This window comes from Crocuta crocuta, unplaced genomic scaffold (assembly GCF_008692635.1).
Source record: "Crocuta crocuta isolate KB4526 unplaced genomic scaffold, BGI_CrCroc_1.0 scaffold431, whole genome shotgun sequence".
NCBI classification, from domain to species: Eukaryota; Metazoa; Chordata; class Mammalia; order Carnivora; family Hyaenidae; genus Crocuta; species Crocuta crocuta.
This window is the reverse complement of record NW_027528859.1, coordinates 1-120779: the sequence shown is the minus strand read 5'-3', so window position 1 is coordinate 120779 and position 120779 is coordinate 1. Positions and strand designations below refer to the sequence as shown.

Genomic DNA, 120779 nt, shown 5'->3' with positions numbered 1-120779 from the left:
CCATCAGTCCTCAGTTTTTGTCAGCATTCAAGAGTGTCTCATGGTTTGCCTCTCTCCCTTTCCCCCACCATTTCCCCCCTTCTTCTCCCCCTTGTTCATCAGTTAGGTTCCTCCTAATTCTCCTATACGTGCAAACATATGATATTTGTCCTTCTCTGCCTGACTTATTTCACTCAGCATAACACCCAATGAGGGATTATTAATACCCATTTTTACTTCAGGGAATGGAGATTTCTGAGAAAGATTTAGTGCTTGGCCAATATCATATAGTTATTTAATCAAATAATTGGAACTCCAAGTCTGGAACTCTTCTTAATGCAGCAAAGTTTCGTGAAGTCTTTTTTAAATGCTCTTTTAAAATTATGTCCGATTCTCCAGTTGCCAACTTTTAGCTTGTTTTGTAGATTTTTTCTTTGTGGGTGACTTCCCTGGGTTCTGGCTACTACCTATTCCACTTAGTGTTGTAGACACTAAGGAATAGTGGTTGAAAATTGAACCAGAGGCTGATATTGTTGTGTTTAGATTTATTTATTGATATTTAAAAATTTTTGATGGAGGAAGTGTGTTAATTGTACCTGCAAAAATCTTAATGTGCTCTGCACCTATGAATACTGCTATATTAAAGGAGGCTCATACACTGTCCAGGGCCTGGCCGTTCAGGAAGTATTCTTTTAAGGGTGTCCCTTGGTCTCTCTTGATGTGACTTTGGTTATTTTATTTCCCTACTCGTAGTGATGTTTTAGACTCTCCACCATGTGTGCTTTGGTTTGTTCCTTGAAGTAGCTAGCTATGAGGCCATCTTCCTAGTAGATTCCATCTCCTTTCCTCTCAGACTCTTGGGGTTCAGATCTTTGGCTTCAGCCCTACTTTGTTTGAGAGATTTGGGCAGGAAGTATGGAGTCTTCTATTTCTCCACCATCTTCTTCCTCTCTGTACCGGCAAAAATCTTAAAATACGTATGTAACCATGTATATATTGTAAAATCTAAATTGGATTGTAGCTCTGTATAGTTTTATAACCTGCTTTTCTTTACTTCACAGTGGATCTTGGTCTTTGGATATCAGTATATATGTTTCTACTGTCTACTTTAGTATGTACTTTTGGCTATGTAGTATTCCATTAATTGTTTAATTAATTTCCAACAGATGGATACTTAGGTGGTTTTCTACTTTGCAGTTATAAAAAAGGCTGCTGTTAACAATCATGTATGCATCCGTTTTTGTATGTTTTTCTTCTATCCCTGTTACAACTTCCTAGAAATAGAATTGTTCAGTTAAAGGATAAAGATTATTAAAACTTCATTATTTACTGTTGCATTATTCTGTGAGAGGTTCTGCCAATTTACACTCTCATAGTTGGTTTGAGTGCTCATTTTTCATACCTTCTCCAGCACTGGTGTAATAATTAAAAAAAGAAAAGAAAAAGAAGAAGCCAACAGTATAGCACATATGATTTGTCATGCACTGCTCTGGGTGCTTTCCAATTCTTTATTTAACTTTTTGCCAACTTTATGAGATAGGTATGTTATTGTCCCTATTTTACAGATGAGCGAATAGAGGTAGAGAGTGGTAAATTACTAAGGTTACAGAGCTGTTAAGTGTAGAGCCAGGGTACTGATCTTGGCAGTGGGTCCTAGTCCAATTCTAAACATCAAATTATAATGTCTGTTCATTTTTGTTTGTTTCATTTTTTTTCAAAATTTAACAAGAGTGCTTTCTCTGATTTTAAAAATTATTTTTGTTTATTGAGCTATAATTCACATAACTTAAAGTTTACATTTTGAAGTATACAATTCGCTGGTTGTTAACATATTTAATATGTTGTATAACCATCACTACTATCTACTCTATAATTATAGTACATTTCCATCACCCCAAAAAGAATTTCCAGTCAACCCCAATACCTCTCTGCCCCTGTTCTCTGCAACCATATAGAGATTTTGTGTCTTTATGGATTTACTTACTCTGGACATTTCATGTAAATGGAATCCTACAACATAAGCCCTATGTGCCTGGCTTTGTTCACTTAACATCATTTTTTCAAAATTCTTACATGTGGTAGCACATGTTTATTTTATATGATTAACTTAAAATTTTTTTTTAATGTTTTATTTATTTGTGTGCGAGAGAGTGGCAGCATGAGCAGGGGAGGGGCAGGGAGAGAGGGAGATACAGAATCTGAAGCAGGCTCTAGGCTCAAAGCTAGCTGTCAGCACAGAGCCCGATGCGGGGCTCGAACCCACGAACTGTGAGATCATGATCTGAGCCGAAGTCAGACGCTTAACCAACTGAGCCACCCAGGTGCCCCTGATTAATTTTTTTAAAGTTTATTTTTAAGAGCGAGAGAGTACAAACAGGCGCATGTGCACACAAACATGAGTATGAGTGGAGAAGGGGCAGAGAGAAAGGAGACAGAAACCCAAGTAGGTTCTGTCCTGTCAGCACAGAGCCCGATGTGGGGCTCGAACTCACCAACTGTGAGATCATGACCTGAGCCAATGTCAAGAATGGGATGCTTAACCAACTGAGTCACCCAAATGCCTCTGTTTTGTCTGATTTAAAAAGTAATACAAGTTCATTCTGAAACTCAGACAATTCAGAAAAATACAGAATAAAGAAGAAACTTCAAATTTCACCAGGAGTTAACTGTGGCTTGTATTTACAGGTATATACTTTTTCAGATTCTTGTATATAGGATTAAAAAATAATTTGTGTCATACATTTAAGAAAGTCTGCCTTGGAGCACCAGGGTGGCTCAGTTGGTTAGGTGTCGGCTTTGGCTCAGATCATGAACTCGTGGCTCACGGTTTCAAGCTCTGCTTCAGGCTCTGTGCTGACAGCTCAGGGCCTGGATCCTGCTTTGGATTCTGTGTCTCCCTCTGTCTCTGCGCCTCCCCTGCTCATGCTCTATCTCTCCCTGTGACTTGAAAATAAAACTAACATTAAAAATTTTTTTTAATTTTTTTTAAAATTAAAAAATCCGCCTTTTAAAAAACTTTATTATGTGAGGAAATATGGAGATTCTTCATCATTCTTTTTAATAACGACAGTGTAATAGTTTTTGGATCCGCAAGAGGGAAAACTCAACACAGGTTTGCCATGCTAGTCAGAAAAAGGAATAGGAGAGAGTATTGTAGTTTGGAATCTATGGTTAATACTAGATAGGAGTGGGAAGACCCTGAGTATATTTAATCCCAGCTCAGAGATCTGGGTCTTTTCTTCTTTCTGACCCTGCAGTGAACAGCCCTTCTTATCATCTTGCCTGAAACTGAAGCATTTAGAGTTGAGACAGCAGGGAATGATTGTAGGTGTTGGGTGGAGGATTGACACTTTCAAAGTGGTGCTTAACAAAGGGTAGTTTGGCAGTAGTATGTAGAATGGGATGAAAAATATCAGAGTCAAATAATTGGGTGGCATATGTGAAATTTCTTTTTGTAAAATATAGCTTAGACAAGTTTTAGTCATCTTTACCATTAGTGCATTTTAATATTAACATAAACTACTTTCGGATTTGTATCATGAAATACTAAGTTTATTTTCTCTTTCATATTTTTATCATAGAAGATAACTAATACACTATGGTTAGAAGAGAATTTAATTTCTAATTCATCTCATTTGCTTGGACTCAAGTCAGCATTTACTAAACTTACGTTTGATTTTTACCCTGAAATGTATTTTCAGTGATTTGTGCCGGTAAAGGTGTTCCTTAGATTGGTCTGTTAGAAAGAAAGAAAGTAAATTTTTGTTGTTTACCTACTTGTTCTAGGCATTGTTGCTTTTTAGTACATATCTAATCATTACAATATCTAGGGAGAGAAGGTGTTACTATTTTAAGAGGTGAAGAGCTTAGCATGTGAACCTGGCCCTTGTTGACCTTCAAACTAGTATTTTGTCCAATATATAGGCAAGCTTTCTCTGAGGTTGTATTTGAAATCACATGGTTTTTTCCCCTATTAAGTATAACCAATATAGAACTTAAAAAGAGGGGAAAATCATCTATTGCTCAACTGGTATAATGACAGTCCCTTTACCATTTTTGTTTTTTTCTGGCTGGGTTTTCCTATATGTGTTTTTTACACATAATTATGGTCCATGTCTTGTTTTCTGCTTTTTCACTTGACATTTATAGGCGTATTTCCATGTTGCCACATAATATATACAACCTTTTAAGTAGCTCTATAATACTCCATGACTGTACCGCACCATTTCCTGGTGTGGGGTGTTTTAAATGTTTAAATATTACACATATTTCTGCTATTTTCAGTGTAGAGATTGTGGACTTTCTCATCAATAATTGGGTACAGGGTCAGGAACATGCTTGGCTTGTTTTGGGAGTGAAACCATCCAGCATGGTGTCTAGTCAGATTGGATTGGTGTGTTTTTCGGAAAAAAGAAAGGGAAGGTTTTCCTAAATACTATTAATATCTAGACGTGTATAAGGCCCTTGAAATGAGGTTATTCTTAGGAACGAAGAACAAGGTAAAGAGTTTCAACCTGTCCTCTGGCGAGTCAATAAGGAATCAATTGGAGATGAGCTAGAGATTCCCACATGTTGATGAGTACTTTGCGTTCATTATAGGACTTTCCTCCTGCAGTGCTCTGAGGACTGGCAGTGGCTGGTGAGATGGCTTTAATAAGGTTGGGGAAAAGCAGGTCTGAAGACTCGAAGTGGTGCAAGTGGTGCTCAGAGAGAAGAAGCAAGACAAGAAGACACAGTGGGTGGCTGAGGGCAGCCCGTTTTTAAACATAGTAGGAGTCCTCTTGTCCTGGTGCCTTAAGATTCGTGTAGTTAGTTAGTTAATTAAGGAAGTCATTTAAGGTGGGGAGTCACAAAAATGATTTATAAATGTTGGGGCGCCTGGGTGGCTTAGTCGGTTAAGCATCCGACTTTCACTTAGGTCATGATCTCGTGGTTCGTGGGTTCGAGCCCCGCGTCGGGCTCTGTGCTGACTGCCAGCTCAGAGCCTGGAGCCTGTTTCGGAGTCTGTGTCTCCCTCTCTCTCTGACCCTCCCCTGCTCACGCTGTCTCTCTCTCTCTCTCCTAGAAATAAATAAAAATATTAAAAAAAAACGCTTTATAAATGTGTGTAGCATTTTATGTGAACCTAAAAATATACATACATTTATCACTGTTTTGAAATTTTAATTTTATTAATGTTTTATTTATTTTTGAGAGAGAGAGAGAGTTTGTGTGTGTGCAGCAGGGGATGGGCAGAGAGAGGGGGACAGGAGGATCTGCAGTGGGCTCTGCTTTAACAGCAGAGAGCTGGATGCAGGGCTCGCACCCACAAATCACAAGATCATGACCTGAGCCAAAGTTGGACACTTAACTGACTGAGCCACCCCGGTGCCCCTGGATCCAGGCAATATATTCAGGTCCCTCTATTGAAATGAAAAATAGCTATGGTAATGTGCAGAGGTCTTGGAGATGGCCGCTTATTTGACTTAATTTTCTTTATAGTGAAGAGAATGAAATGTAAAGCCTTTAATCAAGGCTTTGGTCTACTTTGATAGTGGTTCTCAGTGGATGGTGATTTTACTCCCAAGTGGACATTTGGTAATGTCTGGAGACATTTTTGGTTGTTACAGCCGGGATAGTCCTGCTGATATCTAGTGGATAGAGGGCAGAGATGTTGCTATAAACATCCTCTAATGAACAAGATAGCCCCATACATCAAAGAATTATCTATCCCAAGATTTCAGTAGTGCTGAGGTTGAGAAGCCCTGAATTCTACTGTAACATCTTGCAAGGTTTATTCACTTTTGGCTCTCCATTGTTAGCTATCTCATAAGATACCCTTCTGTTTAATGGAGGGGTGGTAGTAAAGTCCTATCATTCTGGAGGGCTAAGGGATCCATTTTTAATTAAAAATTTTTTTTTCAAACATTTATTTTTGAGAGACAGAGAGATAGAGCATAAGCAGGGGAGGATCAGACAGGCACAGGATCTGAAGTAGGCTCCAGGCTCATAGCTGTCAGCACAGAGCCCAATGCAGGGCTCCCATGAACTGTATGATCATGACCTGAGCTGAAGTTGGATGCCCAACCTACTGAGCCACCTAGGCACCCTCTAACGGGTCCATTTTGAACTGTAACCTGAACCTAGTTAGTGCTGCCAAAAGTTGGGGAATTTGGGTGCCCAGGTTCATAGTGAGTAGGGTTCCTTCTTACATCTTCCCAGCTCTGAGATCTTAATGAAAATTGAGACAGGCTTTTTGTTTCTTTCTTTGTTTTTTTTGAGAGAAGATTTACATTCAGAGGATTGTGTGATGGGCACATTTGTAACCAGAGCAAAATATTTTTGTTTTGAGCCACTTTTCTGAGTGCCTCTTTGTGTAAAATATTTCTGTTTGGAGAATTGATTTTTGAGGGCCTTAGTAATGGCTCATCTTTTTTGCTGAATTTCCATTTTGGGTTCAGGAAGGCAGCTGTATAATCATCATCATCATTGACAGGTAGTAGAGTGCCCTCTTGATGCCTGGTACTGTACAGAATACTTGAAAAGAAGTAACATTCAGAAGATGATCCTAAAATAGAATTCCTTCTGTACTGAGTTTGAGCTAAGGCATTGGTTCTCAAATTTATGATAGAAATAGGAATACCAGGAAGTTATAATGTTCATGATAAATTAACTTTATCATATGGAGTGGAATGTAGCACCAAATTATTTAAGACTGGCTTAGAAATATTTATCTTAATTAAATTTATGTGCAATTATTATGTCAGGATTATGTTTTACTGTATGTATCAGTGACCCGACCAATAGTGGCTTAAATAATAAGGGCTTTATTTATGTGTTTGTTTATTTCCTATGACAGTAAGTCTGGATAGGTGAAATCCAGGGCAGGCTTGGTGATTTTATAATTCTTGCTTTCTACACTCTTGTTCCTCTTTAGCTTGTAACTTTCATCTTTATACATGTAAGATGGCTGCTACAACCTTGGGCAAGAGTTTTACTCTTTAAGGCAGGACAAAGAATGGAAGAATGAAGGAGGAAGAGACAGTGCTTACATATGGAACTGTGGCACATTGCAAGGGGGTCTGGGAAATACAGATTATTTAGCTGAGCATCTTTCTTCCTTGAACAAAATTGGGGTTCTCTTATGAAGTGAGAGTAGATCCAGGGTAGGCAGTTAGCTGTGACTGCCACAATAACAAAACAATTTAAAATGTACATTCATGAGCTTGTGACAATCATGAGCTTGTATTCTCATAAAACACTGTTGGAGTTTTTTTTAATTAATATTCTTATTTGTAGAACATTTTTAGTTTTGTTGATAACTAGTAAGGAAGTAATGTCAGATATTGAAGGTTTAAGAAATATGTGAAAAAACTCCTAAAATGAGAAAATTCTTTTCATTGACTTTTTTACCCTTGCAAATGAGAAAGTGAAACTCTTACTTGATTTTAATGTATATTAAATGTATATTTAAGGTACGATGTAGTCTGGGACAGCAGTTTTCATAAGGACCATGGTTTGGGAACCACTCATTCATATTTATATGTACGGTTTATTTATTTGTGTCTACTTAAATTTTTTTCCTACATAAGAATATTCTCTTTCAGTATATATGTTGTGGGCAATTAAAACATTCTTTATTTTTGAATGTTATTTATCTTGAGAGAGAGAGAGAGAGAGAGAATATCCCAAGCAAGCTCTGTACTGTCAGCACAGCCCTGACTATCCCAAGCAAGTTCTGTACTGTCAGCACAGCCCGATGTGGGGTGTGCTGACCACAAGATCCAACTTAGTGAACCACAAGATCATAACCTGAGCTGAAGTCACATGCTTAACCAACTAGCTATGTAGGCACCCCTGTTTTTTTAAAATCCTATGTCAGTTTTATAATCAGCAAAAAAGTCCTACTTCGAGAGTGCAAGTCTTGCCATCTTTGACCCTGCATCCTTTGCTTCAAATCCATTTTTATCAGCTTCTTTAAAAAGTTTTTTTATATTTATTTAAGTGATCTCTATACCCCACGTGAGGATTGAAGTCACGACCCTGAGATCAAGAATTAGATGCTTTTTCAACTGAGCCTTTAGCTCCTACTTTGGAAACTCTTCTCCTACTTGTTGAAACTCCTACTTCTTGGAACTCCTAGAGTAATTATAGCCTGTACAACAGCATTTTCTCCTTATAGACTATTGAACTCATTAGTAATTGTTCTATATGTTAGCAAGATCACAGGCTCCCTGTTACATATTTTTCTGTGTCCCCCAATTTCTTAGCATAGTATTAGATATATAGTAGATACTTTTCTGATCAACTAAATGATCGCATTTAACACATTAATACAATGAAAAAGGCATCAATTTAATAACAGGGTAGGCGTAAAATAAAACATGACTAATAGGGTAATCAGAATTTCATGACTTTTACCCTCCATTAATTAATATGGAACCTCTAGCTCCCCCAGATTGCTCCCCACCAAGTTTATTCTTGGAATCACCAAAGGGTGTTTCATGTGGGCTCACTAATGTGTTCTGGCCACTGCCACATGGCACACCTTTTTCTTCCTGCCATGTTTGCTGCCCCTAGATATCAGAGGTGTATCTCTGTGCCTGATTATCTCCTTGGCTCTGTGCCATCCTGCCAGGTGTGGTGCTGATGCTGGGGCTTCTGAGGTGTCCCAGCCTCTCTTCTTCCCCGCTATTCTATCTTGTTGTGTGGACATCAAAGCAGAGCTCTTATACCTTGTTGTTTCAGAGCTTTTAGTGAAAGCTGCTATTTAGTTTCTCACGGTAGCTCCTCTCTTGTGTTGAGTTCTTGAGGTTATGCTGGGGAAGCAGTCCAAGTGATAGATACCCTCCTATGCATGGGGCCACTCCTCCTATTCAAGCTCTGTTTATTGGGCCAAGCTTTTCTGCCTCTCTTTAGTAAGGATGATTATTGCTTAAAATGTTTCTTGGTCCCTCATGCAAATAGATGCTTTGAAAAAAATTTTTTTAATGTTTATTTATTTTTGAGAGAGAGACAGAGCATGAGTGGAGGAGCAGAGAGAGAGGGAGACACAGAATCTGAAGCAAGGCTCTGAGCTGTCTGCACAGAGCCCATTGTGGGGCTTGAACGCACTAACTGCGAGATCATGACCTGAGTCGAAGTCGGATGTTCAACTGACTGAGCCACCCAGGTGCCCCAACAAATAGATGCTTTGAACAACCCTCAGTCTCTGTGACTCTCACACAGAGAATCTGTGTGAATCTTGATGTCAGGGATTATTTAGGTTCTGGATTGCAAGGCCTTTGAATAATTTTATTTATTTATTTGGGGGTTGGGGAGAGGGGCAGAGAAAAAGAGAGAGAGAATCCCATGCAGGCCCATGCTCAGTGTGGAGCCCAATGTGGGGCTTGATCCCACAATCCTGGGATCATGACCTGAGCTGAAATCAAGAGTGGGATGCTCAACCAACTGAGCCACCCAGGCATCCCAGTGTCATTGTACTCTGAAAATACAATGAGTAAAGCATACTTCAAAGATTCTAAAGCCCAAGTAGCAAGTCAGAGCTATTCAGACCATGATCTTGGCCAGCAAACAGAAAAAAACTTTATTTATTCCTGTTTTAGAGTGTGAACTTTAAGGCTACAAAGAAAAGGAGAAATGCACTAAATTTTATTTCTCAAATTGTACAATTCTTTTTATTTCTATAGCCTGTAGAATTGACTAAGCCTGTAGTTGAACAAAGATACTATGCATTGTTATTGTCTTCTCTAAAGTGATTCTTTTTTTTAAGTGATTCTTTATTAATATTTAGTTAATCTTCTTTGGGTTTCAAGATATACATTAGAGTGTAGTTGGAACTGTACCTTGTGCAAATTCCCGGTAGGAGTGTGGGTAGATAGAAAAAAAGCAAGCACCACACTTAGGATTTAGCCTCAAGTGCTAATGCAAGTTGTTAAGGAGGCGAAGGATGAGTAGACAAAAATTGAGAGATGAGGGGAACCAAGAATATAGAGCCTCCATAGCCAGATAGCCAAGGTGAAAGGAATTAAAAGATGATCATCTGTGCCTGAAATAGTTTGTGAAACAGTGAGAACAACAAAATAGCACTAATAGTTTGCTGTTGTTTTAAGTTTCAGCTCATGTCTTTTTTAAACACCTCAGTCTTATTTAAGGAAAAGAACAAAAAAATTGTAACCTATAATTACATAGGTGTATACTTAACGTAGTGTGCAGTGCTTGGTTGAGATAAGTACTGTAGACTACTGGGTATTTAGGTACTTGACTGCCAGTTCCTTGGAGGGTAAGTTCTGAGGAGTAGGACACCCAAGACACCATTGCAGAGCAGGGAGAACAAATGGGGGCAGAGAGAGCCAATGACATGTCACCAGGACAGATGCCACTAGGTACAGAACCTTCTTGACTCAGTCTGCTGGGTCCTGCTTTGAAATCTAGAAATAGAAAACAATTAAGGAAGGGGGAATGCTAGAGAAATTCTTCCTGAGATCTGTTTGCCAAGACCTCTTCATGATCTAGAGCTGCAGGAGACTGTGTGCCCTTCCCAGAGTCCCTCAGTTACTGAGTTAAAGAGTCAGAAGCTACCTTAGGCCTTCCTGCTCCCAGACTTCGTTCACCTCTACAGTGGAATGGGTTTTCAAAGTAATCATTTATTTATTGTTTGGTATTGTTGCTATCATTTTATTGTTTATTGTTTGTTGTTGTATGTCTCATTCCTAATAGGGAGGATATAAAAATGGCATTATAGCAGTTTTTACTTAATTCCACATGATTCTGGGAAGCTTAATTTGATAGTTCCAGAGCAAGACTGATGGTCTTGGAGCAGGAGCAAAATGACCACAGAATGTTGTATTGTTGATTGGAGCTACTTCCTGTGGTAGAGTAAAATTAAGTCATTAAAGAATTTTAAGAGTGAGATGTTTAATCTTTTTAATTGTGTGCACATAAATACTCCATATATATCTAATTTATTTTTGAATTCTTTTGTAATTAAATTAGTTGGTCTAGAATGAATTATGTTCACCTGAAATTTATTTAGGTACCAAAAGAATTAAGATTTCTTTTAGTTATTCTCCTTAAAAGTAACTTAATCACTAGAAAAATGACCTACGGGAGTGCCTGGCTGGCTCAGCTATTAAGGGATGCTACTCTTGATCTGGGGGTTGTGAGTTTAAGCCCCACGTTGGGTGTAGAGATTAGTTTTTAAAAACCTATTAAAAATAATCTAAGATATTAAGACAGTAGTAAGAAGACTGTCTTAAGCTCTTGGTAGCCAACTAGAAAAATTCTGTAGATTTACCTTTGGGAATTCTGTGAAATCCTGAAATTTTTAGTTTTATTTTGGTTTGGGTTACTTATTGCCTAATAAGTAATGTAAGGCTGTCTTTAGGGAATTCTGAACATTTTTTGTCCTATAGGACTTGCTTTTTATATGTTCTGTCTTGTTATACTGTGAATGAGATGATCAATACATTTTAAGGTTTTTTTTCTTTTGTATATGTATGTTTGGATACAAAAGACATGAAACATTTTTTCCTCTTTTTCAGAATTAAATGTGAGGGAGTCTGATGTAAGAGTTTGTGATGAATCGTCATGTAAATATGGAGGAGTCTGTAAAGAAGATGGAGATGGTTTGAAATGTGCGTGTCAGTTTCAGGTGAGGAAACCAAGCCTGTTTTGAAGAATTTTACATTTTTAATATTTTATCATTCTACATTCTTCACATTAAAAAGCTTAAAGTACTTTGAACCCCATTAAGAAGTTGGATTTCACACCCCCCTTATTTTATGTCAGATGAAGTACTGTTACTCGTACAGTCTTTGCTTCTTTCTTTAAGAGGACAGACTGGCAATAATAGATGTGAAGATGCTTTGAACAAATATTACAAGTTCTATTCAAATGTAAGTTCTACTTGTCACTGAAAAGAAATGAATGTCTTATTTAAAATGTTGGCATTCCCCCCTTCTCTTTCTAGTCTTTTTACTTTTCCATTAAATTTTTTTTTTAATTTGAGTATAGTTGACCCACAATGTTACATTAGTTACAGGTATACAACATAGTGATTCAGTTTCTTTTTATGTTATGCTCTTCCCTTCCATTTTTATTTGCTGCTGTCTCATCTCTTTAGGCCAAAGAACATGACTGATTTAGTGCCTCAGGGTAGGTCAGGGTTAAAGATAAACTAGACAGGGGAACCTCAAACTAACATCTTTGCTTCAGATGCTCTTTTTGGTTGTGATTTGTTGCCTTAAAAAAAGCTAAAAAGAAGGATGCAAAAGCTGTTACATTCAATTCTTCCTTATTATTTTCTGGGATTAAATTATAATCTGGCTTCAGAAAGTTGTTCAGGAGATGGTCCCTCATTCAGAGTTTGAGGTGAAACAAAGGAGAAACTGGAATTTTTTTCACTCATGATTTTATTTTAATTGGACCCATCATTTTGGATTTTAAGGGGAGGAAAGGGTACAGAGATTAGAGACGAAAGCCTAGGACAGTCACTATTTCCAGTAACCCTATAAAACTTAAGCAAGTTCCTGTATGATCCATCTGTAAAGAGAAGGCATGTTTTCTACCCTTTTTCATGATATTGTAATGAGAATCAAAATCAGAGAGTGTGCATGTGAAGTCTCTTTGAAAACTTTAAACTATTGGAGGAAGAGTAGGAAGGGAGGTATACTATTGTCCAGCTAGACAGACTCTTCATAGTCCAAAGGGACTTTATAATGCACTATTTATTCATAGTAACTATCTTTGACATGGCTTAGCTGACCTTGTGTCCACATCTAACATGGTTACTCGGGCAATGAATGTTCTGTTCATTGATTTACGTCTGGCTTCCCTGCCTGCTCCCTAAACCCTATTAAAAGGGATAACAACTAAAGTGGGCTTCTTTCCTTAAAAGAAGGTATTGGTGTCTATAGTGTTAACTAAGCCCTCATGAACTTTTTTACCTCTTTCTGTTCTTCACATTAGATAATTTTTTATGATCTGTCTTCATGTTCCCTAATCCTTTCTTCTGTCTTCTCCATTTGGTACATCCGGTGAGTTTTTATTTTCAGATATTTTATTTCTAGAATGTATAGTTTTGATTCTTGACTGAGACTGCCTGTCTTTTCATTCATCAAGCATATTTTCCTCTAGTTTTGATACTATTGCTGCTTCAAAGTCTGTGCTACTTTCAGCATCTGGGACATCTCAGGGATCATCTCTGTTGATTGTTGTTTCATTTGAGAATGGATTGTGTTTTCCTTTTTCTTTGTATTAATTTCGAATTTATTGTGCATATTGTGAATGATATATTTTAGAGTGTTTGAATTCTGTGATGTTCCCCTGAAGAGTATTGTCACTTGGAAGCAATTAAGTTGGCTGAACTCAGACTGTACATTTTCTTCCCTGTTGAGGGAAGTAACACACGTATCAGTTCATTTCTTTTAGTCTCAGCTGGGCTACTTAGAGGCTGCCTCATGAGTGGTTTGGGAGTCAGCCAGAAATTTGATCTGAGTTTATATACAGAATCTGGAAGGCCCATCTGACTGTCTCCTTTCTGGGTTTCTCTCTTATTAGTGGCTCTGGTTGCCCTGAACTCTATCCTTTGGTTCCTTGAGCCAGAAAGACTGGTGATTTCTTACTGGTATTTTAGCCACTCCTGTATTGGGAAGACTGAAGCTGTTCTCTCTTCCAACTGTCTTATATTTCTTTAGGTTAAATTCCTTGATGTGGAATTGTTGAGCCAGTGGGTGATCATGTGCAGATAACATTCTCATCAATAACAGTGTACCTGACTGCTGGTTTCCTCTTAGCTTCTTGGTAGTGGGTTTTGTCAATGCTTTAAAAAATTTTTTTATTTTAAACCTTATTTATTTTGAGAGAGAGAGAGAGAGAGAGAGAGAGAGCGAGCATGAGAGGGGGAGAGAGGTAAAGAGAAAGGGAGAGAGAGAATTCCAAGCAGGCTATGCACTGAAAGTGCAGATCTCATGAACTGCAAGATCATGACCTGAGCTAAAGCCAAGCGTTGGACACTCAACTGACTGAGCCACCCAGGTGTCCCTCAATCCTTTTAAATTGTAAATCTGTAAGGCCAAAAATGCTTTTTTAAAAATTTTCATTTGATTGTTAGAAAAATTGAAACTGTGACATATTTATTGATCATTTTTTATGAATTAGTATTTCATATTCTTTGCCCATTTTTTGGAGTGTTTTCTTTTTTCCTTGTGTTGATTTGTGAAGACTTATGTATGTATGTATGTGCATACTCTATACGCAGCACACTATTTGAGTACTTACATATTGCTTACTATGCTGAGCATTATATCCATTAATAGCTCTAAATACGTATATACATTATATATATATACCCATATATACAAAAGCCTCTATAACTCATAAACTCTCGTGAAAACCTGTGATGTAGGTACTGTTTTTATCTTTTTTTAAAAGAGTAACGTATGCCCATTTTAAACAACTTGAACATTATATAAGAAGATATGTAATATAATGAAAAATGTCTTCCTTTCACTCCAGACTGCCAATTGCTCTTCTCAAAGGCAGCATCTGTTACTTGTATTTCCTTCTAGAAATATTGTACATTCTACAAGTGTATGCAGTTGACACTTGCACAACACAGGCTTGACCTCTGAGGGTCCACTTATACATGGACTTTTTATAGTACAGTCCTGTAAATGTATTTTCTCTTTTATATGATTTTTTTCATAGCATTTTCTTTTCTCTAGCTTACTTCATTGTAAAAGTACAATTATAATACATGTAACATACCAAATATGTGTTAATTGACTGTATGTTATTGGTAAGCCTTCTTGTCAGCAGCAGGTTATTAGTAGTTAAGATTTTGGGGAGTCAAAAGTTATGCATGGATTCTTGATGTGTGAGGGATTGGTACCCCTAACATCCATGTTGTTTAAGGGTCAATTTAAGGGTCTTTTAATTTCTCTTCTAAGTATTAAACCACTCAGTAGTATTTACCTTAGAGTGTTCCTTTAAAAAAAATTTTTTTTTAAATGTTTATTATTGAGACAGAGAGAAACATAGCACGAGTGGGGTAGGGGCAGAAGGAGAGGGAGACACAGAATCTGAAGCAGGCTCCAGGCTCTGAGCTGTCAGCACAGAGCCTGATGCAGGGCTCAAACCTAAGAACCATGAGATCATGACCTGAGCCCAAGTCGGACACTCAGCCGACTGAGCCACCCAGGTGTCCTTGAGTGTTCCTTTTTAATTGAGATTACAAAAATGTTAAAGAAGTTATTCTAGTGTCATTTTCATTTTGCTTATAATTTTTGATATAAGGAAGTTTTTAAAATTTAAATTCATGTTTATATATAGTGTGATATAAAGAAGTTTAAATTTTTGTATCGTACTTATTTTTGTCTTTATGATTCTGCTTTTCATTAATTGAAAGTCTTTCCTTGCAACTTCAAGATTATAAAGAAATAGCCTCTTTGACCTTTTTCCTATATTTGGATTGCTAAAAAATCCTCGCATCATCTGGTGGCAAAGCAGGAAAGAGAAATAAAAGTTAGGAGTTAAGATCACTAGACGGTTATCCAAGGCTTGCTTTGTGCTTGATGCTCGATGCTGAGGATATAAAGATGTTTAAAGACAAGTTGCTTGCCCTGTAGGAGCAAACTGCCTCAGGGCTTACAGCAGATTTGATCCTGCTGCTGAATGAACCTTCCTTTGTCTATTCTGCCTTCTTAGAACTTATAAATCTGTTCAAGTTAGACTTAGGTTATTGCCAGTTGAAGAAAAATCACCTCCTATGTCCATTAAACACTTGTTTGCTGGTTTCTTTAGCAGTATCTTACAATTCATTTAAAACACTTGCTATGATTCAGCATGCTTTTAGTGTTAATATGGTTTATTAACCATATTATAATTTCTAGTTTATAATTTAAATACATTTTAACAGATAATAACAGGATTTTAAATAAAGTCTAGAATTGTTTTTTTTCAGTCTGCTAGTAAGAGCTATTATATCTTGTCACATTATATAAGCAAAGCTACTTTTATTTTGTACCAAGAAAAATGATCAGTATTGCATCTTTCCATTAAAACTTGGATTATGTACAAAAAGGGGTGTCTACAGTTTTCCTCTTATTTTCTTTCTTCCTCTTTGTCCTTCTTCTTCCCCCTGTAGTTCTCTGGACTGTGTTTTTTTCCCTGAATTTATCAATGTCTGCTCTTGCTAGGTGCTGCACGCCATCTTATTAGACTTCTGTATTAGGGTTCTCCAGAGAAATAGAATCAATAGGGTGTATATATATATATATATATATATGTATACATAATACATATATATATATTATTTTAAAAGTAATATAACATATATAAACATACACACACACACACAGAGGCAGAGAATGAGGGGGAAAGGGAGGGGAGGCTACATTAGAAGGAATTGGTTGGCTTGATTATGGAGGCTGAAAAGTCCCATGATCTGTTGTCTGCAAGCTAGATGTCTAGGAAAGCTGATAGTGTAGTTCTAGTCCAAATCTGAAGGCCTGAGAATCAGGGGAGATGAAGATGTAAGTCCCAGGCTAAGACCGAAGTGCTGAGAACCAGGAAAATACCCAAGTCCAAAATCATAGGCAGGGAGACCCAGTTCTCCTTTTCCTCCACTTTCTTGTTCTGTTCAGGCCCTTAAATGGATTGGATGATCCCACTAACATTGGGGAGGGCACTTACTCAGTCAGTTGATTCTAATGGAAATTCAACTGGAAACACCCTCAGAGAGCATCCAGAGGTAGTGTTTAATCTGGTCACCTTGGGGCCTAGTCAGGTTGACATCTAATATTGGCCATCACAATCTTGCTGCTGTTTTCTTATTTATTATATTCACCACAGTTCTTGTCACACAGTAGGCACACAATAAATACTTGAATGGATGTGGCTCAGAGTTGTACATTCTGCACCTTTCTAAACTACTTCAAATCACATTCTTCTAGCTATATAGAAGGTATGGGGAGAATTGTTTTCCCCAACAAGGGTGGCAGTATGGAGGAGGCAGACCTTAGGTTAGAGTCCGTGCCCGTGTCAGAAGTCGCATGTTGCTAAAATTGTCCAAATCCCTTCATTTGCCTATAGCATAATGAGAGTAGCTCCTAAGAGAGACCCCTGGAAACAGACTGACCAAAGAGCAGCAGGTCTTCTTCTTCCATCTCATGCTCACTCCTAGGCATATGCTTGTTAGGTTGAATTTCAGGAACTATTCTAAGCTCCCTATTCACTGCCACCAAGGGACACATAGTGAGACCCTGCTGAATAACTTTAGTGTGTAGTCGTTAGAATACATCACTTGTGAGAAACTGTGGGTCTCCCACTTATTAGCTGTGACCCTGGGCAACTACTTAAAACTCAGAAGTGATGATAACATAGTAAAACCAGCCAGTATTTACTGAGAATTTACCATGGCCAGATATAAATGCTGAAGATAGATTTCTCTTATTTAATCCTCCAACAACTTTATTAGGGAGATGCATTTACAGGTGGAGAAAATGGCAATGATGCTATAGCCCATAGTTACATGGATGGTGGACCCAGAGATTATGTATTTCTTTGTGTTTTCTATAGCATTTACCTTAGGACTTGGGATTCTGGTGGTATTGAATAAATGAGTTTTGATTTTAATAAAATGATATTATATAATTAGGTGCTTATTAGCTCATTACAAACATTGCCAAGAATTTTCCTCTTACCTCACTGGGTTTTTATAGCAAGCAAATGAACTAGATAGCACAGGAATTTTCGTTGTCATGTTTATGGATAGTTGATCGTTATTTTCATTATAAATGTGAAAAATAGGTGTGAGAAAGTGGTATAACTCTTTTTTTAAACCAAACAAAAGAACAAACTATTCTTTAGTAGAAGTATGTCACAGTACTATGGTACTACATTCATAAATATGAAGTGAACCATTAATATTCATGCCTAGCTTTGAATATTTATTTTGTTTCTTTTGCAGTGCCATACAAATTACGTTCCTGTCTGTGGATCAAATGGGGACACTTATCAAAATGAATGCTTTCTCAGAAGGGCTGCTTGTAAGCACCAGAAAGAGATAACAGTAGTAGCAAGAGGACCATGCTACTCCGGTATGTGTGATAGATACTCTTCTGAATAACTGTTAGAGATGATTCCACCATAGTTTCTAAAAGGCAATTTCCAGTCAGAGGTGTAGTCCCAGAACTGCTCTATGGAGTGGGGGGGACTCTTTTTGGTCTGCATTTCATGTTGTTGCTTTAAAAAAAATCTTTTTAATGGTTATTTATTTTTGAGAGAGAGAATATGAATGTGAGTGGGGGAGGGGCAGAGAGAGAGAGGGAGAATCTGAAGTAGGCTCCAGGCTCTGAACCGTCAGCACAGAGCCTGATGTGGGGTTCGAACTCACTAACCATGAGCTCATGACCTGAGCCGAAGTCAGATGTGTAACCGACTGAACCACCCAGGCACCTCTCGTGTTGTTGCTTTTTAACACCAGATGGTGAAGTTTCATGGGTACTTTGCCTATCTTTTGCCTTATGGTTTGAATATTAGAATGAGATTTGGGGTAGAAATTACATGGAATCCATTTTGTTGATTTTTATTTTCTTGGCGGGGGACAGGGGTGGAGAATATTTATAGAACTAGCCATTAGTGACATCCCAGGATGTGTCTCTTTCCAAGCTTGTCTCTTTTTATATCTTCTCTATTCTGTCTGCCAATCCTTGTCACCTATCTTCCCCCAGTTTTTTGTATTTACTTCCTTCTCTTTTCCTTCTTGAATCAGTAGTAGTTAATTTTGGAAAGCACTAATATAAGTTTCTTACTTGCATTTGTGTTTGGGGACAGGGATGCAAATGAAGTGTTGTAATTAGAATTATTACATGAAGGTTAGCAGTATAGACACTTCTTATATGATATACTCTATTTTTTTTCTTTGCCTATGTATTACAGTGCGTGTGTCCAGGATTTTTAATAGGGCTCCATTTCATAAGCATGAATGATCCATTGTCCATGTGGCTGATCTCAAACTCCAGGGCCACTAATACCATATGATTGAAAGCCCCCACTCTAAATTACATGGTTGGTCTTTGTGGTATGGCCAACCCTCTACCCTAGGGCTGCTGAGTGTGACCAGCCCCACCCTAACATCTGATGTGGTTAGCACTCTCGTGAAAGGAGACACTTCTAGCAGGTATGATGTAAATTACCTTCAAGAAGCTGAGGGCAGGGGCGCCTGGGTGGCTCAGTCAGTTAAGCGTCGGACTTCAGCTCAGGTCATGATCTCACAGCGCATGGGTTTGAGCACCACGTTGGATTCTGTGCTGATAGCTCAGCTTCGGATTCTGTGTCTTCCTCTCTCTGTGCCTTTACCTCACTTGTGCTCTGTCTCTCTCTCTAAAAAATAAATAAACATTAAAAAAATTTAAAAAGAAAATTGAAAAAAGCTGAGGGCAAAGACCAGGTCTTTCTTTGGGCAAGACCAAATTCCTTTCCCTACACCAAACAAGTATGTGGCTGGTCAAATGATTATGTTCTCAGGCCCATAGACTATCATTTGTTGTGATTCTTATATACTTCTCTAAGTACATTGTGTTTCACAGACTTGATTTAGAAACTAAAAAAGAATATGGAGATCTTTACATTCACTTACGAGGAACATGCAGTTAAGACTTTGATAGGCAGTGAATGGTAAACATTAGAAGCAGCCAATTTTGGTAGATTGGAAAGAGCACTGCACTGGGGTTACAAGACCTGCCTTTAACTCCAGCTCTTATTTTTTATTAAAAACATTTTTATGTTTATTTATAAGAGAGAGAGGAGAGAGAATGAGTGGGGGAGGGGCAGAGAGACACAGAGACAGAATCTGAAGTAGGCTCCAGGCTCTGAGCTGTCAGTGTGGGGCTCGAACTCACAAACCATGAGATCATGACCTGAGCTGAAGTTGACGCGTAACCGACTGAGCGCCCAGGTGCCCCACTCCAGCTCTTGTTTACTTATTTACTGTATGGCCTTGGACAAGTCACCTAGTTACTCTGAGCCCCAATTACTTAAATTTTAAATGGATATCATCTCTTGGGATTGTTAAGTGAGGGTTGAATGAGTTAAGTTGTAAGGTGCTATATTCATCTTTTTAGATGCTTGGTGGGCCATTGCTGGAAATAATATTGTTTTTTTGATTACTTGCAAATTCCTTACTGAGAGCCTTTTTTCCTCTGAAATTTTTCTTCTGTGGCATCTGCTGGCAGAGTTTTTTTTCACATTTCATGCGTATCTCTATTTATATATCATAATATACTTTATTTATCTGACACATCTGTCTTCGGCTGGATCAGTTGCTTCTCAGCAGGAGGGCAGGATGCCCTACCTGGGGAGGTATATTTAGTCTCGGGGTTGGGGTGGAGTTGTGTGGATGGGGGAAGGCATATGTGCAATGAAAATATAATCTACAAGAAGAACTCAACTCCTTATCAGAGTAGTCACAATATTTATTTCAGCATTTTTATTTTATTTTATTTTATTTTATTTACTTATTTTTGAGAGAAATAAACATTATCTGAGAGAAATAAACATTATCAACTCTGTGTTGATAGCAGTGAGCCTGATGCAGAGCTCAAATTTACGCACCGTGAGATTATGACCTGAGCTGAGGTCAGACGCTCAACCAACNAGTGTGGAGTTTGGTGAGTTCCTTATAGTTTTTGGATACTAGCCCTTTATCTGATATGTCATTTGCAACTATCTTTTCCCATTCCGTCAGTTGCCTGTTAGTTCTATTGATTGTTTCCCTTGCTGTGCAGAAGCTTTTTATCTTAATGAGGTCCCAATAGTTCATTTTTGCTCTTGATTCCCTTGCTTTTGGGGATGTGTCAAGTAAGAAATTGCTGCGGTTGAGGTCAAGGAGGTTTTTTTCCTGCTTTCTCTTCTAGGGTTTTGATGGTTTTCTGTCTCACATTCAGATCCTTTATCCATTTTGAGTTTATTTTTCTGTATGGTGTGAGGAAATGATCTAGTGTCATTCTTCTGCATGTTGCTGTCCTGTTCTCCCAACACCATCTGTTAAAGAGGCTGTCTTTTTTCCATTGGATGCTCTTCCCTGCTTTGTCAAAGATTAGTTGGCCATACATTTGTGGGTCCGAGTTCCCTATTCTATTCCATTGGTCTATGTGTCTGTTTGTGCCAATACCATACTGTCTTGATGATGACAGCTTTGTAGTAGAGGCTAAAGTCTGGGATGGTGATGCCTCCTGTATTCTTCTTCAATATTACTTTGGCTTTTCGGGGTCTTTTGTGGTTCCATACAAATTTTAGGATAGTTTGTTCTAGTTTTGAGAAGTATGCTAGTGCAATTTTGATTGGGATTGCATTGAATGTGTAGATTGCTTTGGGTAGTAATGGCATTTTAACATAATTTATTCTTCTGACCCATGAGCATGGAATGTTTTTCCATTTCTTTGTGTCTTCTTCAATTTCCTTCATAAGTTTTCTATAGTTTTCATCATACAGATCTCCTATATCTTTGGTTAGGTTTATTCCTAGGTATTTTATGGTTTTTTGTTCATTTGTGAATGGGATCAGTTTCTTGATTTCTCTTTCTGTTGCTTCATTATTGGTGTATAAAAATGCAACCAATTTCTGTATGTTGATTTTGTATCCTCCTATTTCAGAATTTTAAAGGACACTAAAGGAAAGTTTGAGGTATTATATTTATTAAAATTTAGCATGATTTGAAAATGGATTGGGCGTATCTCATGCATTGGGGCTATCTTATTCAATTTATTCCTAGCATTTACTGTGTTGCCTACCACATGATATATACCCAAAGTATGTAGGATAGAAGGAAAAAAGGAGTGTTTTTCTAAGAAAAGTTTGGTCATAGAACAATTTTAAATTGAATGCCCTTCTTCTTTGTCTTTTTGCTGCTCTTCCACTCTTTTCCTTCTCTTTACTCAGATCTAATTATTTATGGTTGATTAATCAGAATTGAACACTCGTTTAGACTTTATAAAATCCCTTGAAGATTTGGCAGTGGATATTACAAAAAATACGTGTTTTTCCGGTTCCTCCTATTTCCACTATGTTTGGGAATTTGATTATTGCGTGAAGGAGAATAAAGGGAAAGGAGCAATATTGTGAAGGGTGTTGTCTCCCACTCTGGGGAACCATTTGAAGAATTGGAGTGGGTTCCTGAGAATGGGTGGGTTCCCCGCAACTCCCGAAAGTGCTGGATAAAGTATGTCAAGTTCTTCTGTTGCCATCTCTGGTTTTTTACTATACTATGCTGATGATGTTAGAGTACTACCTTCCTTTTAACATACTCTGCATTATATGTTGGCCTTTTTAAGATTTATAAAATAAATATTTTATATTAATTATATTTTAGGCCGACTTCTTGCTGGTAACTTTGAGGAAGGCTTTTTAATTTCCTTAGTAAGAAGTGTCTCACCTACACCTTGCTGAGCGTCCTTGGATAAGTTTCCTAGAGGAAGCTAATTTTATCAGTAATATGAAAACAGCTCAGAAGTTCTTTCCTTCAAAGCCTTGAGGCTTTTTCTTGCCTTTTGGCTTTTGGCCTTTATCCACAGATTTCATTAAGATTTTTGGAGCAAGACCCAAAGCTCTTTTCCTCCCTTTCCAATAAAAGCAGCTTATTCATTATTCCTCTTAAGCTTTAACAAAATTAAATTTTTTTTAACCTTTTACATGAGTTAATTAAAATTATTTTTATATAGCCATTTATTTTACAGTATTTATTGGTCTTTACTCTGTGCAGGGCACCCGGATACTTCCTGAATGGCTACAAAGATGTATGAGGTATAGATGATTGTGTGTCCAAGGAATTTATATTTGGGGAAAAACTTGGAATGGGTATATAAGAATAAACTGTTTGATATAAAAAAAAAATGAGAATTGCTATTGCAGTTTTATTTTTGATGAGAAATTTGACTATTGGATAGGATGACATTTCCAGCGAAAGTATTTCTATTCACTGTTTTTTTTTCTTCTTAGATAATGGCTCTGGATCTGGAGAAGGAGGTAAGTTTCAAATACCCCTTAAAGGACATTTGTTTTCTGTCATTAACAGCTTTATTGAGGTAAAATTCACACACTGTACATTTTGCTTATTTAAAGTGTACAATTCAGTTGCTTTTAGTATATTCACAGAGTTGTGCATTCATCACCACAGCCCATTTTAGAACATTTTCATTACTCCAGAAATAAGCCCATAGTCATCACTCCCAACCCTTCTGTCCCTTTTAGCCCTAGGCATGTTGTTTCATATAGTTATGTCTCACTAAAGTTTTGTTGACAGGCAAAGTAGAAATGTTGTAGCTTCTGTAAATTGAGATTGCACCAAAGTGCTTTCTCCTTGGGATCATCCACACAAGTGATTTTGGGTTGGACCAGAGTATTTGTAACTCTCACACCCCTTGCTTACAAATTTTTGCTCATAAGGAACTTTCAAGGTGCAGGGTTATAAAACTCTGGAGCCAGTTGTGCATGGCAAAGAGAAGACTTGCAAAACAACTGTAGTGACTTTATGTCATTAAAATTCTCCTGTGTATGTTTCTTATTTTATTTTACAAATATATAAATTATTTCTGCTGTTTAAAAAAGTAATATCTGGTAATAGCGTATAGCACGAGTTTACTCTAAATTGTCAGAATTAAGAATGACTCGTTCATTTCCTAGTCTAATGAAACTGTAATACTTAGTGTCTACTGTATCCAAAGTAATGCTGGAGGTACTGTGGGGATACATACACTAAAAGAAAACTTACTCTAGTAAAGTTCACACTCATACAAATGAAAACTATGGTTATGATCCTTTCTATACTATCTGAAACCTTATTCCAGACTTCCACATTTCATAGAATCCTAAAATGTCAGAGTTGGAAGGCACTTCAAAGGTCACTTAGAGAATAGAAGAGCCATCCTGAGGAAGAAGTTCAGGGATGAACATTTCAGGAAAAAAAAAAAGAAAAAGATTAACGCTATCCTACAATAGAATGTGATTTGAAAGGACATGTTCAAGCAGAAGCTTCATAATCACATGTGAAGGATCAGACCATCAATTCTAGCTAGATCTTAGAGCCAGAAAGGATTTTAAGAGAGATCATGTAGTCTAGTCATTGTGGTCAGATACTCAGTAAGGAAACAGTCATGTTCCCATACTAGAGAAGTGGAAGTTGATGTCATATTTTTTATGTCTTGTAAAAAAAAATCTGAGAATGTAGGGTGACCATTTCTTTTCAGGGAGTATGAGTTTAGAAACGCTGTCATTTGCTCAGATTAGTATACAAACTTGAGTGAGCTTGTGGTGGCAAACGATTTCCTGATGTTTCTGAAGCCTCAGAAATAATAAGATTATGATCCCTGGAAACTGGGAGTGTTCATGAGAATTTGGGAAAGAGTTCTACTTAAAGTGCACGTAGACACTAAAAATGGAAAGTTTGGAAGTATTACCAAATAGGCATATTAGGTTTTTGGACTTACCTTGTGGTATCTTCCTTACTGATTGACACCTCCTGAATAAGGTGTTACTTCCCAAACCAGAATGAGAGATCTCCTTTGTATAAACTGTAATCCCTAGATTGGCTTCAGAACAGATCTCCCTGCCTAGTTTGAGATTATCAGGGTAGGATCCATTCTAGTTGAGCCCCAGAAATGTAGAAGCCCTTGAATGTGGAATATGAGTTGGAGACTTAGTGGTAAACACTAGTTTTTTGTGCCGGATCATAAGAAATCCACACATGTCTGCATTCTGGGTATTTTTGGAATGCTAAGTGGGCAAAGTAGAAAAGGAGGCAAGTCCTTTGTAAAGGGACCCCTTTCCTTTTACAGATTTGCAGATAAGTATTTTTAAAAAAATTCTACTGTTAGTTATGTAATAAAAAAGGCAGGTATGAAACTGATGTGAGGAACAAGTGGTTACACTCTTGCATTGCATTTAATCATTTATTTGTTAACTGGCATTGCATAGTTTATTTCAGTAGGGTAATCACTGTACCAAATTTATTGCTCATGTTATATTTTCTCTCTCTTATTTAATGTTATATGGTAATTCTTTTAAAGGCAATTATCAAAACCTGTAGTGTTCTTTTGTACATAGATTAAGGGATTATTTTGCTATACCAATACTTATTTTCCTCATAGAATATGTTGTACTCAGTATTGGCAACATTTTTGGATGCAAGCTTTGATAGATTTTGGAACTGATTGTTTTCGAGAGTGCAGGCACACATTTTTCCCAGAAATGGGATGATGCTTCCTGAAAACATGAAGCTTATCTGAAAAGGAAACCAACTTTGGTTGAAAATTTAATTTTTCTTTTTAAACAGAAGAGGAAGGGTCAGGGGCAGAAGTTCACAGAAAACACTCCAAGTGTGGACCTTGCAAATATAAAGCTGAGTGTGATGAAGATGCAGAAAATGTTGGGTGAGTTGTTTGAGGGAAAGGGATGCACTTACTTGGAGGTTAATTAGTACTGTTCTATTGTAGAGAGGTATCTTTTAACCTGGTTCTAGGTATTTCGTGTGTGCCTTCTGTATTTTTTTTGTTTAATGCTGATATGTTGGCTTTCTCTTATGTTATAATATCATTGCTCTTTAAATTAAAGTGTTTTATTTTAGAATGAGAATCCACGTATAATATTTTCAGTTTTACCGGTCTTTATTTTTGACAGTTTTATATATTTTATACTAAGTACTCCTTTTATTCATCAAAAATACTCTTATTCTGAATTATCCTACTATTATACTTTCTAACAGTATCAATAAGTTTCTCTTTTGCTTAACTTGCATTTTTACACAGAAAATTTTCATGTATTTCGTTGTATTAAGAAAAATCCAAAACTGCTTCAAAATTTTAGATACAGTAATTATTATACATAAGTAAAAAATATTTTTTAGAAATCTCAGTTGCACAGACTGACATTATACTGGTTTATTTTCTCACTCAATTTCAGCCTTCAGTAATGTGGGTTTTGTAGCTGGGCAGCATTGTCTGTCCAATTTCCACATGGGCTTGGTGGAATAGTAATGATGTCAACATCATCAACATAGTCATGTTTGTTTCTTCCTTTCGTCAGATTCCTGTTTGTTTATTTCAATCTCAGCATTTCATTTCCCTGTGGTGTTTGCTTTTTGCATAGTTTTTTAAAAACATATTTATTTTTGAGAGGGATGGGGAGAGAGGGCATGAGTGTGTGGAGGAGGGACAGAGAGAGACTCTCAGGCAGGCTCCCTGACGACGCAGGGCTCAATCCCACCACCATGAGGTCACGACCTGACCCAATACCAAGAATCTGATGCTCAACCGTCTGAGCCACCCAGGCGCCCCTGCTTTTTGCATAGTTGATTCTAAAAGCTTTAATGCTGACTTCAGGACCTTATAGTACAAATTGATCTTCACTTCCCCAATTATCCCTTAGTGCATGTTTTAAAACATTTATTTTGTAGAGATTTGCACTTTCTTCCTTACACTTAGTTTCACTGTGTGTTTTCTAAACATATTCAGGTCTTTCACTGAACAGGAATAATATGGTTTATTAGTGTTAATGCCCAAAGTGGGTTTTATCAGTCAAGATCACACCATTTTCAGGATTATGGTTCAAAATCAGCTGTTTGGGTGGTCCGTGGTAAAATTAATGTCTGATAATTTACTTGGTATATCAAAGTTGGTGAGAATTGGCACAAGACAAGTTCAGTAAAAAAATGAATTCTGTAAAACTTCAGTTTTGCTCTGTTTCCACATATTGGTCATGTGGATTGACATGTGTCCATCCATTTCAATCAGAGTGATTTGATTTGGAAGAGCATGTTTTCCAAAGTAGGTGCGGGTCTATAGAGCAATGAGCTATATGGACTTGCAGAGAGAAGAGGTAATAGGTGTTATGTTCTCTTCTCACTTTGTGTTAACGGTATGGCATGATGAAACACTGGTGTGTGTGTGTGTGTGTGTGCGTGTGCATGTGTGTGTGTGTGTTTGTAGAGATTTAGTTCTTATTTAGTTCTTTTTAGTGTTTTCTCTCAGGACTGTTATATAAAGGTATTTAGAGTTGTCAGTGATTGATTGGTTAGGTCTGTTGGTCTGTTTTTATTCCTTTGATTGTATCTCTGTTCAGTCTTGCTTTAGACATTTATCTGCTCTCATTTTTCATCTCTTAATTGAAAGAGATAGAGATCTTTGGCTTAGAGGTAGAACAGATTCCATCTAGTCTCAGAGGCCTCCCCAAATATGACATCTATGGTAAAATACACATTTTTTTTTTTTTTAATATTTTTATTTATTTCTAGGAGAGAGAGAGAGACAGCGTGAGCAGGGGAGGATCAGAGAGAGAGGGAGACACAGACTGAAACAGGCTCCAGGCTCTGAGCTGGCAGTCAGCACAGAGCCCGACGCGGGGCTCGAACCCACGAACCGCGAGATCATGACCCAAGCGAAAGTCGGACGCTTAACTGACTAAGCCACCCAGGCGCCCCTAAAATACACATCTTTGTATGGACACCACCTCATGATGTAATATGTGCCCTATGCCCAGTCAGAGCAACTCCCTTGTATGTACTAAATTCATTTCGAGAGCTTGGAACCTCTGTTTTTGCAGATAAGGCTTTAAGCATAAAGAAGTGGGCACAGACCAGGGAAGAGCTTACCAATAGAAAGCAGAATGCAGTCTGAGGAGCCAGCCAAGGAGCACACAGACTGGAAGAGGCAGCCAAGTCCAGGCCAGGAAGTCAGTGAAATAAGAGGAAAACATTAAGGAAGCAGCTGATACCTTTACCTAGAAAAGTGATTAAACTAAAATGGTTGATCCTGCTAAGGAAGGAGACAGAACAAAATTTTAGGAACATTAGTCTTTGAGTGTATGAAACACTTATTACTGATTGCAGTTGAGTTTAACAATTTATACATATCTCAGTGGTTATTATAATTTTTTTTAACTTTTAAGTGGACCACGGTATCAAGAAAATTAAATGGAGTTTATTTAACTCCTTCAGGCACCTTCTGTGTCTTTTCATGGTTACTTCCAGGTGAATATTGACATGTTTGCCTAAGGGTAATTTTGACCCAGCCAACCAGACCTTTTCAGTATGGAAATTTGAGAGACGCCCAAATGTGGTAGTAGCCATCAAGCCTTGATTAGGAAGATGTAATAAAATTTTTTAAATTAAAAGATAATACTGTAGTTATTAAATACAAAAGGTCTTACTTTACAAAACAAGGACTCATGTTTTAATTATTACAAGCTCTATCAGAATCAGAGAATGTTAAGTTATGTAGGATCCTAAATTTTTTTTTTTTTTTTAATTTCTAGGAGGGAGAGAGAGAGCGTGAGCAGGGGAGGATCAGAGAGAGAGGGAGACACAGACTCTGAAATAGGCTCCAGGCTCTGAGCTGGCAGTCAGCACAGAGCTTGATGCGGGGCTTGAACCCACGAACTGCGAGATCATGACCTAAGCGAAAGTCGGACGCTTAACCGACTAAGCCACCCAGGCGCCCCCTTAAAATTTTTTTTTAAAGTTTATTTTTGAGAGNGACTAAGCCACCCAGGCGCCCCCTTAAAATTTTTTTTTTAAAGTTTATTTTTGAGAGAGAGAGAGAGAGAGAGAGAGAGAGTGTGTGTGTGTGTGTGTGTGTATGAGCAGGGGAGGGACAGAGAAAGAGAGGGAGAGAAAATCCCAAGCAGGCTCCACGCTGTCTGTGAGGAACCCCAATTGGGGCTCACTCTCACTAGCCATGAGATCATGACCTGAGCAGAAATCAAGAGTCGGACACTTAACCAACTGAGCCACCCAGTTGCCCTTAGGATCAAAAAATTTATCTTTTATTCTAGTCCTCTCATTTTACAGATGTGAAAATTAAGGATTAAAATCAGAGAGTTTTAGGGGCCAGATTCTCCTAGGTTCTAGTGTTTTTCCTATATCAGCCTGTTTTATAACTAGAAGGAATGTTGTCTTTTTTCGACTTCAAGGACTGCTGCTTGATGATTTTAAAAACAAAACAAAACAAAACACTGGCCTCTTCAGCCTAGTCCCAGCTGACATTTCTTTACTTTCCTTGTCTCCTAGTTAATCTGAGTACTAGCTGCTTTTACATTCCTTATTTATGTCTTAGCTGCCGTCTAGAATGCCCCCCCATACCTCATCTATCTGTTTTATATTAATGACTTTCAGACTTTTTTAGACACAACTCCATGTAAGAACTAGATTTACCCTGTGACCCAGCACTCTTTATGTGTACACATTCTAATAATACATATTAAGTAAATCAAAAGTCTATGAAGTAATACTTACCTTTATTAAATGCAGGGTACTCAGATATTTTCTTTAAAAACGCTGAAATTGGCTTCATTATTCACTGGTGATTATGACCTACAGTTTGAAAAGTATTCCTCTGTAACGTAACTGTAATAGATATTGTATTTCATCTTATATTTTTAGATATAGGTATTCATTTAAAAATATTTTATCTTTTCTCATTTTGAAATGTCTTTTTGGTAGAAGAAATGCTTATAACCTATCAGGTTTCCAAGGGACAGCTAAAATCTTTCTCTTGCTTTAAAGCTCTTTTTCTTGTTAATAGTTTTTAAAAAAAAAACCCTGCATTTTGGGAGAGGGGATCAGTAGTATCATGTAATTTATTTTTTTGCTATTAAGAAAAATGCTAATTTTTTATTTAGCCATTTAAATGGGAATTTATTTAAATATATTATGTTCATGTTATATATTGTATAGTATGTTACATATTGTATAGTTTGTTATATTTTTCAGATATTGTTACAAAAATTATTTTTTCAGCTCTTTATGGCAGTTTTGTCTGGTAGCAAGGAAGTATTATCCTGATTTTACAGGTGAAGCTGGGCTCAGAAGAGGCTGAATGGCTGGCAGTTAAGCAGCAGAACCAGAAAACAGGTCTAATGATAATAGATTTATCCACTGTGTTGTGCACACACATGTGTAATACCATGATGTTCTCAGTGCTGGTGGTTTTATCCCTAAGCTGAAAGCTCCATTCTGTCTTGTGTTTTGGGTTCTTTAAAAATAATTTTTCTTTCTCTCAGCTCAGGCTCTTAGCTGCTGCTTCTGTTGTCAGTGTGCCTTGACAATGAGCCTGAGGGTAGATGACCCCAGCTTTTAAATATACGTCTCTTCTTTTCTAGAATAAGAGATAATACAGTTGTAGAATAAATAATTTAAAATAAATTCTAAATGTAAACCAGAGTAAGTAGGTTCTTTTTGTTTTTTAAAGTTTATTTATTTATTTTGAGAGAGAGAGAGAAAGTCCCAAGCAGGCTCTGTGCTCCTCCAGCCCTCCCCCAGACGCAAGGCTGGAACCCGTGAACCTTGAGATCATGACCTGAGCTGAAACCAAGAGTCTGACACTTAACTTATTGAGCCACCCAGGTTTCTGGTAAATAGGTTCTCCTGAGTGAAGTGTGTGAACTTTATTTATTGCATAATTTATTTATAGTTTAAATTATTTTTAGCTCCTTAAAGGTTTTTTCCCCCTTTCCTTCCTGATGTATAGTGTGCCTCTCCAATGACACTCTGATGTTTGCANTCATTGATGCTTACTTTTTAATTTATACCTAGAGCTAGGTAGTGAGGTTCCAAGAAATTTGACTTCCACCTAGGTAAGATTTTAGTATTTCATTGGGACCACTGTGAAGTACAGTGGATAGGCCTTGTGCTTAGTCTTTTTAAAAAAATTAAAAATTTAAGTTAGTTTGATTATTTATTTATTTATTTATTTATTTATTTATTTATTTATTTATGTGTTTAAGTAATCTCTACACCCAACATGGGGCTCAAACTCACAGCCCCTGAGATAAAAGATTGCATACTTGTATACTCCTCTAAGCCAGCTAGGTGTCCCTTCTGCTTAGTCTTAAAACTTGGAAACAGCACCTGCTTTATAGCACATTGTAGTCTGTAAACCATAGGGTTCTTAGCAACCACTCCCTGCCCCTTTTTCTAAATGGTATTTCTAATCTGACCAGTGCTGAAGTTACTGCTGCAAGATAGCCATCAGCTGTTTGTCTGGACAGTGGTGCCAAATAATCCTAGAACTCCTTTACATCAGTACTTTTTATATTCCTCACCTAAATCTCTGCCCACAAATGGTTTGTGGAATCTGTAGAATTATCAAGCATAAGGTCAATACAGATGAATTATAAAAATCCTCGAATTATTTCTTTTGAACTTTGTGTGTGATGCTCTTTATGGAAATAGTCCCTGTTCTGCCTCTTTGATGTCAGTCTCTTTGGAGATGTTCTTTCCTTGAATGAGAAGAGATCTTAGAGTTGCTCAGAGAATCATTGTAGGCATGCAGTATGACAGACAACATTGATAGTTAATCTACCTGCTGGACTCAGTCATTTATGGGACCATTTTCTGTTTGACACAGATGGCTGGTCAGTGTCACAATCTGATGAAGGCGTGGTGAAATCTTTTTTCTTGTTTAAGCAGAGACAGTGATGCTATATATGTGTGTCCTCTATTATGTTCTCCTTTCTGGATGCCACAGCTACTTCTTAGAAAAAGAACCAAAGAAGAACCTTTCCTACCATTATCTTCTCTTATATCTTCTAATCAGGGATGACAATAATTTTTGTCATTTAACATTGCCTTACTCTGGATAGACTTAAAACTATTTAGGCTTAATAAATTCCTATGATGACTCCTTAGAATATAATGGAAAAATAATTGTATGCTGTTCTTTTTCTTCTGATAACAGGAAACAACACTATTAAACATTATTTTATACAAAGCATAAACTGGATATTAGCAGTGACAGGCTCCTTTGTCCAGAGGTATCTTCCTATAGTGCTACATAGCTGCCAGTAAAGCTTTCCCTGGAGAGGTTTGTTTTTAAAATGCAAAGCAGGGGCGCCTGGGTGGCTCAGTTTGTTGATCATTTGACTATTTCGGCTCAGGTCATGGTATTGAACCCTACACCAGGCTCTGCACTAAGTGTGGAGCTCTCTCTCTGTCCCTCTCTTCAGCTCCTCTGCTCCCCCCACCCCATCAAATAAAAAAAATCAAAATGCAGAGCACTGCACCTGCATGACCTTTGGCAATTTTTTTAATGCTCTGTTACTCTTTATTGTTTGTCTCTTATTCCCTCTGCCTGGGGTCCCATCCCTATTTATCTACTTGTTTAATTCCTACTCTTCCTTCTTGACTTGAATGAAACGTAAGGTCATAGGTCAACACCTCTTCCAGAAGCTTCCCTTACTGCCTTCCACAGCCCCTATGAGTTAGGTCACCTTATTGCCTGTTGCTCCTTGTTCTTGAGAAATAACCTCAGCTCTTGGGATCACTAGCAGAATGTGGGCTCCCTGAGGGCAGGGACTTTGTCTTGCTGATTTCTATACTGGATGAACTTGCCCTAAGGTTGGGTTGTAGGGTCCCTCTATAGGTCTTTGTGAACTCATGGTCGTTCACTATAGGGCTTTATTATTCACTTAGAGCTACACACAGGGTTGTAAGGATTTAATATATGTGAAAAAGACTGGTATTGTATCAAACTTGTTTCAGGCTTCATAGGTGTTTGTTAAATCTAAATATAAATAGCTTCACATGAATTAGTTTAAGCCAGTGTTTTCTTAACTGCTAAATAAATTGACCATATCAAGAAGGAATAACACTTTCTGTATAAAGTAAGGAGAAAGGAAGGGAAAGGATAGATTTTTTTCAACAAAAATACTACTACTTTCAGATGTACATGGTATTTGATTTCAAAGCTTTTTTTTTTTTTTTTTTTTTTACAAAAGCTTATTTGGTTCTTTCACCAGTATTATGAGGTATCCTCATCCCTATTTTTAAAGACTTAAGAGTTGTGATTTGCAGAAATCATAGAAGTCATTGAATTCATTTATATATGTATGCGTTTATGCCTTTGAAATTTTCAGCGTTAGAAATTCAAAAGCTTCAAAAGGCTTTACTGTAAAAAGTCTGTTTCCTACCCGTTCCCCAGCCACTCAGTCTTCACTAGAGGCAGTCACTGTGATGTTTATTTAATCTCCCAGCGATTATTTTATGCATGTACAAGCAAATATATACACATACTCTCTTTCTTTCCTTTTTATAAAACTAATGGCAGCACATTACACATACTGTCCTATGCTTTATTTAAAACCTTTATTGTAAAATGTATGTTTGCATACAGAAGTGTTTAAAATATATGCATGCAATTTAAGGAATGCACATCTGTGTACCTAACACCTAGAGTACAAAATAGAATATTGCCATTTTACCAGTATGGAGCATTAACCCAGGCATGGATGGAAAGGGCAATAGTACCACTATTATGTGAAGCCTTCCAGAAGAAGATACATGGAATAGTCTCAGAGTCAGAGCCTGGCTTTTAGTTTCCCAGAGAGTTTACGAGATTCCCTTCTGGGGACATCAGTGGGCAAGAACATGATGAGTCATGGGCAGCAGAGGGCTCACCACAGTTGAGACATCGGGCAGGATTCTAGTGTTGCCAGGTACGGAGAACTGGCAGGAATGTGGTCAGAGAAGGGCCTACTCTGTGTTTTCTATTTATCGTCTCGCCACAGCTGACCTCCCACTCTCAGGAGTCAATGAAGGGAATATGTTCATTTGTGTCAGGCAGTAGGACTTGGAAGGGAAAGTAGGAAATTCACCACCACACGGTCAAGACAAGCTAAGTATGGATCAGAATCTGGATCAGGCTTATCTGGGCATTCTGTTCCCTGGCTAAAAAGGGCACAGTGGCACTGGGCCTCTTAATAATTGCAGCTGTCAACAGGACTGTCTACAGAGTGAAACTATTGCAATGTGGACTGGCCACCCTGTACGTCTTGTAACAGCCATCACCCTGGCATCTTCCTTCAGTGGTGTATCTTTTTCAACAACAACCAGTTCTCCAGTTTTCCTACACCAACCAGGTATCCTTTGATTTAATCCAGTTCTGACACTCTGCTTGGAGTTAGCACAGTTCCCACAGATTGAAGGCACAGACCCACAAGACACCACCTGCAAGTAGGGTTCCCTGCATTTCTGCTGAGCACACTACTAATTTGGAGATTCCTGCAGTCTCCCCTCAGGTTTGATAATTTACTGATAGGACTCACAGAACTTAGGAAAGTGGTGTGCTTACTGTTTATTATAAAGGATGCAAATAGACAGCCGGATGAAGAGGTACGTAGGATGAGGTTCTGGAGTTGCTGGTGGTGTCAGGTACACCACCTTTCCAGCACATGGATGTGGTCACCAACCTGGAATGTTCCTGTTTGAAGTTTTCTATTGAGGTTTCATTATTGGTTAAATTATTGGCCATTGGTGACAAACTCCCATCTCCAACCCTTCTCTCCTTCTCCCTTTCCCAGAAGTGAGGTGGGTTGGTGGGGTGGGGAAGTAAGAAGTACTGACTCTGCAATTACCTTGGTTTTTCTGGTGTCTAAGTGGACTCTCCTTCCCCTCTCCCAATGATGCATTTCCTTAGACTCTCCTATCAATGGGACAGTTTTGAGGATTTTAGGAGCTCGGTGCCAGGAATAGGGAGTTATACCACGAGTATCCTAGAAATTCTTTTACCTCTCTCCTATTAGGATAGTCTGTTTCTTGTATTTTTTGCCTTTAACTTCTTGGTTTTACTCTCTCATTTTAGTGTATTTTTCAGTGTACAAGATGTTTAAAAAAAAAAACCCCAAAACACTGGAGACCTAATGTTTGAAAGTGTTTTTCTCCTGCATCTAATACCTGGCTTATAACTTCTCAAATACATATTTCTAGGTGGGAAATAATATTCCCTCAGAACTGAGAAAGCATTGCTCTACTGTCTTCTAGCTTCTGGTATTGCTGCTAAAGCCCGAAGCCACTCTGATTCTGGAAACTTGCATATGACTTATTTTCTCTGTATTGAAACATGTTAGGATCTTTTGGTCCCCAGCATAGCGGAATTTCACAGTGTTGCACCTCTTCTTAGAGATTTACTGCTTTTATTTATTTATTTATTTATTTATTTATTTATTTCAAGATAGAGAGTGAGCAGGGCAGGAGCAGAGAGAGAAGGAAAGAGAGAATCTCAAGCAGGCTCCACATTACCAGTGCAGAGCCCAGTGGGGGACTCAAACTCAAAAACTGTGAGATCACGACCTGAGCCGAAGTCAGATGCTTAACTGACTGAGCCACCTAGGTGCCCCAGTAGTTACTTATTTCTGATTTGAGAAATTTTCTTCAATTAGTTCTCTGATGATTTCCTTTCATTTCTTTTCTATCTGGTATTTCTGTTATTTGATTTTTGGGCATCCTGGACTAGTTCTTTAATTTTCTTTTCTCACATTTTCTATTTTTAAAAACTTTATTGTATTTTCTGAGAGGTTTCTTCAGCTTTATCTTCCAGTCCTTTTTTGAGTTTTTTGTTTCTGCTGTAATTTTTATTTCTAAGAGTTCATCTTTGTTCTCATGGTGCTCCTTTTTCATTGCAAACTATTGTTTTATGATTGCAGTATCTTTTTGTGCCTCTGCATTACTGGTTGATGTTCTGTCTGCTGTGAGGATGAGCTTTTCTTTTATTTGTTTTTACTCAGTGAGTTATAATCTGTTACTTTTGTTTATTTTTAAAAGTTTATATGGCCTTAGTGAGTTAGGGAGTGTACCTTCTATTCTGTGGACAACTTTGTGTAAGAACAGAGTGATCTATTTATTGAATGATTGGAATGAATGTGTTCATGAAATTTCTTTCTAAAAAACACCTGGCTCTCTTTGAAGGACATATTTTTTTCAAACGTGATTTAATTTATTTAATGATTATAATACCATTTAGCTTCTATTTCTTTTTTTTAATTCAATAGTTAATATTTTTAAAAAGTTACTAATTTCACCTGTGTTTTCAAACTTGCTATCATAAAGTGGTTTATAATAACCTTTCATTGTCTATTAAATCATGATCCCCATTGAATCTAGTCTTTTTCATTACTGATATTTTTTTTCTCTCTTGTTCTTTTTCTTTATTTCTGGATTAATCCTCCTTTGTTGATTTGAAAGACTTTTCAAAGGATCAGCTTTGGCTTTATTTATCTTTTCTGTTGTAACCATGTTTCCTATTTCTGCTGAGGTGTATCTGTATATCCATATCTATATCTGTATCATCTGTTTTTCCCTTTTCTGTTTTCATTGGATTTATTTCATTGTTCTTTTTCTAGCTTCTTAAGTAGAGTCTTAGTGATTTAATTTTCAGCCTTTTTTTTTTTTTTAGACTTGAGAAAAAACTTGAAGGAAGTGAGGGATTGAACCTGGTGGGTGTCTGAGGGAAAAGTGTTCAAGGAGAGGAAAAGCCCTGAGGCAGGAGTGTCCCCGGTGTGTTTGAGAGAAAAGCGAGGCCAGTTTAGTGAAAAGATTTTTCATGATAAATCATGAAAATCATGTGGAAAATACTTGACCACCTTTCATTTGGTACTTTCCATGCTGAGATACCTGCTTTATATAACAGCCATGAGTAAAGAGAACACCGTCCCAGCCACTTACTACTTTTGTGATCTTGGGGTTAAAAAAAATTTTTTTTAATGTTTATTTATTTTAGAGACAGAGAGAGCACAAGTGGGGGAGGGGCAGAGAGAGAGAGGGAGACATGGAATCTGAAACAGGCTCCAGGCTGTCAGCACAGAGCCTGAAATGGGGCTTGAACCCCAGGAACCATGAGATAATGTCCTGAGCCGAAGTTGGACATTCAACTGACTGAGCCACCCCATCGCCCCTGATCTCGGGCTTTTTAACTTTGTTCATATTCATCTTCCCTTTTCATAATTATTTGTTGTCAAGATTAAGAAGGCAAATGTGAGTATTCCTGCACAGTAGTGCAGAGTAAATGGTTGTTAGATGTCTTGAATTTGGCATATTTACCAAAGTGATTTCTTTCCCTGTTAGTGCACACACCTAAGCTTTGGGCATCCTGTCCTCTGCTGTGGTTGCCTTGTGCAAATAGCTATAATCACTGTAATCATAGAATCCGCATCCTCTGGAGTCTAATATTTTCCTCCGCTGCTCACTGTTTCACTGGACTTTCCTTGACATGGTAACTTCATTCTCTTTCCGCGTGTGCCATTGAGAAGTGCAGCCGTGGTTTGTTCTCATGTTCTTAGTCTGACACACGGTAGTGCCATCCCAGCGAGGGGCGCTGACTGTCTCCTATGCTTGGTCACAGTTGTGCTCAGTGCCCGCTGCTCAATCGCTTGTTTCTCCTCACTGGACTGGTATGGTATCTTGCCTTTGTTGTTGAGCCGTTTCTGATTCCTGAAACAGTACTGTAATCTTTCCCCAGCCCACCTTTCTCTTTTATTGCCATTCTGCTCTTGTCCACTTGTATCCTGTCAACCTGGGATCGGCAAGGATTTTCTCTAAAGGGCCAGCTGATATTTTATACTTTGCATACCAGATATGATCTCTGTCCCAGTTTTTTTTGTCCCCCCCCCAAATGTAAAATCCATTTTTGACTTTAGTAATTAGGAATTTTTAACTTTTTTCGGGTGCCTTAATTCTTAAATTGTATATATAGAGTATATCTTTAAAAGTACATGAAAACTTACACACTTGGTTTAGTGCATAAAAATGAAACAAAATTTTGTGAATCCTACCTCCCAAGCCAGAAATAGAATATCATCAAAACTTCAGAGCTGCCCATGTTCCTCCCTGAATACATCTTTCCTTACCTACCTAGTATACTGCATTTTTGTGAAAATCATTTCTTTGGTTTTTAAAATAGCTTCAGCACATATGGTAAATCTCTTAATACATGATTTGTCTTTTGATTGATTTTGAGTTTTGTGTTAATGGAATCATTGCTGTGTGTACCTTCTTTTGCTTGGCAATTATGTTTTTTAAGATTCATTCATGTTAATGCACATAGCCATAGTTCATTCAATTTCACTGTTTGTTGAATTTAATTTTTTGACTATATACTACATCCTTTTATAGTCCATTTTACTGTTGACGGACATTTGGATTGTTTCCAGTCTTTTGTTCTCATGAATAATGGTGCTGTGAACATTCTTTAAAAAAAATTTTTTTTTTAAATGTTTTATTTATTTCTGAGAGAGAGAAACAGACAGACAGACAATGTGAGCAGGGGAGGGCCAGAGAGAGAGGGAGACAGAATCCAAAGCTCCAGGCTTTGAGCTAACTATCAGCAGAGCCTGACGCCGGGCTCAAACCCATGAATCGTGAGATCATGACTTGAGCCGAAGCCGGACGCTTAACTGACTGAGCCACCCAGGCACCCATTGCTGTGAACATTCATACTCCTGTCTCCTGATGCACAAGGAGTTTACCTACCAAAGGCCTTACCTACTAGTGAAATTGTTGGGCTCTTGCAAGGCTAGCTTTGGTAACATTATGTAGATTTACACTTTTGTTCTTCATTTGCATTTCAGATTTCCTTTATAAGATCAATTTTCAGCTGCCTTTACAATTAACCTTTAACTGACAGCCAGCGGGAGACAAACTCTTAAGTTTTAACTTTTTCAAATTTCTTTTATTTTACTCTCATTCATGAAAAATATTTCTCTTTATGTATATTCCTTTTTATTTCAGCACATTGCAGGTATTATTTTCATTGTCTTTTGCTATAAATAAACATTTGGCTTCAGTATTGCTTTTGAAGACACTTGTCCCCCTTACTCTTGCCTTCCTCTTCTTTCTGGCTGCTTTTAAAATATTCTTTATTGATGTTTTTATAAAATTCCTGTGAGATCTCCATGTCTAGACTCCTTTCTAATAATCCTATTTGGAATGTATTAGGCTTTTTGGGTATTTAGTATCTTTTTTTAGTTTTAGAAAGTTTGATGAGAAATTGCAGATAATATTGCCCTTGCCTCATTCCTTTTGCTCCTTTTTGAGGTCCAATCAGATTTTTTTTCTAGATTCTGTCACTCGTGTCTTCTCTGTCTCTTTTTTTTCTTTTTTCTTGAAGGCCTTTTACCATTTTTAAAAATGTTTATTTTTGAGAGAGTGTGAGTGAAAAAGGGAGGGGCAGAGGGAGAGGGAGAGAGAGAGGATCTGAAGCAGGATCTGCACTGTCAGCAGAGAGCCTGACATGAGGCTCAAACTCATGAACCATGAGATCATGACATGAGCTTAACTAACTGGGCCACCCATGTGCCCTAGTCTTCCATCTCTTTTAATCTGTTTTTCATATGTTCCATCTCAGACTCTTTGCTGTGGTCTGGATAATTTCCTTTGACCTGTCTTCTGGTTCCCTAACTCACCTTTAGTTTTTCTTATCTGCTGTTAAATCTAAACAATTTGTTTTTTTTTTTTTTAATTTATTAAAAGTGCTATTTGGTTCATTTCTTCTCCTCTCCCTCTCCTTCCCTTTTTTTTTTTTAATGTTTATTTATTTTTTAAAAAGAAACAGTGTGGGAGGGGGAGAGGAGAGAGAGGGAGGAGAGGGAGACAAAGAATCTGAAGCACCCTCTAGGTTCCAAGCTGTCAGCACAGAGCCCAACACGTGGCTCAAACTCACCAACCGTGAGATCATGACCTGAGCTGAAGTCAGGGCTTAACCGACTGAGCCACCCAGGTATCTCTCTCATCCTTTTTTTTAAAAGTCAAATCTACCCCTGTTGTGAGGCTCAAACTCACAGGATTAAGAGTTGAATGTTCCACTGGCTGAGACAGTGAGGTGTCCCTGCTTGGTTCATTTTCAAATCAGCTTGTTTCACTCATGGTGTTTTATTTCCTTATTTTTTGTAGATAAATGACTGAGTGTGTGTGATCTACTTATTCTTCTCAGAACTATATCTTGGAAAATGTTTGAGGCTGAGGATAATACAATTGGGTTTCTCCAGAGGAGAGTGCATTTGCTTCTGTCAGTTGCCTAAGGCTCTTTCTAGTCCTTGGCTCTTAAAATAAATTCTGGGTTTGAGGTTTTTCAGAACACCCAAGTAGTATTTTAAGTTGTAATTACCCATGTGAGGGCTGGCTTATGGTTTTTAATTCTCAGGGGAGATGTTTTTCTTTCCTCTCTTCAATGCCATGATCCGGACAGCATTTTTTTTCACCTTTAAATAGTCCCTGTGGAACATGGCAACTCATTTCTAGTTTACCTTCATGCTGAGACTTGTAACTATTTGACGGACCAGCTTTTCTAGTGTCTTCAGGCTCCCCTTTTAGGTAGGTCAGTATTCTTTGTCTTTTGTTCCCAGAGGCCTGGAAAGGCACAAAAGTTGATAATTGAGTTTACTCAATTTGGCAAACACTTTCAAGGTGAACATCAGCTTTAGCAAACTCGATTGACCTTTCCCCATTTCTGTCTTCTTTTAACTTTTGTTTGGAATATTCCTTGATTTCTTGTCTACTTATGAATGCATTTGAGAGAATATTTTTTAAAACTTTTCCTATATTTTTTGTTGTTTTCAGCAGGAAGATTAGTTTAGCTTCTGAAACTACAGCGATGCTAGATAAGGAAAAGTTTCTGTTTATTTTACTTTTATATTCCCGATTAGATTTTATTGTTCTTGAGAAGAATGACTATGCCCTAGACTTTGTCATGCAATCTTAGTGTTTAGTGGACACTTAGTGGTACAGGTAGATGTGCAGCTAGAAACACTTTTGAGGGCTTTCAGTTTACATGTTTTGTATCAATTAGGTTTTTGAATCTTTCCAGTTATTTGGCGAGGTAGGTATGTTATTATAACCTCTATTTTGCAGATAAGTAAACTAAGACTTAGGGGAAGAATCTGGACACAGTTCTGGTAATTAGTTGGGCTAGGATTTAGATTCATGACTTTTGATTCATAATTCGGTGTTCTTTCCACTAAACCATTTTGCTTTTTAATTAATGTTGACATTTGACATCTCTTGATTATTGTATCTAGATATGAAACTTTCAGGGAAACCACTGGATTAGTAATATCTAGATGAAATTATCTCTGAATTCTCACTTGAAAGAAATTGTTAGGAGTGCCTGAGCGGCTTAGTCGATTAAGTGTCCGACTTCGGCTCAGGTCGTGATCTCATGGTTCACGAGTTTGAGCCTCATGTCAGGCTCTGTGTTGACAGCTCAGCCTGGAGTCTGTCTCAGATTCTGTGTCTCCCTCTCTCTCCACCCCTCCCCCACTCATGCTTTTTCTCTCTCTGTCTCTCAAAAATAAGTAAAAACATTTAAAAAAAAGATTTTAACTTTTGTTTTACAATAGTTAAAATTGTTAAACTTTTATCAGTTACTTAGAACAATATACTGACTTCTGTTAACAGAAAGCAGAAGAAAGTGAAGTACAGCATTGTGAAATTTTGTTTTAAAATATAGGTAATTTATATCTTTTCCAACAGGTGTGTATGTAATATAGATTGCAGTGGATATAGTTTTAATCCCGTGTGTGCTTCTGATGGGAGTTCCTACAACAATCCTTGTTTTGTTCGAGAAGCATCTTGTATAAAGCAAGAACAAATTGATATAAGGCATCTTGGTCATTGCACAGGTAAAAGCTATTCTACTCATCCAGAGACCTGTTTTTATTATATTGTGTGTTTGAAATCTTATTTGTCATTTTAGTAGTGTTACATACTTGTAAAATGAGAAGTCTTTGATGCTTTGGTTTTTTTAAATTACTTTATGTTTTAGAATTTCTTTGTTCTGTTACTAATTTAGGAGTTTCCATTTATTAAGCTATTCCTTATATGGACTTGTAGATACATTTATAGTTCTTAAAGGTTGTCTAAAATTTATAGTAATAATTATAGCTGTTTAAGAATTAATCAACTTATTTTAATTATAATAATAAAACTATACGCATTGCCATATATCTCTTCATCTTTTTTTCTACAGTAGAAAAGTTAACTTTGTTTTCACATTCTCTCTGTAGTTTTTGCTTCTACATATTATATACTGTTAAGAGATTTTGGTGTGAGGTTATAGAATATAAGGAAAAATTATCACTTTCAGTTTAAAATTCTTTTTGCTCTTTTTGCTTTATGTCATAGTTTAGAAGCCATGAAACTAAGTATTTTTGTTTTCTGTTCCAACTAGAAATATCCAGTCACTAAAGGCAAAGGTTCTCAATCTTCTTTCCTGAGTAATACACACAGGGCCAGGATAATGTATCTTTTCCTAGTAACATACAAGAGCCAGGCACATTGTCATGGACTAGGATTGTGGTCCTAGGAGTCCTGCTTAGGACATCCATTCCTCCTACCTGTTTTGGACTTATTAAAGGGATATATTTTTTTTATCTAAGCTAAGAGAAAAAAGTTGTATGGCAAAGTTTGGTGCTTTATATTGGTAACAAATTATTTGTGGAATACTGCACAAGGGATTGCAATACCTCTGGTCTGAGCTTCCAGAGAATGCCCAAGAAGCTCATGAGAGAGTTTCCAGTTGGGGGTCAAAAATGGGGCAGGAGAGCAAACCATTTGCTGATAGAGACCCCTTGTAGGTACCTTGATCTTAAAGAAGTAGTATTGTTTTTTCTGTTTCTTTTTTTTTTTTAATCTTTAATTTTTAAATGTTTATTTATTTTTTGAGAGAGGGAGGGAGGGGTAGAGAGAGAGAGGAAAACACAGAATCTGAAACAGGCTCCAGGCTCTAAGCTGTCAGCCTGATGTGGAGCTCCACCTCAGAGATCGTGACCTGAGCCCAAGTCAGACGCTCAACTGACTGAGCCATCCAGGTGCCCTGGTTTGTTTTTCTTTTCTAGAGCGGTGTTTAGAGCCCAAGTTGAAATAGTAGCTTAGAGAAATCATGTATTTTATGAGGAATTGGTTCATGATTGAATGGTACTACCTGAATTTCAAACTTCAAGTTGGTCAGACTTGAGAATTTTGTTAATTGAAGTTCATGCAGAGTTAGAGTCCTTTGGAGTAGTTGGTCCTTAATTTTTATCATGGTCTTCTTGATAATATTTCCATTCATACCTAATGATACCTTCCCTTTCCTCCCTCCCTATGTACTGGGAAGGTGAAGCTTGTGCTTCCAATAGGCATTTGTAGTTCATATAGTCTTTCAAGTCCAAATACAATTTACCACTCGGGTCATTTCTATTATAAATTTTGTCTGATAACATAACTGAGTTTCCATATTTATCTTAATCTGATATGTTTCCAGGGAAACAGTGGTAGAAGGTAAATCTTGAGACCATTGTCCCATGGAGAGAGGGGTAACCCTTTCTCTTCAGGGTATGTGTTATTTTAGTTTGCACAGGGAAGACTTTTTAAGTAGAGGACATTTGAGCTGAAGTTTAAATGAAATTAGGCTGTTCATCATGCAGAGTGTGTATATATTTGGGAGGCCTGAGGTAGAAATGGCATAATAGATCAAGAGAATGGAGGGAAATGTGAGCCATATAAATGGACGAAGTTAGGAAGGACCTGGAACATTTGGAAATATTTGGAAGTTTCCTGGTATGAGTTAAATATCATACGTGTCTTAATTTGAAAACTTTTCTTTTATAGACACAGATGACACTAGTTTGTTGGGGAAAAAAGATGATGGACTACAGTATCGACCAGATGTGAAAGGTATTGAATCATGATTTTCCAAATTTTGGGCGACTATCGAAATATGGTCAGTAGCTGTCCGTAGTAGTTCTATTTCCATTGTAATGACCCTTCCAACTTTGCTCTCTGTAGCAGTATGTTGTGGAATAGATTGTTAGTAATAATATGAACTAAGGCGCTTATTCTCAATTTACAGAGTATTCTCACATATGTTGTTTTTTTAATTGAAATTTTTGTTGAGATAATTGCAGTTTCACATGTAAGTGTAAGAAATTACACAGAAAGATCCCTCATCTTTGCTTTTTAAATCCTTTTTATTTCTCTAGAATCTACAATTAATGCTTGCCCTCTGTGCACAGGTCTTGTTCCCTCTGTCTGGAACTTTTCTCTAACTAATATTCATCCTTTCAGTCTTAGCTTAGAAGTCATTTCTTCTTGGGAAATATTCCTTGACCCATAAGTCTAGATTGGGTGCCTCTCTATTATCCTCTCTTACCTGAACACTTAACCAACTTTAATTATAGTTGTCTCTTTTACTCATCTGTATCCCTCTGTAGGCTCTGAGTTTTGTGAGGACAGGAGGCTGTATCTGTCATGTTCACTTTTGTGAACTCCTGGCAGAATATTTGGCACATATGTAGGTGCTCAGTACTTGCAAAGAGTGGATACAGCTCAAAGAAATTGTAGGATTTGTTTGTACAGAGTCTTAGATATAGTAAAGGTCAGAGCTGCAGAGATTGGATTCCTTGACCTTAAGTTCAGTGCTCTTTGATTTAATTTGATTCTTACAACTACTCTGAGGGCTAAGGATCAAGGGGAATGTTGAGGCTCCATGAGGTTCTGTCTAGTGACCTGAAACAGGTCTAGATCTTAGACTCCTAGTTTGGAACTTAAATGCTCTTTCACACATGCATCTTCTATTCATTTATTAGGTTATACTAACGAACAAATGTTTTTCGTTGTGTGATCTACCTTTTATGCCTAATTTCTAAAAAATTTGTAAAATGAGAATAATAATAGTATATAACTCATAGCTTTATAAAAATTAAATAATACATATCAAGTGCTGAGAATAGTATCTGATATAAGTGCTCAATAAATGATAGCTGTTATTATCATTGAATTTATTATTTCCGCACTAGAATCCTATCAAACCTGAATCATTTATATTCCATGAGCTCCTGAAATACTAGTTTTCCTATGTTGATATAAGTGCTATATTGAAAATAAAAGATCTCCTGTATTCCCATGGGAGATGTAATAGATCAGCCCGTTTTATTTCTCTATACTGTTAGTACGTGACCTGAATAGGAAGGCTATTTTTCAGTAGGTAGAGGCTCATACTTAAAGTAATTTGGGGAATTGTGTATGTCCCGAATACTTGTCAGCCTTTGATAAAATTACAGGGATAGTTTAGTACCTAGGCCACTTTTGAGATACTGAAAATACTTTACACATAAGAACTGATCTATAACTCAAATGAAATTAGTAGATATAATCAGTAGATATAATTTATTATATGTCTGTTTTATACTGGTCGTTTTATCAGACACTCTTGGTGGATAGAAAGGTAACTAATACATGACCATTCTCTTTAAAGAGCTTAGTGATGTAATAAAAAATGAATATAGCCTACGTCTAACAAAGTAGAAATTGGCTATTGTTATACATGTAGTGTGGTTGAAAAGTGCAATGGAAATTCAGAAAAGAAAAGATTATTATTTGGTGGCGTATAGTGAGGGTCTGAGAAGCTTAATGGAAGAGGTGAAATTAGGGCTGAACCTTGAAGAAGGTTAGGATTTTAACAGAGGTCAAAAAGATATTTAAGGAGAATGCAAGAGCATTAGCAGAGGTGTGGATACAAACGTTATGATAGAATGAATTGGAGAATGGTAAGGAATCCTTTTTTGGCTGGAGAGTAGGGGGGTTGAGAGATAGAAATGGAAGACGAGACTAGAAAGTTTGGGGCCAGATTATGTATCTTAAATGCTGTGTTATCCTAGGGAATTTGAACTTTATTTGTAGGAGGATTATTAATATGTTTGAAAAAGACAAGGCTGCAGAGTTAACCAGTTGAATGAATGATATCTGGCAGGAATATTATATATATGTGTGTGTGTGTATGTATGTGTATATATATATATTGAACTAGAGGCAGGGAGATCAGTTAGGTAGACTCAAAGGGGAATAGACTTCTGCTTAAATCAGAGGGATAGAGAGTTCAGATGACTTGGACGATGGTTTCTATTTATGCAACTAATGATGTTGGGAGAGGCAGGGTGTTTTGGGTAAGGTAAGGGAGGAGTTGATGGTGGAGGTAATTAATTTTGGAGTTTGAGTTGCTTATGGAACTAAATAAGTCCATATGACTTGTTTAGCATAAATTTGCAAGTCAGTCTTTTGAGACAAAGGTGATAGATAAGTCATGGGAATGAGTATGAGATTATAGAGTTATGTTGTTTAGACTATTGCACACTTGAAATAGGGCTAGCATGATTGAGAAATGAAACCTTTAATTTCATTTCATTTTAATTAATTTAAATTTAAATAGCCTCATGTGGCCAGTGGCTACCATATTGGACAGCACAGGCATAGAACATATAGAAAGTTGGAACATATAGAAAGTTTAGAAAGTTCCGTTAGATGGCACAGTTATCTAGATCCAGAGAAAACCAAGAAAACTACAGTGGCACAGAAGCCAAAAGGGAGAGGTTGCATAAAAGTGGGAGAGGACAAGTATTGAATTTGAAGACAAGGGAATCATTGGTAATCTTGAACCAAAGAGTTTCTCTAGAGTTATAAATGTGAAATTAAATTGTGAAAGAGTTAAGAAATGTTCTAGTAGTGAGGACTAGAGGCCAAAAGGTGCTATTTTGTATTTTCCCCTCATTTGCTTCTATTTTTTGTCCTTACAGGCATTTATAGGAGGCCCTTAGTAAGTATTTGTGTCCCCAGGACACAACCAAGACTTGCTAGGTAGGTAGGGCTCTAGGGATGGAGGCTACAAAGTGAAAAGCAGAAACGCAGCATCGGCAGGTAGCTGGACAAATTGGAATATAGTGCTCAGTAGGGAAGGTTTTTTAAAGTTGAGCTCTTTGAAAGTAATGCTCATGAAATAGAACATTTAAATGTCCAGCACGGTGGCTGAATCAGTGCTTTTCTTGGGCTATTGGAAAACCTGTGGTAAATACTGAAAATTGCAGTGTTAGAAGCATTATGGCAGATGTTGAAGCCATACAGGGTAAGATGGTTGAGCATGAGGTCTGAGAGGTGGGATTTTAACAACTTGATTATAGAACATTTCAAACATATGTAAACAGAATAGTGTAATGAACCCTCCTTTCCCCAGTACACACCTTCAACAGTCTACAGCATTCTGTCATTTTTATTTTGCCTGTATACCTCTACCCACTTGATTATCATTATTCTTATTTTACAGGTGTTTTTGTGAGGTATAATTTACATACAGTGAGATAAACGAATGTTAAGCTATGAGTTTTCAAAAATGAATGCACCCCATATATATCCATGTATACCCACAGTCTCTAACATTTCCATCTATCCAGGAAGTTCCTTTGTGGTATGTGACATTTCAGCATGGCCACTTTGGTCCAAAGATATTTTCTTTCCTTTTTTTTTTTTTTTAATGTTTTTAATGTTTTATTTATTTCTGAGAGAGAGAGAGAGTGAGAGAGAGGCAGCTTGAGCAGGGGAGGGTCAGAGAGAGAGGGGGAGACACAGAATCCGAAGCAGGCTCCAGGCTCTGAGCTAGCTGTCAGCACAGAGCCCGACGCGGGGCTCGAACCCACGAACCATGAGATCATGACCTGAGCCGAAGTCGGAAGCTTAACCGACGTTTAACCGAGGCGCTCCTGTCCAAAGATATTTTCATATGAAAGCCTACAATCTAACTGTAACACCTTCTTTATCTCCAAGACCTTCTCGCTTCATTCCTGAGCTTCACTTCACCGGATCCCTTATCCCATCTTTGACCTCCTTCTCTCACTAGTCTCTACTCTTGCTGCCCAGGGATGATACCAGAGATACCGAGATATTGGTACTATTTTTTTCCATTACTTGATGACTGTCATTTATATATTTTAATATGGCTCTTTTGATATGCTCTATTTTTAAAGTGGCCTTGATAAATTCCCCTCATTGAAAGTTAAGACTGAGCCAATTGCTAAAATCTTTGAGGGAGTCTGAGTGTGTGTGCTGCGGAGTGTTGTGGAGAGTCCTGATGAGGATTTTAGAAGGCTGTCTGGGTGGATGACAGAGACCCCTAAGAGATGAAGGTCACTGGGAGATGACAGTGGAATGCTAATCTGGAGGTGACGGGTGGGAAGCACGGCAGAGGAAGATGGAAGGAAAGGGGATGTAGGAAGTAATGTGATCTTGGTATGTCAGGGGGATGAAAGGTATACTTTCTAAGGGAATGGCTGAGGAGGCAGATGAGTTTGTTCACATCAGAAAATGTGTTTCACTGGGAAGAGTGGAAAGGCTGAGAAAGGAAGAGTTAGGGTATTGGAGGGTAGATAGCTTTTATACCCACATAGATAATTCTTTGATGGGGTCTGAGGAGACTTGGGTTAGGAAAATATGTATAGAGGGATATTTAGTAATGAAGATTAGGTACAGGGTAGTGTAGGGGAAACAAGAAAGAATATATTAAATTTTTTAAAGTGTAGGGATTTGTAGAAATGAGCCAGAGAGTTACTGATGCAGTGTTGATGTGGGTGTTGTGGCCTCAGCAGATGACCTACCAGGTGCATGTCTTGGTTGTTAATAGCAGCTCCTTATGCTTTATTTGGGTTGTACACTGAAGGACCAGGACAGCCAGCCAGTGGAAGATGCCTTTGCAGATAGGCCATCTGGTGCTGGATTTTCTTATAACATCATCGCTTAGAACCATACTCTCCTTTGTATTTGAAAACACTGCCGCTGGTGGTAGATTTGTTTCTGAATGCCTCTGTGGGTGGAAGGAGCCACAGAGTGACCAAGTATACTTTTTATATCGCACACACACCAACATTGTTCAGAGACTAACAGTTGCAGCTGTTGTTCATGGAGCCTGTCACCACTTGCCTGAGGGTATTGTTTGGAGAGAACCATTCTGTGCCCAGTTCTTGCTGTGGGAGGCTGCATCTCTGCTGTGGTTTCTGAAACTGTGCTTTATTCCATCTTTAAAGGCTTTTTATATTTCCTTTTTGAAGTTAATCTAATTTATTTGGCCCAGAGAGCAGGTGCTTGGACATTCGGCTTTTGTCCGTTCCCTTCACATCTCCCAGAGTGGCTTGGTGAAATAATAGTGTGATGGTTAAGAGCTTGCTCTGTGGAATCAGACTTGGTCTACACTTAAAAAAGGCTGTGTGGCCTGCTTTTTCTGATCCTCAATGATCATATATATATATATATATGGTGAGGATACTATTATCCACAGCCTAGGATTACTCTGATTGTTAAGTGCTGTATCACTAAATTTCTTATGGATGTTATTATGGTGATTGTTAATACTTCTGTTTTTTTGTTTTCATTGTTGGTACCTGGCTGCTGCCAAAGGTCTCACCATCGGTGAGTTTACTGCATCTTGTTCAGTGTGGTTCATGAGTGACGTCAGTGGGACATTCATTTATTCAACAATTATTACTTGTGTGCCCTTTTGTGTGTCAGGTGCTTTCATATATTTGTGTTATTATTTGATCCTTGTCACAACCAAGTTTTCCTCATTTTTCAGACAAAGAAGCTGAAACTGTGAGTTGGTGGCTCACGTAGAATGGCAGAGCAAAGACTAGAATTTAGGCTTTCTGGCCCTAAGCCCTGGTGCTCTTTTTCTTGTTTCACAACTATTCCAGAGTTCTCTACTGTTTCTTTGCTTTCTTTCTTTACTTCATTTCCTTCATAAATTTAATGTGCTTTCAGCTGTCCCCTTGGTGAACATTTGTTCTCTTGTTTAAATTCAGAGCTTAATCTTTTTTTTAAAAGTTTATTTTGAGAAAGAGAGAGGGAAAGAGTATATGCAAGAGGGAGAGGGGCAGAGAGAAAGGGAGATAGAGAATCCCAAGCAGGCTCTGTGCTGTGCAGAGCCCATTGCAGGGCTTGATCTCACAAACTGTGAAATCATGACCTGAGCTGAAATCAAGAGTTGGGACGCTTAACTGACTGAGCCACCCGGGCGCCCCTAGAACTTAATCTTAAGCTCCAGTTTCATATATTCATATGTAGGGCCTGGAACATAATAGGTACTCAGTGATGACTAGAGGTCTAAATTTGAACTCCATTTCCTGTGTTCACTCTACTAAACCTTCTGTCATTAGGCTCATATTTAGAGTCATATTTTCCCTAATTTTTTTATTGTGGTGAAATGCATATAACAAAATTTACCATTTTAACCATTCTTAAGTGCACAGCTCAGTGGTATTAAATATATTCATGAAGTTGTGCAACCACCACTACCATCCATTTCTAGAAGACTTTCAGCTTGTAAAACTGGAACTATACCCAGTAAACAATAGCTTCCCACTTTTTCCCTCAGCCCTGGCAACTATCATTCTTTTTGTTTCTATGATTTTGGCTGCTTTAAGAACCTCATACAAGTGGAAACCTCCAGTTGTGACTGGCCTATTTCAGTGCACATAATATCCTCAAGATTAATCTGTGTTGTAGCATGTCAGAATTTCCTTCCTTTTTGAGGCTGCATAATGTTCCATTGTATATACATACCACATTTCGTTTATCCATTCATTCAGTGATGGACACTTGTGTTGCTTCCACATTTTAGCTGTGATGAATGTTGCTTTGAATATGGGTTTATAGCTATCTCTTTGAGACCCTGCTTTCAGTTCTTTTGCATATATCCTCAGAAGTGGAATTGCTAGGTCAAATAGTAATTATGTGTTTAATTTTTTGAGGAACCAGCATACTGTTTTCCACAGTGGCTGTATCATACATTCTCATCAGCAGGGCACACAGATTCTAATTTCTCCACATGCATNTTCTTTCTCTCTCTCTCTCTCTCTCTCTCTCTCTCTCTCTCTCCCTCCCTCCCTTCCTCCCTTCCTCCCTTCCCCTTCTCCTTCTCCTCCTTCTTTTTGGATAGTAGTCATCCTAATGGGTGTGGATACTGTCTTGTAATTTTGATTTCCATTTCCCTAATGACTAGTGATGCTGAGAATTTTCATGTGTTTATTGATCATAGTTTCTTTGAATTCATGCATATTTTCTTTGGAGCATAATTCTGTATTAAAAGCATCTTTAATAAAGACAGTTCTGTCCTACTAAATGCTTAGAGTACATTTAAGGGTTAGTGCTGGGCATTACTTGTAAAGATGGTTGTTGCAAGTTATCTAAAGGATGGGACTAGGGAAGTTTGACCTTAAGAAAAAAAATTGTTGGGCAGTGAGCTATGAAGTAGACAGACTGGGGAAATCAATAGTTAAAGAAAGAGAGATTCCATTCAACATAAGGAGCATTTGACAATACCGGAATTAACTGTTGATTTTTTTTTTTTTTAACTTCTGGAAGTGGTCAAGTAGAAACAGGACCTTGGGGTTGTAACTTTATAAACCGATTTCTTCATCAGACCCGATGGGCCCCAAAGACCCTTCCAGCTCTGAGTTTCTGAGAGGTCATTCCGAAGCATCTTCAAGCTGTATTTATTTCTTCTGTATCTCTAATATTTATTCCTACTGTCTCTCGCTTAGTTTTTCATTGCCACAAGTTTGGATTATGTAGTGAATTCCTAACTGGTCACCTGGTCTTCCTAGTTCCCCTTACCCCTTTATCATGCATGCTATTATCCAATTTTATCCAAAAATTTTAATAGCTGTTTCAGATACAATTTACATACCACTGTGTATTTACTTCTTTAAAGTATGTAATTCAATTTTTTTAAATATAAAACAGGGGTGCCTGGGTGGCTCAGTCAGTTAAGCGTCTGACTTTGGCTCAGGTCATGATCTCACGGTTTGTGGGTTCGAGCCCTGCATCGGGCTCTGTGCTGACAGCCAGCTCAGAGCCTGGAGCCTGTTTCAGATTCTGTGTCTTCCTCTCTCTCTGACCCTCCCTTGCTCTCTCTCTCTCTCTCAGAAATAAATAAGACATTAAAAAATTTTTTTAATAAAATAAAAAATAAAAAAAAATTTTAAAGTAATCTCTATACCCAACATGGGGCTTGAACTCAAACTTTGAAATCAAGTTTCATGCTCTACCAACTGAGTCAGCCAGGCACCTTGAATTCAATTATTTTAAAAGTATATTTAGGATTGTACAAGCATCATATCAGAGTCAAATTTCAGACCATTTTCCTTAGCCCAAAAAGAAACTTCACACACATTAGCAATTACTCCCCTAACCACCAGCTCTTGACAATCGCTCACAATTATGTAAAACTTGTCTTTCATTGGGCTATTCTTCAGCTAGGATGCTGTCAGTATCTTCTTATCTCTGTATGATTAAGAAAGCATTTCTCACCTGGAGTTAATATTTTTCCATAATCTGATATCTGTTTATTTTTCCAGTTTTGACTTACATCATTCCCCAGTTTGAATATATAACTCTTGTTGCTAAGGTTCATCTACTTCTCATTCTTGAGAATGCTGTGTGCATTATACCTTCCTTTTGGTTTCCCGTCTTCTTCTATCTAAATAAATCTGGCTATGCTTTGAGACCTAACCTGAGTCCTTTCTATGAATACTTCCCTGAGTAATATCACCTACAATGAGTTCTTTAAACTTGAACTTTCTCAGGCAACTGAGTGGCTCAGTCGGTTAAGCGACCTACTTCGGCTCAGGTCATGATCACATGGTTCGTGGGTTCAAGCTTTACCTCAAGCTCTGTGCTGACAGCTCAGCCTGGAGCCTGCTTTGGATTCTGTGTCTCCCTCTCTCTCTGCCCCTCCATTGCTCATGCTCTGTCTCTCTCTCTCAAGAATAAATAAACATTAAAAAAACAATTTAAAAAACAAAAGCTTGAACTTCCTTTAGTGTACCCAGTTTTATAAAACCTTTTTTTTTTTGCATTTAATTGTAAACTATCATATGAAAACCCTTCTGTGTTACTCAGCTTGTCATGTGTATATGTTGATTCCCTGAGCTGATTATAAGCTTCTCAAGGGCAGGGACCATGTATACTTTTTCTTTATATCTTCTGTAGCTTAGCTGAGCATATGGCTATGCACAGAAATAGTGTGTTTATGTATAATGGAATGAATAGAGCTATCATTGAGCAGAATGCTAAATTTGGACTTTGTGACATCCACAGATTTCAAAGTCTTACTGGACATGTCCATGTTTTTAGATGGCTTTGCTTTGTCTAGAGCCTGATACCACATTCTCTCATGAATTCATTCAGTAAATGCCTCTGGTGCTATAGTTTGTTTACTAATTTCTCAAAACCCTGTTCTTGATTTAGTTAACTTTTTCTTATTGCTGTAATGTGTATGAATTCTCTGATAGCTTTCAATTCTGCATTATTCTTGAAATTTCCTGCTGTTTATAAGACTTTTCTTATAGTAGATTAGTACATTACCACAGCCTCTGTAGACCTATAAAGTACCATTATTATACACATTACAAGATCTTATTATTACAGGTTGGTACATAACCTTAGTCTCTATAGTCCCATTATTCTATACTTCATGGCGTAACACACCATGAAAGTATCATGCTCTGAGAAGTTGCAGCGTGATGAGTGCTATGGGAGACAAGTTGCATGGCTCAAGTCACTTATGGTTTGATTATAAATGTGGAATAGCACCTTTAATTTGAAACGATAGCAAGAAAAGTACTACATTCCAAGTGTTAGGAGTTATACAGAAATAAATAATAAAATGTCTAGATTCTTAAGGAGCTCACAGTCTCATAGTAGAGACTGAGTTAAAAAACCCAAATGGTTGTAAGATAATATCATGAGTATTATAGTGGAGAAGTGGGTGCTTAGGATTATAGCAGCCCAAAGGGATTTCTTGTGGCAAAATTATAGCTTGAGGAGACCTTCTTTATAAGCCCTTTGAAGACAGAATAGTTTTCTGTCCCCAGCACCTAGCAGAGTACCCGGCATATGAAAGGTATATCATATTAATAAATGATAAATGAATAGTCATCTATATTGTGCTGTCTGATATGGTAGGTACTAGCAGTATGTGGTTACTGAGTACTTGAAAAATGAGTCAGAATTGAGATGTGCTGTGTTAAGTGGTCACCAGATTTTAAAGACCTATTTAAGAAAATGTGTGTTAAAAAAAATCAGAATTTTTTATATTGATTATATGTTGAAGTGATACTTATTTGATAGATTAAATAAATATAGGATTAAAATTAATTTTCCTATTTCTTTTTACTTTAAAAAATGTGGCTGTTAGAAAATTAAAAATTAACATGTGTGTCTTCTATTGTGTGGACAAGGCTGATTTTATTCAGCTGCGTTGGAGAGACTGTGATTTGACTGATGGTGCAGAGTGTGCTTGGGATACTCTCTCTCTCCCTCTCTGCCCCTCCACTGCACATGTTCTCTCTCTCTCAAAATAAATAAAAACTTAAAACAAAATAGCAGAGATACTTTGAAAATTTCCATGTTGGATTTCTAGATTTCTGGTTCAGTTTTCTTTATAGGCATAAGTTAGTACAATATAAATACATAAATTTTGACGTAAAATAGCATCAATGTGTTCTTGTGAGGGATGACATGGTCTCCCTGCTTTTAGGTATCATTGAGCCTAATAATCACTACACATTTTTCCTTTTGTATGTAAGTTTCAGTCTCCAGAAAATCTGCATTTCTGGTTCTCAGGTTTCTTTTCATACTTAGTACCTCCATTCTTTTCTTCTCCCTTGCTCTTCTTTCCTACACATACATAGTATAGATACACAGTCTCCTATTTTATTCCTTCTTAATTTGTTTCCATTAATAATTTTCCAATTATAGCAACACCTTTACTTGTATTTGGGGAAGATAGCCTTTGCTGTTACATGGTGCGGTATATAGATAGAGGGCTGGTTGTCTTAGTGGTCTTGTGCATACGTTAATTATCTCATGTGGCACTCAAAGCCACATGAAGTATATAGATCCTGTTATGATCCTGACTTTACAGTTATGAAATCTCAGCTTAGGGAGGGTAGTACTCTCAAGAACACACAGCTAATCACAGAATTTGTAAGTTAGAAATGTAAGAAACTGACAGGAAGCCTGGGGAGTTTTCCTACATAAGCACAGGCCTGTGTAGGAACTCTTGAGTCCATAGAACTGAGGATGAATGTATTAATGTATATGCCAGAAACAAAGGCTTAAAAATCCATTGCAGGATGTGTGGGTACTCAGTGTATACTCAATATGTTTAATCGTTTTCATTCCAAAAATATTTCACCCTAAAATTTCAGAGTGCCATAACTTGCTCTCGGCCAATCTAGGTGTTTTGGCCTCAATTTCATAGTCCCCGGGTGAATGACTAGATTAAGTCAGTTTTCTAAAAGCCAGAGCTATAATACACCATCTCTTGTTCATAGAGATGCACTTTCTTATTGAGCTAGCATTTATTTCTTTAGCCAAGATGTTTATGTTTTGGTTCTTATTCAGCCCCCTATCTGATCATTTCTTTCCCATATTACCAGCCAATTTATTTGTTGTCAGAACCTTTGAAAAGTTCATATTTTTCAGTTGCTTTTTACTGTTTATTGCTCTGATTTATGTTCTTTTAAGATGCTAGTGATCAAAGAGAAGATGTTTATATTGGAAACCACATGCCTTGCCCTGAAAACCTCAATGGTTACTGCATCCATGGGAAGTGTGAATTCATCTATTCTACTCAGAAGGCTTCTTGTAGGTAAGTCAGCACCTCCAGATCAGAGGTGAGGAACTTTTTCCTTCAGTCACTGCTCTATAGAAAGCAGTGAAATATGGATGAAATATTACCAAGAAGTATTATTTATTTGCAGTTGGGTAAAAAATAGCATCATTTGGAAAAAGCTGACAAGTATAATATGCAAAACCAAAAACAGATGTCACATTAGGGTTTTAGGATTATGGGCTCAACATTTTTAATATTATGTTGTCCATTTTTATATAAAAAATAAATATGCCATATTTCAACACTATTTTGGTTTTCAGGCAATCTGTCACAAGGTGATTTAGGGACTAAAGAATGTGTTAAGAACAGAGAACATGTAACTCAGAACATATACTGAAATAGATTTCTAAAAATAAAGGAATGGGATGTAGAACCAGGTGTGAGGAGAGAAATGGAAATGGGGAAGGTGCAAATCTTCAACTGTCTGATGCCAGAGAGGTTGAGACTTGTTCAAGGTCAGCAGCAGCAAAACTAGATCTCGGATTTCCTGACATTCAGCCTAATGATCATGATGTGTTTTGCTGCTCTGCGTCTGTTTACCAGTCACACTTCCTGCTGCTGCTGGGAGCTCGTCCTCTCTCTCAAGTTGGTCTGGTTAACCAAGGGACAGTATTTCCATAGACCAGGGGAGATGGCTGTCATTCTGCTCCGTTCCTGCCTCTTGCTGTTTGGCCAGGGTCCTTTTTTTTCCTTTCTTAGTCAAAACATGGAAAGATACTACACTTTTCTTTTGTTCTGTCAGCCTACTAGGTCAGTGAATCTTTCTCTCCAGAAAGTAAAAGAAGGCTGTTTGAAAGCACGTCTCCTGGTCCCTCTACCTTTAGCTTCTTTCTCTTGGCTCTCTTTTTACTCCTCCCCTTCTGCTGAAAAAACAGAACAAAGCAGTATAAACTGTTAATGATTAAATAATTCTTTGTTAAGCTTTTGGCTTTTTCCTGATTGAAAGTGCTATCATTCCTTTCCTCCTCCTCTCTCCTGAATGTTAAAAAAAATACAGCTGTGCAAAGGGGAACAAGCCAGTTTTAAAACAAAATCATTAAATGGATTCCTTCTATTTGTCCCATGGTGGCATACATATCTTGATAGAAATTCAGATTGTGTTGTTCTTAGGATAGGGCATCTTTCAAGATATCTAAAAGTGAGGGATGAGGGAGGACGATGTCCTGATAATGAAGTGACACCAGGTCACTTTGCAGTATTTACTTTTGCAGTAACTGACAGTGAGAGGATTCAGTGGTATAGTGGTTAAAGGCTTTGGAAGCAGGTACCCCAGATTAGCCAGTCACTGGCTCTGCTCTTTGGAAGTTACTTAAATTTCTAAGCCTCATTTTCTCATTTCAAAAATTGTAATAATAATGTACCTATCTCCTAAAACTGTTGCTAAATTTCCATTTAAATTGTTGCTAAAATTAAATGAGATAATATATGCAAAGTGCTTCGCACAATACCTGGTACTCAGTATGTATTTAACTAATAGGGGTTGACATTATTAGATTATAATTGCCATTAGGTTCGGGACTCTGTTTTGCCAAACCTGTCTTCCCATTGCCTAGCAGGGGGCCTAGCCCCGTAGCTACTTAGTTACTTTTTAAAATACGTTTATGCATTTGTTCTGAGAGAGAGAGAGGAAGAGAGAGAGGAGGAGGGGCTGGCAGAGAGAGAAGGAGAGAATCCCAAGCAGGCTCTGCAGAATCCCATGTGGAGCTCGAACTCATGAACTGTGAGATCGTGACCTGAGCCAAAACCAAGAGTCGGACGTTTAACCGACTGAGCCACCCAGGTGCCTCAGTAAATATTTTTTGAATGCCGTGTGATGATCAGCTTTTCCCTCTTCTCCAGACCAGAGTTGTTTCTTAAATGCCAGAGAATCTCTTTTCTGCATACTTATAATCCTAAAAAGCAGCAGATCTTTTCCTTTTGTCTAAGCATTTACAAAGTCTGCAAGAATCAGGCCATAATATCACACACACTTCAACTAATAATGTGGGTATATTTGGATAGCAACAAGCAGGCAGGGATGAACAACTGTTAGCCACAGTCCTATTATTAGGTTAAAATCTTCGAGTATTATCCCACCATTAATTTGTTTGTTTGTTTATTACTTACTTTGTACCAAATTCTACATAGCCCTGGCATCTCAAATTCAAATATGACAGGGATCCAGGGATCTTGCCTTCCAAAAAACCTACCATCTGGTAGAAGAGATTAATAATAAGCAATTACAGTATAATATGAAAAATGCTGCCACACAGAGATAGATATACACAAGGTGATTTGGGGCTTCAGACAAGGCACTTCACCTTGAAGAGGATGAGGGACATTGTGAGAAGAGGGGCAGGTCTTATGGGAGCATTTGTGTCACGCCAGGAACTTGCCCTTTATTTTAAAGGGTGCTTGAGAAGCCACTGAAGGATTTAAGTTAAGAAAGCTCTGACCATATCTGAAAGCCACTCTAGTGGTTTTGTGGAAGATGGATCAGCAGACTGAATGTTAGGAGACTATGTGTTAGTAAGAAATTAGAGCCTGAACTAAGTAAAGGAGTTGTAGTGACACTGAGATCAGCAGATGAATTGCAGAGAGAAGATAAAGCTCAACCCCTAGGTTTTAGTGACTAGTTGGGTTCGAGGATAGGACGTGGGAGTTGGTGGAGGGTGGTGGGAAGGAAGAGTCGAAAGCCTCGTGGGTTTCTGGGTAAGGCAGAACTGAGTGGGGACTGGGAGCCGGAAGAGGGAGGAGGTTTGGATGGAAATGATGTGTTCAGTGTAATATGCTTGGTCTCAGGTGCCTGTGGGGGACCCACTTAGGGAAGGCTAGTCGGCTGCTGGATATATGTTGATCAAGAACTCAGGAGACAGATGCAGGTGGGAGGCATACATTAGGGAATAGGCTAGCCTATCCCTTACAGTTCTACCCAGGCCTGCTTCCGTCCCTCTAGGCCTCCAGTTTGTCCATCCTATCGCCTTTAGTCCCTCGAACGTCTTCGTCCCCTCCTTGTTCAGCTTAAATTCATGGTCAGTCGTAGTCCCTCTCTTGCTTCATCATACTCACTTGACAAATTATAATCCTAGTTCATTCCTTCCTGCCTGCTGTATACCTGTCCAGCTATTCTGTGTACCTGTCCAGCTGAACATGGCTGCTGTTGAAAAGCACACCACCAGGTTAGTGCCTCTCACCGACGTTTATGCTCAGAGTGGCCCTGCAAGCTGCCAGGTTGGCTTTCTGGGCTTCAGTCCATTCATCCTCCTTCTGTCCTGCATGCTGGCTTGCTATTGTCGCCCTTCTCTTCAGATTGTCTGTACCTCTTTCTCATCCTTAGCTGATCATCTTGTTTCTGAGTTCACTGAGAACACGGCAGCATTATAAGGAGAACCCTCACAGATTTTTCACACTCACCTACCAGAAATTCTCCCCGCTTTTCTGTGTTTTATATATTTTGTATAGATATGTTTTAATGTATATTTATATATGTATCTGTAATTTAAATATATTTTCATTTCTTTTATCTTTGAAAAAAATTCTCACTCCCATTAGCTACTGTCCGATTTATTCCTTTTGTAGAAGAACTCAAAAGAGTTGTCTCTGCTCTGTCTCCGGCTCCTTATTTCCTGTATCTCTTGAACCCACCGCAGTGAGCTTTTGTCCCAACACTTCACTGAGGCTGTTCTTGTTGTTAAATTCAGTGATCAGTTCTTAGTCTTAAATTACTTTAGAACAGTCAATAGCATTTGACTCCTATGCGATATGCATAATTCACTTGGCTTTAGGGATTGCATTCTCTCTCTATTTTCTGCTGTCTCACTGGCCATTCCTTTATATCTTCTTGGCTGGTTCACCTTTTGCTCCTGACCTCTCATTGTTGGAATGCACCAGGGTCCAGTCCTGGTCTTCTTTCTTAGTGATGCCACCCAGCCTTAGAGCTTTCCATGACATATGCTGATGACTCCTACTTTGCATAAATCCCAGACCCCTGTCCTCAACTTGAGACTCATAGATCCCTCTCCCTCCTTGACATTTTCCTGTGGATGTCTTGACTCCTCAATTTCGATAGGATCTAAGCTGATCTGATCTGCCTCCCTCCTCTAACCCTGCTCCATCTGCTACCTTCTTCATTTTAGTTGATGCCAGCTCCACCTTTTCCTTTGCTCAGATAAAACACCTCTGATACATCTTTGAGTTCTCTCCTGTTCCATACCCAGTCATTTGAGAAATCCTGTTAGCTCTATTTCAGAATATGTCCAGAATCAGAGTTCTTCTCCCTACTGCTACTGCCACTGCCTAGTCCACACCACCATTATTGCAGCAGCCTTCCTGATTGTATTCTTTGGTCCATGTTCAACTTAGAAGCCAGATGGAGACTTTATTTTTTTTTTTTTTTTAATTTTTTTTTAATGTTTTTATTTATTTATAGAAGAGAGAGAGAGAGAGAGACAGCGTGAGCAGGGGAGGGTCAGAGAGAGAGGGAGTCACAGACTGAAACAGGCTCTAGGCTCTGAGCTGCAGGTCAGCACAGAGCCTGACGCGGGGCTCGAACCCACGAACCGCGAGATCATGACCTAAGTGAAAGTCGGACGCTTAACCGACTAAGCCACCCAGGCGCCCCGACTTTACATTTTTTTAATGTTTATTTTTGAGAGAGAGGGAGTGCATGTGTGCAAGTAGGGGAGGGACAGAGGGAGGAGACAGAGGATCTGAAGCAGGCTCTGTGCTGACAGCAGAGGGCCTGATGCAGGGCTTGAACTCACAAAATGTGAGTTGGCTGTTCACGACCTGGTCAAGGGCACTTAACTGATTGAGCCACCCATGCATCCCGAGATGAAGACTTTTCAAATGAAAGTCAGTTCATGTCATTTCTCTGCTAAAACCCTCCCAGTGGCTCCTCTATCTCATTGAGTGCAGAAGCCCTACGCAGTTTGGCCTTTTCACCTCTCTGCCTTGTTCCTCTGCTTCCCTTCTGCTTGCTCACTCCACTCCAGCCATGCTTGCTTTTCTTGGACATGGGCATGTGCTCATGCTCCCTCCTCAGGGTCTTTGCACTGACTCTTCCTTTATCTGATATGTTCTCCTTCCCGTTGTCCACATGGCAGAGTCCCTCACCTCTCTCACATCCTCACTCACATGTCACCTTTTTAATGAAGCCTACCCAGACCATCTTGTTTAAAAGTTGCCACTCTCTCTTCCTGGCCTATAACTGGCACTCATAATTTCCCTTAACTAACTCTTTTCTCTCTCTTTGTGTAGTACATATCACCTTCTAACATAACCATTTAATTTACTTCTCATGTTTATTGACCCTCCCTCCCCCAACTGGAGGTTAACCAGGCCAACGATCTTTATTTGTTTTGCTCACTGATATATCCCAAATATCCACAGAACTTGACTCATGTCAGATGTTCAATAAATGGATGAGTGGATGAATCATCACATGAGGTCAAGGTAATGAATGAGATTACTATGGACGGTGTGCAGGATGAGAGTGTAGAAAACCAAATGCCTGGATCTGCCTTTAGTCAGTAACAGAAGAAATAGTAATAACCTAGAAGTTGTTATTCCAGATATTTGGAGAGTATAACCCAAAAGTCAGTTGCAGAAAATAATATCCAAGGAGGATTGCCTGAATGATATATGGCCTATACATTCTTTTTGATATTCTGAGTTTAATCTTTGGATTAAGCTAAACTGTCGGAGAGCTGCATATCTGGACACTGTTATAGCTCCCTACGGAACCGTTTTTATTTTACTGAGCTTTGACTTTTTGCCATTAGCCTAGCACAAAAGGCATTATTTTTTAAATCTTATAAGGTTTTGTTATATTGTTGAATTTATTACTGCTATATTATTGAGGATGATGTTCTCTGCATCAGAAAGTGCCCTCTTTAAATCAGGACCAATGAGATAAAATCCCCTGGAATCTATTATTAGTAGTAACTATGATTCTTTTGAACAACTGGTTTGATTTTATTTTATGGAGATTGCACTTTATGTTAATAATCTTCCCATTTTTACCCATTTATTCTTTTTTTAAAACCAGTGATTTTTAGTATTTAGTTTTCTTTTCACAGTTTTGCAGTCACCACAATCAATTTTAGAACATTTCATAACCCGCAGAAGAAACTACGTTCTTTAGTTATTACTCTCAAATCACCCTGTCTGCCCCCTTTAGTCTTAGACAGCCACTAATCTGTTTTGTCTTTATAGATCTTCCTGTTTGGGACATTTCATTTAAGTGGACTTGTATAACTTAGTCTTCTGTGTCTGGTTTCTTTCACTTAGCATAATGTTTTCAGGATTTATCCATGTTTTAGCATATGTCAGTACTTTGTTCCTTAAAGTACCACATTTTATAATCTGCTTACCAATTGATGAATATTTGGATTATTCCCACTTTTTGGCTATTAATGAATAATGGTGCCCTGAATAATTGTTTGCAAGTTTTTGTGTGGACTTGTGTTAATTTCAGTGGGGCAAGTGTACAGGAGTGGAATTGCTAGGCAAAATAGTAACTCTGTGTTTAACTTTTGGGGAACTGCCGGACTGTTTTCAAAAGTGGCTTTGCCATTTTTCATTCCCTACAGAATCCTCATCAACAGTTACTATCTGACTTTTTGATTCTGGCCATTCCAGTGGATATGAAGTGTGGTATCTTCTTGTGGTTTTGATTTGCATTTCCATGATGACTAATGATGTTGGTATCTTTTCATGTGCTTTTTGCCATTTGTATATCTTGTTTGGAAAAATGTTTATTCAGATCTTTTTGCTCATTTTGTAATTTTTTTCCTTTTTGTTAATGAGTTTGTAAGAGTTTTTAAAATATATTCTAGATACAAGTCTCTTATAAAAATACAATTTGCAAAAATGTTCTGTTCTTTTGGATGTCTTTTTGCTTTCTTGATAGTGCCTTTAAACACAAAAGATTTTAATTTAATCCAGTTTAACTTTTTGTTGTTTGTGCTTTTAGTATCATATCTAAGAAATCATTGCCTGATCCAGATTATATTTACTTTTTTTTTCCTAAGAGTTTTATAGTTTTAGCTGTTACTTTTAACGTTTATTTTTTGAGAGACAGAGACAGAGACAGACAGAGCACGAGTGGACGAAGGGCAGAGAGAGAGGGAGATACAGAGTCAGAAACAGGTTCCAGGCTCTGAGTTTGTCAGCATAGAGACCAATGCACGGCTCAAATTGCCAGACCAAGAGATCATGACCCAAGTTGAAGTCGGACGTTCAGCCGACTGAGCCACCCAGGCGCCCCTATGGTTTTAACTGTTGCCTTTAGATCTGTAATCCATTTTGAATTACTTTTTGTGATGTTGTGAAGAAGAGGTCCAACTTCATTCTTTCGCATGTGGATGTCCAGTTGTCCCAGCAGCTTTGGTGGAGAGATTAGTTTTTCTTATTGAATTGTCTTAGTGCCCTTGTCAGAGATCAGCTGACCATAGATGTATGGGTGTAGTTCAGGGCTCTCAGTTCTGTTCCATGATCTATAAATCTACCTTACTACTTTGTTTTTGTTTTTGTGTTTTTGTCTGCTTGTAAACTTAGAGCCCAAATTTTCTGGCAGGTGTGTAGGAACCTCAGGGAAGGGAGGAGTGGACTCACATCACCCCTACTCCTGGGTTTATGTGTACTCTATTAAAATAGCTTTTTTTTAAATGAAGTATGGGATGTTCATAATATACTATCCTTACACTTTAGAGGTTTTATTAATCAGTTCTAACTGAAGGCTGGCTAATTTACACATTTCACTCTATCAGCTAAAAAGTGAAATTTGTTAAATATCTTAAATGTTTCCCCATGTCAAATTATTATCATCAGTTGATGTTGTTGCCTTTTTATTTACTTGAAATTCAGATAATTTCTAAGATTAGCAGCTACTTGGCTGCTTGGCTTGCTTTTGTCATTAATAACTTATTTTTCTTTTCCCCTTGCATCTTTAATGATTATATTTATGTACCCAAAAAAATGTGTTGAATATAATTTGGCGCAATTTTCAGAGAACTGTAAATGTTTATACCTATTTATTTGGTCATCCCATTTCCAAGTACCTAGCCTAAGGAGTAACATTAAATATAGAAATGTGCACACTCACCAACGTTTGTCACACCTAATTCATAGTTGTGAAAAATGGAAAGTAGGGGCACTTAGATGATTCCATTGGTTAAGCATCCAACTCTTAATATCAGCTCAAGTCATGATCTCAAGATCATGGGATTGAGTTCCTCATGGGGCTCCATGCAGAGCATGGAACCTGCTTGGGATTCTTTCTCTCTCTCTGCCCCTCCCCCTTCTCTCAATAAATAAACACCCCAAAAAAAGGAAATAGCTGGCATGTCTTAGAGTGAGAAATCAATGTTAGTTCTATTATAGCCAGTGAATATACTATTATGTACCGTTTTTTTTTTTTTGAGAGAGAGAGCATGTACTTGTTCGAGTGGGGTAGGGGCAGAGAGAGAACGAGAGAGGGAGAAACCCACGTGGGCTCCACACCCAGTGCAGAGCCTGATGTGGGGCTTAATCCCATGACCCTGAGATTATCATTGGAGCTAAAATCAAGAGTTGGACTCTTAACTGACTGAGCCACCAGGCCCCCTTCATGTATCTGTTTTTTAAAAGAAGGGAATAAAGACCATTTAGCAACTTTAAAATTAATGTCCTGTAATGATAGGTGAAAGAAGCACTGTGTGAAATAGACATTGAGTTAGAGTTTAAGGAAATACATAGATGGCAATTTTTTTTTTTCAGAGTGGGAAAACACCTGATTTGTTATTTTTGTATAAATTTATTATTCTTTGATATGTTTTTACTTTTAAAACCTAGTAATTACTGAAATTTATAATTCTCATAGGAATCTTTTCTCCTCCCCTTTTCAGATGTGAATCTGGTTACACTGGACAGCACTGTGAAAAGACGGACTTTAGTATTCTCTATGTTGTGCCAAGTAGGCAAAAGCTCACTCATGTTCTTATTGCAGCAATTATTGGAGCTGTTCAGATTGCTATTATAGTAGCGATTGTCATGTGCATAACAAGGTAGGTAGTGGCCTAAGAAATACCAACCTTAAATTAGAGGTGGATAGCTGTTAAATTAAAGAAGAACCTTGAAGCACACAGAAATGATAGGGGCTTTAAGTGTTCTGGTCTATTAGGAAAAAATCCTAGGATCAGTTCCCTAAGGGTTTCTACGTAGGTCTGACCTCTCCTTATCTTGCTTCTTTAGAGTATTGAGAAGAACTCATTCTCAGAGTTAACAGGTATAGCTGGGCAACAGGCAGAGGGAGCATGATAATATTCAGTGACATAAAGCATGTAGGGATCTTAGAACTACATTCTGGGATGATGACTGTAGTAGCAGAATGGGTTGCACATGCACAGAAGGGCATTCCCAAATTTTTAAAGCCCTGATGAACTGCACGTGTTTTATGCCCTAAGAATATACTTTATCCATAATAAATACAATAAGAAAGGAAGAAATCAGAGATCAAAGAAAACTGACATCATTGTTAAGACATCATTGTCTTAACATTACTTCATTTTCTAGAACACAATCATAGTAATCTTTAAAATTCTCCATCATAACAAAAGCCATTGACATTTATCATAATTAAACTCAAAATTAAAGGAAATACTTAGATTGCAACAGGCAAAAAATGGGTATTTTCCAAACTGAGTGGAAATGCAGAAATCAGAAATGAACTGGACCCAAGGACAGCGAAATCCAGTTCATATTGTCTGTCTGCTTCCCAGTGTCCTGTCTTTTTTGTCTTGCTTGGCTGTTCCTATCTCCTTTAAGATTTGGTTCAGAAGTTCCATAAACATCATTTCTGTACTCGTCTGCATTATTCTGGGCAGAGGATCGGAGCATATCAAGTACGATATTGGCAGGCCATAATGGATTTATAGCTCTTCTATCCAAGGTCTGGATAGAAGCCAGACCTTCACTAGTCTCAGCCATCTGGAGCTGAGATGATAAATCTAGAAATGATAAAAAATGTTCTCTGAATAACAGGTATTTTTCATAAAATTCAAACGCTAAAATCAGTGGACTTTATTCCACTGAACAGATGATCTGCCCTTAGGCAAGACTACTGAGTATAAAATTGGGCAGTAGGAAAAAAAAATGGGTGGTAGATTAAAATTGGGATAATAGTATAAAAAATAATGAGAGCAGAAAGGGAAAATAGAAAAAAAAGAACCCATGTAACAGCAGGGCTGCCTGTGGCCATTTAATATAGGCTTAGAGGGTAAGTAGTTTGCCTGTGGTCATCCCGCTATAAGTGGAAGCGCTGGATTTGGATTCAGTGCTGCCTGATTTCTAAACCATTCCTCTTTCCACTGAACCATCAGGAGGAGGTTCTAGGTTGGGTCATCTCAGGAAATATATTTGCCAAGTATGACCATTGCTTGCTTGCAAGGTTCAAACCTAATTTTGTTAGAGGGACAGGGCTTTTGAACAGAGTGGTGGTGGGGAGGAATGACTTGGTATGAATCATTTCTTTAGAGCATTAATCTGGGTGTCATCTATAAAATTTCACTGGAGGAGAGAAAATGTGAGGTCAGGGGAACTATTTAGGACATTATTCGAGTAAAGCAGAAGTGGAGTAATGAATTATTTGGAGGGTGAAAGAAGATAAAGATGAGGGACGTTTTTGAGACCTGGTGATGGTGTCATCTTTAAGAAGATCAAAGGATGTTTAAGTTAGCAGGAAGCAGCTTTGAGTCAGTGCCTTCAATTCTAAAGAGGTGAGGAGACCGAAGGCTTGGTTGGGGGAATACCTTTCTCAAGATACTTAAGCCCTTTACAAATCCCAGTCCAGCCTTTTATCCTGTTCTATGCTTCTGTTCTCAGTGTGCTACAATCTTCTGAATTCTATTTCTACTAAATTAAAATTACCTGACAGGTAGTTTTCAAGTTAGTGCCCTCAAGTTTATATCCCAAATCCATGTGCTCCCTTTACAGACACTTTAGACATCACAGTGTTTTTATGACTGTGTTATAGTGTCTTTTACTGCCCACTGTCTCTGTTACTGAAGGATCATCTCTTTGAATTTATCATACATGTCTCCTCATTGAGGCTTGTCTTTTTATTGTGGTGTTGTCTCCCCTCAAATGTTTTGCTGTCTTGAATTTAGAATATTATAATTATGTACTTGGACTTAGCTCCACTGAATTTTTAAGGAGTGCCTCTCCCACACAGTCCATTACGGGACAGCTGTTCACTTATCCCATGGTGGCTGTTACATGTGAGGAATCTTCCATTAAAAGGATGTTCCCACTGACTCACTTATCAAGACTGCATGAGTAAAATTTTCTTCTTTTATGCTTGGAATCTTTTATGGTTTTAGACTCCTCCAATGACAGTAGCAGGAACCTCAAAAATCATCCTAGCCAAATACCTTTATTTTATAGATGACAAAACCATGGCCCTGTGAAGTTGGAACTTTTCCAAGGTCATGGTGAGTTGGTGACAGTTAAAGAGGTTTGTTTGCCCTCTTAACCATGAAATGGACATGATTTCATCACTCTCTATCTCAAAGTGTTTTTATGAGGATTAGTGAAATAAAATTTGCAAAAATAGCATATAAAATTAAAGTGTTACCATCAAGGTGTTTAAGTCAAGGCTAAGCAGTGCTCTTTGAAACCGAATTAGAAACAGAGAACTTTAGGAGTATTCCTGGTCACAAGACTTTCTTTCCATTAGATTATAAATTCCTTGCTGGCAGAGATTTTAGAGGTTGGTACAACCTTTAATATTTCATATGTAGGAAAAGGAGATTGCACAGCTAGTTTTTACTGGAGCCCAAACTCAGAATTCCCAGAATTCATCCCAGTGCCTTTGTTCCACACTGTATCCCATAGCACTTTGTGCCTAGTCAGGCTCATGTGTTTGCATTCTGGTGGGCAGCCACAAGGGCAGTTACAGCACAGTGAGATGGATGCCCCCACGGAGAAGCATGTACAGTAAAGTGAAAACAGAGTCCAAGACTATCCCCTATCTCTAGCCTGACAGTTCTTTGTTGGGTTCTGTGGTTTGCCCAAGCAGGGTGCAGAAAGACTTCTTTTGAGTCCTTGTCTAAAATCACTAAGCATTTCCTGAGTATTCATATCTGAGGTTAATACGCAACTTCTTCCTGATTACTCCTTCGTCCAAGCTGTTCTTGTCACTTTGGAGGTGTCATAATGCTCAGAAGAAGTACGTGGGTCAGGATCCTTTCTGCTATCCTAGGTTTATGTGATTAGTCACCGCAGCTAGGGAGTTGTCAGGCCAGAAGGAGGGCAGGGAAATGCATCTGCAGCAGTGGAGACACGGCAGTGGGCTTTGCTTGTACTCACGCCCGCATCCTGCAGCTGCCCTCTCGCCCCCCAGCTGTGGAGGGAAGACGGCAGTCTGACATGTTGGTCCTCGGCTTGGCTTGCATCAAATAGCATCCTGTTTCCCAATAAGGCTTTATGTGTGAAATGTGTATTACTTTGGAAACATTTGAAATATCTTAAGCCAAATGACCTTTTTCTCTACTCTTTTTAACTCAACAGAAAATGCCCTAAAAACAACAGAGGACGGCGACAGAAGCAAAACCTAGGTCATTTTACTTCAGATACGTCATCCAGAATGGTTTAAACCCGTGACTTTTATATGTACACTGACCATGTGATGTACATTTATTATGTCTTTTTTTAAAGAATGGAAATATTTATTTCAGAGGCCTTATTTTTGGACATTTTTAGTGTAGTACTGTTGGCTCGTATTTAGAATATTCAGCTACAACAGTTTTGGACTGTTTCGTAGTCTTTGTTTTATGTTTTTAAATACAGAAATTGATTTCACAAATTTATACCACATGGTAATTCTAAGACTTGTTCTTTACCCATGGAATGTAATATTTTTGCAAAGATGGACCACTTCACAAATGGTTATAAAGTCATACCCACTTCTTCCACAATGACCACAACAAATGACCAAGCATGAACTAAAGGTAAAGATGTTTACAGATTACTTTTCTTACAAAAAAGGATAAAAAATCTAGAAGACACTGTGTTTAAATAGACATTTAAATGTTTTTGAGATTTAGTAACTGATTTTTTAGACACTGCCTATCTATCGCATGAACTGTAAAGCTGTGTGTGTTAGATGTAAAATATTTATAAGCTGTATGAATTGGAATTTGATGATTCCTCTCTTTGAAAATATAATTCTGGTAATTTGGAAAGATACCTGGTAGCAAAGATGGAACAGATCCCTGAGAAGTAGATTAGGTATTGTGAAAATGGTTTAACAGATTGGAATAAAGCCTTCTCTATATCAGTTAAACTACTTTAATACACATTCATTTTTAAGAAAATATTTGTTTTAACATAAATAAACAAATTGTATCAGTGTTTGTGAATAAAATGCAAAAATGATTGTTAACGATGGGTGCTCTTAAAGTGAGCTTAAAAATTATCTAAGACCTCTATCCAAATTTGTCCTATAGTAATAGCTATATTAATAGATTGTTGGTGTTTAAAGATCTGAAGTGTGAGTAGAATGTATTCAGCTGTTTAACATGTAGTTTAGATAATCAGAAGTATGCATGTAGAATTTAAGAATATGTTCAAAGTTAAATATTAATTTTAATATTTGGTTTGGAAAAGCATGTTATAATATAATGTTTTCACTATATGGCCTCTGTTTTGGTGTGTTTATTTTATACATTCTTTGATATTGATATATTGGTACATTTAATATGTGAAATAAGTACAAAAAGATTTCAATTCAAAACTTCCCTTTGCTTTTACAAATACTGCTTCAAATTATTTAAAGGCAAAAGCTTCCCTAAGTATTTAGTATTTGCTTTTTTTGGTCATTTGGCTTCTAGGCTTAATATTAGTAACATGGCGGCTTCAGGGAACTTTTTTTTAAAGCTTTCCTCCTCTCCACACAGTCTTATTTGAGTCCATTAGTCAGTCACCAAGCATGTTTGGAACAGTACCCAGTGATCTGCAAGGGTTCATATTGCAGAACAGTCACGTGTGGGTATTTGTAGTTATAAATACTTGACCAGTCTCCAGGGGTGGGGTTTCCAACCCTTTAAACAACCCTGTGCCTGTTATCAAGCTAACTTTTTGCTCTTAGTGCCAGAATTGATTGTGGTGGGACATCTTTCACTGAGAAATAAGTAAAATGGAACATAATGGGTCTGCTTCAAATGCTGATAAAACCCATCAGAATCGCCTCTCGAGTGTTACAGAAGATGAAGACCAAGACGCTGCTCTTACCATTGTGACCGTGCTGGACAAAGTAGCCACCATCGTGGACAGTGTGCAGGCAAGCCAGAAGAGACTAGAGGAGAGACACAGAGACATGGAAAATGCCATAAAATCTGTCCAGATTGACCTGTTGAAGTTTTCCCAGTCACACAGCAATACAGGCTACGTCATTAACAAGTTGTTTGAGAAAACTCGAAAAGTCAGTGCTCACATTAAAGACGTGAAGGCCCGGGTGGAGAGGCAGCAAACTCATGTGAGAAAAGTTGAATCCAAGCAAGAGGAAATAATGAAGAAAAACAAATTCCGTGTGGTAATATTCCAGGTAAGCTTGCCACTTGAGTTTTGCTTGATTATCATAAAATCTTACATCCTCGAATTGCCAACCAGTCCTATCAGAAGTTTCCAGCGTCATCTCGTAACCATTGTATATATTCAGAGTGGCGTTCTCTATCAGCAGGAATCTCAGGATAAAGCCATTTCTGTGTTGACTAATATACTATCCTTTCAGTATTTTGAGCTTCTCAACCATTTTGTGTAATATGAACTGTGGATCAGAGCTGAGGCTATTTCTTGCCTTTGAAACTTAATATTCGTAAGGCTCCTCCAGCATATTAGCCATATCAGCATGATGCCCTTTCATACATTGAGAATGTTAGTTCTAGAAGAGCTCTAAGAAGCCACTAGTTAAAACACCTAAAAAGAGAAATCGAGAACCAGTAATCCTCAGTGTGGTTTTCCCCCTTCTTATGGAGACCCTCGAAAGCCCTAAACCATAAAATGTAAACTTTTCAGAATGTTGTTTGTCTGTTGGAATTTTTACATGTGAGAATACGTAAGTCACAATTATAATAAGAAAAACTATTTCTTAACAATCAGGCAGTTGTTTCTGTTTCTTATAGTTGTTACACTTTTAAGAATATAGGAGTCATAAGTAAATTAAATAAGTAATTGCTTATAAATCTTATGGTCTTTTGGCTTAGCTTATTTAATATAGTAGTTTTTGTGCGGCATTGTGTATTACGCTAAGTTCCTGTATTACTCTGCACTTGGTACTCAATATTTTTTGAAATAGGAACACATCCATGGCAAAATGCATAATATTTATGTTTTAGAACTCTTACAAATCATAAGGAAAAAGTTGAACTCTCCTCCTTTGGCAGAAAAATGAGAAAGTCATTATCAGACTGTTCTCAAAGACAAATGAGAAGAATTCCACTTTTGCCTATTTACATATTTTAATTTATTAAAACATATACCCAGAGTTTAAGGGTACTTTCATACTCTGCTGGTTGGGAATATTAACTGGCATCTCTGGAGGGAAGTTTTGGTAGTATGTTATTAAGAACCTTCGCAAACCTTCTGGCACCAAAATTTCACATCAAAGAATTTTTCTAAGCATAAAATCAGGAATGTGTGTAGGGATGTTCACCAGTGCACATATAATATACAGTGTTATCACACTGTATTTTTAAAATAGATGGATGGCCCTATGCGTAGGAAAAAACCCTAGAAGAGCAAAACCAAAATGAAATAGGAACACAGCTGGATTATGTAGGCAGATATTTGTGAGATACTAAGGTTGTGGGCCACAACTCTCCACAGCATTCTTTATATGTTAGGCAGTTCTCTGTAGCTCTGTTGATGGATACAGTTATACTGGCATGAAAGAATGGTATTTTGGATCTGTTTTTAAGAACCTGTTTTATTTAAGAAGAGGCCAGTCCCAGTGTCCATGTATCTAGATTCGGTACTAGAGAATGAGTTCACCTTCCAAGGACATCAGCAGGAAGGGGTTGTGTCGCACCCTTCACTTGCATAGGGCATGCAGGAAGCATTCTTGGTATCAAGCATTTCTCCTGAGAACCTTTATGTGGAGAGTGGGCCATGTGCCAATCAAGATCTAAAAAAGCTAGAGGAAAGAAGTTTCTGAAAAGTTCTAACTGAGCTTTTGAACTTTCGTCATTTGGTCTGTTGACATAATTTTTTTTAATAGTTAAGATTAGTTTTGTTGTTCATCTATTTATTCCCTGAAGCTTGCTATTTTTTTCTGAGCTCCTGTAGTTACTTGAATAAGTAAAAGATAGTAGGTAAAAAGCAACTGAGAGGCACTAATTTAAGTCAGATCTTGTTCCTTGTAAGATATAGTGCTGTGAAGGTTCTATGAAATTAAGTTGTTCAGGGTAAGCAACAGTTTGTCAGTAAGCAGTTGCTATCTTTTATAATGGCAAATAACAATGGATTTGATGATTCATTAGCTGTTAGAACACTATACGGTATTCACATGGTTATTCTTAGTTAAAATTAGTTCTTAGACTTCATTCTCATAGTCAGTACGTCTAAGTGGTTATATTGAGATCACCTGTGCTTCTAAAATTAAAGCTGGAGTAATTTGGCGATTGTATGCTTTCATTTACATTTGGTTTTTTCATCAAAAAGTTTTCCCTGGTTACATCTTTTGGTGGCAGTCTTTTTTTTTTTAATGTTTTATTTTTTTGAGAGAGAGCGAGTGGGAGAGGGTCATAGAGAGAGGGGGACAGAGGATCTGAAGTGGGCAGTGCGCTAACAACAGCAAGTCCAATGTGGGGCTCGAACTCACGAACTGCAAGATTATGATCTGAGCTGAAGTTGAATGCTCAACCAACTGAGCCACCCAGGCGCCCCTTGGTGGCAATCTTTATTGGCATTTTATTTCCCACAGTTGTATATAGCTGAGCTTTCACCTAATCCTGGACATTTGCATTAAAAAAAATTATCTGCTAATTTTCATCAATTATCATTTCTCCTTAACATACTTCCACTTTGATCACCTTCTCCTGCAAGCCAGCATCTCTTCCATCTCTTACCATCTCTTCCAACAATTTTGCTTACAAACCACATGCCTGCAGTTATCAAATGAGATATTTGGTGTTTCCCTAGTGATAAGTCCCAGACTTATATATTTAGAAGTTCCCTAGCTATGTTACTTTGATACTCAATCAGGGCCCACTTTACTGTGATAATAGTACTTGTTTTGTTACAAAAATCATCATTTTACCTGGTCTTTTACATAAAAAGAGATATAATAATTATTTGGAAATCAATTGTAACCCAACCTGTAATCTGTAATTATTATTACAGTGTCTTTATCATTAACTCATGGTATCTTTGACTCATAGGAATTGCAACAAATAGATCCATGGAACAAGTACTTTCTCTCACTGTACCTCTGTTTTGTTTTGTTTTTTTAAGCCTGATTTTGTATAATTTGTGCAATTGAAGAGAAGGGTATGTGATTCCTGAGTTAAGCTATATCTGATTCCTTCACAGCAAGATTGTGAGGGTTTTTCCCCCTACTAAGCAGTAATTATTCTTTGGCTCCTTCCTATTCTAATTATACCTTCTCAGGCCATACCAACCCACTTGGTGTTGCTGAAGCTGCTCCCCGTAGCAGGTGTCAGGAAAGGAGAAGAATAATTTTGCTGCTTTCACTGATTCATCAGAGAGCTATGACACGCCCATCTGCCTTTTCTTCTTTTTTCAAAGCTGCTAGATAGACTCTCCAATCCTGTAGCCAAGGAATTTAATTTTAAGCAAGTATCCAAAGAAATCAGGTTCCCAAGGACCTTCTTGATATCAGGCTGATAGGTTTTGGAATAAACCTGTTTCTTACGTATTTATTAAATTTATTTCATTGAACAGATTTTTAAAAAATCTTTTTTTATGTTTGTTTTTGAGATAGAGAGAGAGAGAGACAGAGTGTGAATGGGGGAGAGACAGAAAGAGAGGGAGACACAGAATTCGAAGCAGGCCCCAGGCTCTAAGCTGTCAGCGCAGAGCCCAACGTGGGGCTTGAATCCATGACCACGAGGTCATGACCTGAGCTGAAGTCGGACATTCAACCAGCCAAGCCACCCAGGTGCCCCTGATTGAACAGATTTCATTTGGATCCCAAATAGGAGTATAGTTTCTTTTAGAAATTTTAACTCATGAGGGGCACCTGGATGGCTCAGTCAGTTAACTGTCAGAGCCTAGAGCCTGCTGTGGATTCTGTATTTCCCTCTCTCTCTGCCTTTCCCCAACTCATGCTTTCTCTCTGCCTCTCGCCTGCTTGCGCTCTTTCTCTCTCTCAAAAGAAAATAATAAACATTTAGAAAATGATATATGCAAAAACACTATACTGGAAATTCAGAATGGAGATTTTAACTCATGGGTTTCCTTAAAAGTCTCATGATCTTTAAAGTCTTGCCTGTTTAATTCTTAAATAGTGAGTTGGAATTCTTTAGCCGTTGTGTTTCTGGGCTGGTTCCCAAGGGTCTCCAGTGTCTGCCATGTTCCCAAACCCAATCTTCATCCTTACCGTTTGACATGTATGGCATAGCTGGTCCCTCCCTCTCATCTTGAAACTTCTTTTCCCTTGGCTTCCGAGGGTGCTACTTACTCTCTTGGATTTCTTCTTGCCTTAGTAGCTGATACTTCTTTTTGGCACTTTCTCATCTTTTCCTTCTTATCTACACTTCAAAATCTATTTATCTATATAAAAATCCAAAATCCAAAAATTTCTGAAAATTAAAATTTTTTCATAACATACTGGGTAGCTTGCTGCCTAGGGTTGACCTGAACCCATTTGGTGGCAAAACCTGACCTAAAATAGCACAAGGCTGTTTATGTACTCTTTTGGGAGGGGGGTTTATTTATTTATTTATTTAGAGTGTGTGTGCACGAGTGGGGGAGGGGAAGAGAGGGAGAAAGAGAATCCCAAGCAGGCTCTACACTGTCAGTGCAGAGCCTGATGCAGGGTTTGATTCCACAAACTGTGAGATCATGACCTGAGCTGAAATAAAGAGTTGGATACTTAACTGACTGAGCCACCCAGGTGCTCCTGTTTATACTCTTTGTTCCACCTTAGAGTGAATATTCATATTAATGTCACAAAATTTTTTCTTCCCAAAATCTGACTGGGAATGTAATGTGAAAGATATTTTCCTCAAATCTAAAATATTCTGAATTCTGAAATGTGCCTTGGCCCCAAGGAGTTTGAATAACATTAAGTGTTGTTCCATTCACTCAGTCTCTTGACAGTCTCCTCCATCTGGTCTCATGATTTTTAATTCTTGACATTAATGACTCCAAAATTTATATCTCTAGTCCAGACCTCTTTCCTGAATTGAAAGCTGCCCACTTGACATCTCAGATTTCATCCTTCCCCTCCAGTCTCTTCCTGCTTTCTTCCCCATGTCAGTTAATGGGAAATCTAACCTTGTACTTGAAAATCATCCTTGACGCTAACACTCCACATCCAAATCCAGCAGTAAGTCCTATTAGCGCCGGCCTTCCCAGTAGATCTGGAATCAGACTGCTTCTTACCACTGCTCTGCCAACACCCGCATGAATCTCTCACTGACATCTCAGTGGTCTACAGCTGTTCTTGCTTCTTATCGTGCCCCGTAGAGCCTATTTTCAGTAAAGCAATCCTCTTACAGCATGGGTGAAATCATGTTGCTGTTTTCAAAACTTTTTAAAAGGCTTCCCATCAGACTCAGAATAAGAGCCATGGTCCTTATTATTAGATACAGACCCCTACATGAGCTGGCCCTCCCGCTACCTCTCTTACCTCGTTTCCTCTTCTTCTTGCCCCTCAATCTCTCTGCTCCTGCCACACTGCCTTCCTTGCTGTTTTGGTTTTCCTCTCAGGTATATATGCATTACCTTCAGGTCTAGGCTAGGATGTCATCTTTTCAGTGAAGCTTTTCCAAGCATCCTCTTCAGTCATTGTATATCTCTGTTCCTTACCTTATTTTCCACTTTAGCGCTTACCACCATCCAACAGACTATATATTTAACTTGTTTATTTTTCTCTCCACAAGAATATAAGCTCTTTTACTCTGCTTTCTCCACAGGAGGTTCTCAGGTCCTAGAACATTGACTGGTGCATGGTAGGTGCTTAGAAACTATTTGTTGAATGAAGGTCTATGCCCTATTTGATTGAACAGTCATTTTATAACTACTATGTACAAGGCTCTTTGATAGATACTGGGCATAAAACATAAATAAGACACATCACTGCTTTTATTGAACCTATTTAGTGAAGGCCTCAGTATATAAATGAGTAGAGTTTCAATTCAGTTCAAACAATGGTAAGTGTTATAAGTAGAGGTGTGTACATGTCATTCTGGTGTAAATTAGAGAAAGAATTAGCTTCTCGGGGAAAGTTGGGAACTTTTGAAGTGATTCTTGAAGATTTTGTTGACAGCTGAAAAGAGGTGAAAGGCATTAAAGTGAGCAAAAATTTAAAAAAGAAAGAGAAAAGAAAAAGGTAGTAAAAAAGATATGCACCGGCATGGAGGGATGAAAACACTGTGTGTGAGGAGCAGAGAGTGGTTGTGTGTTGCTGGACTGGAAAGAGGGTTTAGCTCTAACTGAAGAGCCTTTTAATCATACTAAAGAACTGTATTCTTTCCTTTGAGTATTGATGAATTACCAAAAGTTTTAAAGTAGAGAAAAGATGTGATCAGAGTTATGCTTTCAAAATATTTCCCAGGAAATACTTAGGTGATGCTTTAGAAGTAGACATATTATTGTACAAGCTCAGGTCTGAGGTGACAGGGACCTGAATTAGGATATTGGTAGAGGCAAGGAGGAAGGAGGAGGGGACTGGAGTTATTAAGCACTGTTATTGAAAGCACTTGGTGACCTGTTGGATATGGGATGACAAAGAGGGGAAATACTGGGGTTGAAGATTCTTAGATTTCTATTTAGGTTGCACCTGGATGGGTGCTGGTGCTGAGAAGCCCAGGAAAAGAAGATGTGGAGAGGATGCTGGGTGGACCTTAATTTTTGGACATGTTAAGTGTGAGTTGTCCCTGTTACATCCGGGTGAAGTCTGTCAATTAGAATTGTGTCTTCATCTTAGGAGAAGAGGAGAGGTGAAGATAAAATATTTGTGAGTTTGCTTATGTTTGGATCTGAATACAGAAGAGTGGGTCATTTTGCTCTGATTGAGCTTGGGAGATAAAGCGAAACAGGACACACAGAAACCCTGCGAAATATCAACAGTTAAGGAGCAACAGAAGGTGAACAGCCCATGGAGGAGATTGGAAAGGCATGGCCAGAAGGTAAAAGAGCTGATGTCTAACATGCTTTCTTTTTCTCTCCTTCAGGAGGAGATTCGATGTCCGACATCCCTGTCTGTTGTTAAAGACAGAAACCTAACTGAGAATCAGGAGGCTGAAGATGAAGTCTTTGACCCTCCAATAGATCTGTCTTCAGATGAAGAGTATTATGTTGAAGAAAGCAGATCTGCCAGGCTTAGAAAGTCAGGCAAGGAGCGCATTGATAATATCAAAAAGGCATTTTCCAAAGAAAACATGCAGAAGACGCGGCAGAATTTTGACAAGAAAGTGAACAGAATTAGAACTAGAATAGTGACCCCAGAGAGGAGAGAAAGGTTAAGGCAGTCGGGAGAAAGGTTAAGGCAGTCGGGAGAGAGGCTGAAACAGTCAGGGGAAAGGTTTAAGAAATCCATTTCTAATGCAGCTCCCTCAAGGGAAGCTTTTAAGATGCGTAGCCTGCGGAAAGCTAAAGACCAAACTGTTGCTGAAGATGCAGAAGAGGTCAGGGAGATGGGTGTGGACATCATTGCCAGGAACGAGTCTCTGGGCCCCATCACTGAGCTCTACACTGATGAGCTCAGTGAAACAGACCGTGAGGAGGCCAGGGTGGTGTATCCTCCCACAGAAGGAGGGGAGGTCTCAACCCCCGAGCCTTTAAAAGTTACTTTTAAACCCCAGGTGAAAGTGGAAGATGACGAATCTCTTCTGTTAGATTTAAAGCAGTAATCATAAAGAAGAACTAAGTATATTATAAGTATACATCTCTTTAATCACAAGGTTCTAGTTTAATAGCATAGTCACTTACATTGATGACATAGTCATTTACATTTATAAAATAGTGTAGTCATTTACATTTACTTTTGGGAAAACATGAATGATATAGCTGGTTTCATTTCTGATGTTTAAAATCTTAAAAATAACACAAATATTCTATACATTTCCTTATAATTTCCTTGGGAATTCTTTTTTTCTCCTCTGGGCTAACAACTTTTCCTTTTGTGTCATTCTCAAGGCAGCTGTGGATTTTTAAGTTCCTTTCTCTTGCCCAGCAGAAAAATAGTTTCCTAGTGAGGGCCAGTTATGTATTTGTTGTCTAAAACAAGTGAAGGGGTAAATTTCTGACTATCATTTGCAAGTGCACTCTCAATTTTGGCCTAGATTGATGATGTCGCCAAGCTCCAAGAGGAATAACCCACGTGTGGATTATATCATCCATATGTTCAAATAGATTCATTAGTAAATTAGTAGTCATACCTCTTTTTGATGCTTTTGCATTAAAAAAATAAAGTTCTGGACTTGAGCATTTGGTTCTGGCATTTTAGCTTTGCTTATAGCAAGTTACTTGGCAAGTCATCAGTAAAATGGAGTGGTTTTGTCTATCCCATGTCAGACTGTTGTGTGAAGATCAAAGGAAATGTTATACATTCTGGGGGAACACGGAGCACATCCAGAGAAAACAAACCCCAGAAACAGAATCGAAATAATTACACCTTCTGAAAAAGACTTGAGCTCCATGTATGGAGGACCTAGGTTGGACAGAACCTAAAGCTGGTCTTCAGAAGCCTTTTTACAGAATCTGGAATGGAAAAACATAAATGTTTGGGTGACATCTTTTCATCAAAGATTAAAATCAGACCTTGGGTTTGAGTAGGGTCTTAAAATGTTTCCTGGAAACTCCTTTTTTTAATGTTTATTTAGTTTTGAGAAAGAGCGTGAGTGGGGGAGGGGCGGGGAGAAAGAGGGAGACACAGAATCCGAAGCAGGCTCCAGGCTCTGAGCTGTCAGCACAGACCCCAACGCGAAGCTTGAACTCACGAACTGTGAGATCATGACTTGAGCCAAAGTTAGAAGCTTAACCGACTGAGGTACCCAGGCGCCCCTGGAAATGCCTTTTCTAGTTTTCTTTTGATTTAAATCTATGGTAGACTAGAGCAGTCTTTGAGCAGCATGAAGCATAAAACTAGGGCTGTGTCTTCAAGAGGTTTTTCTGAATCCTTCGCTGATGCAGTAGGTTTGGAAATGACCTCGTATTTCTGTTTTCCAGAGTGAACCCCTCAGGGGCTGTCTGTCCAAAACAGTGTTCATAGGAATTCATCATAGCTGTTTTGGGAGGATGCCAGATTCCATTTAACCATTAGCCTTAGATCTAGCCTGTCCGGAAGTAGGTATTATTGCTAACGAGAGAAATAGTCATACTGGTCCTCCACTTCTAGTATGTTTAAGTAGTCTCATTTTGTAACGGGGAAGAAATGTTGGAGTTGTTGAATTTGAAGAGTTTAGGCAAGTAGCCTTCAGATCAATTTTGGATGCTCATGTGGCAGTTAAAAATTGTAATGTACATACACACAGACACACACACACACACAGACACACACAAATCAGCTTTAAAGTATTTGACTCAGTTACCCAGATATTTGGATTTGGGAGTTTGATTCAACATCATTTCCTTTTCACTCTGTATGATTACATAAAATCATGAGTTGTTCATCCCAAGTATCTTTTTATATTGAAAACTAAAGTGTTTATAACATTCTTTGAAAAGAATAATTTTTAAAAATGTTATAGTTTAGAAAGAGTTTGGATGCCTAATCACATATTTCCTTAAAGCCATAATACATTTGAATTTTAAAAAGATACTATCACAGAGTTTGATGTTGGTATCCTATTTGTAAATATTTTTACTAATAGTGACTACAAATAATACGGCATTAATTTGATATGGTAACTTTTTTTAATGTTTATTTTTAAGACAACATGAGCAGGGCGGAGGAGGGCAGAGGGAGTGGGAGTCTGAGGATCTGAAGTGGCCTCTGCGCTAACCAGAGAGCCCAGTGTGGGGCTCAAACTCATGAACTGTGAGATCCATGACCTGAGCCAAAGTCAGATGCTCAACCAACTAAGCCACCCAGGCGCCCCTGATATAGTAAACCTTCTTATAATAGATATGTTTCTAAGTTAAGACAAATATAGAAAGTTAGAAGCTCTTTCCTTTTTTCTAGCCCTACGCAAAGTAAATCTCAATTGGGCTAAAATATTTTTCTGTAAATATTGCTATCAAGGAATTTTTGTAAAGTTTGTTTGCTTACTGACCTATTATATAACCAGACATGACATTATGGAATGTTTCCCATATAGATATATTTGAATTTTGATACGGAAGGCATTATAATCTGGTCAGCTATTCATCATGGTAGACTTTGTACAATGCTAGAAACACAATTTTATGTTGCCAGAGGTTCATTGAAACCTTATACTGCTTCTTGGTACTAGGATTTTCCCCTCCATATTGCTAATGTCTCGACATTTCCCACCATATTTAGGGTATTTCTCAGTTCCAGATTCATAATTTTTTCTCTTTTCACCCTGTTTTCTTAATGTAAAGAACGTCAGTTTTTTATAGGCTGCAAAATCATACATTGCCATTTAATGCAAAGAATATTCTAGTCAACATTTCTTATTTCAAAAGTTTCAGACAACACGAAATAGATTTTGTTTTACTCTTCTGTGTTTTTTTAAAAAATAATTTTTAATGTTTATTTATACTTTTAAGAGGGAGCACAAACAGGGGGAAGGGCAGAGAGAAGGAGAGACAGAATCCCAAACAGGTTCCACAGCATCAGCGCAGAGCCCGATGTGGGGCTTGAACTCATGAACCACCAGATCCTGACCTGAGCTGAGATCAAGAGTCGGCCACTTAACCAACTGAGACACCCAGGCACCCCATTTTTCTGTGTTTTTGAAATTATACATGTTAGAGTCTAAACAATTTATTCAATAAAACTATGAGTGGGATTTATCCTTTTTTTCCTTTTTATGAGGCAAACCATGCAACAACTATAGGCACTGAGGCCATGGAGCCTCAGAGGTGCAGCTCTGTCTTCTACACATGATAGATTTATGGGCTTTACTCTGAGAGTTTTTGATGACCTGGTTCTGACTCATTTGTTAAAAAACAGGCCAAATGTGAAATAGCGATAAGAGAAGCATGGAAGTTCAGAGATTGTATTGTGTATCGGTGTGTGTGTGTGAACTTCCTTCAAGTTTTCATCAATTAAAAATATAAACCAAAATACAGTATTTTCATTTTGACTTCATTCTTTGCCATTGATGCACATTTAAGGGTTTGGTGTAGAACAAAGTTTGAAGTTCATTGTGACTCCACCAACTAAAGAGCATGGGTTGTGTTACAGAAAGTAATTTCACAGAATCATTGTTAACTGTGTAATTCCATTACATGAAATTACTGGGCCTTTTTCCCTTTTGAGACGTGTTTTCTATAGCTTCTTTTATTGAACCTTAGTAAAAAAAAATACAGTTTACATTCCCCAAATAAATTGTTCCAGCATATTTGAGTCAAGACTATGGGGAATGATGGCTGTGGTCTCAGTTCTGTTTGAATTTTGGGCATGCTAGTACCTGGTCTGTAGTGAATAAGAAATGAAGAAGCCTTAGTGCTGAATTTTGTGTGCTATTCTTGTGACTGGCTGCCTCTGAATTATGTGATATGTGAGGATTTATAGCTGTCCTTACCAGGTCAGAATTCTTCAGTGTATTTCATAAGTCGATAGGGGACCTAGGGTAAGTATCTCTTCACTGTGAGTCTTTTAGGACACCCAAGGATCCCTGAGAGGATGGAGCAGAGTGGCAGAATATACTCAGGCTTTGACTTTACTTTGGACATCTTCCTAAAATCAGCTGTGCTTGTCTAGGCCCATCCTTCCCTCCCCCCGCTCCCCCACCTGCACAGCCTCTTGATGGCTTTGCTTATGCCATTTGTCTTCCTTTCATTCTGGGAGATGACTTTCAGGTTCAGTGATAATGTCAATTTTCTCATTTTAGCTTGCTTTGGTCACCTCCCACCCCCTAGGAAGGGTATGATTAATTACTCCGTATATTCAATATATACAGCACCTTTATATGCCAGCTTCTATGTGAGGCACTGAAGATTCAAAGATGAATAGAACACAGTCTGTGTCCCTCCCTCCCTCCCCTTTCCCAACCCTTATCTCAGGCTTACAGTATTCTGGGAGACCGGCAAAAATTCAGCAATGTGACTAGTGGTAAGTATAAGATGATGATGGAACTATAGGGATGGAAGATGCTTATACAGAATTTTGATGATACATCTGTCATAGTGCTTACATTGTTCTAGCTTATTTGTTTAACTGCCTTTGAGACTAGACTATGCTTCTCAAGGGCAGGAGCTGTATTGTATTCATCTTTGGGTCACCAGCACTCGGAGAGCCTCCCATATGCTAGCTATCAGATGATATCTATCTCTCATATGATATCTATCATAAAAGACATGATTCCTCCACTTATGGAGCTTTTCCCTTGATGGAGGAGCTAGGTAACCCAACATCATTGTGATAGGAGCCTCAGATTTAAGGAAAAAATGATGGGAATGTAGAGGAAGAGCATCTAACAAGCTGGTGAGGAGCTGCCAGAGAAAGCTAGAGAAGAGAACTTCAGATGCATTTGAACACTAATAGTCAGCTGAATAACAATTCAAAGCAAGATTCAGCTAGAGATGTTGTGTGAAGTATTTTGGGTTTATGTCAAAGCCCTTAAGAGAGCCATTTTTAAGCCATGGAGAGCCATGATTTATGTTTATGAAAGGATGCTCTTGTTAGCATACCAGAGGCAGAGAGAAATGTTTCTAGGTTCCTTGTATATTTCTAGGTGGGAGAGTAGCACTGGACTTACAGTCTTAACAGAACTATGAATGGGATAAACTTGGATGTGGGTTGTGATGGGGAGCAAATGATAGCTGGAACTTGGGCTAGCTATGCCATTCACTGAGATAGGAAATCTGACATTCTGTCCAGGGATTCTAAGACTACATTCCCCTGCTGCTGCTTTTACTCTCTACCATGAGAACCTTGGTTACTAGACCCTTGACATAGCCTGTATACCAAAGGGGAACCATGCCTGTACTCCATAAGTTCCCACACTAGAGGTCTGCCTAATCTAGCCATTATGATTCTCACCCATGCTTGAAGAAGAGAAGCCTTATTTGAAGTGATCCTTTCTTGGCTGTAGCAAGCATGTTGTCCTATCCACTGGGGCTCCAAAGTCTTTGAGAAGTAGCATTACCTTTTAGTTTAAAGGGCGCTGTGAGAGCTTTTCTCCTACCTGTATCTGCTTATGGCTAGATTTCTGCTTGCTTATTGTATGGTACAAAGAAAAGCTACTCCTGATTTTTAGAATGTATGTTTTTTGTTTCTTTTTTTTCTACTATCAATTGTTTGGCACCTGAAGATTCCAGGTAGAGTTGTGATTGACACTCTAGTGTCAAAGCAGCTGACATTACAGTAAAAGCTGCTATAACTTGGTACACTGACCAAGGCCAATTGCCCGGTTTTATGTAGCTACTCCTATCAGTTGCCATGGTTGTGGCATGAGCCTCAATCTCACTGTGGGTACTTTGGTTGCAAATCTAATTCCTTGGTGTCTGTGGTGTTAGATCTGACTCATGGCATCACAAATGTATTAGAGTTTGAAGATGGGGTTTGATGGTAGCCCATTTTCTTTTCTCCAAGGTTCTGGCTGATAGAAGAGTTTATATAAGGGTTGCCAGCAAAATGGAGACCGTCTTTATTACTGGCTGGGCAGAGGTCCAGGAAATCTCCCATATATAGAGCACCTGGTAAATTCTGTTGGAAAATAGACTTAGACCTAAGACAAGAGATAGACTCTCCTGTCTCCTTGCCTGCTCTAGGGTGGCAGTGGGGGAGAGCAGCAAGGTTTGTGGAGTGGAAGCAGAGTTCATTGTGTCAGCTAGTAGTGAAGCCCACATGCTTACCCAGAGAGAGCAGTGGAAATGGAAGACCTCACCTCAGGTGATGCAGATAACCAGACTGGAGACCGAGAGATTGGGACTCCTGGGCTAGAAAACCGACTACATCAGAATGTATGGTTCAGTTTGAAGCCACAACCTGGTTTGTGCTGTTGGGGCCTAATGTGCAGAGTTAAGCAGCCCGGCGAAGGTAGATATTACTACTTGAAGGCCTAGTTTGGACACACTGAATTGAGGTGCTCATCTCTTTGGTAGGACCGAGTGGAGGGTAGGAGGGTAGGATATTACAGATTACAGCCCAGAGGAGACGACTGGAGGAACATGGTTGTTAGATGAAGTACAAGATAAGTGAAATTGTGTGTTTTTATGAGAAAATTGGGGCAGTTGGACTTTGAAGGAAGGAACAGGTAAAGAAGTTGGCTAACTTCTAAATTAAGCTATTTTTCTGAACAATTCTTGGGCTCTCATTTCAAGAACAATTTTCTTCTGATCAGTCTGGCCATTACCTTTGTGAGAGCAGGAATTCTTTATCTTCAAACATTGGCTGACTTCCAAGCTTTCCTGATATAATTCACTTTAAAATAAGAGAGATAATAAATACTGCCCTAAGCTTAGATTTAGAACTACAGTGAGCACCACGGTCTGGGGAGTTTGGTTCAATTTCTTGTTGTGAGTCCAACTCCTGGCTGAAGTTTGTCTACAGCATAATGTTATAAAGCAGCCAAATTATCCTTAAAATCTTAAGGGCTAATATTCATAACTTAGTATCTCATTAGGCATTTTATCTAAGTAAGCTTTAAATTCTCAACAAACTGGTTATATAGATATCTTGTTTTAAGGTAAAATAAAATCCATGGAAATGAGTTTGTCATTTTAATTGTATTAGCACCTTTCAAGTGGCCACATTTATTTGGAATGTTTCCATAAGGAGAAGACATAAATTAACAGGATTATGCATGGGATAAGCTTGGCTATAGTTCAAAGCGATGGAGAAGATTTCGGAGGGAAACATTAATATGCTTGTCAACTTTAAAGAAATAGGACTAAATTTTCTTCAAAAGGAGAAAAAGTATCCAAATAGATCATAGGTTGTAGGTCCATGGGAAAGTGTGCCAAAATGTTCTCTACTTGAAACTCCTACATGTTATCATATTAAACATCAGCAGCATTACAGACACGTCTGTGTTGGAGAGGAAAACTTTTAAGATTTACTAGTTATTCCATATTCTTAAAAAATCATCTTCCAGCGATCATCTGCTCAAGCATCTTCCTTCCTTCCTTCTTTCCTTCCTTCCTTCCTTCCTTCCTTCCTTTCCTTCCTTCCTTCCTTCCTTCCTTTCCATTAGAATGACAGTATCTGTGAGGGTGGAGGGGTTGGAAAGAGGCTAAATAATTGATTTGGGTCTAGAGGAGCCTGAATTTACTCCTCTAATAGTTTGATGGATGCCAGACCATATGCATATGGTGGGTTATTTTTCTTGACTTTCACTTTCTTTTTTTTTTTTCTTTTGCAGAAAGGACAATGATGATTCCCCCCTCCCCCCCTCGCCCCAGGGGCATGAGGTATAGGAATGGGAGAATGGACATGGAGATAATGAAAGTTAATTGAGTCTTCTGGGCAAAAATACAGCTCAGTTTTGAGTTAAAGATCAAGCCAGGGACACCTTTAAATAGTGCATACTGAATAATCTGGAGAAAGGTAACTGGGTGGCTTTTATTGTTGTTGAGGACAAGGCAAATTTGGATTTCAAATGCAGGGGAAGGGGATGGGTTATCCACAAAGAAAGGCTCCTACTCTGCAGAAGACCTCTGCCAGGGAGGGTTTAAGAATTGAACAATCTTCTATTTGGAGGCAGGGTAGTAAATAGGCCTACAGGTGAATGAATGCATCATGTTTTTGCTGTTCCATCAGGTTTTTGTTTTTCACAGTGGGCAGCCATGATTGTCAAATAGTTCTTTTTATAAAACCTTTTAAAATATTGTGCATGCATTCTCTCTGAGATGTTATATGAGTTAAGAGCAAGAGACTTTCTGTGCTTCTCATCAATAAGATAATGTCTCTCTTACTTCCCATAATTCAGTGCCTTCTTTATATTAGGTATTTAACAAGCATTTACTGAATGAAAACAAATGACTCTTTGAAGTCTCTTCTAGAGAGAGACTGACCGTAAATGTAGTGTGTCAGGTGGTGGTAAGTATTAGAAGGAAAATAAGTCATATGGGTGGTGTGGTGCAGGATGAGTGCCATTTTACAAAGGGTGTCCAGGAAAGCCTATCTTGAGAACTCAGGTGGCCACAATGTCCAGGTGTGTTCAGGGGTGAGTGTGGCTGAGTGGGTGAGAATGGGGATGGAGGAGTGGGGTATTTATAGGCTGTGGTAAGGAGTTTTTACTCTGAATGAGAAGGAAACATATTAGAGCTTGCTGAGCAGAGAAGTTACATGATCTAATGTATTGGCCTAATTATACTTGTTGAAAAATCAAACTATTGTGTTGGTACAAAGAGCTAACCACAATTCCAATTTTGGTTTACACTACAAAAGAAATCCCCTAAATTCTAAACCTTTTTTTTTTTCTTTCCCCATTTCTTGCGCTCTCTGAAACAGCTTCTCTGGCCACATCCCAGGAAATCCCATTGCAGCTCAAGGCTGACATCTAGTGGGCATTTTCATAACTTTATAAACCTACAATTTGGAACATCCTCTTGATTAGGAATAGAGAGTGTAGAAAATCAAAAGCAGGGTAATAAAACTATTATGAGAAGATTGATGTGCCCCCTTGTTTCTCTTTGGCTCGTATTCAGGTAGTTTGTCTTTTTCTAGCAAATATTTTTTTTAAATAAACTGTTGGGTTTAGCTGCTAGAAGACAGGGACATCAAAATCCTAGGCTGGTGAGGAGGGAATAAGTCAGGACCAATGAACTCAACCAGGAGAAAGTGCTCTGGTTCTAGGGATGGCCCTCAAAATGTAGCCTGTGATTTATTGTATGAGGTTAGGTTGACATCAATTTATGAAACAGGTGTGATCTCATGAGTTGGGCACGATGGGAGGAAGTCCAAGGCAGTGTGGAAAAACTCAAGTTAGGTGAGATTGGGTGTTTCAGAAGCTTAGTCTTACAGTGTATTAGACAAAAGCTTTAGCTTCATAATTGGGCATCTGGCTTCCTGTCTTACTCTGCCATTTACTGACTGTGAGGACTTATACAAGTTGCACTCTCTGTATCTCAGTGTCTAAATATGCCCACTTTGCAAAGATGTTTTATTTAGTCATCTAATTTATGCAAAGCACTTAACACACTAGCATTTAGCACGCAGTCACGAAGAGGTAGGTGTTACTGTTCAGAGGAACCACAAGTAGGCATTAGAGGTGGAGAAGCAGGCTGTTGTAGTAATATTACCTGCTTTGAATATATAGCTATGTTTTGCTCCCAGCACTTAGCATTGGCAGAATTTAGCTTTTAACCGTTTTGTATGTCTATATCATCCATTTTATCTACACCGATTGGGGTAGTTGAATATTCTGTTTGAGGTATATCATTTATGCTAGACAGATTAAAACTTCAGCGGCTTCCATTACTTTTAGGAAAAAAGACCCGTATATTTAGCTCTGCATTACCTGGCCCCTGCCTGCCTCTTCATTTTCATCTCTTATGGCTCTTGCCTCTCAGTGTCTGCATTCCAGTTTTGCTGGCCTTTTTGGTCCACGAGCTCTTGTTCCATCTGTCATGAGACTTTGCAAAGGCAGTTTCCTTACCTTGTCCGTTCCTCTCCCTCCCACCTCAGCCTAACAACCAAGCTCGCACCTAATTAATGCCCACTCATCTTTGACCTTTTTAAAAATGTTTTTAATGTTTATTTATTTTTGAGAGAGAGAGAGAGAGTGCAAGCGGGGAAGGGGCAGAGAGAGAAGACCCAGAATTTGAGGCAGGCTGAGAGCCTGACACGGGACTTGAACTCATGACCCATGAGATCATGACCTGAACCGAAGTCAGATGCTTAACTGACTAAGCCATGGAACCAAAGTCAGATGCTTAACTGACTAAGCCGCCACACAGGTGCCCCTTGTCTTTGACANACCGTGAGATCATGACCTGAGCCAAAGTCGGACGCTTAACCGACCGAGCCACCCGGGCGCTCTAAGCCTCCCTTCTTCTAAGATCTCATAGCATTCTGCACTTTTAATTTTTCTTCAGAACACTTACCATAGTTTTAAAAGTATATATTTGGATGGCTATTCACTTCCCAACTAGACTGTAAGTATTTTGGAAGGAGGAACTATGTCTGTTTCACCCATTACTTTGTTCCTGCCACAGCGCTTGGTGCACTTCGATTCCTATATTTTGGGGGCGCCTGGGTGGTTCAGTTGGTTAAGCACCGACTTTGGCTCAGGTCATGATCTCACAGTTCATGGGTTAGAGCCCCGCGTCGGGCTCTGTCCTGAAAGCTCAGAACCTGGAGCCTGCTTTGGATTCTCTGTCTTCCTCGTTCTCTGCCCCTCCCCTTCAAACACACTCTCTCTCTCTCTCTCAAATATAAACATTAAAAATTTATTTTTAATTAAAAAATTTAAACTCATTTTTTTTGAATAGTAAAGAGACTAGTCTGAAGAATGAGGGATCTTATTTGAAATTAAAATGTTGAAATCAGTAAAACACTTGGTAACCAACAGAGTGTGGGGGTGTAGTGGGTACTGTGGTGTGATGTCCAGTTTCCCTCTTGTAGACTACTCACTCATCTCTCCAGATGCTGGGAATTAAAAAAAAAAAGTTTATTTTTAGAGGGAGAAAGCACACTCGTGTGGGTGAGGGAGGGGCTGAGAGAGAGGGAGAGACACAGAATCCCCAGCAGTGTCCATGTTGTCAGTGCAGAGCCCGACGCAGGGGACTCAGTCCCACGAACGTTGAGATCATGACTTGAGCCAAAATCGAGAGTCAAACGCTTAACTGACTGAGCCAGCCAGGCACCCCACAGGCTAGGAGTTTTGATGGCCAATGCCTCTCAGCCTAGACTCTCTACAGGAATTGGCCCGCAACAAAGAGAGCCATCTTACCTCTGGTCACACCCCTTCCTGAAAGCAGGCCACTTGCAGTGACAGGTTAATTGGGGGGGCATGTGCTCCACCCATTGCCTCAGTGAAGGGCCATTCAAGGTTGAGTAGGATTGGCTGAGGCCACTGTTTGAACTACATCAACTGTTCAACCCCCTCCCACCTCATCTTTCCTCCCTTAGGCCTCACAGGTGCTCTTCCTGAGAGCATGTCTCCTCCCTCTCCCCCCCCCAGTAAGCCACTTGCACACAAGTCTCAAGAATCTGTTTTCCAGGGAACAGACCCAGAACTGTGGGCAAGAGAGACAGGGAGGAGCCTAAGGTAGCGCCTCAATTTCTGGTTTGAGACAGCACATGATGCCATCCACGGAGATGAGCACAGGAAGGCAATAACATAGAGAAACTGAAGCAGGTTTGCTGGAAAAGGTAAGTGTTTGAGGTGTTAAGTCTGAGGTTCCTATGGGATAACCAAGAGTCTGAAGTTCAGGAGATAGATCTAGGCTAGAGGTGTAGACTTGGGGTCACTGACACTCCAAAACAATGACCTCAATCACCTTAATGACATGAAAGAGCTCACCTATGAATGGAGAGTGAAAGAAACAGGACTAGTGTGGTCTGGGAACAAACAGAGGGAGACAGGACAAGGAAGGCAAACTCGTGGCAGATAGTGACCAGAGAGGTAGGAAAACGAGGTGTGTGTGCATTATGAATAGCAGTGGCTGGGCAGAGGGGTTTACAGAGATTACAGCACCTGTGTCTTGTGTAGAGAGCATAGCATGGAAGTGTTCGTTCACTGGATCTAATGGCACTTCCTGGGGATAGTTTTAGTGGAGCCAGAGTCCAGTGAAGTAAATGGGGTGGGAGGGATGAAGAGATGGATGTGGTAACCTTTTTACAGTTTTCATGAGATAGGAAGAAAGACCAGGAAAAGCGGAGATAGCATTGAGGATCCAAGACTACAGGAGGATATTCGTGTACAAATGATTCGGGAAATAGGCCGAAGGAGAGGGTCCAGTTAGAAAAGTATAAAGTGGAGGCCACGGGAATGACAACTAATAAGTTCTTGAGAAAGTGATAGATGATTGAACACAAGATTAATCCCGGAGAAGTGAAGCCAAATTACTACTAAGACCGTTAAGGAAGTAAGTAGACATGGAGGCAGGTAATAGTAGCTACAAATTATCTATGCTCTTTAAGCATCAGGAACTTTTAGTACTTTCTTTAACCCTCCCAACAAATCCTGAAGAATACCATCAGTCTGGGGCAGGGGTGCGGAAGGGGGCGGGGCCTCGGTCCTGATTGGCTCTCTGCCTCCTTGGAGCCCTGCCCAGTCCCCCGGGCCGACCAGACCGGTAAACGGGTGCTTTGGGGCAGGGGGTCCGTGGCTGTCCCTGTAGGACGCGGTTTATTCCAGAAGCCAGCCTTAGCCGTCTTGACGCAGGTTCCACAAGGAAGCAGGGGAGGAAAGACTGCATTTCCCTAAGAGGGTAAGGTGAGCCGGGAAGATGGGTCTGGAAAACGGGACAGAACGACGCACGCGCGCTCTAGGCGCCACGGAGAGCGAGGCGGCTCCAGTGCGCAGGCGCCGAGGCCGCAGGGCCCTGGCGTGTGTCTCCAGAGCGTCAGAATCTGGACGGTGTGCCGACTGGAGTCCCACGTGACCCCCGCAGTTTGATTTGTAGGGATTGTGTTAATAAAAAATTGATGGCGATCTAACCGTCTCCCAATAGTAATTCATTATTTAAAATATGGTTATGTACATGTGATAGACTATTTTGCGGTCCCACCCATACAACCCAGAAATTTAGAGTGTGTGTGTTGGTGTGTTTAAGTACTAATATTTTTTTCTTGGACCGTTAATTATGGCTGGCAGGCAGACTGTTACTTCAAAGCTTTGCAGGTGGGGCAAATGCCGTTACTTTCCCATGGGCGGAATTAGATTTAGGAACCAGTTGCAGTTATGAGAAGAGGGTCTGTGGCAGGGAGCTTGCGTGGTGGTCACCTGGAGAAGCACTCTCCTAAAGGGCCTTTCTCGGAGGTGAGGGGACCTCAGCAGAGGGGGCTGGAGTTGTACTGCTAGATGCACGTGTTGAGGGGCTTGCTGGAGGAGAGGCCTTGCTGGAGGAGAGGCATTGCCAGAGGAACCTCTGAAAGTGCTCCACGAGAAAAAGAACCCGCCCTGATAATTTCCCACACCTGGAAGGCAACATTATTCTCCATCCTTCCTAGGTGGGAGTCAGACGGCAGTCCACCACAGCTCCTCGCTGCAGGCTTGCTGGCGGAGCCTGGGGAGGTCTCACCCTGAAGTTAGAGGCAGGCCTCTCATACCCATCACCTTTGGTTGGAAGATCAGCAGCGCTCTCCAAAGACATCCTCCATCCAACTCCTCTTTCAAACTGTACCCTCACTCTTTCATATCTTTATGGTCATGATGATGGATGCAAGGTTGTTCGCCAAGTCCTCCTTTGCAAACTCACCACCAGGATGATCTGTTTCACTACTGATTCATACCTCCAAAGATTTTTATATATTGATTAATGCCACCAAAACAGGAAGAGTTTTGTTTGGATGATACAGCATTATCAAAATCCGTCTGCAGGAAGCAAGGAGAACTTTCATTGAATAAAGGAACTTGTTCAACTCTATCTCAGAAATGAAGGCTAGATTCAGAGTTGTCCAAATCTTAGTTCCACTGAACAAGCAGAGCCCAATTCTTTTTTTTCCTATCCAAGTTTTAATTTAAATCCCAGTTAACATACAGCGTAACACTGGTTTTAGTTTCATGTGTAGAATTTAGTGATTCATCATCACTTACTTACAGCACCCCATGCTCATCACAACAAGTGCCCTCCTTCATAGCAGAACTCAATTCTAAACAGTTCTTTTTTGGCGCACTTCCTGCGAGTGCCCTTATATTGAAAGAGCTGAGATCAAAGAAGCGCCAGCAGAGGGACACTGTGTTCTTTCCCCACAGACCATCTCCGGCATGTCTTATATCTTTTTCAGCCACTCTCAGATAATAACAAGTCCTTAAATCACTTTCAGACCCAAGAGTAATCTTTGAGTAATTAAAATTCCAGTCCAGTGTTATAATGATATAATGACTTTATTCATTTGAATGCTTCTCTCCACCTTTATTTCAGGGCTGGTTAAAAAATATCAAACCAGGGGCGCCTGGGTGGCTTAGTCGGTTAAGCGCGTCCGACTTTCCGACTTTCGCTTAGGTCATGATCTCGCGGTTTGTGGGTTCGAGCCCCGCGTCGGGCTCTGTGCTGACTGCCAGCTCGGAGCCTGGAGCCTGTTTCAGTCTGTGACTCCCTCTCTCTCTGACCCTCCGCTGCTCACGCTGTCTCTCTCTCCTAGAAATAAATAAAACATTTAACAAAAAAAAAAAATCAAACCACATAGAAGGGTTTATTTAAAAAAAAAATCACTCCCCCCCCTTAGTTCCATTATGCAGAAGGAGCCATTGTAACTGCTGTTTGTTTTCGTGTTTAGTAAACTTTAGTTGTTGACAAATTTACTTCAAATCCTGGCTTCTCAGGCAGTATTCAAGTTCTGCCAGCTAGTGATACTAATGTTTTGGAGGGATGAGGGGTGACTCCTTAGAGAGAAGCTGTGGCACTTTACCCTTTTCACCCGGACCCTGCCCTTGTGATGATCTTGAGACCAGGGGTTAATTGAAAGCCGTATGAAGGCCAGCCTTGCTGGCTGTTAAAAAAAAAAAAAAAAAAAATCATTCATTTAAAAGCTTTTTAAAAATAGGAATGATGTTTTGTTACAAATTATGCTCATTTTTCTCTAGTAACTTTTTAGATCAAAGGCCTGCTTTTGCAAGCCTGACTGTGGAAGTGTTTGCATGGGTTCGGTGTAGTTTTGATTGTGCCTGGTGTGTATGGTAAGCTTGGCAAGTCTGTCTCTTGGGAGCGGTACTACACCTGTGCCTTTTGCATGCAAACAATCGCCTCAGTGCAGCTGACGCTATCAATTTCTTGTCTTAGGACCCATGACAGCCGACCGTCTTTGCTCTCTTAGCCATGCCTTCCAAGGCAGCACGTCCGCAAATCCAGGGAGCACAGGGACATAAACCATGCTGTTTGGTGTCTTTTCTGTAATCCACAGTGGAACTTATTAACGTATATTGTGTAGCACCTTTCAGGTTAATATCATGTTCTCCTCTCTCTCCTGGACTACTTAGTACCTCCTACCTGGCCTATTTGCTCCTCTTTCAGGAGGCTCTCCACATAGAGACCAACCTGAGCTTCAAATCCACAGTGCCTTTGAAACCAAACCAAATGAGACTTTGTCAGCTCCATGAACAGCGAGCCAATAAAAGACTGACACCGAGCTTTTGCAGTGAAGAAAGATAGTGTATTTATTGGTGTGCAGAATGAGAAACTAATGCTCAAAGTACCGAATTCCCCAATGGCTTACAAGTGAGGGAGGTTTTTTTCCTTCTTAAAAAAATGTTTATTTTTGATATAGAGAGGGGGGCAGAGGATCTGAAGCAGGCTCTGTCCTGACAGCAGAGAGCCCAATGCAGGGCTCAAACTCACAACCTGTGAGGTTAGGGCCTTAGCCAAAGTCAGATGCTCAACCGACTGAGCCACCCAGGTGCCCCAGAACTGAGGGCTTTTAAGGACAAAATTTGAGGCAGATGTCTCTTGAGAAGGTGGATGCTGTTGATTGCAGGTTCATATAGTCATGTTAACAGATGTTACTTAGTTACTTCTGGTCCCACAGAGGCCTGTTCTATCTCAAGAGACTTGGACTCTGAAAAATATCGTTATTATGTTTGAGATCAGATGCATCGGTGCTTATGTGTTCAAGATAGTGCTGATTAGCTGCCTGTCAGTGCTCGTACTAACTACTTGTATGTCTCTTGGGCCTGTTTGTCCTTATGTCCTTTCCGACCATGCCTGGGAACGATATAACCCTTAGTGTTTTCTCATCCGAACTAACAAGATGGGTGCTGGCTTCAAACTGCCTGCTCTGCTGGGGCCTTTAAATATTTTTCCTTTGCCAGCTGGCGCAACGCTAACCTTTGTCAGCAGAGGGCACTGGAGAGACACTGGAAGAGGAAGGGGTTTTCTTTCCTAGTTGGGATGTACTGCTCTGTGCAGGCTCCTGCAGTGTGTACGGATTTGCTGTGCCCAGTTTCTCTAGAACCGGGTTCCTGCGCCCAGCTTCTGCAGTGCACTGTGGCCAGCAGCACCCAGCAGTCAGAAACTTCTCGTGGATGCCCCCCTTAGGTGGCTTCATAGTGGAAACCACCTCCCTTTCAAGAGCTTCCCCTGGCACCCTAGAGAGGGCATTTGCAGCAAGTTGCAGCATTGTGACTTCTCTGCCATCCAGGGAGTCACAGAGGTTTCCTCTCCAGCAAGGTCAGGGTCTCAGCCCTCCGAGTGGGAGGCCCTTTCTTGGGTAGTGGCTGCTCCTTATGTCTTCTATGCCTGTATTTTTTATAATTTTCCTTCTGTCTTATAGGCCAGTCCCTCATTACTTCAATCTCCTGTTAAAGAGTTAGTAATTCTTCTGCCCATTTCTTCACTGGGTTGTTTGTTTTTCGGGTGTGAATTTGGTGAGTTTCTTATTTTTTTTTTATTTTTTAATGTTTTATTTATTTTTGAGAGAGAGAGAGAGAGACAGCGTGAACAGGGGAGGGTCAGAGAGAGAGGGAGACACAGAATCTGATGCAGGCTCCAGGCTCTGAGCTGGCTGTCAACAGAGAGCCCAACGCGGGGCTTGAATCCATGAACCGTGAGATCATGACCTGAGCCGAAGTCAGATGCTTAACCGACTGAACCACCCAGGCGCCCCAAAGAGTTAGTAATTCTTGATTTAAACTTTTCCTCTTCCAATTAGTGTGTAGTTTCTGTATCCTGACTGGGACCCTGACTGATACACAGTTCAACCTTTTTGAAATGTAGATCTGGTTTTGTCCCTCCTCCTTGCTTTAAACCATGTTATAGTTTCACTCTGCTTATAGGATAAAGAAAACCCCCTCATTTTCATGGTTTATGAGGCTCTGCACCATCCTCTCTTTACCTCCCTGGCCTTATCTCATACCAGAGCCCCCCTTGCTTTCCTCCTGCTGCAGAGTTTTTACGGACACTGTTGCCTTTCTCTGAAAGCAACTTCACTCCCTTATCTCACCTGGAACATCCCTGCCCATATCCAGACCTCATTTTAATCATCTCATCTTCAGGGATGCTTTCTCCACCTTTCGTGTCTGGGTTGAGCCCCTCGTATTCATTTTCAGACCATCATGAAAGTCTCCTTCAGACCGTTTTCCATGGTTTTAACTTTACATGTGTTTGTGCGATTTTTTTTGGATGAATACCTTCTGTCCTATAGATTGTAAGCTCCTTGAGGACAAGCGGCTGTGGCATTTTTGGCTCCCTGTATAGCTCTTGCATCCAGCACATGTTACAGAGTGCCTGTTACAGAGTAGACATTCCACCCGTGCAGTTGTCTTGGTGCAACCATTTCCCTTTCCATACTCCAATCTGCCACAAGATGGCAGCCTAAGACACTCTGATACTTGATTTCCCTTGGGATGAGAAGTGGTACTTGAGGTTAAAATGACTTTCTGGGGTGGAAGAGGATCCCTTTGAAGTGAGATTGAGTCACATATTACAGAAGATTTCTCTGAAAATGTCCTCTGCATCTTTACTTCTTCCGCTGAGTCTGTGGAACAATCTGGAATACTAACAAGGAAGACAAAGGAGAGATTCTTGTCTGCTTGCCTGAGGTGCTATTTAGAAAACAGTTCTTGAAATCAAGAAGGTTGAACTCAATTCATGTGGGAAAATAGGGTAGGGGATATTTCCTGCCCCTCTCACACTTCGTTTTGCATTACCTGTGAGTTCTAGAGGAAAGGTCAGCAAATCATGGCCCTAGGGCTAAATCTGGCTCTCTGCCTGTTTTTGTAAGTACATTAATTGGAACCCAGCCATATCCATTTGTTGACATATTGGCAGTCTTTTGCACAACTCTGAATAGTTGTGACAGAGACCATATGGTTGGCCAAGGCAAAAATATTTACTATCTGGCTCTTTAAGACAAAAATGGGGAACATTTGGTTTAGAAGAATGTAAACATTTAGAAGCCTTAATATCTGGTTAGTGTTTAGCTGACTTTTCATAAAAAATAGTGATTTGATCTTTTAGGGGAAAGATCTGTCTTACTTTCCAAGAAGCAAATATTCTAGGTGAAGATGATATATATTCTTTGAGTTTCTTAGAAGTTGTACCCCTGTGGGGCACCTGGGTGGCTCAGTCAGTTAAGCGTCTGACTCTTGATTTTTTTTTTTTTTTTTACAAATAGTTTATTGTCAAATTAGTTTCCACATAACACCCAGTGCTCATCCCCACGAGTGCCCTCCTCCATGCCCATCCCCCCTCCCCCCTACATCCATCAGTCCTCAGTTTTTGTCAGCATTCAAGACTGACTCTTGATTTTGTCTTGGGTCATGATCTCTGGGGGGTTGGTGAGTTCCAGCCCCATGTGCTTGGGAGTCTCTCTCTCTGTCCCTCCCCCACTCACTATCTCTGTCTCTCAGAGTAAATAAATAAACTGAAAAAAGAAAAGAAGTTGTACTCATGTAAGTCAGAATTATATTTATTAAATCTTTTTAGGAATTATACGTTTAAGTGTGCTATATCTTTTTTTAAGTAGAAAATATTGGCACATGTGATATAAATTTTTTGTGGTTTCTTAGCATGCTTTCCTGTAGGAGGACTAATAAGTCACTGTTATGCTAATTATTTCATTTGTCAAGATATCAATGAAAGGCCCTGGAGCTATTTACCTTTCATTCAATAAATATTCTTGTGATGGATGGTATGAGTTATGTTGGAGAGGAAGAATTTTCTTCTACCCTTCAAGTTCTTTTAGCTGGTCTAAGAATGAAATTGACATGAGACGGATTAATAGGAAAAACAAAATTTAATGACATAGGTATTGGGAAACCCACATTAAAATGAGATTAAAAAGAAAGGAAAAATGAAGTATATATGTCATTCTGGATTAAGGAGAAGAGGGTAGGGGTCTGAGGCTTGAAGGGAAAGAATGCAATTCACAAGAAGAATAGAAAGACTAAGTGTTGGGTAAATACGTTTTTTGGGCCATACAGAAACAATAGGACATAGAGAGGATTTAGATCAAAGGGATCTTGTTAGTTTCCTCCCTGTCTACCATACCTAGTTCATACGACACTTAAATATCTATAGGGCTAGCTCCCTTCCTGGAATAGGTCCTCTATCTAAATTCTCTTAGGTGGTTACAAGGGAGGCAAAAAAGAAAAACTTCTTGAGCCTTCTGTTTCTTTCTTTTTTTTTTTTTAAATATTTTTATTTTATTTCTAGGAGAGAGAGAGAGAGAGAGACAGCGTGAGCAGGGGAGGGTCAGAGAGAGAGGGAGTCACAGACTCTGAAACAGACTACAGGCTCTGAGCTGGCAGTCAGCACAGAGCCCAATGTGGGGCTCGAACCCACGAACCGTGAGATCATGACCTAAGCGAAAGTCGGACGCTTAACCGACTAAGCCACCCAGGCGCCCCTTGAGCCTTCTGTTTCTTAAAAATAGTCAACCTAAGGGACACCAGGTTGGCTCAGTTGATTAAGCATCTGACTTTGGCCCAGATCATGATCTCACAGTTTGTGGGTTCAAGCCCCACGTGGGGCTCTGTGCTGACAGCTCAGAGCCTAGAACCTGCTTCAGATTCTGTGTCTTCCTCTCTCTCTCTCTGCCCCTTCCCTACTCACGCTTTCTTTCTCTCTCTCTCTGAAAAATAAACATTAAAAAATTATTTTAAATAATAAACCTAAAACAATCCACATGCCAAAGAGGCATATGTCAGGATAGAACATTTTGCCCCTTAAACTTATTTGTGAGTTTGTAAGTGCTCAGATATTGCTAAGTCAGAATCATGGTAATTCATTTTGAATTACAGATTATGAATAGTAAAATACATTTTCTACAGATCCTCTTCCTGACAAACGATTTTGGGTAAAGATAGTGGTAGTCTTTACAGTTTCTTAGTGTTCTTATACTTACAAAAACTGGCAAATCAGAGAAAAGGTAATTAGTTTTAAGCATATACAGATAAGAGATTATCTGTTCCCTCTTAGATCCCTTTACATAGGCAGATCATTGCTGTGGCCCAGTGTGAGGTTTCTTTTTGGCAATGTCTGCAGAAAGGAGCTGCTAGAAGGGAAAATTCTCTGTTTATGAGCACTGGGGGAGAACAAGACAGGTAAGCTGTCCACCTTCCTCACCACTACACTTTATTTGCAGAAAGTTTTTCAGGTATGCAGAGGAAACCCTTCTTTATGGCAAGGTAATTATGGAATAGGATTTCCTTATCTATGGAATTGGGGGTCAGTTAGAGGGCCTGGCTGGCCCAGTCAGTAGAGCATGTGACTCTTGTTTTTGGGGTTGTGGGTTCGAGCCCCACAATGGGTATAGAGAGTATTTAAAAAAAATAAAATCTTAAAAAATAGGGACACCTGGGTGGCTCAGTCGGTTAAGCGTCTGACTTTGGCTCAGGTCATGGTCTCACGGTTCGTGGGTTCAAGCCCTGTGTCGGGCTCTGTGCTGACTGGTAACTCAGAGCCTGGAGCCTGTTATGGATTCTCCCTCTCTCTCTGACCCTCCCCTGCTCATGCTATCTCTCTCTCAGAAATAAATAAAACATTAAAAATATTTTTAAAAATCTTAAAAAATAAGAGAATTGGGCATGAGAAGTTTTCAGAATGTTATACTTTCACCACATTTCCCCAAATCCTTCCTAGATTATTGTAGTTTAATTTATTTTAAAAATATTGTATTGTCGGGGTGTCTGGGTGGCTCAGTTGGTTAAGTGGCTGGCTTTGGCTCAGGTCATGATCTCACAGCTCGTGAGTTTGAGCCCTGCATCGGGCTCTGTGCTGACACCTCAGAGCCTGGAGCCTGCTTCAGATTCTGTGTCTCCCTCTCTCTCTGACCCTCCCCTGTTCATGCTCTGTTTGTCTCTGTCTCAACAATAAAAAAAATATTGTATTGTCTTCAAACCACGTTTTTCCTATTTTTGCAATGTCTAGCCATATATATTTGTATGACTTATATTTAAGGAATTTCAGTGTTTAATTTCAGTGCTTTGCTGTTCCAGATTTCTTAATGTTGATTTATGTGTCAGTATGTTGATTTCTTCAAACACTTTTTATAATGAGGTCTGTGTATTCTATATTTGATATGTATATCTGTGCCCTTGCATGTGTGAGAATATCTTTGGGTTTTTTTCTTATATAAAAGAAAGTGGGCACAATATTTTTGATTCACAAGTTTTTTTTTTTTAAAAACACTATAATCATAGTGTTGAAAGATACTTTAAAATTGGGAATTTTGACTCACATACAAACATACAATAAACATGTATCAAAGATTTTATTTAACTCATTAGTTAGTGAGAGAACCAGTAAAATGTTATGGTTGTTTCCAATGGAAATTTGAAGAACCACATATTATATAGGCAAATAAGGAATGCTGGAATAGATTTATAAATAGATTCAAAACAGGTCTACCTATGAGGCAATAGTCAATTATATTCCACTAGATACAATTATACATTTTTATGGAAAAGGATAATTTACATTATTCCCCATTTTCTATAGATTTGTGAAATAGCTCAACTGACAATGAAAGGTTGATATAACCTGGATGGGTGTGTTATATGGAATTACACTCAGTAATTGGTCCATTTCAATGTCCTTAATAATTTTTTCCCTAAAATAATAACATTTGGTAATGTTCATTATGCTTGGTATAGTTATAAATACATTATTATACCTGACTCATTAAACTCTCACAACATTAACTTTATTTTACAGATGAAGAAACTAAAGCATGCAACTCTGGTCAGCTGGTGGGCCTCATTCACATGTTTGGTGGTTGGCAGATGGTAAACCAGAGAGCCATGATTTTTTCCATCTGGCTTTTCATCTTCTAGTAGGTTAGCTTGGGTTCATTTACATGGTAGCTCAAGCTTTTAGGATCAGCAAGAAGCAAGCCGCAGAGAAAAAGTGTTTCTCAGGTCTCGGCTTATATTACATCTGCCAGTGTCTGTTGGCTAAATTAAGGTCTGTGGCCAAGCCCAGATACAAGGTGATGAAAAAGTAGATCTCTTTCTCCCCTGCCTCAGCTTAATTGATATATGATTGATATGTTGCATTCTGTAAATTTAAGGTGACAATGTGATGATTTAATATATGTGTATATTGAGGAATGATGACCACCATTAGGTTAGTTGACATATCCATTATGTTATAAAGTTACCATTTTGTGTGTGTGTGTGTGTGTGTGTGTGTGTGTGATGAGGACTTTTAAGATCCACTCTCTTAGCAACTTTCAAGTATACAATATAGTATTGTTAACTGTAGTCACCATGCTGTGCATTTGATCCCCAGAATCTCCATGTCTTGATGGGAAGAGTAATGTCCCATTGCAAAGGAGTGTGGATACTGGGGTAGAAAAATCTGTGGCCAGTTTTGCAATTCACCACATTCTGTTCATCCTGTATTTCCCTGTTGTAGTGTCAGAAGGTATCGGCCATCATGGGAGGGTTCTCCTGATGTTTTTCCATGTTAACAGCCACAGTTTCTACCTCATAGTCCTTTTCTATTCTTAGGGAACACATTTCCATGAGCATGAAGCAAAAATGCTTCCCAGAAGACACTTTTTCTTTTATGTAATCTGAGCAAAATCTCATATTAATATTTAGAAGGTTTTCTAAGAAGGAGGGTCCTTGTTTAAAATATACATTTATGGATTTAAAAAATAAAGATGTAAGTAACACATACTTAACTCACAAAACCTAGAACATAGATTGAGTGCAAAGGAAAAAATATATTCCACCACAAACATACTAGTGAATGTCTGCCTGGTTGGTTTCCCTTAGAGAGAGAGAGAGGGAGAGAGAGAGAGAGAGAGGCGCATAAGCAGTGGTATAGAACAGATGTAAAGAGCATAGACTTTGAAGTCAGATTGGCTGGGTTAGAATTCCAGCTCTTCTACTTATTAGCTGGAGAAGGCAAATTAGAGAACCTTATTGTCCTTCAGTTTCTGCAATTTATAACAATATCTCTTCACAGATGTTTAGAGGATGAAATGAATGTGTGTAAAGAACAGTACACAGCTCAAGGTAAGTAAGTGCTTTGTAAGTGTCAGCATTTCTGTGTGTGTGTGTGTGTGTGTGTGTGAGTGTTCTCTGCACCCAGTTGTCCAGCCTAAAGTCTTGGCTTTTCCCTTTGAAGCCCCAATACTGAGTCTGTGCACTCATTCTGTTGAACACTGCAACCGCAGCCATTTATCAGGTTCACCTTCCCAAGTCCTTTCTGGGCTTCAAAGGAATTGTTACAAGTTCCACAAATCCATCTCGGCTCTTGCTTATCACCTTTGTCTGCCTCTCCAGTGTTGCAGGGTTTCTGCCTGGTACCCTGTGCTCTACCAGGAACTGCTGCCTTACTGGCCATGCTCTATGGTACCGGGACCATTGTCTCCTGAGAAATGAGGCTGCGTAATATCCCTTCCCAGTTACGAATGCATTCATTCTCTTAACTTCTTGAATCCTAATTAAAACAAAGTGAAGCATTTTGTAAAAATGTACTAAATAAAGACTTTGAGACAGAGAGAACAAAGTATCTCCCTGTCACTCCTCAGCCCACTGAAATTTGGCCCCTGTCTGCTTTCCCTCAGTTTTAAAGAATATACCAAAGTTAAGAGAAAAGGGTAATGAATTCCTATGTACCTATCACCTAGACTCAACATTTACTAATCTTTTGTCAATCACATTTCATTTATCTTATTCCCTTTCTGGATAATTAGAAAGCAAGTCCTAGACATCATGTCATTTTACTCAAAAATGTTTCAGTATACATCGCTAAAAAATAATGGCATTTAAATATATTTTTTACATGCCACTATCACATTATCACAGCTAACAAAATGTCCCCATGTTACCTAATGCACAGTCCTTATTCAGATTTCCCCACTACACTTAACAGATCTTACAATCATTGGTTTGACAAGGATCAGACAAGTTCACATGGGTAGGAGATAATGTCGCCTCTTTTCCCTTCTCCTGGTCCAGCTTTTTCTCCTTTTTCCCCCTATCCTTCATCCCTCCCACTTTTGAAATACAACTTTTACCATTTATTTAAAAATCTGCAAACAGGAAAAAGTGAGGGGAGTGTCCACAACCACGAGCTAGATGTTTTACATCGTGAGTTTTCTGGGTTACCTGTAATTACTGAGTATAACTCGAGGTTCCCTGCCACCTCCTTCCTTTCCAGAAATTGTTTTGAGATCCACAGAGGAGGAAGTCTTTGTATTCATAAGAATACTTATATCATACATTCAAAAAGCGACTGAAGCAGACGTTGTGCAATTAGGAGAATAATGACAAACAAGGTGAAGTATACATTTGTATGGAGACACAAATGTACCTCTTGAAAAATAAGAGAAGTCATAGTAAAGAAGATTAAATGTGTCTCTGAATGGAAATTCACATATATATTTGGAAAGAAAAGAAGTCACAGTATTCCCATGGTTTACAAATTTTATAATGAGACATATGAAGCCCTTTTGTTTTGCTGATCTTTCTCATTATTCTTCCCTCCATGTAAGGTCCAATCTGCATACTTAGAGCTATATATTTGCTAGGCTATAATTATACTGTAGGAGACACTTGAAGGAGGTTATGATAATTTAAATGTTCTCCCCACATTGATTTTGACCACCCCTTTCCACCTTGGCTACACTGTAGCCAGAGTGATTTTTTTTAGGGCAAATAATCTAATCATCTCCCATTAGTGGTTTCTCATTGCACTCAGAATAAAGCCACCATTTTTTAGCTTGGCTTACAAGGCCTTGGATGGTTCACCCCCTACCTGTCTCTCAAGTTTTATTTTGGACCATTTTTCTTTTTCTTTCTTTTGATGTGGGTGCAGTATCCTTCTTATAGTGTCTACAGAAAGTCATGCTCCCTCCTACTACAAGGCTTTGCCCAGGCCATGTTTTCTGATTGGAATACTCTCCTCATCCTCTACCTTCCATCTAAGTTGGGTGACTTCTTTAAAAATTTTATTTATACATATATGTTTTTAAATATTTATTTTTGAGAGAGTGTGAGCAGGGCAGGGGCAGAGAGAGAGGGGAGAGAACAGGGCAGGGGCAGAGAGAGAGGGGAGAGAATCCCAAGCAGAATTGGCATAGTCAGTGCAGAGCCTGACATGAGGCTCAAACTCGTGAACCATGAAATCATGACCTGAGCTGAAATCAAAGAGTCAGATGCTTAACCCAACTGAGCCACCCAGGTGTCCCCACGGGTGACTTCTTTGTTAGGGAACCATATTCTCTCACAGAGCACTTACTAAGTCTGTGATTATCAATTCATTAATGTGACTATTTGGTTGCATTTGTATTTTCCAGTCAGGTTGTGCATTATACAACATATCTAAATGGTGGCCCTTCTCTGCTAAACCACAGATGTCCAGAAAGTCATGGCAATGTCCATATTTGTGCACCACTTTTATACCCAATATTCATTCACTGAAAAAATGAATAACTATCAGACATGGATCTTATTCAGGCTCATTTCTCTAGTTTAAAGAATTAAAGTTCTAGGGGCATCTGAGTGGCTCAGTCAGTTAAGCATCTTGATCTCATGGTTTGTGAGTACAAGCCCCATGTGGGATTCTGTGCTGACAGCTCAGAGCCTGGAGCCTGCTTTGGATTCTGTGTCTCCCTCTCTTTCTGTCCCTCCCCTGCTCACGCTGTCTCTCTCTCTCTCTCTCCTAGAAATAAATAAANAATAAATAAATATATATATATATCTCAGTCTTTTTATATGCTGGTAATTATATTCTATAAAGTTGCTTTGAACACTGAATTAATACTGCATCATTGTCCCTAGGGCAAATACAGGGTTAGGTTCTTGTGAGCCTCTGGTCACATTTTTGTCAACTGATCAATATATAACCTTGTTTTATAAGTGTTTCTATTTAAAGACACTATTTAATATCATTGCTGATTTATTAATATTGAACTCATAGCTAGCAGCATTATAACTCATGCCTGAATGAAGCTTGTTTAATATATGGATTTTCTGCATCAGGCACATCATAGCCTTCTTGCACTTAGCACTTTAGCCCTATGTCTGGGGTCCATGTAAAATCACCAACAAAAATGTGAAAAATGTGAAAAGCACAAAAATGTGAAGATGATGGCACTAAGTAAACCATGAAAAGGACCTCTGTGTGTAGTAGGAGAGCTAACACAAGAAGGCAGAATGTTGCCTGTTTAACCTCATCTGACAATATAAACGTTGGTCAACTCAAACTTTTCCTTCCTTTTTGAATGTCAGTGAATGGCTGCAAGAGTTCCCTTAGTACTGATTTTGGTGTTACAAATAAATTTTGGCAAATAGACAAACTTGCAAATATGGAATCTAAGAATAATGAAGATCAATTGTACATGTATGTATAACAAAATACACTGTATTTTACATATATTTAGGTAAAGAAATAATTAGATAAATAAATAATGTATAAATATATAACAATACAATTGTTACTATCTTATACATAGTGTTGAACTACTTGGAAATATAGTGTATGCATGTCAATAAACCTTTTTCTATAAAACGTATTCCAAATGGTGTTTTCCAGACCAATGTTGAATGTGCACTGGGTTATAAGGATTCTTTGGGAAGTCAGTTTGGAAAATGCCGATGTTAAATTCTTGGGGCACCTGGGTGGCTCAGTTGGCTGAAAGTCTGACTTCGGCTCAGGTCATGATCTCACAGTTTATGAGTTAGAGCCCTGCATTGGGCTCTGTGCTGACAGCTCAGAGGCTGGAACCTGCTTCGGATTCCGTTTTTCCCCAGCTCTTTTCCCCTCCCCTACTTGTGCTCCGTCTCTCTCAAAAGTAAATAAACAAAAAAATAAAAATTAAAAAAAATCTCTATGTCTGGCATTTGAAAAAAGTCAGTGCCTCAGACTCCTCTAGTTATGCTTCGATAGGAAGAGGGTTACTTGTGCCCAAACGGAGGCTAGACCCAATCTCCCTTTTGCAGCTGTATATTTTGTCCATTGTTTGGTGCTTTGCTTTTTCAAGCTCTATAGATCTCTACTGCCCTGTGTGCGGCACCCCTTATCCGTGGTTCCGCCTTCCAAGGTTTCCGCTCCCTTCCGTCCGCACTCATTCCGGGTCTGGAAGCAGATGCTCCTCCTTCTGACGTAGCGTCAAGTTACGTCATAATAATGGCGTCACTCACTGCATTTCGTCTCATCCCTGGAGCGTTTTACCGTCTCACGTCATCACAAGAAGGGTGAATACAGCATGATAAGGTATTTTGAGAGACCACGCTCACATAACTTTTATTGTTATAGTGTATATTTTATTATAAGTGTACAGTGTAACAGTATATGTATATTTAATGTTTATTTTGTGCGTGTGACGGGGAGCAGAGAGAGAGAGAGAGAGGGAAAGGGAGAGGGGGAGGGGGAGAGGGAGAGAGAGAGAGACCCAGAGAGGGAGAGAGAGAGAGAATCCCAAGCAGGCCTGGTACTGTGAGTGCAGAGTGTGATGCGGGGCTCCAGTTCAGGCAACGTGAGATCATGATCTGAGCAGAAAAATTCAGAGTCTGACCCTTAACGGACTAAGCCACCAGGATCTTCAACAGTATATTGTTAACAGGTGTTATATTTTATTGTTAGTTATTGTTGTTAGTCTCTGTCTATGCCTAATTTGTGAATTTAACTCTATCATAGGTATGTTTGTATAGGCAAAAAACACTATATATATAGGATTTGGTCCTATGGGGAGTTTCAGGCACACAGTGGGGGTCTCAGAATGTATCTCCCACGGGTAAGACGTACTGCTGTACCTCATCGGATCGGGCATAATTTGAATCTTTTTGATAAACATTGACAAATATGATGAAGCAAAATCAGGGTTGCCTGTTTTTCTCATAGTTTGCACAGATTTTATATGCAGCTTTCACTTGAAAAGGTGTAATGTAAAATTTCAGTAAATAGCTTGATTCAGTGAGTGCCCCAGCATCAGTTAAGTAAATTTTGCATCCCTACAGGCTTTGTTCTGGGTTTTCTTATGCCCTGTCTCTTTAGGCATTTAATAGGAGCTTCATTTGACAAGAAGCCATGTGCTATCCTCAATTCAAATAATTTCAAAATCTCTTATCAGATGGCTCTTTTGGAAATGTCAATAATTTCTAAACTTTCAGAGCTATAATATAAACAATGCTACATTTACTGTTAATCATGGAGGTTAATTTCTAGTCCTACTAAAACAGACCTCAGAGAAGTTTGTTGTGGTGACATGTTTTTTGCTTGAAATCGCCAAAGACTCAACTATAGGCTGTGTCTCATTTCCTGAGACCTATGTGTTATGGATTACATCTGGCATGTTAAAGCATTATCTGATCATGGGTGCACTATCATTTCAACTACATGCAACTTCTGACAGTGAAGATGAATAAGTTTTGCCTTTTAGAATTTACATTCTCTCCCTACTCCCTTATTTTTTCTTTAACCTTTGAATTGGAAAAAACTCAGTTACTCTAGTTAAGAATATCCTTGTGGTATGGTTTTTATGTTCTTTGTTTAATATTCTATAGTTATTCAAGAATCAAAACCTAACAGATAATTTGAGTTGGTAATTTTGCTGTCCCGACTTTGTTTTCTCTTCTGTATTTATGTGCTAAATCCAGAGCCTAAGCAAAATACATTGCAGATGCAAAAAATTGATAATGAAAAAATTTCCCTGTAAGAACCCACAGGATACAACCAAAATTGCAGAGACAAATCCATGGCCTTAATACTTTCCTTATGGAGAATGAAAGTAAATAAACCTAAACAGAATTGAAAGGTGAACAACAAACTCTTATAATGTCAATATGAAATAGCACAAATATCCCAGGAGAAAAATGGCTGTCAAGAAGGTGGCCTATATGCAAACTTTTAGGGTCCTTAGGAAGGAAACACTAAAAAATTTTTGGATGGTATGGTTGGAGAAGGTCATCAAGAGGAAGTGACTGCCGGCTGACCCTTGAGCTGGATATGGGCTATCTGAGGCTCCTCCCTCCCCTTTCCCTGGCCGGTCCATTCTGCCCACACTTGCCACAGCTGGAGCCCTTTTCTTTTTCTCTTGAGAGAGTAAGGTGCTGTTGGGAACATCGTGTGTTCTGCAGGACCCCATTAAAGCCTCTATATAAACTTAAGAATCAGGTGGGCAGGTGTGGCGATGTCTCTTACAGCTGGCCAAGACAAGCCTCCTAAGTAAGTTCCCTGGCTTTTTAAACATGCCGTCTGCCAATCTGGAGTGGCCCCTTTCTCCTGTCTTTCCTTACCCTCTGTTTGCAAACCAACAGGTATTTGCTTTGGAACCCCTTGACTGCCAGGACTGTGTGACTTTTCTTCTGCTCTGGTAAAAGATATGAAGCGGCCATTTATGAAAGGACAATTTCAGATGTCAATAGATCTAGTAAGAGTTCATACTTACTAAATAATAGATATAATCCAAAATAAATCTAATACTGATCTGCCACTTTGTCCTACCAAATTGGCAAAAATAAAAAAAAGGTAATATCCAGGTGGCCAAGGGTGTAGGAAAATGAGCTTTTCTTTTTTTACTATTTGTGGAAGTGTAAGCTGATTCAGCTTTTCTGAAGGACAGTTGGACCCTATGTGTCATGAATCTCTTGATCCATTAATTTCATGTCCAGGATTTTATCCTGAGGAAATTAAGGATGTGTGTAAAAGTAGATAAGGATTTTTTACAGCATTTGTAAGAGGGGAAAATAGACTACCATGCAATCATTAAACATACTCATTGCTGTCATTATCAAACATTTACTAGATCCAAGTCATTGTACTAAGTAAATGTAATATCTCAGCTATTAGGTCATAATTTTAAAAATTGTCATATAAAGAGGTTATATACCTTATCAAAGGTCACACAGTTAATTAGTAAAGCTTAAATGAAACCCCAATCTTAACTATACTGTAATAAATGTCCTCTATCACTGAATGAGTATACTTAATGGCATAAGGAAATGTTTATAATATATTGCTGTATGAAAAAATACCAGGCTATATTCAATTTCTCTAATAGATGTAGGACTCTTCAGATTTTCTGATTCTTTGGCTAAGTTATATTTTTCTAGGAATTAGTCCACTCAATTTATTATGTCAAATTTTTTGGCATAAAGTTTTAAAATTTCCTTGTGTTTTAATGTCTGTACACACTGTAGTTGATGTCCTTTTTTATTCTTTTTTTTCTTTTTTTGCCTTTTTTCTTGGTCTTGGTGGGAGTTTATTAATTGAAAGTAGGCCTTTCAAGGAACCAATTTTTTGCTTTGTTAATTCTCTTATATGATTGTTTTTGCTTAATTAATTTCTGATCCTTATTTTTTCCTCTCTTCAGCTTTTTTGGGTTTAATTTGACATCCTTTTCTCTTACTAGCTTCATTAGATGAGTGCCAAGATCATTGATTTTTTGCCTTTCTCAATTTTCTTATGTGCACATGAGGCCATAAATGTCCTTCTAAGTGTGACATTAGTTCTTCATCTGTAAAAAATGAATATGCAATTAAAAAAATCATTGTCATTTATCTCAGAGAATTCTCACTTTCATTATTTAATCCATGAACTATTTAGAAGGGCATTGGTTAATGTCCAAACATATGGGGATTTTTTAGTTATCTTTTTGGTATTAATTCTTAGTTTTAATTCCACTGTGGTTAGTCAGGACATGACATGTGTTACTTAAATCTATAAAATTGTTTGAAACTTGTTTTTTTGTACCAGATTTGAAATTAATTTGGTAAATATCCTGTGGTATTTGAAAAGAATGTGTAGTTGACACTAGTTGGGTACTCTGTTCTCTGTCCACTAAGTCCTCCCTTTGTTAATCTTGTTTAAAGCTCTATCCTTACTGATGGTAGATTTGCTTTTTCTATGAGTTACTGAGAAGAATGTGTTAAAGTCTCTAACCATGATGTGGGTTTTTCTTTTCTTTTATTTCTGCCAGTTTTGGGCTTTATGTATTTTGAGGTAGTGTTCTTAGATGCATCATACAAATTTAGGCATTGTATTTCCCCTTTAGATCTATGCTTTTATTATAAAAAAAAGTCCATCATAAAATGTCCAAAGAATTTATGCTGATAAAATTTGTGTTATGAAGAGTAATGCTTCTTGCCTTTAAGTCTGCTTTATCTTACAGTAGCGAAGATATACCAGCCTTCTTTTAGTGAGTGTTTGCAGGGCATATATAATTTTCCATCCTTTTATTCCCAACCTTACCTATTTATGCTGTATATTTTCTATGTAATTGAGTTGCTTATTTTTAATGAAAGTCAGACACCTTTTTCTAAAATTATGTATTTGATCTATTCACAATCAGTGTGTTATTGTTATATTGGGTGTAAAACTATCTTAATACTTATTTGTCCTACTAGTCTGTGTTCTTTTTTTACCATCTTTCTGTTAATAAAATATTTATTAAAATATTGTATGTATTACTACCTTTACTAGTTCTGGATAATGCAAAGAGGGTAGGGTAGGGTAGCTGCTGCTTGTGCTACTAGTGTCAAGGTTATTAATGATATCTTTTAAACTCCAGATGATGTTGTTTTTAGTTATTTTCTAGTCAATATTTACTTAAACGTACTGACATACTTCACCCTTCCATTGTTCTGCATTCTATTCTGCATCTTGGTGCTTCTTTCTGGGATGATTTTTCTTTTTCTTGAAGCACTCCCTTCTGTATTTCCATGAGTGCATTTGTGCACATCACACATCTCAGATCATTTCCATGAGTGCATTTGTGCAAATCACATCTCTCAGTTTTTGTATTAAATGCATTTTGCCTTAAACTTTGAAGGATATTCTTGGTGGATATTGAATTCTGTGTTGGGAGGTGTTTTTGTTATTGTTGTTTTGTTTTGTTTTTAGCACTTTGAGGATATGATTCTGTTGTCTTCTTGCTTTTTTTCTTGTTGAACATTCAGCTGATAGTTTTAGGGTTGTTCTTTTAATTTTTATTTTATTTTAGTTTATTGAGAGAGAGAGAGAGTGAGCACAAGCAGGGGAGAGGTAGAGAGACATGGAGGGACAGAATCCCAAGCAGGCTCTACACTGTCACCATGGAGTTAGATGTGGTGCTTGAACTCACTAACCGTGAGATCATGACCTGAGCCAAAGTCAAGAGTCAGAACTTAACCACCCAGGGGCCCCAGTTGTTCTTCTAAAGGCAATACATCTCATTTCCTCTGACTGATTTGAAGATTTTGTCTTTCTCTTTGTTTTGCAGCAGTCTGATGATGGTGTGCTCAAGTGTGGTTTTCTTTGTATTTATTTTTCTTGGAGTTTGTAGCACTTCTTGGTGTTTTTGACAGTTTTGGGGGGAAAAGATTCGCCATGATGTCTTCAAAGATCCTTTTTGCTTTATTCTTTCTTATGCTTGGACACTTTCACCTTATCCTATGTGTCTTTTAGGATCATTTCTCTGTTTTTTCATTTTGATTTTCTATGCTTCAGGGTATATATTTCCCTCTGATGTCCTCTTCAGTAATTGTTTTTTTCAGTTGTATGTAATTTCCTGTTGTCAATTTAACATGTTTTATTTTTAATTCTAGACTTTATGTTTTATTATTTTTTGCTTTTCCAGTTCTCTGAAATTCTCCATCTTCATCAGTCAGTTATTGATTGAACATGATAGTTTATCTGGTCTTTGATACTTCAATATTTATATCACCTGTGAGTTTATTTCCATTGTGTTTTTTCTTAATTTTCATATAAGTCTTATCCTCTTATATGCTTTCTTTCTTTTTAAAAAATGTTTATTTTTGAGAAAGAGAGAGAGAGCGTGAGCAGGGAAGAGGCAGAGAAAGGGAGACAGAGAATCCAAAGCACTCTCTGTGCTGTCAGCGCAGTGCCCGATGTGGGACTTGAACCCATGAACTGTGAGATCATGACATAAGCTGAAATCAAGAGTCAGACACTTAACCTACTGAGCCACCCAGGTGTCCCTATGCATTTTTTTTGATTGAAGGCCAGATATTATTTATGAAAATTTTAGAGATAATTTGAGGCTCTAGGTGATGTTTTTTGTCCCGGGAAGATTTCCTCTGGCTCTTGTATACAGCTTATTCAGACAGAATCAATTTCATCCCATCAGAAACTGAGACTAGATTCAAACTGAGCTTCAGTTCTTGTGAGGACTGTTCTGTTCCTAATTCTTCTTAGGCCGTTTCAAAATCTCACTGAAAGTTCAGGGTATTTACTGAGTCCCTCCTTGTTGGCATGCCTTGTACTCAAGTTTTTATTCCTCTACTTCTGTGAGTGTGAAGAAAATTGTGCTCACTTTCTTAGCCTCTCATTTGTGGTTTTCATTTTCAGAACTGGCAATTTACCTCAAGGGGAAAAGTGCCCTAAGTTCTGGAATTACCCCTCTTGGTTTCCCTCTTCTCTTAAATCTTGGTCTCACCTCTTCTCACTGCCTTGGTAGTTCTTTGAGGCCAACATATATTTCAAATATATATTTTATTTCATTTTTTAAAAGTTTATTTATTTTGAGAGAGAGGGGGAGAGAGAGAGAGAAAAGGTGAGTATTAATGGGGGAGGGGGAAACAGGGAGAGAGAATCTTAAGCAGTCTCCTTGATGTCAGCACAGAGCCTGAAGTGGGGCTTGAACTCATGAACTGTGAGATCATAATCTGAGCTGAAAACAAGAGTCAGGCGCCCCTCAAATATATATTTTAAAACACTGTGTCCATCTTTCAGTTTTTCTCAATAAGATGGCTATTCTGAAACCATGCATCATTCTTTCCTTGAAGTGGAACTTTGTTTCTTCTCTCTATTCATATAAATATGCACAGAAAAGACTCAAAGAATTTAGAATTTTTGTAGGATTATGGATGCTTTTTTTTTCTTTTTTACTTCCNTTGGACTCTGTGTCTCCCTCTCTCTCTGCTCCTCCCTGACTCATGCTCTGTCTCTCTCTCTATCTCTCAAAAATAAATGAACATTAAAAATGTTTAAAAATAAAAAATTAAAATATTATTATAAAAATAAAAGATAAATAAAACAAATCACCCATAATCCCCTTACCTAAACTTACCTTTTTTATTTTCTAGTCTGTGCCTTTTTCATATACAGATATAACAGTGCNGTGAATTTTAAAAATGTACTTTGGGAAAAAAATAGCCTTCTTATATATATATTTTTTAATATTGTTAAATATTGTTTCCAATTCTTGTCCAACATCTTATTCTTTGCTTAGAACTAAAAAGATTGGCATGTTTATAGATATCTTGTTCTATCCAACAGGTATATAGTTAAAATGTTCAATAAAATGGTTTAAAATATTAATATCACTAGAGGGTATATATGGTATCTCTCTACAATTATTTTTTTCAAATCAGAAGAAGCATAGGAAAATTTTGTTTTAGAATATTATATTTGACTTTGCTAGCCTTTAAAAGTTTTATTTTAGTCTGGATAAATTATTTCCACTCTTTGTTTGAAGTCCATTTATCAAGCTCCTGTTGTATATCCCTTCCCAGAACAGTGCCTGTGTCTCATTTATGATGATGCTATTGATCTTTAATAATACTAGACTCTGATGACTTGACATCTTTTGGTTATAGCTCTATTAACACTTATAAACTTTTGGAACAGATAAATTACTAGTGAGATTCACATTATTATCATTATGTTTATAGTCACCTTACTGAAGTTCATGACAGTATAAAAGGAAGCTAAAATTTAAGTGGAGTTTGCCCTTAAAAATGGAAGAATCTAACATTTTTGGTAGTTAGGTAATAAGTAGGTGAATATAGGAAATAAAAATGGTTTTGAAATAAAAAGTTTCAAGCATTAGTGAACTAGATTTTCTCTGAAAATCATGCTAATAATCGGTGGTACATTAAAACATCAGTCATATTGTGGAAAAAACATAGCGATTAATCTTGGTCAGTTATCCATTCTCTTATAATGTCGTGACTATAAATTATTGTAGTAAATTTTACTTTTCAGAATGGCTTCAGTAAGGAACTCATAATAGAATGCCAGCTCTGGAAACTTACTTAGAGGTCATAGATGAGGCCCAAGAGGTTTTTCTGGGCATCTGGTTGGAGACAATTTCCTGAAAACTTCTAGAACAGTAGTTGGCCTTGAGCAAATGTTCTGTAAACGTTCATTTCTTTTCCCTTTTTTTCTAGAACACAGAAACCTAGTCTCCCATTCTTGGGATAAACACATCATGATTTGTTTGTTGTATTAATCATCTGCTCTGTGATAAAAAGCACCCCCCAAATCTCAGGGGCATATAACATGCATGTCCTCTGTGGATGGGTAGAAGCTTGCCCCTGTTGCTGTTGGCTGCCTGCAGTTGCAGCTGTGGCCAAGGCTCTGTTCCATGTGGATCTTTTCCATGATTCTTCCTTTTGGAATCCAGGCTAATGGACCATTCCTTCAAGGATATACTATTCTTTAGGTAGAGATTAAAAAGCAAGAGCAGGCCTCTTAAACAAGCTCCTGCTTGGAGTAAGCACACTGTCATTTCTGTTGACATTTATTGGCCAATCAGGTCCATGACCAAGTCTGACTATGGGCAGTGAGATTTGCTCCGCCTCGCAGGAATCAGGGCAGACAACAAAGGTGTGCAATTCTCTTGCAGGGTAGGGAGCAAATAGTTGCCAACAATAATATGACCAACTGCACAATTGACAAATATTTTAATGTGGTGCCTTTATTTTAATATGGTGCCAAATATTTTAATGTAGTGCTATTCTTTCTGTTTCAGCTCTGCAGAAATGCAAGGTCTTGTCTCTTGCTATGTTTTCTATGGCAAAACTGAGTTCCAATTTTTTCATATTAGACTAATCATTTTTGGTTAGTTGGGAAGAATGTTTCCAAAGTTGCAACAGAATTTGAGGACCATCTGCAGCAATCAATTCTCCTTTGAATCAGTTTTTTTTTTTTTTTTTTTTTTTACTAAACTTGAGGATGTTAATTTCTTTATAAAAAATGCTTGATGGAAGAGGGACTCTTGTTATTGTTTTTTTATCTTCTGAAAGAAGACTTTCAAGCCTTCAACTTAATCCTCAGAGAAGGTTTAAACTTTAGATGGTTAAATATTACTGGTCATACTCATATGAAGATGAAAAGCCATGAGAACAAAGGGTATGTGTCCACATAGTCTTTAAAAAATGTTTTATTTATTTATTTATTTTTTAAAATATTTTTATTTATTTCTAGGAGAAAGAGAGAGACAGCGTGAGCAGGGAAGGGTCAGAGAGAGAGGGAGACACAGACTCTGAAATAGGCTCCAGGCTCTGAGCTGGCAGTCAGCACAGAGCCTGACACAGGGCTCGAGCCCACGAACCGCGAGATCATGACCTAAGCGAAAGTCGAATGCTTAACCGACTAAGCCACCCAGGCGCCCCTTTGAAAAATGTTTTAAAGGTCAATTTAACAATCAATAGGGTATTTATTATACATCCCTCAAGAGCATTCTTCAAAATTTGTTTACTTTTTTTATACTTTTTAAAAAAATACTTTTATTTATTTCTGAGAGAGAGAGGCAGCGTGAGCAGGGGAGGGTCAGAGAGAGAGGGAGACACAAAATCTGAAGCAGGCTCCAGGCTCTGAGCTAGCTGTCAGCACAGAACCCGATGCAGGGCTCGAACCCACGAACTGTGAGATCATGACTTGAGCTGAAGTCGGACGCTTAACCAACTGAGCCACCCAGGCACCCCCAAAATTTGTTTTCAAGGAGAGGAGAGCTCTGGGTAAAGTGGAGGTAAGTTGGGGGAAAGGAATGGGGGAAAATGGGAATTAGTTATCTAGGATCTATGTATTTCTTTTATACTTCAAAAATACATTTAAATATCACAGCAAACCTTTAATGGATGGATGGGAGATGACATGAGTTACAGTGAGAGAAAGAGAGAAGGGTCATCTTTCTCATGCCTGGGAATTGGATGATCTCTTCAGATTCTTCATATTAAAATCTGTCTATTTAACATGTATCCATCACTAGCTATTAAGTGATAAGTACATTCACAGTTTTAGGGGCTGAGAGAGGAAAGAACAGCAAGAGACATAAAGGGACTATAGAGAAGGGGTTTATAGAGGCAAAGAGGGCAGACAGAGCAGAGGAATGCTGAGACACCAGGGCCAGAGATCTGTGTGGTTCCCTAGAACACTCGCCTTCTCTTTCCTTATCCTTCACAAGAGCCATATTGGTAGAAAAAAAATTTGCTGTCATTTTGAATGTAAATGGGAAATGTGCATCTGTTCAGTGTGCAATGTAAAGAAGAATCACACCAAATTACAGGGTATGAAGTGGTAAGTCATTTGAGTGAATTACCTACTAAATGTCAGCCATGACCTAATAATATGTTTTCCTTTATATGGAAAAGCAGTGCCACTCCACTGCTATCACTAGGACTGTTTCTACCTCTATCTTGCTTTGTCCCCCTTGTCACCAGCTGGAGTGAGGGGTCAGGTCGCTGTCATGAAACACAGTGACCCTGAATAGCCTTCATAAGAACTGACCCTTGGCCATGGCTTCATTTACACCTTGTCTGGTGTTCTAAGATTAATCAGCCTCAGGCAAGAATCCAATAGTTTTATAATTACATAATGTTTATTTTTATAATACTCAAGACCATGAGTTATTATTAAAGAATGTGTACAGGTTTTTTCTCTTAGTTTTTCTAGACTGAATTTTTACAGATGGCAAACAGTGATATAAACAACTAAAATGAGATTTTCAAGGTTCTGTAACATTCTATTCAGATGTAAGAATTTTACTATATCCCATTTAGTCTGAGTTAAAAAAAAACACAACCCTTTCTTGGGGCACCTGGGTGGCGCAGTTGGCTAACAGTCCAACTTCGGCTCAAGTCATGATCTTGCAGTTCGTGAGTTTGAGCCCTGCGTCGGGCTCTGTGCTGATAGCTCCAAGCCTGGAGCCTGCTTCGGATTCTGTGTCTCCCTCTCTCTTTAACTCTCCCCTGCTGGCACTCTGTTTCTGTCTCTCTCTCTTTCAAAAATAAACATAAGACACTTTTTCTGGAACTGTCCTTCCTCTCCATGAAGACTTGAGGTAGAAGCATGGGAGAGAGTGTATTGGTATCTGTTTTATCAGTTTGCCTTCTCCGAAACTTGAAGTTTGAATGTTCTTTGTCTTCTAATTATGCTGAAGGCATGGGTTTTGTATAGTTTCATTTGTTTTATTGTTTCTATATTGTTTTATTGTTCTCTATTGTTCTTTTGGAAGAAATGCTGGGTAATTCAGAATTCCTATAACTTTTTTTTCTAGGTTCCCAATATTTGGGGGCACTGATAGTTCCAAGTTAATTTTGAATTTTACTATATAACCAGTAAGTCTGATTTTAGTTTCTGACTGTGTTTATTATTTATTTGCTTTTTTTCAGATCAATCTGATTCTTGAAAATCTCTGTCTGAAGAGATTGAATTTTAAGGCTATGACTCAATATTACCTTCACGAGACACATTTTGGAAGAACAATACTTGGTCTAGCAGAGCTATTCTAATCTAAGTCATCTTATAATGTAGAGACCTCTTCCTATTACAAAGAATTTATTGTTTAGATTTGATTTAAGCAAATGTTTTGGAGGATTTAGATCTAAGCATTTGTGAAGGTAATCATGAAAGTAGAACAAAACATACATAGTCTTGACACGAGATAAATGTGACCATATAAGGTGGAACAACACTGTTGGCTCCTATATCTGAAAATTAAGGAATAGTGAGTATTTTTATGTATTTAGTAGCATTGGTTTGTTTTTCTATTTCTGCAATATATATTTTCTATATATCATCATAAATTACAACAATAACCTGAACAGAACCTTGGTAATCATAAAATCTAACGTTTTCATTTAAAACATAATAAAATGAGTCCAAATAAATTTCCTAAAAATCGTATAATATGTTAGGGATAAAGCTGAGTCAGGAACTGTGAATCAGTTAGCTTTTTCTGTATAACAGTCTACCTCAAAACATAGTGTGGTAGGGTCCCCTCCTTAAAGAGGAAAAAAAAAGAGAGGAAAGGAGGAAAAAAGGCCCCCCAAATCCCACAAAACTTCAAAGTAACCTGGCTCTGCACCTACATGACATCCCTCATGACCTTGTAAACCGAGAGCACTTAGTCAGACTACATGTTTGTGTGTGTTCCCATATATGGGAGACAAAGAAATAGAAAATGTATAAAAAACTATGCCACGTGACGTTCAGTGCTCAGTTCTTCAGGTATAAAACCAACTGAGTGGTGCCAGCAGGAATAAAGTTGCTTCCTGGAAAACAAACAAACAAACAAACAAACATAAAAACCCCTTTCTTTAGGAGAGGTTACATCTGCTAGTGAGTGGGCACAAGCATCCTTGATGTTTGTTGGCACTGATCATCCATCTACCTAACAACTTAAAAGTACCACTCAGGAGCTCACTCCTCAAACCCTTTACCCTTCACTCCTCATGCTTTCAACTTGACAAATCCTCTTCTGAACTTGTCTTCTGTTTAAACTCCAGGAAATGCAAATTATACAGACCTGTGTCTTCCAGACCCATGCAATGGCATTTTCAAATACCACAGCACATTGTGAAAATCCTGATTTCTTCACCCTAATAGAGAATGTTTAGTAAATGGTGGGCCTTGGCACACCACTGCATCAGCACATCAGTAAACTTCGGCATAACCGTGCTGGCTTCTGTGCTTTTACACCTGCCCCTACCCTGGAGTCCCGGACTTTATTGTCTCCCTCAAGTGCCTGCAGCTGGCCTGTTGCAGCAGGAGCTCTTCTAATGCGGGCGAGGGGAGCAGCAGCCTCAGCCTCCGCATTTCATCCAAGTTGGAATTAAACTTTGCTTCAGACCAGACCGTGGACATGTCTTCCCTGAGGCTGGTGTTCGCAGTAGGTTTTTTACCCTCAAGCCTATTTTAATGTCCAGGTGAATAAGAAACCCTGGATCTGTGTAGTCCCTCTCCTGTTGGCCTTACATAGTTACCTTTGCTTCATGCCTGAGCCAGAGTGCTTTGACTGTGTGTGTGACTGTAATATAGCCCAGTGGGTAAGAGTTTGGGTTCTGGAGTCAGGATGACGTGATTTAAAATTCCTGTTCTACAGTTTACTAACAGCATGATGACAGGAAAGTTATCGACCTCTCTACAAGCTTCAGCTTTTCTCATCCATAAAATGGATAGGGGCGCCTGGGTGGCCCAGTTGGTTGATTTCTGCTCAGGTCATGATCTCATGGTCATGGGATTGAGCCCCGAGTTGGGCTCCGTGCTGACAGCACAGAGCTTGCTTGGGATTCTCTCCCTCCCTCTCCCTCTATCAGTCCTTCACTTATGTGTGCATGTGTGTGCTTCTCTCTCTCTCAAAAAAAAAAAAAACAAAACAACAACAAACAAATAGTAACTCCCTTAGAGAATTGTTGAAGGATTAAGTGAAGTAATACATGTCAGATGCTTGGCATCCAATGGTTGTTCAATAAGTGTTAGCTATTATTATTATGACTGAGATGTTGACTTTGCAACCAGTAGAGGCAGATATAACTCTAAAGCTGCTTTTGGATAAAGACTGGCATATTAATTAATGTTCATTAAATGAGTAAATGATGGGAATGCCCTTGTCATATAGTTAGTCTTCAAGGTAGAGATTGAAAATAGGATCAGAGTTGTTTGTTCTCTAGAAATATTTTTAATTGCTTTCTGCATGTAAGATCTTATTAGTGATACAATAAGATTCCCTCTAGGGAAGTCACATTCTTCTATATGGCAGCATAGCCATGGACAAAATAAATACAGAAAGCATAAGGCAGATCTAGTAGGATTATGAGATTTTAAATCATAAGGTGATTACAAACTATGTTTTCTTAAAAATGGAAATAGCATCATTATTAGTCAGATTATTGAAACAAATTCAGAAAACATAGAAAAGTGTAAAGGGTAAGATTATATCAATTGTTACTTGAGTATCTGTAGATGATTACTACTTAAAAATATGGTCATCTAGAAAGTTGCTAGAAACTTGCTATTCAGTGTAGTTTTCAGTTTAACAGTATTGGCCTCACCTGGGAACTTGTTAGAAAGGTACACCCTTCAGCCCCATCTAAGAGCTAGAATCAGAAATGTCTTTAATCAAGATCCTCAGCTGATTTTTATGTAAATAAAACTCTGAGAAGCATTGATCTGGTGGATTGTATAATATATACCAAATTGAATGAATTCTCTACATCCTGGATTTCTCTTTGGCAATTTAGAGATTAGATAACCTGAAAACTTTCTTGCTACAGAATGTCTGGGAAACTTTGTAAAATATAACAGACTTCTCTTTGAAGCATTACAGAGTGCAAGAGAAAGAGAAATTGTTAAGGAGCAAAGCAAAAACTAAAGACAGGAGTAAGTGGACGGTGAAATATGAGTTGCCCTGAGGGCGTTTGCTGGTAGTCAAGGAGCTTAGGTTTGAGTAGCTCAAGGGACAAGAGCTTGTGTTGAAGATGTGGGACCCAAGGAATGGAATCCCAGGCTAAGGCCATGGTTCTTAAAGGCTGAATGGCCAGGAAAGTGCGAACTAGTAAAAAAATCAACCCACATACAAAGGGAGATGAAGTTGTAATTTGTGTGTCTCAGTCTGAGCTCTGGGCAGGAAAAAGTATTCTCTGAGAATGTGTAATCACAGTCCTTCTTTTACTCACATTGGGCATTTGAATTCATGTCAAAGTAATCCTCATGCCAAGAAGTTACTATGAAAGTCCTAATTTTGGAAAGAGCCCCATGGGGCCTGAAAGAAGCAAATGCTTATCCTTTTTGAGCACTCAGCTCCAAAGGATGCCCATAGCTCTACTTAACATGATCTCTTAACCTATAAGTACAAAACACACACGCAAAATGATCCCCTTTGAGTTAGAATCACCAGACACAAGTAAGAGACTTAGAACTTCAAGAATTTTGAATGATACAGTTATTGGGTGCAAATTAAGTATGTTAAGATGCTTAAAAAAAAAAAAAGAATTAGGGTTGCCTAGGTGGCTCAGTCGGTTAAGCATCTACTCTTGGTATCAGCTCAGGTCATGATTTCACAGTTGGTGAGGTTGAGTCTCACGTCAGGCTCTGTGTGGCAGTGAGAAGCCTGCTGGGGATTCTCTCTCTCTTCTTCTCTCTGCCCCTCTGCCCTTTGCACTGTCTCTGTCTCTCTCTAAATAAATAAATAAATAATAAAAAATAAATAGAATGAAATGAAAAACACCAGAAACAAGATCTTCTGTGCCCTAGTAATTTCTTGTAACCTCCTTTTGTCCTTTTTAACATCTCTTGAGAATCATCTTGTCCTAAGACAGGGCATATCCAGGACATGGATCAGCTCTCACTTCAGCAGTAAACAACCAAGAGAAAGCAAAAAGCACAGTTACATGCTGACCCTTTTCTGCATGGTGGCTCCACCCATTAGCTTATGTCGTATGATCTGTGCCCTGGAATATGATTTATAATTAGGATTTTCCCTCTTTAGAGAAGAGAAGGGGTGAGGGTGGGGTTCAGAGCAGGGGTGTGATGTGGGCAGGGGAAGCCCAAAAGAGTATGTCTTTTCATAGAAGACTGTAACATCAGAGAATATGTTTAAGGGAAAACAACGATTCCATTGAATTCCTTAATTTTAATGAATTTACTCTTGTCGTTTATGTTGTAATTATGTTAATTAAAAAACCACTCACAGTGCGTGTTAATGGTGAAGACCCTGACCTATTTATGTGATTCTTAAAAATGAAATGATCTGTAAGTCCTTGTTTTCCAAAGTCCTCAGGATTGCTCAGTTTGAGAACCAATAATGATTGCTTGCCATCTTGAGGCAACACAAGAATGTTCTACATGTGAACATTACTACAACATTTGCAGCTGTGTGTTCTTTACCCACAGAGGGCTTCTGCTCCTCTTCCTCCATGTTGCTGACCTTGGTAATTTATCCCTCAGAAGAGAAAAGGCATCGTTCCATTAACATGGGCCTTTCTCTTTTAATGCAGGTCTAGGAAAGCTTCCTCATCCCATAGGAACTCAGATGTATCCTAGTTTCTTCCTGCTAAGCCCTTTCTGTCTCTCCAGGGACTCTCTTGGACAAGATCTAAGAAGACCCGTGGTAGCTCTCTTGGGCATGGTCTCCACCTGGTCTACAGCAGATACTCATGTATCTGGTTCCACAAGCTCAGGAATGTAGGCTGCTCCAAGAAGCTGCATTTTCTTTTTCTTTTCTTTTCTTTTTTTATATATATA

At 38.6% G+C, this 120779-nt stretch overlaps 2 protein-coding genes across 2 annotated transcripts; both read left to right on the top strand.

Moving 5' to 3' along the window:
- Positions 1-10464: 10464 nt before the first annotated feature.
- On the top strand, positions 10465-68870 carry TMEFF1 (transmembrane protein with EGF like and two follistatin like domains 1). The gene is made up of 10 exons (XM_077756091.1): positions 10465-10596; positions 11502-11611; positions 17930-18059; positions 22957-22983; positions 25289-25385; positions 41246-41394; positions 43364-43429; positions 55100-55223; positions 64115-64273; positions 67776-68870. The coding sequence occupies exons 1-10, from the start codon at positions 10584-10586 to the stop codon at positions 67858-67860; spliced, it is 960 nt and encodes a 319-aa protein (XP_077612217.1). The 5' UTR covers positions 10465-10583; the 3' UTR covers positions 67861-68870.
- CAVIN4 (caveolae associated protein 4) lies at positions 68127-78089 on the top strand. The gene is made up of 3 exons (XM_077756090.1): positions 68127-68215; positions 69355-69810; positions 76625-78089. The coding sequence occupies exons 2-3, from the start codon at positions 69403-69405 to the stop codon at positions 77300-77302; spliced, it is 1086 nt and encodes a 361-aa protein (XP_077612216.1). The 5' UTR covers positions 68127-68215; positions 69355-69402; the 3' UTR covers positions 77303-78089.
- Positions 78090-120779: the final 42690 nt, after the last annotated feature.

Bases quoted from the DNA above. Each gene is read 5' to 3' on its own strand.
- TMEFF1 (XM_077756091.1), top strand. The intron at 18,060-22,956 runs GTATGTGTGATA...TTTTCTTCTTAG, and splicing joins AAGAGGACCATGCTACTCCG to ATAATGGCTCTGGATCTGGA. The intron at 41,395-43,363 runs GTAAAAGCTATT...TTTCTTTTATAG, and splicing joins GCATCTTGGTCATTGCACAG to ACACAGATGACACTAGTTTG.
- CAVIN4 (XM_077756090.1), top strand. From the start codon at position 69,403: ATGGAACATAATGGGTCTGCTTCAAATGCTGATAAAACCCATCAGAAT. The intron at 69,811-76,624 runs GTAAGCTTGCCA...TCTCTCCTTCAG, and splicing joins TCCGTGTGGTAATATTCCAG to GAGGAGATTCGATGTCCGAC.